At 43.9% G+C, this 122536-nt stretch overlaps 1 protein-coding gene, 2 long non-coding RNA genes and 1 other non-coding gene across 7 annotated transcripts; 3 read left to right on the forward strand and 1 right to left on the reverse strand.

The window, feature by feature from the left end:
* The first annotated feature begins 47004 nt into the window (after nt 1-47004).
* LOC147359090 (uncharacterized) lies at nt 47005-59182 on the forward strand. The gene is made up of 2 exons (XR_015140528.1): nt 47005-47478; nt 59076-59182. It is a non-coding gene; the product is annotated as an uncharacterized LOC147359090 (long non-coding RNA).
* LOC147359091 (uncharacterized) lies at nt 55789-59408 on the reverse strand. The gene is made up of 4 exons (XR_015140527.1): nt 59191-59408; nt 58463-58555; nt 57850-58060; nt 55789-56537 (listed from the first exon to the last, which is right to left on the reverse strand). It is a non-coding gene; the product is annotated as an uncharacterized LOC147359091 (long non-coding RNA).
* A 93-nt stretch (nt 59409-59501) lies between these two features.
* Nucleotides 59502-121691, forward strand: LAPTM4B (lysosomal protein transmembrane 4 beta). 4 transcript variants are annotated; one of them, XM_086336043.1, is made up of 7 exons: nt 59502-59795; nt 82801-82912; nt 92469-92542; nt 92876-92998; nt 96008-96106; nt 100755-100850; nt 121098-121691. In XM_086336043.1, the coding sequence occupies exons 1-7, from the start codon at nt 59697-59699 to the stop codon at nt 121173-121175; spliced, it is 681 nt and encodes a 226-aa protein (XP_086192169.1). In that variant the 5' UTR covers nt 59502-59696; the 3' UTR covers nt 121176-121691. The 4 variants fall into 4 exon arrangements, with proteins under 4 accessions (XP_086192169.1, XP_086192170.1, XP_086192172.1 ...); XM_086336044.1 differs by lacking the exon at nt 59502-59795 and adding an exon at nt 61592-62986; XM_086336046.1 differs by lacking the exon at nt 59502-59795 and adding an exon at nt 61592-62017.
* TRNAQ-CUG (transfer RNA glutamine (anticodon CUG)) lies at nt 63866-63938 on the forward strand. The gene has a single exon. It is a non-coding gene; the product is annotated as a tRNA-Gln (tRNA).
* Nucleotides 121692-122536: the final 845 nt, after the last annotated feature.

Raw genomic sequence — 122536 nt, forward strand, 5'->3', positions numbered from 1 at the left:
GTAGCTCACTCGGTAAAGAATCTGCCTGCAGTGCAGGAGACCTGGGTTCCATCCCTGGGTTGGGGAGATCCCCTGGAAGGCAATGGCAACCCACTCCAGTATCATTGCCTGAAAAATCTCATGGACCGAGGAGCCTGGTGAGCTGCAGTCCATGGGGTCGCAAAGAGTCAAGCACGACTGAGCAACTAACACTTAAGAATCTATAATGGAGAAGAATCTGAAAAAGAATATATACATTTATAACTGAATCACTTTGCAGTATGCCTGAAAGTAACACAACGTAAATGAGCTAGAATTTTTTTTTTTATTTTAATTTAAAAAATATTGTAGGATTTCCCTGGTGGCTTAGTGGTAAAGAGTCCACCCGCCAATGCAGGAGACATGGGTTTGATCCCTGGTCTGGGAAGATCCCACACGCCATGGAGCAGCTGAGCCTGTACACCACAATTGTTGAGTCTGTGCTCTAGAGCCTGGGAGCTGCAACTGCTGAGTCCACCTGCCGCAGCTACTGAAGCCTGAGAGCCTCAGAGCCCGGGCTCTGCAACAGGAGAAGCCCAAGCTCCACAGCTAGAGAAAAGCCTGCACAGCAACAGCAACGAAAACCCAGCACCGCCAAAATTAAGTAATCGAGTAATTAAAAAATCAGTTTAAAGGCCCAGAAGAACGGCAAATTCCTCCTAGAAGGATTTTTGTTCCTTTAAGGTCAGAGCTTTGCAAAGTTGTTTCATCAACCAGCCTTCCCTAATGAGACACTAAAACACCAGTTTTGAAATGTCAAAAAGAGCCCCATCGTGGCCATTTTTAGGGTACAATTTCCCTTGTTCCCTACTGTGTGTGTGATTATGTATGTGTAAAAGTCACCCAGTTGTGTCCAACTCTTTGTGACCCCATGGACTATACATACAGTCCATGGAATTCTCCAGGCCAGAATACTGGAGTGGGTAGCCTTTCCCTTCTCCAGGGGATCTTCCCAACCTAGGGATCGAACCCAGGTCTCCCGCATTGCAGGTGGATTCTTTACCAGCTGAGCCACAAGGGAAGTACCCTATTAAATATCTGCAAGTATAAATTATACACCTGGCTGTGGTATTAGTTGGAGGTTGGCTTTCTGATGCCCCTTGTTCAGGAAAGACGTTTGGCTGGCTTCCTACCTAATCACCCAGTCCAGACCCATCTGTCTTTCAGCTAAGCAAATCCCAATGTCTTTCCACTGGGGGCACTTTTCCCTGGTGTCCTTTAATACAGGTATCTCCAGTATCTTTCAACCAAATAAACCCTCCTCAGTGTATTTCAAGTGGGGAATCAGGTATTTTTTAATCCATCACTGAATAAAACTTGTCCGCTTGTAATTGGGAGAGCCAAGACCCAGAAACGACTCACCCAAATTTGTCTGGACCCAGCAAGGAGGTGGGAGGACATAAGTGACCCTTGCAGGTGTTGAGGCAGGAGATAAATGGGCTCCAGGCTAGACATTTATAGCCAGTCATTTATAGTTTACACATCCAGATAGAAATAACAACAGGAACAGGACAAATTGCTGGACTTTGCCTCTGGTGGAGACTTTAAGATAATAGTAATAGCAAGGGCAGAGAGGAGCTGAGCTCTGCCCAGATAAGAGATAAACAGACCACATATTAGTCACGCTTGAGGTCAAGAAGAACTTCCCAGCTACCCATGTGCAGAAAGGCTCCTCAGGGGTCAGAAAGGGAGGAGGCGCTACGCCATAATATGTGATGTCAACCTACCAACAGGCCTCTTCGCTGGAAATCGATCTTGGCTAAGAAGAGATGTGCACGCACACAGGGATATGTGCTCACACAGGGAAGGATCTGAGATAAACCAAACGCAGAATCAAAACCAGGCAGAGCAAGATGATTGGCCAAGAGGGAACCCAAAGCAATGCCCCATAAAACCAATTTAAACTACCACAAGGGTGTGACTCTGAGTCCACCTGTGTGTCTGTTCACACATACTCCTAATAAACATGTTACTTGTTTCACTCCTTCCTGACTCCCTGCTTTTTGTTTTGTGTATTTTATTTTATTTATTTTTTGGTTACACTGGGCCTTCGTTGCCGCAAGCAAGCTTTCTCTAGCTGCAGTGAGCAAGGGCTACTCTTCGTTGCAGTGCGTGGCCTTCTCACTGCGGAGGCTTCTCTGGTTGTGGAGCACAGGTCCGGGCACACAGGCACGGGTTGCAGCACGCAGGCTCAGTAACCGTGCACGCAGGCTCTGGTAGCTACGGCACAGTGGTTGTAGTTGCTCCCAGAGTGTGGAATCTTCCCAGACCAGGGATCAAACCTGTGTCCCCCACATTTGGCAGGTGGGTTCTTATCCACTGTGCCACCGGGGAAGTCTCTTTCCATCTCTTTGTGGAAAGTTATTTCTATAAAGCTGACCGGCCAGGACCTTGTCATTAACCACTGGCCATGTGGTCTAGGGTTAGGATTCAGCATTCTCACTGCTCCAGCCTGACTTCAGTCTCTGGCTGGGAACCGAAATCCTGCTTGAAGCTGCTGCAGGCCAAGGAGACCTGAAATCAGTACTAAGGCTCCAGATCCTCGTCGGGTTCAGGTAAAGGAGAGACGTCTACTCTGGGTTCCTTCATGATCGCCAAAACCTTTGACTGAGAGGAAATCCACGCGAGGTAAAGGTTGTGAGTTGTTTTATTCTAGGAACTTCCTGAGGACTATGGCCTAGAGGACAGCCACTCAGTTAGCTCTGAAGAACTGCTCCCAGGAAGTAAAGGAGAAGTTACAATATATAGGAACTTTGTTGCAAAAGCATGTAGTCAAAAATGTAAAGATGAAGTGCTGATTACAATGGACTTGGGTTTGGGTGGACTCCTGGAGTTAGTGATGCACAGGGAGGCATGGCGTGCTGCAGTCCATGGGGTCGCAAAGGGTCGGACACGACTGAGCGACTGAACCGACCTGAACTTATAGAAATGAACTTATAGAAATGGAATGGCATGAAACATCGCCCCTGCCCCCACTATCCAAATACTAAAGAGAATATGGATGAATTCCAATATAATGTGGACGAATAAAAAGGCTTGTTTGCCTCAAAAGTCGGGTATAATGAAAAACCATTGATAAAAACTCTATTATAAAAATAACAACACTCGTGGCAAATCAAGAGACTCAATAAGCAATGTAGAAGGGCAAATGACAAATTCAGTGCTGACCAATGATACGGAAAATGGAACAGGATCCTCTGGAGCAGGATCTTTCTGATATGATGCTAGCTGATTATCACTGTAATTAGAGTAACCAGCTTCCCCTGGAGTAGCTTAAACTAACACACATATTTATATCACACTGTCCATGCTCAGCATTTTAAATAAATTACAAATAGCATCACATGAGCAAATACAGAAACTCAAAACATTTATAAGTAAGATTTTTAAGATATGAAGTATAAAGAGTTGTTTTGAGAATTGCAGGAAGGGACCAAGACAAAGGCACTTAGCCTTGTCATAAAGGAGGCATGTTGTGTGTCCTTTCAGGCAGGACACAGAGAGAATGGCTAAAGATGCACCCTGACAGGGACTCAAAACTCAAAAACAGGGCAATCCTACTGCTTTGCAGGGCTTTAGTGCAAACTCAGAGCATCGGGAATTCTCTTTAAAACCCTAAGTGGCAGCGAGACATTACAGAGCAGCACTTGGAGAAGACAACAGTGCTGAGGAGATACTGAGGGCATCTCTGACCCCAGGCAAGTAACTTGGCTGCTGATCCACGACCAATCCCCTGCCCTCTTGGCCCCTGATGCTTACCATTGCCTCCCACGGGGCAGATTTAACATGTGAAGGAGGAATCTGAAACCATCACAGATGGCGATTATTACCAGAACACGGGGCCTTCTCAACCCCCACCCTATCCACTTGAAACCGTGCAACTCGGATGGGACGTGAACCCATAGGCCAGAACTTGAACCTGGCCAGAACCCGGAATGGGGCTCGAACCCACTTTTAACTGAGGTCAAACACCCGGTCTCAGGACTTAATGAAACTCATGTTCTTGATGTCTCATCACAGAAAGAATTCAGCAAGAGACAAACAGATAGATAAAAAGTAGATTCATTTAGAGAGAACTAGACCCCGCAGACAGGGTGGGCCATCTCAGAAGGTGAGAGGTTCCCAAAATACAGTGTGATTAGTTTATAGTTCGGTCTTGTCCAACTCTTTGTAACCCCATGGACTGCAGCACACCAGGCTTCCCTGTCCATCACCAACTCCCAGAGCTTGCTCAAACTCATGTCCATCAAGTCGGTGATGCCATTCAACCAACTTATCCTCTGTTGTCCCTTTCTCCTCCTGCCCTCAATCTTTCCCAGCATCAGGGTCTTTTCAAATAAATCAGTTCTTCGCATCAGGTAGCCAAAGGATTAGAGCTTCAGTTTCACCATCAGTCCTTCCAATGAATATTCAGGACTGATCTCCTTTAGGATGGACTGGTTGGATCTCCTTGCAGTCCAAGCGACTCTCAAGAGTCTTCTCCAACACCACAGTTCAGAAGCACCAATTTCTCGGTGCTCAGCATTTTTTATAGTCCAACATTCACATCCATACATGACTACTGGTAAAATGATAGCTTTGACTAGATAGACCTTTGTCGGCAAAGTAATGTCTCTGCTTTTTAATATGCTGTCTAGGTTGGTCATAGTTTTTCTCCCCAAGGAGTAAACATCTTTTCATTTCATTGCAGTCACCATCTGTAGTGATTTTGGACCCAGGAAAATAAAGTCTGTCACTGTTTCCATTGTTTTCCCATCTATTTGCCATGAAGACTGTATGCCATGATCTTAGTTTTTTGAATGTTGAGTTTTAAGCCAGCTTTTTCATGTTCCTCTTTCACTTTCATCAAGAGGCTCTTTAGTTCCTCTTTGCCTTCTTCCATAAGGATGGTGTCATCTGCATATCTGACATTATTGATACGTCTGTGGTTAATTTCAGATGTTCAAGCTGGATTTAGAAAAGGCAGAGGAACCAGAGATCAAATTGCCAACATCTGCTGGATCACTGAAAAAGCAAGAGAGTTCCAGAAAAACATCTATTTCTGCTTTATTGACTATGCCAAAGCCTTTGACTGTATGGATCACAACAAACTGTGGAAAATTCTGAAAGAGAGGGGAATACCAGACCACCTGACCTGCCTCCTGAGAAATCTATGCAGGTCAAGAAGCAGCAGTTAGAACTGGACATGGAACAACAGACTGGTTCCAAATCAGGAAAGAAGTACGTCAAGTCTGTATATTGTCACCCTGCTTATTTAACTTATATAAAGAGTACATCATGAGAAATGCTGGGCTGGATGAAGCACAAACTGGAATCAAGATTACCGGGAGAAATATCAATAACCTCAGTATGCAGATGACACCACCATTATGGCAGAAAGCTAAGAAGAACTAAACAGCCTCTTGATGAAAATGAAAGAGGAGAGTGAAGAAGTTGGCTTAAAACTCAACATTCAGAAAACTAAGATCATGGCATCTGGTACCATCACTTCATGGGAAATAGATGGGGAAACAGTGGAAACAGTGACAGACTATTTTCTGGGGCTCCAAAATCACTGCAGATAGTGACTGCAGCCATGAAATTAAAAGACGCTTCCTCCTTGGAAGAAAAGTTATGACCAACCTAGACAGCATATTAAAAAGCAGAGACATTGCTTTGCCAACAAAGATCCATCTAGTCAAAGCTATGGTTTTTCCAGTAGTCATGTGTGGAAGTGAGAATTGGACCATAAAGAAAGTTGAGCGCCAAAGAATTCATACTTTTAAACTTTGGTGTCGGAGAAGACTCTTGAGAGTCCCTTGGACTGCAAGGAGATCAAACCAGTCCATCCTAAAAGAAATCAGTCCTGAATGTTCATTGGAAGGACTGATGTTGAAGCTGACACTCCAATACTTTGGCCACCTGATGCGAAGAACTGATTTATTTGAAAAGACCCTGATGCTGGGAAAGATTGAGGGCAGGAGGAGAAGGGGATGACAGAGGATGAGATGGTTGGATGGCATCACCGACTCAATGGATATGAGTTTGAGTAAACTCCAGGAGCTGGTGATGGACAGAGAGGCCTGGCGTGCTGCATTCCATGGGGTCACAAAGAGTCAGACACGACTGAATGACAACTGACTGCGGTAAATTTATAGGGGCTGGAAAATTTCTTAGGTTAATGAGTGGGAGGGTTATGTCAACTATTTGGGGGAAGGCACAGGGATTTCCAGGAATTGAGCCACCTCAAAATTGAGAATTTTGACCGCTTATGGTCAGCCTCAGAACACATGCTACCCATGGATGTGCTGTTTAGCATATGCTAATACATTACAATGAACATATAATGAGGCTCAAGGTCCACTGGAAGTCAGATCTTCTGCCATCTTGAATCTAGTTAGTTCTAACTGGTTTTTGTCATGCCTATAGCTCTGCCATTCTTTTTAAGATTGTGTCCTATCCCTTTCTGCCCTGTTTCACCCTGACTGCCATTTTTCCAAGAAGAAAGAACTAGAAAAATGGTTCTAGGCTGGGCCCCCAGAAGCTACCAGTGGAGTGTCAAGAGGACATTGCCTATAATATAAAATGCCTTAGACATTAGGCACTGCTTTAACCTGGGAGACTGGGAACAGTCCAGATACCCATCAGGAGGTGTTGGTTGAATAACTTACATTACATGCAGAGATGGCATTCTAGCAAGGATGGCATTCTATGTGGCTGCAGAAAAGAATAAGGAAAATCTCTGTCTCCTAATGTCTCATGATCACTGGGTGATCAAAAACTGAAAGGTGCTGTTCTTCACACTCCTGAATTTTCCATTCCTTCAGACGCTCCACAAGTCTGATTCCAAGCTACCTTTTAACTTCACGCCCACTGCTTCCCTGCACATACCCCTTCCTGACTCTTCTTTACCTGCTCCACCTGGAATACCCTTCCCTTGGGACTTCCCTGGTGGCCCAGTGACTAAGATTTCACACTTTCAATGCAGGGGGCCCTGAGTTCGATCCCTGGTCAGGGAGCTAAATTCCACATGCAAGTAACGGTTCGCAGGCTGCAACTACAGACCCCACACGCCACACCCGATATCAAAGATCCCAGGCGCCACAACTAAGCACAGTCACATACGCGCATACATGCGTATATACATTTTAATAAATTTGTAAGTAAATAAAAAATAGAATATCCTTCCCCAGCTACCTATAGTTGAATTCCAACCAAGCACAGCCCTATAGAAACTTCTCAATGGAAGAAATGTCCTATATTCGTACTGCCAAATACGGAAGCCTATAGCCATATGGTTCATTGAAAGCCCTTAAAATATGGCAAGTGAAACTGACAGATGAAATTTATAATTCAATTTATTATATTGTATTTCCTTCTGAAGAGCCATATAGACAATCACTTCAAGATCAGTTTAAGTCTCTTGGAATCCTCTCCTGATCTCCTCAGTCCTTATTTATTCATAACTTTTACACACAAATACAGACACACACGCACACATACACACACACACACATATACACACACAGGTTGCCTCCTGTTTTCTGCATGGCCCTGGCCTGCATCTGTAGTTGGATCCATTACACTCCATGTCACTGTTGCCCTGTCTTCCTCTACAGGCTCCTACATTTTCTGAGACCTTTTCTGTCCATCACGTTTCTGGGCCCCTATGATGCCATGCATACAGTTAGGAACTGGAGAGCCATTTGCTAGACGATTTTGAAGTGTGACAAGAATCGTTAACCTCTCAACATAGAAATTGCTTATGTGCAAATCTGTAGTCTGGACCTGCAGCAGTATAGAGCCCAGTTCTGAGCTTAAGGAATATGAAAGGAGATTAAATGCTCATTTTTAGAATTTATTGAGAATTTACCTAGGTTACTTTCACTTTATGTGCTGCTCTTACCCTCGTGTTGACTTACAGAAGTTACTGACACCAAATTGCTTCCTCAGTAACACAAGTGATGTGTATCTTTCCTTACGCCTACAGTTCTATTTTGCAATGTACGCCATTCCTCAGTAGGAACTGATGCAAACGTTTTGTGCTATGTAGTAGTCTTTTGAATTGAAAGAATTGCTTGCTCTGCAATATTTTCAATTTCATAAGCAAAGCATTTAATTCAATTAAGCTTTTTTTTTTTTAAGATAATGGTAGATTCATGTGCAGCTGTAAGAAATAACATAAAAAAAAATTAAAAAAAGAAATAATATAGATTCCTTCACCAGTTTCCCTCAAAGGCATATCTTGCAAAACTCTAGTACAATGTGGCAAACAGGAAATTGACATTGGTATCCTCCACTACTTTATTCAGATTTCCTCAGTTTTAGGTGTCCTTCTGTGTGTGCATTTAACATTATGCAATTTAACCACTCAGAGATTCGTGTGAAAGTGAAAGTCACTTAGTCGTGTCCAACTGTTTGTGACCCCATAGACTGTGGCCTGCCAGGCTGCTCTGTCCATGGAATTCTCCAGGCCAGAATATTGGAGTGGGTAGACTTTACCTTCTACAGGGGATATTCCCAACCCAGGAATCGAACCCAGGTCTCCCACGTTGCAGGCGGATTCTTTACCAGCTGAGCCACTAGGGAGGTCCAAGAACACTGGAGCGGGTAGCCTATCCCTCTCCAGCAAATCTTCCCAACCCAGGGAACAGAACCGAGGTCCCCTGCATTGCAGGGGGATTCTTTACCAACTGAGCTATTAGGGAACCCCCAGAGATTCATGTAATCAGCACCAATTAAGCTACACAACAGCCCCATCTCACAAGTTTCCCCTTCTACCATCACACACACTTTGCCAAGCCCCACCCCTGTCCCTGACCCATGGCAACACATACTCTGATCCTTATCTCTATGATTTTGTCATCTCAAGAAAGTAATATAAATGGAATCATACTGCAAATACCTTTGGGATTGGCTTTTTCACTCAACATAATTCCCTTCTGATCCACCCAAACTATTGTATCAATAGTTTCCTTCTGTTGCTGTTGTATAGCATCACATGGCGTGTATGTACACAGTTTATTTAACCATCCATCTGCTGGATTTGGATTGTTTCTAGATTTGCACTATTATGAACAAAGCTGTGGTGAACATTAGCGTACATATTTTAGTGTGACACAAGTTTCTGTCCGTCTATGATAAATGCTCAGGAGTGAAATTATTGTTTTGTCTGATGATTGCTTGTTTAATTTTGTTAGAAACTGCTGAACTATTTTCCAGAGTGGCCATATAACATTCCCCCAAAACAAAGCTTTTAAAATAAGAGCCATTTTGAAAATAAATTCAAATCCTGTTAAACAGCAGGTACTTTAGTAGACCCAGGTAAATTCTGGTCTCCAAAATAGATCCTGCTGCTGCATAACAGACCAGAAAATGCACTTGGGGATGGTTGATTTGGTTTGTTATCAATCACCTAGAGCTTGATCATGTCTGAAATAACTGAACTGAATAGAAAGTTCTGAATAGTTATCTCCTCTGCACCTGAGCAGTGAAGAATTGATGCTTTTGAACTGTGGTGTTGGAGAAGACTCTTAAGAGTCCCTTGGACTGCAAGGAGATCCAACCAGTCCATCCTAAAGGAAATCAGTCCTGAATATTCATTGGAAGGACTGATTTTGAAGCTGAAACTCCAATACTTTGGCCCCCTGATGTGAAGAACTGATTCATTTGAAAAGACCCTGATGCTGGGAAAGATTGAAGGTGGGAGGAGAAGGGGACAACAGAGGAAAAGATGGTTGGGTAGCATCACCAACTGGATGAACATGAGTTTGAGCAAGCTCCGGGAGATGGTGATGAACCGAGAGACCTGGTGTGCTACAGTCCATGGGGTCGCAAAGAGTCGGACACAACTGAGTGACTGAACTGCCTGACTGAAGCACTCATTTTACAAAATATTTTCTGCTAGTCACAAGGATCTGACGTTATCATGAAGGGATTTAGTGCTTTCCTAGATATTCCCTTGTAGCTCACTCGGTAAAGAATCTGCCTGCAGTGCTGGAGACCTGGGTTTGATCCCTGGGTTGGGAAGATCCCCTGGAGAAGGGAATGGCAACCCACTCCAGTATCACTGCCTGGAAAATCTCATGGACAGAGGAGCCTGGTGAGTGCAGTCCATGGGGTTGCAAAGAATCGGGCACGACTGAGCGGCTAACACACTTATCACTAGATATGAAAAGATGCAAGGATTGGTCTTATGAAATCTGTTCCTGAAAGTGTCCTACTATCTAAAGACCTGTCCCACAGACTCCCTGGAGCACAGAGGGCCTCACTCCACCCTGAACTCCCTCAGGGTTCATTGAAGGCCCACAGCTGCCGCAGCACAGGCTTCGGTCTCCACAGAGGAGACGGCAAACGCCCTTGTTGTTCAGTCCCTGGCAATGCTCTTCAGAGTCACTAGTTGTGTCCGACTCTCTATGACCCCGTGGACTATACAGTCCATGGAATTCTCCAGGCCAGAATACTGAAGTGGGTAGCCTTTCCCTTCTCCAGGGGATCTTCCCAACCCAGGAATCGAACCCAGGTCTCCCACATTGCAGGCTGATTCTTTACCAGCTGAGCCACAAGGGAAGCCTGATTGGCAAGTGCCAATTTACAGCTGACAGGACAAAGGGCTGGAGAATATTACAAGTCAGATACCTTGCAGTCGTCAACAATATAAACAGTGACCAGTTCAGGGTAAAAGCCCTTCTTGGAAAGTGTATACATGCGCTGTATTTTATCATCATAAATTTAAATATTTTATTTGCCAGAAGCTTTCTCTCTGAGAGCTTGAACTCTAATGATTAAACATTATATAGCTTTTGACATTGATGCTGTGTAAGGCAGTATACATCTAGCCATAATGTAGATATGGAATCCAAAATGTTTCATTACTTAAATCACATTAAAAAAACCAAAATCATGGCATCTGGTCCGATCACTTTATGGCAAATAGATGGGGAAAAAATGGAAACCGTGGTAGATTTTATTTTCTTGGGTTCCAAAATCACTGTGGATGGTGACTGCACCATGAAATTAAAAGACACTTGCTCCTTGGAAGAAAAGCTAGCATATTAAAAAGCAGAAAAAAAAAAAAAAGCAGAGACATCACTTTGCTGACAAAGTCCATATAGTCAAAACTAGGGTTTTTCCAATAGTCATGTACAGATGTGAGATTTGGACCATAAAGAAGCTTGCTGCTGCTGCTGCTGCTGCTGCTAAGTCACTTCAGACATGTCTGACTCTGTGCGACCCCATAGACGGCAGCCCACCAGGCTCCCCCATCCCTGGGAGTGCATCCCAGGCTCCCCCATCCCCAACCCACTGGAGTGGGTTGCCATTTACTTCTCCAATAAAGAAGCCTGAGCACCAAAAAATTAATGCTTTTGAACTGTGGTGCTGAGTTTTGAGAGTCCCTCAGATAGCAAAGAGATCAAACCAGCCAATTCTAAAGGAGATCAAGCCTGAATATTCATTGGAATGACTGATGTTGAAGCTCAAGCTCTAATACTCTGATCACCTGATGCAAAGAACTGACTCATTTGAAAAGACCCTGATGCTGGGAAAGATTGAAGGCAGGAGGAGAAGGGGACGACAGGGGAGGAGGTGGTTGGATGGCATCACCGACTCGATGGACATGAGCTTGAACAAATTGTGGGAGATAGTGGAGGGCAGGGAAGCCTGGCATGCTGCATGGTCGCAAAGGGTTAGAGATAACAGTGACTGAACAACAAATCACATGAAATATAAAGTGTTTTTGTAAAATAATGAAAAATACTATTTTTTCAGCCAGTCTATACTGTCTCACAAGGCATCAAAAGAAAGATGAAGGAACTGTATCGTATGTGGGCAAACCTTGGTCTGCCTAGGTTTGGGATTAGCATCACTGGCGGTTCTTTTCCAGCCTTCCCCACAAGACGGAAACAACCCCCTTTCACTGTTTCCTCTCTCCATGTGAGAGAGGGGCTGGGCAGAGGATGGAAGCAATCTAACTAGATCTCAGTTCCTTTTATCTCAGGGTTTCTCAGGTCTGGGATTTCCCTGTTTGTTTGCTGTAGGAAATTGTGTTTACGCACTGCATGTTTGTAAAAGGAAATTGAATTTTCTACCCTTTAACCCACTCTGTGTGCCTTCACCAATCTCTTTAAAATTGACTTGACTGGTAGAAAAACTGTGCAGATCTTTTTGGAATTAGGAAATATGCACCAGATTTCCTCCACGTACCAATTTTGAAACATGGGAAAATTAAGAGTGATTTTAACAGAAAGGTTTGTGAAACACACAATTTAGAGTTTTAACTTAACAACACATCACGCATTTGAGTATTACCCCAACAAAGCACTATCAGTAAAATAAACTCGCTGATGGTGGGATGGATTATGAATTGATCCCATGTACATGAAATCTTGTGCCCAGTCATAGCTATCATATATGGGACATCTTCTCTGTCGCAGGTGCTTTATGTTTCTTATCTCATGAATGTGCGCTAAGTCACCTCAGTCTCGTCTGACTCTCTGTGACTCAATGGACTATAGCCCACCAGGATCCTCTGTTCGTGGGATTCTCCAGGCAAGAATCCTGGAGTGGGCTACAATGTCCTCCTCCAGGGGATCTTCCCAACCCAGGGATTGAACACGCGTCTCTTATGTCTCCTACATCTTTACCATTAGCGTCACACGGAAGCCCCATTTATTATCTCAGATGCTCACAAAAGCTAACTTCAGGAACTTAGAGTGTGTGCTCAGTCACTCAGTTGTGTCCAACTTTTTGAGACCCCCATGGACTGTAACCTGCCAGGCTCCTCTGTCCATGGAATTTTCTAAGCAAGAATACTAGAGTAGGTTGCCATTTCCTTCTCCAGGGGATCTTCACGACCCAGGAATCGGACCTGCAACTCCTGCATTGGTAGGCAGATTCTTTACCACTGTGCCACCCAGGAAGCCCAAAAGAAATTTAAAGGAACAGTCCCAAATTCCCGAGGCATTGTGCAGTTATGAAGGTTCAAGGAAGAGAACCAGCATCTCAGTCATCTTGCTAAATCGGTATCTCCCACGTCACTGATGTGTGAACACTGTCTGAGAGTTACTAGTTGAGATTCAAATTTTGTTTCAGAGTCAAAGTTGAGGAATTCCTGTATACTGTCTCCTCCCTTAGGAGTCTGTCTTTCATATCAGCATATTCAAGTTTCAGAAAAACCCTACGTTTAAACAAGACTCTGTTTGCAATACAGGGGGATCTGGGTTTGATCCCTGGTCAGGAAACTAGGTCCTACATGCCGCAACTAAGAGTTTGGAGGCTGCAACCCAGTGCAGTCAAACAAAAAAAATTTTTAAGTGTATAACTCTGTTTCACTGAGTAGCTCACAAATATGTTTTAACTTGAAATTCTTTTTTTTTTTAAGGAATGCCTGTCTCATCTTGGAAACTTACTGTGACTGATGTTGAGTTGACTTTTACTGAAGAAGTGACTACTAAACCCTACAGCTGAGGACCAAGGAGCATTAAGTACCATGTGTTCTAAAGAGAACTGCCATCACCATGGCACCATCCTGCTCTCCACCCTTTCATGATGTCAGTCCCCACCCCCACCCAAGAAGACTAGGGAGGGGAGTTAGGACGAGTCACAGGAGTAGAACGCTGTTGTTTCAGAGCGGGCTTGCCCTGCGGTCTCTGTGAGGTGGACGGAGCGGGTCCCTCACCACCACTCCGACCAAATGAAGAGGGGTTCCCAGAGAAATTCTTCTGAAGATTTGACTCCCTGTGCTGCACATTGGACGTCATTGGCACAGACAAGTCAGTGATGGCAGAGAAGACTGCTCATCAGAGCTCTCCAGAGAAACAGAACCAGCAAAGTGTGTGTGTGTGTGTGTGTGATAGTGAGGGTGGGCCATATCCAATCAGTTGACAGCCTTAAGGATCATCATACATGTATGTGAATATATATATATAATTTGTATAAAAAATTAAGACTATATTTTTTGAGATGGGTTTAGGTTTACAGCAAAATTGAACAGAAAATCCAGAGATTTCCCATACACTCCTGCCTCCCCACTCCATGGGCTTCCCTGATGGCTCAGCTGGTAAAGAATCTGCCTTTAATGCCGGAGACCTGTGTCTGATCCCTGGGTTGGGAAGATCCCTGGAGAAGGGAATGACTACATATTCCAGTATTCTGGCCTGAGGAATCCCATGAATGTTATAGTCCAAGGGGTTGCAAAGAGTCGGACACGACTGAGCAACTTTCACTTTCCCCGCTCCACATGCACATACAGACTCGTCCATTATCAACATCTTCCTCCAGAGTGACACATTTGCTGGGGGGAGGACAAGGGATGCCTCTTTATTACCCAAAGTCCATAGTTTCCCTTGGGGTTCACTCTGATATTGTACATTATATGGGTTTGGAGACATGGCAAACCCTTATGGAATCATACAGAGTATTCTCACTGCCTTAAAAATCCTCTGTGCTCTGCCTAGTCATCCCTCAGCTGCAAACTCTGGCAACTACTGATCTTTTTTTACTGTCCCTGTAGTTTTGCCTTTTCCAGACATCACAGAGTTAGAATCATACAGTAGGTAGCCTTTTCTGATTGTCTTCTTTCAATTAATAATAAACAGAAGTTCCTCCATATCTCTTCATGGCTCCACACCTCATTTCTGAGAAAGAGATTTATTTTAAAGAACTGGCTCATGCGATTGTGGAAAGTGGCAAGTCTGAAATTGGCAGGGCAGGCTGACAATCGTGCAGAAGTCAACGCTGCCGTCTGGACAGTCAAAGACAGTCTACAAGCAGAGTTCTTCTTGTGGAGACCTCAGTCTTAGCTCTTAGGACCTTCAAATGATTGCATGAAGCCCTTCCACATTATGGAAGGTAATTTGCTTTACTCATACTGGACTGATTTTGGAGGGGAGCTGAGCAGCGTATGGGACTTTAGTTCTCAGGGCTCAAACCTTAGCACCCTGTACTGGAAGCATGAAGTCTTAACCACTGGACCACCAGGGAAGCCCCGAAGTGCGGTGATTTCAATGTTAATCACATCTAAAAGTTGCCTTCACAGCAACATCTAGACTTGTGTTTGACCAAATAACTGGCATCGTGACCTAACCAAGGTGATGCTTAAAATGAACCATCACAACCCCTGGGAGAGGATTAAGCAATCAGAAAAAAAAAAAAAAACCTCAGAACCTGAGTTAGGGTACCATCTAGCTACCCTAACACATTGGAGAAACTGGAGTAGAGAAGAGGAGGGAATCCCCAAGATAGAGCACAAGCTCATTCCTCCACCGCAGTTGGGAAAGAAAAGACGAGACAGCACAGAGCAGTTCCATCTGCCTCCACATCCCTGAGCCATAGACCTGGTGAGTACTTGGAGGCAGGGAGAGGATGTGGGGGGAACAAAGGGTAAAGTCTAAAAGGAGCTATAAACAGGACTGGACTATTGTTACTAGAAGTGACTGGAAAGTGATGAAATCTTCTAGAAATGTTTCTACGGAACAGGAAAGAAAGATTCAACAGAAAATGCACGAAGGAAGGTGTGAATGGAACAAAAGAAATAATTTTGTGTTTAGACCCTACTGCTGTGACACTCGTTAATAGAAATGATGGTATCCGACTTCCCCGCTGGCCCAGTGGATAAGAATCTGTCTGCCAATGCAGGGGACATGGGTTTGATCCCTAGTCCAGGAAGATTCCATGTGCGGAGGAGCAGCTAAGCCCATGTGCCACAACTACTGAGCCCACACACTCTAGAGTGCACTCCACAGCCAGAGAAGCCACCACAGTGAGGAGCCCGCCCACTGCAGCTAGAGAAACCCCTGCACACTGCAACGAGAGAAAGCTCACATAGCAACAGAGAGCCAGCACAGCCAAAAGCAGATGAATAATATATATATTTTTAAATGGTGGTATCTTGTTTTAGAGACTCAGTTTCATGTTTATACCCCATTTACATTGACACCACTAGACTAGTAATACATTAACTAAGAGACTCCCAAGTTGGGACACATGCTTTAATTCACTTTTGTCACCATTACCATAAGAAAGGTAAGTGAGCAGAAAAAAAAACTTTTTTAATATATATATATGATTAAAAATTAAAAAATACATTCTTTTTATGGCTGAGTAATATTCCATTGTATATATGTACCACAACTTCTTTATCCATTCATCTAGGACATCTAGGTTGCTTTCGTGTCCTAGCTATTGTAAATAATGCTTCAGTGAACACTGGGATACGTGTGTCTTTTTCAATTATGGTTTTATCCAGGTATATGCCCAGTAGAGGGATCATTAGGTCATATGGAGGTTCAAGAGGGAGGGAACATATGTATATCTATGGCTGATTCATGTTGATATATGGCAGAAATCAACACAATACTGTAAAGCAATTATCCTCCAATTAAAAATAAATATTTTTCAAAATAGAAAAATGTTACTTTTATTTCAATAACTAGTGGGAGGTAAATTTGTTTTCTCAGACATCAGGCTTAGGAAAAATGTCTTTGAGGAATCTGTACAGAGACGTGATGGTGGCTGGGGGTTTCATGCACACGAGACCTTAGACTTGAGGCCATGGAACCAGGAGAGAAAATACTGTGGGATGTTGTGGGGCTCCACTCACTCTAAAATCCTATTCTGTATAAATTTCTACAATATCCAAAGTCCAAAGGAAAACAGTACAGGGTGTTACAAAGATACATTCCAAGAAAGAGAATTAGAATTTATAATCCAGCCCTTATTATCCATCAACTGCTCATTTCTTTAGGGCTATAAAACTTAAAAAGAAAGAATGACCGAGTAACATTTTAAAGAGGAAATTGGGATGATAATGAGGACATTTAAAATCGCCCACTTTGTCCTTCTTGTTTCAATCAGTGGCTCGATTGAGATTTATTGAATACTTACTGTAAAAAGCATAGAATTAAAGTCTGAAGGAAAGAGGAAGGTGAGCCCAGCAATGCTTAGATCTGCTGCCAGAAATTTATTCTAAACATAGTACTGAATAAACAGCCACGTCTGTTTAGCTCACTGCTGTATCTCTGGCATCTAGAACTAGTAATTAGCTTGATTTAGGTGCTCGAATTTTTTTTCAGTGACTAGATAAATAAAGGGATCCATGTCAAAAGTGTTGCCCACATTATACAGAAGGTGTGCCTAAGCTGATGATGCAGACAGGAGTCGCCTCTCTTTCTAACTCAACAGTCAACTGCCACACTTGCCTTTTGCGGTGCTAAGCACCTCAATGTTCTAGGCACCGTGTTAGGGGTGAGGATACCTCAGTCAACAAGGAACCCTCTCAAATCAATCCCTCACTTACAACTTGCCCTTAAAGAGACAGCACGCAAGTAAGCAGGTAACAGAGGGACAAGTGGATAACAGCCAGCAAAGGAGGACCGTACAGGGCCAGGAGAGCACACCTCACCGTGAGGGAACCCGGATTTACTGGGGAGAGTACTGCCCCTCCTCGCCTCCTCAGGAGACAGTTGTGGGGAGCAAACTACTTTGTGCCCTGCAGTGTTACGTAGGCCAAGGACGCCTGCTTGAAGGTATTTGACTTACTCTGTGATTTTGTTAGGAGAAACACTGACTGAATCTACCCGCCCTGGCCAGGCACCATAGTAACCATTTGCACCAATTACTTTAGGACAGGAGGTCCTGGAAAGGAACATGGAACTAACAAGCCACCACCAACTGGAAGAACTGGGGGAGGTTAAAAGGAGGTGCTGCTGGGGCCAGTGTGAGGAAAGCAGGAGAGACTCCATCTTGAAGCCTGTCATCCATCTTAAAGACAGGATGTGAACTGGGCCTGAACCCTGCCCAAGAGTGAGGAAACCGTTGCTAAGGAAAACCAGGTCTCCTGGAGACTTCCCTCCCTACAGATGACAAACGGAGATTGTAGCTGAAGTCAGGCTGCCCCTGTCAGATTAACCATGGAGACATACCCCCTTGATGTATAATCATTATTCCCCACCTTTTAACCTTAATTGTTTGTTCTCCTAGCAGAGGAGAGTGAAAAAGTTGGCTTAAAGCTCAACATTCAGGAAACAAAGATCATGGCATCTGGTCCCATCACTTCATGGGAAATAGATGGGGAAACAGTGGAAACAGTGTCAGACTTTAATTTTTTGGGTTCCAAAATCACTGCAGATGGTGACTGCAGCCATGAAATTAAAAAACGCTTACTCCTTGGAAGGAAAGTTAGGACCAACCTAGATAGCATATTCAAAAGCAGAGACATTACTTTGCCAACAAAGGTTCATCTAGTCAAGGCTATGGTTTTTCCTGTGGTCGTGTATGGATGTGAGAGTTGGACTGTGAAGAAAGCTGAGCACCGAAGAATTAATGCTTTTGAACTGTGGTGTTGGAGAAGACTCTTGAGAGTCCCTTGGACTGCAAGGAGATCCAACCAGTCCATTCTGAAGGAGATCAGCCCTGGGATTTCTTTGGAAGGAACTGATGCTAAAGCTGAAACTCCAGTACTTTGGCCACCTCATGCAAAGAGTTGACTCATTGGAAAAGACTCTGATGCTGGGAGGGATTGGGGGCAGGAGGAGAAGGGGACGACAGAGGATGAGATGGCTGGATGGCATCACCGACTTGGTGGATGTGAGTTTGAGTGAACTCCGGGAGTTGGTGATGGACAGGGAGGCCTGGCGTGCTGCAATTCATGGGGTCGCAAAGAGTCAGACATGACTGAGCGACTGAACTGAACTGAACTGAACACCTACTTGTAAAACTCAATCATATACAATAAAGAGGTTGCTAACATGTAACCGGTCATGTAGTGGGGGGTATAAAACTCAGCCTCTCAGAAACATCAGGGTCCTTGTTGGGAACTCCCCTTGGACCCGCTGGTATAATAAACTACACTCCACTGTCTTGAGTGTCCTCCCAGGTATGTTTTCTGACCCCGGATTCCACAACAATGCCAGTCCATATGTCCTACCAACCTCCCAGACTCCTCCTCACTGGCATCCATCTTGGCTGAGAGAAAAAAACTAAGATCATGGCATCTGGTCCCATCACTTTATTGCAAATAGATGGAGAAACAATGGAAACAGTGACTGACAGACTTTATTTTCTTGGGCTCCAAAATCACTGCAGATGGTGACTGCAGCCATGAAATTAAAAGACACTTGCTCCTTGGAACGAAAAGCTATGACAAACCTAGACAGTGTATTAAAAAGCAGAGACATTACTTTGCCAACAAACGTTCATCTAGTCAAAGTTATGTTTTTTTCAGTAGTCATGTATGGACGGGAAAGTTGGACCATAAAAAAAGCTGAGGGCAGAAGAATTGATGCTTTTGAACTGTGGTGTTGGAGAAGACTCTTGAGAGTCCCTTGGACTGCAAGGAGATCCAACCAGTCCATCCTAAAGGAAATCAGTCCTTAATATTCACTGGAAAGACAGATGCTGAAGCTGGAACTCCAATATTCTGGCCACCTGATGCAAAGAATTGGCTCATTGGAAAAGACTCTGATTCTGGGAAAGATTGAAGGCAGGAGGAGAAGGGGACGACTGAGAATGAGATGGTTGGATGGCATCACTGACTCAATGGCCATGAGTTTGAGTGAACTCCGGGAGTTGGTGATAGACCTGTTGTGCAGTCCATGGGGTCACAAAAGAGTCGGACAGGACTGAGTGACTGAACTGAACTGACCTGAAGTGACCTGGGGCTCAGTTGAAAGTTAGCCAGGTGGCTATGTTGTAGAAAGACATAAGGAACAGAGCTCATACTTGCAAGTACCTAACTAAAATAAATAAATAAAGAGAAAATAAATCTCAACCTAAATATTGAAGAGACTCTTTAATGGGTATGCAGTTAGAATTTGCATTGCAGGCAGATTCTTTACTGACTGAGCTATGAGGGAAGCCCACTTTAGGTAGTACAGTAATATCAAATCTTGTTTTAATCACATAAATGTCTATTTTACCTATTCCCTTCTAAATAACCATCCAAATAATTTTTTAAAATTCATTGTGGTAACTCTTTTTTTAAAAAGAAAAAAAATTTTTACCTCATTAAAATAATAGCTATGCATTATGAACAATTGCAAAGGAGAAGGAAATGGCAACCCACTCGTTTTCTTGCCTGAAGGATTCCATGGGACAGAGGAGTCTGGGGGGTCGTGGAGAGTCACACGGCTGAAGTGACTTAGCATACCATAAAGCAAAAGTCAAATAAACCTAAGAGCTTATTTGAATGGGAAAAACTGGTTTAGGAAGCTTCACTGAAGCCTTCTCAATGGGCCTTACAGATGCTAAAAAGAGCAATTAAGAATATCAACAAAAAAATTGGAAAAAAAGAAAAGAGGTTTAGCTATTATTTCCCACCAGATTCCCTGGAGCACAGAGTCCTTTCTCCAACCTGAACTCCCTCAGGGGTTGTTGAAGGTCAACAGCGCAGGGTTCTCCAGAGGTACAGGGCAGATGCCTTTGTAGCTGTCGCTGTCGATGCTCTTGGTGAGTGCCAATTTGTTGCTGACAAGTTATCTGGGGCCAGTCGGGCTAAGGGCCTGACTTCCTCGTCTCTACCCAACTCTGGGGATCCCAGAGCCTTTTATATAAAAGTAGGTAAAATAGGGAACAAAAAGCAAAGGCCTTCTAAACTCTCCCCTAAGACCAAAGCTTGTTGATTGGGTCCTTATGAAAGCTAAAGATACAAAATCTGTTGGAATCTAGATTAAGGTATATAAATTGGTATATTTAAATGGGCTTTATGTAAGGTCACGACCATTCTTTTTTACTTACATTTTGGGATAAACACCCCCTGGTGGCTTAGCTGGTAAAGAATCCGCCAGCAATGTGGGAGACCTGGGTTCGATCCCTGGTTTGGGAAGATCCCCTGGAGAAGGGAAAGGCTATCCATTCCAGTATTCTGGCCTGGGGAAACAAAGAGTCGGACACAACTGAGCGACTTTCACTTTCACTGGGATAAACAAGGCATACAGATTGCCACTAAGGAAATATTAACTAAACGTACCCAGGAAACCAACAGTCACCTGATTCATACAAAATAAGTAAAATGGAAACTTCACATGTAAGAGTTAATAAATACAAAAAATTATGATTTTTGCCTTGGTTTAATTTATAAACTCAGAAAATCTGTACGTGCTAAATGCCACATACAAACCTTTAAAGATGTGACAAATTAAAACTCTAAAGTTAGAAAACAGAACTTTGTAAATGCATTTCAGTTTGATAAAAATCTTGCCACTGGCTTTAGTTACTTTAGGTGATAAAACCATTCTTTGAAAAACTAAACAACTTCCTTTGTCTTGCAAATGTATAAATCAGAATGTGAATACAGACCACAAGGACCTAGCCTAAGCCCAGTTAAGAAGGCAAGACCTGAAAGCCCAAGAAAAAAGAAAGAGGCAGTTTTAAATCAACTGCTTAAAAGGTTCCCACAGCCAAACTTTATAGATGGTAAGCCTTAATCATCTGAGCAAGCAACTTTAAGGTATTCCAACGGTTTGTCAGCTAGTAAGTTTATATTAATATTGTAATACCTAGTTCATATCTAAGCTTTTAATAAAGACATGAGATCTCTAGCTTGTTTATGTCTGTGTACACATTATACATATGAGATATCTCTAATTCTAAAAGGTATTTTTAGAATTGGAGTTACAAAGAGCTCTATTTAATTTTAATAAAAAGTGATTACATTTAAAGAAAACTGGTCAAGATGACTTTCAGGTTCATGTGAACTGGGAAATATTCAATATTAAGTTGATCAGTTCAGTTCAGTTCAGTCGCTCAGTAGTGTCCAACTCTTTGTGACCCCATGGACTGCAGCACACCAGGCCTCCCTGTCCATCACCAACTCCTGGAGTTGACTCAAACTCATGTCCATTGAGTCCGTGATGCCATCAACCATCTCATCCACTATTGTCCCCTTCTCCTCCTGCCTTCAATCTTTCCCAGCATCAGGGTCTTTTCAAATGAGTCAGTTCTTCGCATCAGGTGGCCAAAGTACTGGAGTTTCAGCTTCAGCATCAGTCCTTCCAAAGAACATTCAGGACTGATTTCCTTTAATATGGACTGGTTGGATCTCTTTGCAGTCCAAGGGACTTTCAAGAGTCTTCTCCAACACCATTGATACCTGATATCAATGTTTAAGTTTGTTGATACAAATTAATACATATGTCATTAAGAGTCACAAAATTAAGTATAATACTTTATTGTACTTAGGTTTAATAAATAAGACCTTACTAATCTTTTGCAAAAGAATCTCTGGACATGAAAATTCAAGATAAATGTAAATTTGATAAAAACTTTGGGATAAAACTTTAATCATATTTTAGAAATGTCTAATTAATATGATTTTCCAGATGTTTGATAACTTAAAATTCTAAAGCTCTGCCAATTTAAGTTGTGATAGAAGTTTATTTATTTAAAAGATACTGATGTTGATTACTAAAAAAAAAAAATTAAAAGTATTTGAGAATATTATTGAAAATATTTGGTATCACCTGAGATGTTCTCTATAAGAAAGCAAATGTTTTTAGAAATTATCACTGGTATGTATTACACCGTTCTATTGAATGCTAATACAAAGGTCAGTTCTTAGTTGCTTAGGGAAAGTAAGATGTGTGTTTTCAGTAAAGAAGTTATGAGAAATGGAATTCCATTTTATGAAGGGAAAAGAAAGGAGCTCTGACTTACAGTGGCTGTCTCAAGATGGGAGAACAAAGTAATGGGTAGAGAAAGTGATAAGGTTTGTGGAAAGTGGACCCTGAAAAAAGAGTTTTGTGCATGGTTAGGACAGACTAAGTCTAAAGTAAATGTAATTAAGTTTACCTTTCAGTTCAGTTCAGTTCAGTCGCTCGGTCGTGTCCGACTCTTTGCAACCCAGTGAATCACAGGACGCCAGGCCTCCCTGTCCATCACCAACTCCCGGAGTTCACCCAGACTCACGTCCATCGAGTCAGTGATGCCATCCAGCCACCTCCTTCTCTGTCGTCCCCTTCTCCTCCTGCCTCCAATCCCTCCCAGCATCAGGGTCTTTTCCAATGAGTCAACTCTTCACATGAGGTGATGAATTTAAAAGTAAGCTGGTACAAAACTTGAATTTGGTTTTTCTCTCCGTTAAGAGGACACACTCTCTTCAGATGTTGAACTGCCTTTGTTAATAGATTTAAGTTTAAAGAAAATGTGAAGTCACTCAGTCGTGTCTGACTCTTTGAGACCCCATGGACTATAACCCACCAGGTTCCTCTGTCCATTGGATTCTCCAGGTAAGAAAACTGGAGTGGGTTGCCATTTCCTTCTCCAGGGGATCTTCTCGACCCGGGGATCGTACCAGAGTCTCCCGCATTGCAGGCAGAAGGGAAAGATTTAAGTTTACTTACCTCTTAAATGTACGCTGCATGTAAGTTATATGCAGAGTAGATGATGAGAAACGCTGGGCTGGATGAAGCACAAATGGGAATCAAGATTGCTGGGAGAAATATCAATAACCTTGAAGGAGGAAACAGAACAGGCTCCATCTTAAAAGCAGGACTCCATCTTGGGCCGGACTGTGGATTTTGAGCTATATGCCCAGTATCTATGGAAACGACATACCAACTGGAAAACCAGGCCCCCAGGATGGAAAAGCCCCAGTGCTCGTACTTAGGCGACTTCTCTGTCGCCTAAAAGAATGCCCTAATTATCTGTATAACCGAATAGAATAATAAATTCTATTACATTTATTGGGGTTGACCACAGGCTTATTGATAACTGTCCACTGTTAACTGCCTAGGCTTAAGGCATACGAATCACGGGTGAACTTTGTTTGTATCTTTCTTTTCCTTTGTTCAGACTAGTTTCAGAGAATTTGGGGAGGTGGGTTTGAACACGTACACTTAGAGTATATAAGGTTTTCACAAAAACTGGCCGGGGTCCTTGGCTAATAGGAGACTCTGCCTTGGGTCCGAGGGTGTAATAAACTGCACTCCACTATCTGCATCATCCTTCTGAGTGAGTTTGTTTCCTGGAACGCGTGGCTACAACACTATCAGTTCTGCCTGTTGGGAGGTGGTGTGAGGTGGCAGAGGTGAAGCTTCAATTGTCTGGGTCCTGTGATTGTGATGAAGGTCCCCCTGGATGATGGTATATCCTGCCGCAAAGGGTGGGGATTTTTGAGAGCCGCCATCAATGAACCCATATGTGGTGTCTGCGTCTAGGATGGGCTGATCTGTTAAATGTTGGAAGGGGTTTTGGGTAAGATCTACTGTTAGGCTGCAACTATGTAGGAGGGGGTCTATTGTAGAGGACATGGGTAATAAGCTGGCGGGGTTAAGGGGAGAGCAGGGAGAGAATGACAGTTGAGAGTCGAGGAGAAAGGCATGTAGGACCTGTACCCTGGGAGGGGGAAGGGAGAGGAAAGCCCGATGTGATAGTGAGTCTCGGGAGGTGCGTGGAGAGCAGACTGTTAAAGGGGCAGGCCCAGAGAGTTTATTTGTTTTAGGTTCAAGGGCTGCGATAGCAGCCATGGCCTGTACGCAGGGAGGCCACCCTGGTCACCATGTCAAGCTGTTTTGATAGATAGGCTATGGGAGCCCAGGTGTCTCCGGCCCGCTGGCATAGAAGTTCCAGGGCCTGTCCTTGGTTGGAGTGTGCAAAGAGAAAGAATGGTCTGGTGTGATCTGGCAGGTGGAAAGTTGGCAGTCGGAGGAGGCTCTGGGTGAGCTGGCGAAGAGGACTGGCCAGCGAGGGTTAGGGTTAGGGTCAGCGAGGAGGGGTTAAAGAGGGGCTCACCTAGACATCCTTTAGTTGCCTCATAGAGCGGCTTTACAAGGAGGGAGAATTTAGGGATCCAGATACAGAAAAAGTTGAGGAGGCGGAGGATACACAGGAGCTCCCTTTTCGTTTTTGGAAGTGGACAGTTAATCAAGGCCTGTATGCTATCTGGGGGAATAGTTCTTTGTTGGTGAGATATGGAGAGCCCCAGGTAGATGATGTTTGTACTACCTGGGCCGTGGATCAGGACACTCGATAACCCCAGGATCCCAGGGCCCCAAGGAGTTTGGCAGTATGTTGGAGGCAGAGTTTTCAGGTTGGGCTACAAAAGAGGAGGTCATCTACGTATTGGAGGAGATAACTTGGGGCTAGGCCGAGTGTCTGTAGGTCCTTTTGTGAAGCCTGTCCAAAAAAGTGGGGGCTGTCTCTGAACCCTTGGGGGAGAACTGTCCATGTTAGTTGTTGGGAAACATCAGTCTTGGGGTCTTGCCAGGTAAAGGTGAAAAGGGGTTGGGAGAGGGGGATGGAGGGAGATGGTGAAAAAGGCGTCTTTGAGATCTAATACCGTGAGGTGGGTTGCAGTCGGGGGTGTGGTGGACAGCAGAGTGTAAGGGTTAGGGACTACTGGGAATGTTGGTGTGACGGTCTCATTGATTTTTTGCAGATCCTGGACCAGGCTCCAAGAGTTTGGTCCCTTGCTTACTGCCAGAATAGGGGTGTCGTGTGGTGAATGCGTAGGAATTAAGATGGAGGCTTGAAGAAGACGGTCTCTGATAGGCTTAAGTCCCTTGTGGGCCTCCAGGGTGAGAGAGTACTGTTGCTGTGTGATTATAGTCCAGGGGTCTTTTAGGGTAATGTGGACAGGGGGATGATGCTTGGCTATGGATGAGTGATCAGTGTCCCAGAACTGGGGGACTAAGGTGGGTAGATCCAAGGGAAGGTCAGGGGTGAGGGATAGGGTGGTCCAGGTGCCATCTGCATGCAGAATATAGAGACTGTATCAAGGGGTGTTATGGTAATAAATACCCCCAATTTGGATAACAAATCTCTCCCTAGGAGTGCCTTTGGGCACTGAGGCATTATGAGAAATGAGTGTATGAGGGTCAATTTTCCAAACTGACAGAGTAACGGAGGGCTGACTTTTGGCCTTAAGGGAACTCCAGAGACCCCCTTGATTGTGAGTTCTGAGTCTTGAGTTGGGCCAGAGTAGGAAGTTAAGAGAGAGAAAGTGGCTCCAGTGTCTACTATCAGTTCAGTTCAGTCACTCAGTCGTGTCCGACTCTTTGCGACCCCATGAATCGCAGGACACCAGGCCTCCCTGTCCATCACCAACTCTTGGAGTCCACCCAAACCCATGTCCATTGTGTCGGTGATGCCATCCAACCGTCTCATCCTCTGTCATCCCCTTCTCCTCCTGCCCTCAATCTTTCCCAGCATCAGGGTCTTTTCAAATGAGTCAGCTCTCCACATCAGGTGGCCAAAGTACTGGAGCTTCAGCTTCAACATCACTCCCTCCAATGAATACCCAGGACTGATCTTTAGGATGGACTGGTTGGATCTCCTTGCAGTCCAAGAACTCTCAAGAGTCTTCTCCAACACCACAGTTCAAAAGCATCAATTCTTCAGCACTCAGCTTTCTTTATAGCCCAACTCTCTCACATCCATACATGTCTACTATAAAGGACATCTTTTCCCCGGCCACAACCCCGTCTACCCTAAGTTCTGAACTCATGTCTGGGACACGGGCCGGGGGCCTGGAACCCGGGCCGTGTCATTGGAACAACTCTCGTAGGATTGGGCTGGGGTTCTGGGGAGAAGTGAGGATCTCCCCAGGGCCACCAGGGCGTCCCTGTGGACATTCCACTCTCCAGGTCTGGGAGGCGGGGACCTCCCCGCAGGTGCCAGGGTGTCCCTGGGGACAGTCCATCTTCCAGTGTCCCCATTGACCGCAGGTTGGGCACGCTTTTGTGGGGGGCTGTGGGTTCAGGCATGCCTTTGCCCAGTGTCTGGCTGCATCGGAAGCAGGGTCTGGGGAGGGGGTGGGGGGGAGGGTCTTAAGGCCCAGTCTGGGATGACTTGGGCTGGGCTGATCTTGTCCCTTAATTGCTGCCACCAAAAAGGCATATTTAGCTTTTCTCTCACAGTCTTTTTCTCTCTTAGCCGCCTCCTCTCTATTATTGAACACCTTGAAGGCTACTTCTAGAAGGTCTCTTTGGGGGTGTCTCAGGGCCCTTCTCTAGTTGTCGAAGCTTGCGTCTGACGTCAGGGGTGGACTGGCTGATGAACTGAACACGAAGGTAGTAACCCAGCAGAGGTGGTGATATCTAGGCTGGTATATTTCTGGACTGCCTCTGTGAGACGTGCCAAGAATAAGGCTGGATTTTCGTCCGCCCCTTGGGTGATTTCCCTGACTTTATCATAACTGACATGGATATGAATATTTTTCTGCATTCCTTCTGCTGCTGCTGCTGCTGCTAAGTCGCTTCAGTCGTGTCCGACTCTGTGTGACCCCATAGATGGCAGCCCACCAGGCTCCCCCGTCCCTGGGATTCTCCAGGCAAGAACACTGGAATGGGTTGCCATTTCCTTCTCCAATGCATGAAAGTGAAAAGTGAAAGTGAAGTTGCTCAGTCGTGTCCGACTCCTAGTGACACCATGGACTGCAGCCCACCAGGCTCCTCAGTTCATGGGATTTTCCAGGCAAGAGTTCTGGAGTGGGGTGCCATTGCCTTCTCTGGCATTCCTTCTAGAAGGCAGGTAATCACATGATTGAGTCTCCTGATACCTGGGTCACTGGGCTGGGACGTTCAGTGGGGATCTAATTGAGGTACCGCCTCATCAGCAACTGGGCTATCCGGGTCTTGGTTATGTAAGGGATTGGCATGGGCCTTCGCTGCTTGCCAGATACAATCTTTTCCATCTGGGGTGAGAGTGGCATTTAGGATATAATATACGTCACTCCATGTGAGGTTACAGGCCTGGGAGAGTTTCAGGAATTCTTTTCTGTATCTGGTAGGATTTTCAGAAAGTGATCCTAACTTTTCTTCTATCTGGCTCATGCCTGACAATGAAAATGGCACGTGGACTCGGATGGGGCCCTCTGGTCCTACCACTTCTCTCAGAGGAAACCTGTGTTGGGGATGTGACCATGTGGCAGGGGGGAGGGAAGGGGGTGCGGGGAGCTGCCCGTGAGAACGGGGTCCTTCATCTAAAGGACACAGCCCTGGGAGCTGCCTCAGTCCTTGAGGGTTTGCTTGCAAACATAGCTCTCTGTCCCGCCACCCCAGAGATTAGGCGATTATTTACTGCAGACACCTGAAGTTCTGGACAAACTTCTCACGCACAAGGAAATGTTATCTGGTGTAAGAAATAATAACAGGGTGCCATTCCCATGCTCTCAAGATTTCTTGTGACTTTTTGTAAGATGTATAGGTCAACCAAGAAAAATGTTAACTGTCTTGTTTTTCTCTTGCTCTCCTGTATAAATATAAGATGCTGAATAAAGTCGTGGTCAGACCACTTCCCTTTGTGGAGACGTGTCTGATCCTCTCGACCCCATCTTTGCTGTAGTATTCTTTCTCAGCCGCGTCGTGCACATTCTCGGGACCTGATCGACTTTGCCGGCTGGCTCCGGCAAGGGGGGAGTTGGGGAGATGGGGTAGCGGGCTTGAGGGGGAGTCAGGAGAGGTTTTGGAGTAGGTGAGTTGGATGAGGGGAAAGGAGAGGGTTAGCAGTGTGGCTGGTAGGGAGGGGGCTCATCCACGGGGTCTAACTCCGGGGGTGCGGAAGGTCACCGTCGGTGGTTAGTTGAAGATAAAGAGCCCTTTTGCTTGGGAGGCAAGGTGCACAGAAGGACCTTGTGGGTGGAGCAGGCATTGCATAGGGAGGGCCTGCTCTGAAGGGCCCAAAAGGCTTGGGCATATGGGACCTCCGACCCCTTGCCATTCCGCTTAAGGAAGTCAGTGAGATTTTGAAGCATGGTAAAGAAAAAGTTGGCTTAAAGCTCAACATTCAGAAAACGAAGATCATCCGGTCCCATCACTTCATGGGAAATAGATGGGGAAACAGTGGAAACAGTGGCAGACTTTATTTTTCTGGGCTCCAAGATCACTGCAGATGGTGACTGCAGCCATGAAATTAAAAGACGCTTACTCCTTGGAAGGAAAGTTAGGACCAACCTAGATAGCATATTCAAAAGCAGAGACATTACTTTGCCAACAAAGGTTCGTCTAGTCAAGGCTATGGTTTTTCCTGTGGTCATGTATGGATGTGAGAGTTGGACTGTGAAGAAGGCTGAGCACTGAAGAATGGATGCTTTTGAACTGTGGTGTTGGAGAAGACTCTTGAGAGTCCCTTGGACTGCAAGGAGATCCAGCCAGTCCATTCTGAAGGAGATCAGCCCCGGGATTTCTTTGGAAGGAATGATGCTAAAGCTGAAACTCCAGTACTTGGAGAAGGCAATGGCACCCCACTCCACTATTCTTGCCTGGAAAATCCCAGGGACGGAGGAGCCTGGTGGGCTGCAGTCCATGGGGTCGCTGGGAGTCGGACATGACTGAGCGACTTCACTTTCACTTTTCACTTTCATGCACTGGAGAAGGAAATGGCAACCCACTCCAGTGTTCTTGCCTGGAGAATCCCAGGGATGGAGGAGCCTGGTGGGCTGCCGTCTATGGGGTTGCACAGAGTTGGACACAACTGAAGCGACTTAGCAGCAGCAGCCAGTACTTTGGCCACCTCATGTGAAGAGTTGACTCATTGGAAGATGCTGGGAGGGATTGGGGGCAGGAGGAGAAGGGGACGATAGAGGATGAGATGGCTGGATGGCATCACTGACTCGATGGACGTGAGTCTGGGTGAACTCCGGGAGTTGGTGATGGACAGGGAGGCCTGGAGTGCTTCGATTCATGGGGTTGCAAACAGTCGGACACGACTGAGCGACTGAACTGAACTGAACTGAAAGTCAGATGTGCCGAATTCAGGCCAGCGGTCTTGATTGTCCAATCGGTATTGAGGCCAGATCTGTATACAGAGTTGTTTTAAGCAGTTAGCTTTGAGTTCAGTGAGTAAGAGCAGTTAGAGATTTTTGAGAACACAGGACAGGGGGGAATCTTTTGGGACAGACTGGCCAGACCCCATAATTGAAAAGCAAGCAGAGGCTCCTATTGGGAGTTCGAGTCGTCACCTGTAGTCACAATAGGAGTTATGAGAAGAGAGCTCTGTGTCAAAGTGGAACGTCCCCCACCATCGCTTACAGAGTGGCCTTAGGCCGGGGTCCCCGGGACCCAGAGAGGACTGGGTTCTAGGGCGCCTCTAGAACACCGTCGGGATCTTACCTTAATCTAGGGGTCGGCCTGAGTGGAGTGTTGCATGTAGAGCGGTCGAATGGCAAGTTCCCTGTACCGGAGGTCCTCAGAGAGAGAGAGAGAAAGGGGGTAGAGCCGAGGCCTGGGGGTACGTAAAGCACCAATAAAAGCCTTAGGACAAGGCTTGCAACGCTCACCAAGGCACTGGGCGTCCCCAGGGGGAACTTAAGAGCCCTGGCAGAAAGGGAGCTCGGCGGGTGTTCAGGCTCCCAGATTCCAGGAAAAGGGAAAACAATGAAAGGGAGAGAGAGAGAGATGAGTGCTTCGCCCTCTCCCGGTTTCGGCACCAAGAATGTACGGTATAGTTCCGGCCGAGGCAGAAAAGAAGGAGAGAGGACCTCAACCGAGGCAGGTTACCTTTATTCAAGCAAGGAGCGGCGGCGGTCAGCCTAACGACCAGGCTGAGCGCCAGAGGGATCAAGGAGGCTTCATATTTAAAGGGAGGTTTGTGGAAGCGATAAGGGAAACGGTAGTCAGGTGGAACGTTTTAGGTAATCTTTAGTTGAGATGGCATTTGAACACGGGGTGGGAGGTTTTGGGCAGGGGGTGGTAAGTCCCCTGGGCAGGGGTGATAAGTCCTGGGCAGATGTAGAGGGTGGGAGGTTTCTGGGCAGGGGGTGATAAGTCCCAGGTAGATACAACCGGCCTGGAGCATTAGGGCGGGATTTAGAGTTCGGTTTTGTTTTCCCCAAATTTATATGATTCAGCAAAGGCCTTTGAGACTGTTGTTTTCTTTTCTAGGCCCAAGGACTCCATCAGCAACCAGGCTATTAGTCTACTAAATTCTGAGGTCTCGATGATGAGAAAAGCCATCTTACAATATTGTATGGCCCGTGATATTCTTAGAGCATCTCAAGGGGGTACCTGTACTATAATTCAATATTTTGAATATTGTGAATATTGTTATATACCAGATGAATCCTCTAATGGGTAATGTTTTAGGAACATGGTTTGGTTCTGAAAGCTCATGGCTTAAATCCCTATTTGTAACTTTAATCATGTTATTAGCTGTATTATTTACAATCTGTTTATTTTATAATAATGTTGTCTTTTGTATTACATAATATATAACCAGGCCTCCAACCAAATTAATGATAAGTAAACATCTTAAAGAAATAGATGACATTTATAATGTAGAATAATTGGTGTTTTTTTTTTTTATAATGTAGAATAATTGTAATAGTATGGTTCTAGGTATGGGAAGAGGCAACAAGGGAAATATCTCCTGGATCCTATTAGGTTAGAAGATAGAGGATTCAGATCATCTTTTATTATTTATCAATGGGCCTAATCCAGAAATTAAGACCTGGAGCAATTTATCAATAAAGGCCTTCACTTGATCTGGGATGAGTCTCAGGAGCCATGGGACCAAAAAAAGAAAAAAAGGTCATGAACTGTCTCCCAAATATGGTCAAATTTATTGCCATGGGGAGGTAATATTAATTAATTAATTAATTAATACCATGGGGAGAGAAAATATCTCCTGCCATGTTAATCAACACGAAATGTCACAGCCATCAGTGATTTCTGATGTGAATAGGAGTTCCCATCCAGTGGATGCTGCCACCCCCAACAGCGACCGCAGAGGAGCTGGAGGAATGCAAGAAGCAAGGCGAACAATGAAACAGGAATGGCCCCAGATAGCTGAGGTGCATATGAAAGGAATGAATTTAGTAAGCCCAGAGGCTTGCATCTTCCCATACCTAGAATGCTAAATTCATTAACTCCATACCTGATCTTTTCTGTTCAGACTGCCTGTTCCCTTTGTTGCAAACTTATACATAGCCTGAATCCAGCCTACCCACCCCACACCCCCACACCCCCGCCAGCCTCCTTGGAGCAGTTTCTTGGAGCTATTGAGAGCGGTCTCCCAGGCTCGAAGTCCTAAATATTCCCGCTAAATAAAATAACTCTCTACTTTCAGTTTAGATCAGTTCAGTCACTCAGTCATGTCCACCTCTTTGCAACCCCATGGACTGCAGCATGCCAGGCTTCCCTGTCCTTCACCAGCTCCCAGAGCTTACTCAAACTCCTGTCCATTGTCTTGGCGATGCCATCCAACCGTCTCATCCTCTGTTGTCCCCTTCTCCTCCTACCTTCAATCTTTCCCAGCATCAGGGTCTTTTCCAATAAGTCAGTTCTTCATGTCAGGTTGCCAAAGTATTGGAGTTTCAGCTTCTGCATTAGTCCTCCCAATGAATATTCAGGCCTGGTTTCCGTTTCAGATTGACTGGTTTGATCTCGCAGTCCAAGGGACACTCAAGAGTTTTCTCCAACACCAGAGTTCAAAAACTTCAATTTTTCAGCACTCAGCTTTTTTTATAGTCCAACTCTCCCATCCATGCATGACTACTGGAAAAACCATAGCTTTGACCAGACGGACCTTTGTCGGCAAAGTAATGTCTCTGCTTTTTTTTTTATTTCTCTGCTTTTTAATATGCTATCGCCAAGATTGGTCATAGCTTTTCTTCCAGGGAGCAAGCGTCTTTTAATTTCATGGTTACGGTCACTATCTGCAGTGATTTTGGAGCCCCCCAAAATAAAGTCTCTCACTGTTTCCATTGTTTCCCCATCTATTCACCATGAAGTGATGGGACCGGATGCCACGATCTTCATTTTTCTCAGGTTGTGACTATATTTTTTAGTTGACACCTGTTAAGCCACAGTAGACAGGCCTCTCCAATGAGTAGCCAAAAATCCTCCTAAGGATAAAGGCACTTAACTCACGTAGGGTAAATCAGAGAAGACTGGACTGAGGAGGTAACATCAAAAGCAAGACATTGGCAGACAAATCAAAGAGGTGGGGAAGAGGGTTCAGTTAGGGGTCCAGTGTGAGTGAAGCAGGCCTGGGGAGGAGAGGTGGGCCTCGTGCAGAGGCTACAGAAGCCAGTGTGTGGCTGAGCTCACAGTGCAGCTCACTGGAGCCAGGAGAGCGGGGTGGGGGTGAGGGTAGTGATGAGCGAGGAAGCCAGGGAGACAGCAGGGGCAGAACCATTAGGACCTCGGATGCCTGGTTAAGGGGCTTAGCTTTAATGCTTCTAGGAGGCCATCAAAGGTTTCCAGCATGGAAGTGACAGGGCCAGATTTGCTGATCTTTCTAGTTGTTGTGTGGAAAACAGGTCAAGGGGGAAACTAGCAGAATGCAAGGAAACCAGCTAGGAGGCTGCTCAGGGGAACCAAGTCATCCCTGTTTGCCCAGGACTTTCCCAATTTTATTTTTATTTTTTAATTATTTCATTTTTGGCTGCATCACATCATAGTTGTGGGCACGCAGACTCTTCACTGCAGCCTGGGGGGTTCTCTCTAGTTGTGGTGCTCAGTAGGTCCGTGGCATGTGGGATCTTAGTTGCCCCACCAGGGATCGAACCTGCGTCCTCTGCATTGGGAGGCGGATTCTTAACCCGTGGACCACTGGGGAAGTCCCATGAATTTTCCCAGTTTTAACCTTGGGAGTTTGGCATTCCAGGAAACTCCCTTTCCATCCCTACATGGGGTCAACAGGGACAGCTGGTCACCCCAAGGCTGCTGCATGACCCCAGGAGAGAACTATGAGGGGGAGGCTTCAGGTTACCGCAGAATGAGGCGAACACCACCTGTCTGCTCTTAGTCAGACAGAACTGCTGCACTCAGAAATCACACCGCACTCAGCCATCAAAAAGCACAAAATAATGCCATGTGCAGCAGCCTGGACGGATTTAGAGATTATCATACTAAGTGAAGTAAGTCAGAAAGACAAATACCATATGACATCATTTACATATGGAATCTAAAAAATGAAACAAATGAATTTGTTTACCAAACAGACTCATATAGAAACAAACTTACGGTTACTAAAGGGGAGGTGGGGAATAAATTAGCTTAGGAATAATAGATACACACTAGTATATATAAAATGGATAAAAAAAAGTCCTACTGTAAAACACAGGTGACCATATTCGATATCTTGCAATAACCTATAATGGAAAATAACTAAATCACTTTGTTGTACACCTGAAATTAATATAACATTGTATATCATCTATACTTCAATTAAAGAAACACACACACGCTAGAGAACCCTTTGTGAGCAGAAGACTGGGTATAGCTTCTACAAGGCCACCAAACTCCAAGAGGAACAAATCACAGCCGTCAAGGGGTAAAGCAATTCCTTTTCTCAAAGAATAACATTTTGCTCTAGACGCAAGCAATCTTATTCTGAGTCTCTTACTCTTGCCTTCTTGTTACAGTTATCCTCATTTGATGGTTCTTTGAACCATTTGAACAGGTCCTTCAACCTGTTCTTTGAACCATTTGAACAGGTCCTTCAACCTGTTCACAGCCAGGACACTGAGAGCTGAATGAAGCAGAGGAATTCTGACCTCCTGGTCTCACACCACAATAAGGGAACATCTTATAAATAAGATCAACGTGGATACCCAGGCTTCCAAACACTTAGGAATTCTGTATGACTTCAGCGGTTGTCTCTCCAGCTCTCATCTCATTTTGTAACCCTCCCCTTGACATGTCTGGACTTCTTGAGGAAAGTCATATCAAGATAACAGTGGTTAATTACTATTTGTATCACAAGCTTTATGCATTCCCTGAAATCCAAAAGAAAAGTAATTGCAATAATTGACCTGAGAATTATAGCATAAGGGAAAAATGGCATAAGGTCACAGAATCAAGAAGGTTTCGCTATGAGAGCAAAATGTTTTATAGGGAGAATAATGCAGTGCTGTCATGTAACCAAGTATATTACTCATAGTGCAGAAGAAATGTTTGAAATAAGATAGGATAAGACTTTAAGATAAACTATTTTGGAATTGTGTTTACAGAAATGGAATAAATAATGTTATTTATTTACTATTTAGGCTGTGCTGGGTTTATTCTATCATTGCTGTACAGGCTTTATTCTAGTTGCAGGGAGCAAGGGCCTCTCTCTAGTCGTGCCCAGGCTTCTCATTACAGTGATTTCTCTTGTTGTGGGGCACAGGCTCTAGGGCGTGCGGGCTTCAGTAGTTACGACCCGTGGGCTCAGTAGTTGCGGTTCCCAGGCTCTAGTTGCTCCTCTGCAAGGTGGGATCAAACCCATGTCTCCTTCATCGGCAGGTGAATTCTTAGCACTGAGCCACCAGGGGAAGCCCCTGATACTTCAGTGTTCATTGTCTCAGCAACACCTAACCAACAGAGCTCTTCCAAGTGTTAGCATTTGAAATCACAGAGTGAAATGCATGAACCACCAAATTATTCATCTAAAATCTACTCTGCTCCACTGGCAGACATTTCTAAAAAATTGTGGAGGAGAGGTGGTCAGAGAAGAAAGAAAGTGGAGGCTTCTATGGCGGGTGTTTAATGGGCAGGGCCTAGGAAAAACTATACATCACTTCCACCCACATTTCATGGCCCAAACTCAGGCATAAACCTCACTTAGCTATGATTTTACTATGAGGAAACCTGGATAATACGGTCTACACATCTGTGCAGAGGGAAAGGACTGGGTTTGGTGAATTCCTCTCCATCTCATCCAGTAGAACACATGCTACAAGCTCAGTAACTATTGAATGTTCAATGTCTGAAATTTCAGAACCAAGTGCTACAGCTGGAATTTCAGCTTCCTCCACTCTCCCACTCTCCCTCCTACATGCCCCACCCCACTTTGCTTCTCCATTTACCTGCCTGTAATGACTGAAGGCGGGAGGAAAAGGGGACAACAGAAGGTGAGATGGCTGGATGGCATCATCGACTCGATGGACATGAGTCTGAGTAGCCTCCAGGAGTTGGTGATGGACAGGGAGGCCTGGCGTGCTGTAGTCCATGGGGTCGCAAAGAGTCAGACACGACTGAATGACTGAACTGAACTGATACCACTCGTGTTTAAACAATTAGAGCAAAGAGCCCAATGACAAACTTCTCTTTTATTTTTAATTTACTTATTTTTGGCTGCTCTCCGTCTTTGTTGCTGCACTCAGGCTTTTTCTAGTTGCAGCTAGCGGAGGCTGCTGTCTCGTGTGGCGCACAGGCTTCTCATTGCAGTGGCTTCTTTTACTGTGGAGCACAGGCTTTAGAGGAAGGACTCAGGAGTTGTGGCGCACAGACTTAGTTGCCCTGGGACAACTAAGTGGAATCTTCTATATGGAAGATTCTAAGTGGAATCTTCTACATGGAAGATTCTAAGTGGAATCTTCCCAGACCAGGAATGAAACCTGTGTCCCCTGCACTGGCAGTCAGATTCTTAACCACTAGACCACCAAGGAAGTCCTCAATGACAAACTTCTACATCAGGAAAACCAATTAGACAAAACTACAGGCTCTGTGTGTGTGTGTGTGTGTGTGTGTGTGTTTCTGATTCTTTGCAACCCCATGGATAGTAGCCCGCCAAGCTCCTCCGTCCATGGAATTTTCCAGATAACAATACTGGCGTGGGCTGCCATTTCTCCCCTATCCAAAGATGGAACCTGCGCCTCTTGTGTTTCCCACATTGGCAGGAAGTTTCTTTAACACTGTGCCACCTGGGAAGGCCTGTAGAGTTGGGTGCTAATTCTGTAATGAAGGCGAGATACGGAAGGTAGAGTAGGCTGCAGTCTGAGCTCTGCAAAGGGCTTGTGTAAAGCGGCAGGGAGGAAGCAAAGGGCTGGGCGAGCAAAGCTGGAGGGTGAGAAAAACACATTCAACTGAGGTCTTCTCTGTCTCGAAAGAAGTAAAGTCTAGTTTGGGATTCCTATTTTCATCGTCAAACTAGAGTAGATTTAAACTAGGATGAACATTTGTCAATCTGGAGGATGTAAAACTAGCTTTGTGAGTGATTTTTGGAGGAAAGCAGTCCTTATGTGTTAGTTTCATGGGTAGGGGAGTGAACTCTGGGGTCAAGACAGTGGAGGCTGGACTCTCACCTCTGACATGGCCCACACTGTGTCTGTGGAGCGTGTCTCTCCCTTGGCCACTCGCACCATCTGACACTGCGTTCTGTCCATGAAATGTTTATTTTCTCTAAATAAATTGACTTCTTAAATTATCAGAAAAAAGACAGTTGGGGGTTAATTCCTGGGATTCCCTCCTGGCTCAGGGTAAAGAGTCTGCCAGAAATGTGGGAGACATGAGTTCGATCCCTGGGTTGGTAAGATCTCCTGGAGAAGAAAATGGCAACCCACTCCAGTATTCTTGCCTGGAAAATCCCATGGACAGAGGAGCCTGGCGGGCTACAGGGTTACAGTCCATAGGGTCAGAAGGAGTTGGACACGACTGACTGACTTCACTCTGATTTTCACTTTGAGCTGGAGCAAGTAACCCAGTCTTTGTGCCTTGGTTTCTTCAGTGAGAAATTGAGCCAATCACATCAGGTTGTTGTGAGGATTAACTGAGGTATATATACAGAAAGTAGCTAGCACTGTACCTGGAATACAGTAAGTTCTGGATGTACTGGCCATTATTATCATTATTACTACCCAGAAGAATCTCATGTCACAGGGCCAGAAAGCCGGTGGCCTCGTTCTCCTCCCTCCTTATGCCACTCCACACTATTTCCCCTCCTCCTTCTTGTAAAAAGCCCCCTATTCCTTGAGGTCCATGCCATCCACTAAGCCCTTGACCCGGCCTCACCACAGTCATGTCCCCAGGGCTGCGCTAGGGTGCCCTCCGTCAGGCTGAACACAGCCCCACGCCAGGGTGCCTGGCTCCAGGTGGGCAGAGCGCATCCACCCAGGTACAGGGCATCCTGCGTCTACCAAGCACCAGATCTCTCCCCACGCGGAACTGAAGGCTCCGGCCCCTGGCTCAGTGTCTCCCTCTAGCCCATTTGCCATCACAGTAGGTGAACTCCCAATCCTGGGGACCACTCGGCAAGTCCCTGTCTCTCAGTCCCTTGGCCCTCCTTGGGCCCTTCCGCCCCACACCTCTGTGACCGCCTTCAAAGCTGCTTCTACCTGAGCAATCTCTCACCCACGTCTCCCCACCCCCAGCTGCCCACAGACCCTCGGACCCTCCCCTTCCGCTCAGGCTCTCAGTCATCCTCCTGGACACTTGTTTCTCCTGGGTTGATGACCGAAGCGCTTCCCTGAGCCTCTATCTTTCCACAGCTCCCTCAGCCCACCCTCTAGGCATCACTTCCCTCCCCGTAGGCGTGGGCCACTGAGCAGACTGGCCACCCGCAGAGACCCGACCAGCCATCTTAGGGGCCGCCTCAGTCCCAGCTGAGAGAAGACACATCTACATACTGATGCTTTGCTTCTGGAGATCTCTGGGGTTTTAGTGGAATCTTAGTGGTTTTCTTCTAGAGGAAGAGGGAGCCATTCTTCTCAGATACCTGCGATCCTCCAGTCAAGGAAACTCTCCTGCTGGGGGCGAGGGCCACAGGGCAGCCCAGTTAGGAGGGAAGAGCCCCCCTGACTCCAGACAGAGTCCAGCCCTGCTCTGTTCCCTCTGGACAAATGGGGTTTAGAAGCGATGGCAGCCCCGCCGTGGGACCGCTGCAAGTGAGGCTCATCTGAGCCACTTGGTGACCTGTGGGCGTCACTGGAGCAATATGAGGTATGTGGGAACGGAGGGATGTGAGAAGCCTGAAGCGGACAGGCCAGCCGTCCACACTGAGAGGCTCCTCCTTCCTTCAGGTCAATGGGCGGGGACTTGAGTGAGGGGGGCGGTCCCAGCAGAAGCAAGGGCAGGAGCCTGGAGAGGGCTACGGATGTGAGTCAGTTCCTGGCGACTTTCACAGAGTTGGGTACAACTTGACCCGACGTCCCCTGACTGGTTTTCACACTCAAGGAAGGGGGAGCACCTGTGTCTTAATCCCCTTAGGTCCCAGGGATACGGTGCCGAGCGGTTGCTAATAAATGCTGTGGAAATGGACTGAAAGTCCTCCAAAGGGCTCCCACACCGTTCACATGAGGAGGAAGTCCTAGGGGTCCAATCTCAGCCCAACCTAAGAGCCATATTGAAATTTTCGATGCTAGAGTTGAGGGTTTCTCCCATGTTTCCTGAGTTCATCTCCTGATGTCTGTGCAGAACATTAGGGAGCTCTCCTCCTGTTCTTCTCACCACCGCCCCCAAACCTAAAAGAAACAGGAAATGTTCTCAGCTGCTCACCCAAATAACAACGTGGACTGCTACTAGGCATTTGAAAGTGGAGGTGTTTTTCTTCTCAAACACTGCAAAACAAATATTTGCTGAAATTCTCAGTTTCTGAAATATTTAAGGATAACCTTCAATCTTGTACATGAAGTATCAAGTCTTGAGCGATCACAAGGAAGAATGTATTGATGCTACATTTAAAAAAAAAATAGGGAAGTGGCAAGGAAAATGTTAACAAAAACAATTCCAAGAAAACTGTAAAGTTAACTGTAAAATAAAAATTGTCTCACAGTGAGCATTTTCATTAGGATAATAAAGACTTAATGAAAAGGCAGAAAAAAGCTGAGTTTAAGTGAGAAAGATATTTGAAGTCGAAAATGGTATATTTCTTTTCTTTAAATCCTTTGGTCAATTTTTTAAAAAGTATATAAATTTACCAGGGATTCAAAGGGGGCATTTGCAGCATGATAAACAAAAGACACTTTGAGGAGTACCATGGACTCATTTACTTCATTAAAATGTGTATTTATCATATTTTCGTTAACTCACAAAACATCCTTTTCTCTCTGTAAAGAGGATGATGTTAAACTAATTGGAATAGGTGACATCAAAGTAAGAGTCCTTCAAAAAGTTTTGTTTTAATGATTATCTAAGCAGTAACAAATCTAATATTGTTTTAAAATAATTTCCTCTCTCTTCATTACAGCACCATTCACTTTTTTTTTTTTTTTTTAATTTTTAGTCACATTTCGCAGGGTAAAGCATCTGCCTGCAATGCAGGAGATATGGGTTTGATCCCTGGGTCAGGAAGATCCCCTGGAGAAGGAAATGGCAACCCACTCTAGTACTCTTGCCTGGAAAATCCCATGGACAGAGAAGCCCGGTAGACTATAGTCCATGGGATTGCTAAGAGTCGGACACGACTGAGCGACTTCACTTTCACTTTCACAGCTTGTGGGATCTTAGTTCCCCAATCAAGGATCAAACCCATGCTCTTGTCTGTGAGAGTCCTAACCACTGGATTGCCAGAGAATTCCCTCTTTGGTTGCCTTTTTTTAAAAAATAAACTTTGCTTTTTAGAACAATTTAGATGTGCAGAAAAACTATGACTATAATACACAGGGTTTCTGGATACTCTGCAGTTTCCCCTGTTACTAACACCTTACATTAATCTGGTATATTTGTCACAAGTAATGAACCAACACTGGTACATTATCATTAGCAAAAGTACACATTTTATTCAGATGTTTCCTTAGTTTTCCTCTTCCAAGATCCCATCCAGGTCCTGCATTGTATTTCATGTAACCTCCTTAGGCTTCTCTTAGTTGTGACAGTTTCTCCTTTTCCTTGTTTTTGATGACCTTGACGGTTTTGAGGAGTACTGGTGACATTTTCCGTAGAAAGTCTCTCAATTGGGATTTGTTGATGATTTTCTCCTTATCAGACCAGGCTTATGGGTTAAGGGGATAAAGACCACAGAGGTAAAGTGTTCCTTCTCAAAATATCATAGCAAGGATGGGTACAGACCATCGACAAGACTTATCACTCCTGACCTTGACCTTGATCATCTGGCTGGGATCGTGTAGGTCAGGTTTCTCCAGGTCACTTTCTATACTGTGCTCTTTGGAAGGCAGTCACTTTGTGCAGCCCACACGTATGTTCCATCTCCTTGTGAGTGAAGCAGGCACATAAATTATTTGGAATTTTCTGTACCAGAGGACTTATCTCTTCTCCCTCATTTATTTACATCTCTCTGGACTCACGGATATTAATGCAGTTCATTTTTTAAGGTGTAAATTTTTTCCCCATGGGGAAAATAAGACAGGCTGCCAAACATTTCCATAAACAAAGTGCCCTCAGCCTTTTCTCAAGCACATCTCAAGAACGTGTTAAACCCTCTGCATAGCAAGGGACTTGGCATAGGTAAGGAAGAGTTGCTTGCTGTAATCTAAAACGGCTGACTCACTAAATGAAAATATCCTTGTGAAAATTTCCCTGGTATGTGCTTAATCTGAATCCCTCGTTTCGAGAAAATGAAATATAAATACATTCTTTGTTTCTAAGTATTATATAAATCACAGTAAAATAGAAACAAATCAATGTAAAAAAAATGAAGACCTGATTATCTTCCTCAGAGTATAAAAACAAAAATAAAACACATCCATAAAGGCAAAATGGAGTGTGATAAAATTCCTAGCAAGATAAATAGATGATAAGTAGAAAAAAAAAGAAACCCATATCACCACCGCCAATGCCCAGGAATGATTTGGTCAGAGAGACAGGGAGGAGAAGCAAAGCAAGGAGCTTCCTATCCCACAGCTTTCCTGGGCCCCCAGAATCCTGAGACCCTAGGAACTCATTTTCACTGGAAGTCTTTCCAAGTTCTAATGTTTCTGAAAGAGTGTATGTGTGTGTGTGTGTGTTGGTGGGTGGGGGGTGGGGGTGGGGGCAGGTAGGATGAGGAGGCCAGCTGCTCACCCCTCAGAAGCCAATACACAAGCCAGGTGGGTAGAAAGGAAATTTTGCTTTATTTCAGATGCTGGCAACTTGAGGGGTAGGGTGGCAGGTATCTATTCGAAGGCCAACTCCCCCCTGCCCCCTCCCCTGACAAGCAGAGGGCAATAGAATTGCAGGGAGAGGCTACATGCAGAAATAGGACAGTCATCTCTGATATCATCTTCAAATTTGCCATCAGTGGTCTGACCAGCGTCATCTTGGTTGTTTCAGGTACGGTTAATCTTCAGTTCCAGGGTCATTTGTTCTTATTTCTTTGAGGTCCGTTCTTGGAATTGTGGCAGCTCATATCTTGGGTACAGTCCGGTCATCATGTAGTTAATTTTTCCAACTGGTGTTTTAGTATCTATAACACAGCTCACAGGATATGGCTCAGAATATTATCTAGAGCCCTTGAGAAAGAACTAAAGGTCCTTGACTATGCTTAATGACTACATTATTATTATTTAGTCTCCTTTGACTGTTTTTCTTTGTTTCATCATTTCTCACTTCTCTGATTCAACTTATTCTTTGACTGAAGTTTTCCACAGGCAGAAGACATGGTCAGGGGATGGGGGCAAGGACCACACAGTCCTGCTCTGTTTCACTGAGACCACTCAGCCTTCCAGTGAAGCTCCTGGTTGTCAAGGTGACCCAGCAGGTAACACTGTCTTCGGACAATCACCACTGGCCATGGGCCTGGGCACAGTCATCGGGCCTCTCCTGACTTCCCACAATCTCCAGGCCCCTCGGGAAGACCAGTTTTTCTTCGTCTTTTACATATTTATTTGGCTGTGCTGGGTCTTAATTGCAGCACGTGAGACTTTTTTTGGTTGACACACGTGAACTCTTAGTTGTGGCATGTAGGATTTAGTTCCCTGACCAGGGATCGAACCTGGGCCCCCTGCACTGGGAATTTGGAGTCTTAGCCAATGGACCACCAGGGAAGCTCCCAAGACCAGCTCTTTCCACATGACTGCCCACTCCCTTTTTCACTCCACTGCCTCGGACACCTCAGGATTGCTCCTCAAAGTGTTAGTCTCTCAGTCGTGTCCAACTCCTTTGGTCCTAAGGACTGTAGCCCGCCAGGCTCCTCTGTTCATGAGGTTTCCTAGGCAAGAATACTGGAGTGGGTTGCCATTCCCTTCTCCAGGAGATCATCCCGACCCAGGGATCCAACCTGGGTCTCCCACATTGCAGGCAGATTCTTTACTGCCTGAACCACCAGGGCCCTCTAAAGCTGCTCTGTATACTCTGCACTGACAGCCAGCCCGCCCTCCCAGTCTCTCTTCCTTACTGTTCTTGGAAGGTGATGTTATGTGCAGACAAAATTCTGGCACCGACACGGATATCTGTGTGACTCTGGGCAAGTTGCTTCACCTCTCAGTTTCTCAAGCAAAACATGAAGACATTGGGCCAAGTCAGTCCCAAACTCTTTCACTCTGAAATGTCATGACCCTGTTAAATCCTTAAAAGACAGGATAACTGGATAAAACAGTGATATAGTCATGAAATATTATCTTATTTTTCCCTCAGTTCCCTCTCTGACAAGGGCATTTTTAATGATTATCTGATATTATCAGATATAATAATTTTTTTAAGTATGCTTCTCAATTTTGCCATCAAAAAATATATTTTTTTCAAAGTGGGATTTTCATTTTGATGGTCTCTAGCTTTTTAAAATAACTAACTTACTGAGTAGGAGGTTTTGTAAAGGAGGGAAATAGGATCAGGGAGGGAAGAGTATACAGGAAGCTTGAATCTGTATCCATAATATCATATTTCTTTAGGAAAAACAGGAGGCACAGACAGCAAAATCTTAGAATGTGATGAAGTCTGAGATACAAAAATTGTTCATTATATGATTGTGAATAGTTCTCACTTTCCTCTAATCATTTTCTTCTTAAGTATAAAAACTTAACTTCTCGTATCCTTTTTTTGTTGTTGGCCTTTCGATTACTGGTATTTGAAAATCGATGGCCAGTCAATTAAAATAGGAACAAGAAGAGGTCTGGGTTCTCCTTTTCCTTTGCAGCTCATATTAGGGCCCAAGTCCGCTAGGAAGCCTTTCAGTTTGCCTCAATCTCCTGTTAACTTTCAGCCAATTGCCTGGTGACTTTGCTGGAAGGTGCCACTTCTGGGCTCTTAATTCACTTGTGCAACACCCACATTTTCATCCGTGGCACACTGATAACCTGTATCATCACAGAGGGCGAGGTCACTGCGCTAACAAACAACCCCACAAATCATTTCTTGCCCACACTGCGTGTCTACGGTGGATTGGCTGTGGCTGTAATCCATGTCTCTTCACCCTGGGACTGCTGATGGAGCAGTCTTAACCTGTCACGTTGCCTGTTTCCTGGTTATTGTTTGGTTGCTCAGTTGTGTCCAACTCTTTTTACGACCCTGTGGACTGTAGCCCACCATTGTCCTCTGTCCGTGGGATTTCTTAGGCAAGAATACTGAAGTGGGTTGCCATTTCCTTTTCCAGGGGGATCTTCCCGACCCAGGGATCAAACCCGTGTCTCCTGACTTGGCAGGCGGATTCTCTACTACTGAGCCACCAGGGAAGCCCCTGTTTCCAGGTAAAGGAGGGATAACCTGGTATCCATCATCTGAGTCTGAAAACTCCCACCCACCTGACTTCTAACCATATTTTATTGGCCAAAGCAAGTCACATGGGGACTCCTGAGTTTAGAGGGCAGGGGTATCTAATTTTCCTGGTGGGAGGGGCACCATGGCAAGCGATCCAGACTGTTGGGTGTACAGGTCAGTAACAGAATCGACCATCCCTTAGCAAACATTTCTTCTAATGAATTTGAACTTTCATCTCTCAGTTGACAACCTTCCTGTGATCTCACCTGCTGATGCTGCCAATTTTAGCAGTGTTGCCCTCTTAAGGAACTCTTTGTACAAGCATTTAAATATTTTATTGCATTTTAGCCCTTATTAATTTATAACCATGGATGGAAAATGGAAAATTAAAGTGCTGATATGAGTCATAAGGAACACAGGTCTCATAACTTCAAACACTGGAGAGGAATCCTTGGGTATGCCAGAGCTGTGAATCTCTCAATCAGAGGGTCCCTGGTCAATGTGGGCTAGTTGGCTCTTCTCATTTGTGAAGGAAACTAATTAAGAAACTTGTAAAGAGCTGGCATAATATCATCAAAGCTCGTGTTGCAATTAGAAAGATTCTTAACTCTCCGGTAAGAGAAACGACTGCATCAGCTTTTGAGCATGCTAGTTTCCCATGTATATTTTCAGGAGCAATTGCCTGTGTTGGCTGGTGGTTTTATTTAGTCTTTACACATGTGCTCTGTTCCTCTGGTTGTGAATGCCTGAGGACAGGATCTAAGGGGCAGCATGAAGAGCTGAATGTACTCAAGTTCTGCAGTGAGGCCACCCTGGATCCAAATTCTGGCACTGACACCACTGGCAGCCAGACACAGGACACATGGCTTAAAGCTTTGGACCCTCAGTTTTCTCATCTGAAAAAACAGGGCTTTTAATACTTAACTCATAGTTTGTTGTGAACTTCCCTAATACATGTAAAACACTAGCAGCTGCTACATAATGTTAATTTTGTCTAAATCTACCATTTACTATGCTTACTGTGTGCCAGGCATGGAACATGCTTTATTCTGTAATAACCTCTCAACAACCGTAAAGGTAGGATTATCATTCACATTTTGTAAAAATCAGAAAGATTAAGTGATTCTTCCAAAGACACAATCATTGGCAAATTATGTCTTGAACGCATGCCCTTTTATTACAGAATTCTATAAACCGAATAAAGGGAGATTAACTGATCTCCCTACTTCAGGACCTAAGGCATTGCCAGATCCTGCTTGTGTAGATCTCGAACGAAGATAAATTACTTGATAACAATTCAGGATTAGAGGTCTCATTGCTCTCAGTTCATTCAGTTCCCCTCTGCTGCTCTTTTGTGTGTGTAGTAAAATATACATAACAAGATTTAGCCTTTTAACCCTTTTTTCTGGTACAATTCAATGGGATTAAATACATTCACAGTGTTGCGTAACTGTTATGACTGTTTGCAGAAATTTTTGTCATCCCCAAAAGACATTCTGTACCTGTGAAACACAAGCTCTCCACCTCCTTCTAACCTCTGGTAAGCTCTATTCTACTCTCCATCTCTAAGAATGTGCCTACTCTTGATACCTTATTGAAATGGAATCACACCATATTTGTCCTTTTAAGACTGGTTTATTTGACTTAGCCTAACATTTTTCCAGGTACGTCCTTGCTGTAGCAGGTATCAGAATATCATAAAAAAAAAATCTATTATGGGAAAAATCACATAACAAAATCTACTATCTTAACCTTTTTTTTTTTTAATTTCTATTTATTTATTTGGCTGCAACCGGTCTTAATTGCGACATGCAGACTCTGGGGCCAGTGAGCTTAGTTGCTCTGCCGCCTGTGGGCTCTTAGTTCCCCAACCAGGGATTGAACCCGTGTCCCCTGCATTGGAAGGCGGATTCTCAACCTCTGGACCACGGGGAAGTCCCTATCTTCACCATTTTCAAAAATTTTATTTATTTATTTATTTTTGCCTGCACTAGATCTTTGTTGATGCGGTGGGCTGACTCCATCTGTGACGAGCAGGGGCTACTCTTATCTGCGGTGCGTGGGCTCCTCCTGACAGTGGCTTCTCTCGTGGAGCTCAGGCCCTAGGGCTCGTGGGCTTCAGTAGTTGTGGTTCACAGGCTTAACTGCCCCACAGCATGTGGGATCGTCTCGGACCAGGGATCGAACCTGTGTCCCCCTCCTTGGCAGGTGGATTCTTAATCTCTGGACCACCAGGCAAGTCCTGTCTTAACCATTTTTAAATGTATAGTTTAGCAATGTTAAGTATAGTCACACTATTATGAAACAGAACTTTTTCATCTTGCAAACCATGAACTTGTACCCATGAAAAACATCCCCTGCTTATCCTCCTCCCCTCAACCACTGTTCTGTGTTCTGTTTCTATGAATTTGACAACGTTGGATTCCTCGAGTTGGTGGAAGCAGACAGAATTTGTCTTTTTGTGATTGGCCTGTTTTGCTCAGTGTAAGGTTTTCAAGGTCCGCCTGTACTGTAGCATGTGACACGATTTCCTGACTTTTTAAGGCTGAATAATATTCCATTATGTATCTGTATCTGTATGTATCTCACATTGTGTTTATCCATTCATCTGGACACTTGGGTTGTGTCCCCATTTTTTTGTGAATAATGCTGCTGTGAACACAGAGTACCACCTGCTGTCTTGGTAAGCAGGAAAGTCTGTCTCCCACACTCCTTGTCAGCTGGTTTCTGGGAGTTCAGCCAATGGAAAGCGCTGGCAGACGCCTGGAGGAGGGGAGGAGGGAGAAGCCAAGGCAGTCCTCCCCTCTCTCTGCTTCAGGAGGCGTTTGCACCAGCAGCAGCCTGTCTACAGAGATCTGCGCCCCCATGCAGCTCCACCCTTCCCATGGTCACCGCTCTAGCAGGGTGGAGATGGGAGTGCCCTTCCTATTTTTGCCAATATCTGGGTTGCCTCAGTGTCCACTGTCGGCCTTCTCATCCGGGTGCAACTGTGGTGTAAGATTTAAGTTGTCTTTCACTGGTGGGACATAACACAGTGACACTCAGAGAGCAGGAAGGCAGAACTCTGTGACTGAAGGCTCCACAGTAGAGAAGACATCCAGACTGGACCACCCGGGGACAGGGTAACAGCAGGTTGGACTGTAGCTTCTGTATGGCAAGCGGGGCGAGGTTCGCAAGGTTTTGAGGGCTTCCTGGGGACTGGGTATTTTGAATAACTGCCGACCCAAGGAAGAAAGCGCCACCCTGGGTGTTGGATATCTGGAGCCTCTGGCCTTGGGTAAGTGCATATTGTAACACAGGCATGTTAGAGCCTGATAAGGCAAGCAGTTTGGGGGGGGGTGCGTAACAAACTGCCTGCAAAGTTGAACTGAGCGTTTGCAGCCATGTCTTCTAAAGTGGGTCAAGATGGCACTGGTGAAGTATGTTATTATAGGAACCAATTTCCTGCAGTACATTCCCGTTGTGTAAAATGTCTAGATTGGCTTCTCTTTTCCTGACTGAACTCTGATGGGTACAGCTGCATTTGGTGGCATTCCAAATCTTTAAACGTTGATAAACTAAAGAGTATGCCATGCTAACATCACTATTCATCCGAATGTTGTTGTTGTATTGTTAGCCACAGTATCTACCACTGATGACTCCCTCTGCCCCTCTTGTCTCTTTCTGTACTCCATGAGGTTCTTGGAGGGAGAGGTTGGGTCTTAGGCTGTCTCTCTCACAAGCCCCAGTCCAGAACCAGAGCAAACTCCAAATGTGCACTTTAATAAATATATGATTCATTACATGGATCTCAGAGCATATCAATCGTGCTTTTTGACTTCCGCCTTGGCTGCAGTTCAGGGCTGGAGCCAGTTCCACGCTCTGACCTTCATAGTCCTGACCCCTGACTGGGACAAGATCCAGATTCTTTAATGAATCATCTGGCATCCGACTTATTTGCTTCCACATACTCCTATAAAATTGGCATTGATCACAGCCTCCATGAAGCTATTCTTTGTTATTTGACAGAACAAGAGACAGCTCTCACTTTTTTTTAAACTGTTGTTTAGTTTTGTTTTTAATTTCTGAGAGAAATATGGGACCTGTCCCTAGGGCCAGCTTCATGGGCCTGCGACCTGGGCAGTACTCAGGGTCCCCCCACTTCAAAGGGCTCATGCTTGGGTTAATGTTCCACTGTCATCATCTTCAAATTCCTAACAACCTTTAAACCAGAGACCTCGCAGTTTCAGTCTGCACCTGACCCACAAGTCAGGTAGTAGGCCCTGCTTATCTCATTTGTATGTCCCTTAGGCTCATGGCATCAATTTTTCAAGTCATGTGTGTTTAATATTTACAAAAACCTCAGTGGTTCAGAAGTTCCCTCAGGAAAAATAATCCGAGGGGCATGGCATGAAAAGCTTTTCCTCTTCTATTACATCCCCTAGCTACACTGACACCCACTGAACTTACTTCACCCCATCACTCTCTCATCTGCCCCTTTTCCTTCCAAATGTTAAGTCCCAGCTTTTGTACTACTTTCTGTTTCTAACCTTGGGGCTCACTAGCCCCTAGACCCTTGGGTATCCTGCTCCCATCCTGCCCAAGTTGTCCTCTGTCTCTCTCCTTGGCCAACCCCAACTTATCTTATGATTTGGAATTTAGCTGTCATCACCTCTGGGAAGTCCTCTGACCTTTCCAAAGCTGAGATCTGAGGTTCTCATAGCACCCTGTGTGCTAAAGATACCTAAGCACTTATCTTGCTATTATGTTTTCTGTGTATTACACTGTCTCCCTTATTAAATGATGAGCTCCTTATAGACATTCCACAGCGCCCTCTGGCATAGGCATGTGGCCCCCCTTTCCAACGCGTCTAGGGAAGGTGTTGAGCCCCGTTTTACATTTCCAGGAGTTAAGTAGTAGCTCTTGGAATTTCTCAGCTTTTTAATTTGTTTTGTCTCCACTGGGTCTTCATTGCTGTATGCGTTGCGGTGAGCAGTGGCTACTCTCCCGTTGCAGCGTGAGGGCTTCTCATGGCAGTGGCTTCTCGTGTTGCACAGCAAGGGCTCTAGGGCACTCAGGCTTCGGTAGTTGCGGCACATGGGCTCAATAGTTGTAACTCCCAGGCTCTAGACAGAGCACAGGCTCAGTAGTTGTGGTCCATGGGCTTAGTTGCTATAAGATGTGGTATCTTCCCACACCAGGGATCAGACCTGCGTCTCCTGTATTGGCAGGTGGATTCTTTACCACTGAGTCACCAGGGAAGCCCTGAATTTCTCAGCTTTGAGAGGGCTCCTGAGGTCGCTCCTGGGACAGCTGCTTGCTGAGGTCATGGAGGTAGTTCAAGTGAGACCTTCCCTCCCCCAGAGGACTGTCTGGCTCTATACAACTCCCAGATCAAGTGTCTCTTGCAAACTATTACAGAGAATGGATAAACAAGGTCCTAATGCATAGCACAGGGAATTATATTCAGTATCCTGTGATGAATCATAATAGAAAAGAATAAGAAAAAGAGAGAATCCCTGGAGATCCAAGGATTCAGACTCAGCGAGTCCATTGCCATGGGTCTGGGTTCAATCTCTGGTTGGAGAACTAAGATCCCACAAGCTACACAACACAGGCAAAATAGTAATAACAGTGTGAAAAATATATATATGTATGTATGTTAAACTGACACCCTTCGTTGTACAGCACAAATTAACGCAACGTTGTAAATCAACTAAACTTCAACAAAATTAATTTTTTTTAAAATGTCTCTTCCTTCACCTTTTCTGGTCTGTATTCTATTCACCCTTTACAAGGCCCAACTGAAATGCTAATTCCCCACAGTTTTAATGTAATTAATCCCTCTGCTTTCCTGATGCATTTTGTTTGTGGCTGTAAGGATGCTTGGCACACATTCTGAATAGCATCACAGGGACTTGTGCACCAGTCTACACAATAAACTCTGGGAGCAGGAGCAGAATGTTCTAACGCTTGTAACCTTTATGTCTTACACACAGTCACCACCCAGAGTAACACTGGGTAATTTGGATCTCAAACAGATAGATTGAAATGTAATGTGTTCTAGAAAGAAGAAATTTGACAAAAGAAAGAGAGTGGCATTATCTGACAGAAAGAAAAAATTCCCCCTACTCATTGGAAAATACCTGAACTTGGAAGAAGGGGGCAGGGGAGGATCTAGGGAGAGAAAAACTGGAGAAGACGATAAGGGAAAAGCCCTGTGATGAAGAGGCTGCAAGCTCTGATGTCCAAGAGGTAAGAAGGGCTTAAAATCTGGAAATGAAGGCAGGTGGCACAGTGGTAAGGAGTCTGCCTGCCAGTGCAGGAGACGCAGGAGACCGGGGTTCGATTCCTGGGTGGGGAAGATTCCCTGGAGGAAAGAAAGGCAACCCACTCCAGTATGCTGGCCTGGAGAATTCCATGGACAGAGGAGCCTGGCAGGCTACAGTCCTTGAGACCGCAGAGTTGGACAGGACTGAGCAAACACAGTGAAGGCACCACGGGGTCAGTGAAGGATGGAGAGGAGGGATGACACGTGAATTGCAGGGCAACCTGACCAAGGCCATGGAGGCTGTTGTCCTTCACCCTCGCAGAAAAGAAGCAAGCATGTCCCCAGAAGCTGAGGCTTCTGGTAAAACGGAGCAGGGTCCTGTGGCTCCCCAGCCCCCTCCCCCATGTTCTCAGACTGCCATTTGTCTGTGGGAAAACTTTAGTCAAAAAATAAGTTTAATCAGAGAAATGAGAAAATGCAGAAACCACGGAAAACAGTCAAACTAGACAAAACAATAATGGTTTAGTCGCTAAGCAAAGTCAAGGACCTTTTGGTTCCTCCTCAAGGGCTACAGATAATCTTCTGAGCCATATCCGGTGAGCTGTTTTATAGATACTGAAACCCCCACCAGGTGGATGAAGTTAACTACATGATGACCAGACTGCAGCCATGACATAAGCTGTCACAATTCCGAGAACTGGCCTCAAAGAAATGGGAACAAACTGACCCTGGAACGGAAGACTAACTGTACTTAAAACAACTAGATACGCTGATCAGCCCTCTGCATAACCAATCCCCCCTCACAGCCACCCTGCCACCCCACTGCCGGCATCCGAAATAAAGCAAACTTTCCTTTCCACTCACCTTGCCTCTTTATTGGCTTTTGAGCAGAGCACTTTTGGTTACACTAGGGATTGGCACCCCACTCCAGAGCTCTTCCCTGGAAAACCCATGGACGGAGGAGCCTGGTAGGCTGCAGTCCATGGGGTCACTGAGGGTCGGACACGACTGAGCAACTTCACTTTCACGCATTGGAGAAGGAAATGGCAACTCACTCCAGTGTTCTTGCCTGGAGAATCCCAGGGACAGGGGAGTCTGGTGGGCTGCCATCTATGGGGTCGGACACGACTGAAGTGACTTAGCAGCAGCAGCAGGGATGAAATCAAGGTGACTTGTCTAAACGGCACTGTATGACTGCAATCAGTGTTCCAGCTACATATGCTACTGTTTGAAAAACAAGTGATCAAGCTGTGACTAATTACCTGGGGAAACCACTGTTCCTCTTTTGTGGCCAATCCATATATTCTCTTGCATCCAAATAAATACAGTTCTAAAGTCACTGGCATAAAGTGTTTGTGTGTTTGTTTTAATTTTATTTGCATTTATTTTTTGCTGCATTCCATAAGCTTTTGATTCTTCGGTTTCTTCTGGGATACCTTTTTTCTTCTGTGCAGCCTCCTCTTTCTGGTTTAGGAACAATGTGATCTTTCTCAGTAAGGATCGCCTCAATGTCCAAGGAGAGCTCATGGATGGGTTGATCTGACCGGGAGCTCTGTAGGTCTTGTGCCACATCTTCGGGGCTTTGTTCACCTCGATGTGCTCAATGACCAGAGAATCTACATCTCATCCTGAAGCTCAACATTACCCTCTGCATTTTGGAGCAAGGGCACGAAAAACCTCAGCACTCTTTTTGGGTCACCAGCCTGTGTCCAGCACGACTCTTTGGCCCGTGCATGCCTCCCAGCTCCACCATAACAATGGAATGGACACACTGCTTCTTTAAAGTGACATCCTTCAGATTCTTGGTGGCTTTTCAGATATGCATACCCTTAATGGCCGGAGGGTTCACAAATGTTCTTAAAGTGAACGCGAAGATTTGCATGATTTTGTGGGGTTTCTGGATCGATTTTTAGAGGTCACTTCAGGCTGCTTACCGGAAAAGCTTAAGTGTTCTGCTGCTGCTGTTAATTTTTGATGCTGCAGCTCGGCTTGCAGGATTTTAGGCCCCCTATGAGAGATGGAAAATTTGAACTTGATGGTGAAAGTGCAGACTCCTAACCATGGGACCACCAAGGAATTCCTTGACATTAAATTTTACTTAATAAACTTCACTTGCAGGATGTATTGTTTCTCTCTTCCTGGCTCCTTTCTCCAGCTAAGAGTCCTCTACTCTGTCTCTCTTCTTATCAAAAGCAATTTGGCTAGGGTCTGTAAATTTCAAATATTTGAAGATTAAGCTCTCAGAAGTACAATTCCTTTGAATCAATGAGTCACTTGCTTAATGAATGTGAAATTCTGGTGGGGAGGGCAGAGCAGGAGATAACTATGGGAATGTGCTGGGAGTCTGAATTTGGAATGCAGCACTCCCCATTCTTATTCTTTATTTCCGTTTCTTCTTAAAGCACTAATGCTTGTCCTAGCGCTGGTTAAAAGTGGTTTTGAGCATCATTAAATATTAATGGAAGATTGCAGGGAGAAAATTATCTCTAATGTGAAAGAAAACTGGAATTTGAAGTGAAAAAGCACAAACTGAAATTTCTTATTTGCTGCCCCTGATTAACTCCCACAAGTACGTTCTTGTTGTTCAGTAGCTATGTCATGTCTGACTCTTGGTGACCCCATGGACACTTGCTCCCCTGACCTTCACATGCCAAGCTCCCCTGTCCTTCCAATCCCCCAGAGTTTGCTCAAACTCATGTCCGTGGAGTTGATGATGCCATCCAAACAACTCATCCTCTGTTGCCCCCTTCTCCTCTTGCCCTCAGTCTTTTCCAGCATCAGGGTCTTTTCCAGTGAGTCGGCTGCTCGCATCAGGTGGCCAAAGTATTGGAGCTTCAGCTTTAGCATCAGTCCTTCCAATGAATATTCAGGGTTGATTTCCTTTATGATTGACTGGTTTAATCTCCTTGCTGTCCAAGGGACTCCCAAGAGTCTTGTCCAGCACCACGATTTGAAAGCATTAATTACTGCCATATCAGTAAACAAGGATGTCACAATCATCAGCAATTGCAGCCCTCCAAAGTGAGCCAGTGAGCCCCGAGAGAACTCAGGACGAATACTTGCCATCTAGTAGCCATCAGACTGGAGAAGGCAACGGCACCCCACTCCAGTACTCTTGCCTGGAAAATCCCACGGATGGAGAAGCCTGGTGGGCTGCAGTCCATGGGGTCGCTAAGAGTCAGACACGACTGAAGTGACTTAGCAGCAGCAGCCATCAGACTACAGCTACTCCCTACAGTGAGCCCTGATGAACTCAGGATCTGAAAAAAATACAAGAAACTGGCCCCAGATAGCTGAGGTACATATCAAAAGAATAGTTTCAGTGAGCTCAGACTCTCCCATCTTCCCATACATACAGACATGTACCTTAACTTGGGATATCTAATTTTAATTTACAAAAAATTTTTGACGTTCAGACTATCTGCCCATTGTTGCAAAATTACTATGTAACCTCGCTCGTCCCCTTTGCCTCCTAGCAGCAAGTCGTTCAAGGTTATTTGAGATGGTGTTTCCCAGGCTTGAAGTCCTAAAAATTCCCATTGAGTGAAATATAACTCTCAACTTTTAGGCTGTATTTTTTAAGTCAACATAACTAAAAATAAATAAATAACCCTTCCCTGAAAGCCACAGGGGAGTTTAGGTCTTTTGAACATGAGCTGCCTACACTCTTTCCTTGCTGCCTGCAATAAATCCTGTTAAAGTACTCTCACCACAACCCACTATCAGTATATTGACTTTACTGTGCAGCAAGCGAGCTGACCCAAAATTCCGTCCAGTAACATAATTGCCAACATTCATTGGATCATCAAAAAAGCAGGAGAGGGATTTCCCTGGTGGTCCGGTGGCTAAGACTCTTTGCTCTCTATGCAGGGGGCCTGGGTTCGATCCCTGGTAAGGGAAGTAGATCCCGCATGACACAACTAAGATCCCACATGACACAACTAAGACCCAGCTCAGCCAAAAAAAAAAAAAAAGCTCTAAAAACAAAAGAAAAAGCAAGGGAATTCTCCAAAAACATCTACTTCTGTTTCACTGATTATGCTAAAGCCTTCGCGTGGGTCACAACAAACTGTGGAGAATTCTTAAAGAGATGGGAATACCAGACCACCTGACCTGCCTCCTGACAAACCTGTGTGCAGTCAGGAAGCAACAGTTAGAACTGGACATGGAACAACAGACTGGTTCCAGTTTGGGAAAGGAGTGCCTCAAGGCTGTATATTGTCATCCTGCTTATTTAACTTATATGCACAGTACATCATGTGAAATGCCTGGCTGGATGAAACACAAGCTAGAATCAAGATTGGACAATTACCAACAACCTCAGTTATACAGATGATACCACACTAATGGAAAGAAAGCAAAGAAGAACTAGAGAGCCTTTTAATGAAGGTGAAAGAGGAGAGTGAAAAAGTGAGCTTTAAACTCAGCATTCAAAAAATGAAGATCATGGCATCCGGTCCCATCATTTCATGGTAAATAGGGAAAAAGGTAGAAGCAGTGACAGACTTCATTTTCTTGGACTCCAACATCACTGCAGACAGTGACTGCAGCCATGAAACTAAAAGACATTTGCTCCTTGGAAGAAAAGCTATGACAAAGCTCAATAGCATATTAAAAAGCAGAGACATCACTTTGCTGACAAAGGTTCATATAGTGAAAACTATGGTTTTTCCAGTAGTCATGTATAGATACGAGAGTTGGACCATAAAGAAAACTGAGTGACAAAGAATTGATGCTCTTGCATTGTGGTGCTGGAGAAGCCTCTTGAGAGTCCCTTGGCCAGCAAGCAGATCAAACAAGTCAATCCTAAAGGAGATCAGTCCTGAATATTCATTGGAAGGACTGATGCTGAAGCTCCAATACTGTGTGCCTCCTGATGTGAAGAGCCGACTCATTGGAAAAGACCCTGATGCTGGGAAACATTAAGCGCAGGAGGAGAAGGGGACGACAGAGGACGAGATGGTTGGATGGCATCACTGACTCGATGGACATGAGTTTGAGCAAACTCTGGGAAATGGTGAAGGACAGGGAAGCCTGGTGTGCTGCAGTCCGTGGGGTTACAAGTTATCTGACACAACAGAGAGACTGAACAACAAACAACCTGCATTTACAGTTTTTGCCTCTGTGAGAAATTCAATTTTCACTTGGGGGCAAATGTCCAGGGAAAAATAGCTTCTAGCCTCTATCCCCGCTCCCCCGATCCCCCTGATCTGATGGCTAAGATTCCTGGTTTCCATTCAAGCTACCCAGGTTCAACTTCTTGTTAGCTGATTAAGATCTCACTTCATGTCACCACTCATTGCTGCCTTGCCAAGAATACTACTATAACCATGTATCTTTTATTTGTAACTTTTTATTTTTTATTGGAATATAGCCAATTAACAATGCTGTGATAGTTTCGGGTGCACATCAGGACTCAGCCATATATATATATATCCATTCTCCCCCAAACACCCCTCCCATTCAGTCTGCCCTATATCATTGAGCAGAGTTCTTGGTGTTATACGTAGGTCCTTGTTGGTTATCTATTTTATATACACCAGTGTGTACATGTTGGTCTCATGGAAGCATTTTTAAAGGTGACATTTGGGGTGAGAACCGCAGGGGGTATGACCTTCTTCTGATTGGTTGGTGGTGAGGTTAGAGGGTGATGTTTCAGGAATATTAATCATCTGGGGTCTACTTCATCATTATCCACCTGCGGTAGGGAGGTGTGTCTTCGTTTCTGCATAACGACTGAAAGGTATGTGTCAGATTGTTGTGCATATCCCTTGAGGAGCAGGTGGGATTCTGTATGAACACTGGACTGTTACGACTTTTCTTGCTGAGCTGCTTTTTCTTTGTTTCTGCATTCCCTCGCTTCTCTAGTCGGCAAGCACTCCTGCCTGCTCTTTGAAGCTCAGGGCAGGCTTAGGAGACTAAAACCTTTTTCTGCAAACAAGAAATGGGAGCAGTGGAGGGGTTTTTGTATCCAGAGGGCCTTGCAGAGTCCTCCTCGGCTTTGGTGTTCATTATTATTTCTTATTGGGGCTTGTGGTTGACATCTCTGGGGATGACTCTAGAGTTCCTTGAGATCCAGGTTTACGCTACACAATAAGAATGTGACAACTTTATAGCCTCGTAAAACTATTCTTGCACTTAAGCAGCCTTATCTCATATTCCTCTTCCTTTCTATATAATCTGTCTTCAAGAAATATAGATCCAACTAGTCTTTCTCTTTTTCCAAATCCAAAATGAAATGGCATCCTTTCTAAGGAGGAGGAGGAGGTTGACACATGCTGTGTAATAATCTTAACTCGTTTGAGATGCTTGGCTTACACAGTGATTAGCAGATAACATAGGACAAGGAAGGATTCTTCTGAGGTAAGAGATAGATGGGTTGGACACCTGGTGTTTGTCAAGTGGAGTAAAATTCAAGTTTTTTCTCACCCAGACACTCCACGAACAACTGTTAGTCACTCAGTCGAGTCCAACTCTTCGCAACTCCGTGGACCCCATTGCCTGCCAGGCTCTCCCATCCTTGTGATTTTCCAGATAAGAATACTGGAGTGGGTTGCCATTTCCTTCTCTTGAGAACAAAGCTAGAGGCAAAACCTGAGCTCTGCTAAAGTAAAGAGATAAGGTCCCAATCCTGAGGTCAAGGAAGACTTCCCTGTCTGTACAAGTGCAGGAAGTGTTCTTGAGGGTCAAAATTGGAGGGAGTAAGTGTGGACACGTGCCCACAGGCCTCTACGGTCGGATCCACCTTAGCAAAACGTGAATGCATCTTGGGGATGGTCCAAGGAACGGTCAGATGTGAAAAAAGAAACAAGATAATTGACCAAAGGTAAACAATGACCCCAGCTTCCCAGGTGGTTCAGTGGTAAAGAATCCACCTGCCAATGCAGGAAACAGAAGAGATGAAGGTTCGATCCATGGCTCGGAAAGATCCTCGGGAGAAGGAAACAGCAACCCACTCTACTATTCTTGCCTGGGCAATCCCATGGACAGAGGAGCCGGGCAGGGTACCGCCCCTGGGGTTACCAAAGGGTTGGACATGATTTAGTGACTAAACAGCAACAAAACAAAGACCCGGAAGGACTGTCCTATATAAGTGATTTAAATCACCTCTTTACTGGCCCCTCCTCACTCAGGATGCCTGCATTCCTCTCCAGGTGTGTGTCTCTGCCTAGTTTCTGATGTAGCGCAGTCCTCGTCATTCAGGATGGCCACACTCCTCTTTGAGTGTGTATTTCTCTCTGGCTTTGGACTTACTGTGTTCTTCCTCCTTAGAAAGGATGCCATACCCTTTCTCTCTGGTGTGTATCTCTGCTCCGCTTCTGACTTAATAAATAAACTGCTTCTCTACTATGTGTTCTCCCATACATTGTGCTGGGTCTGTAATAATAAACTTTGTACCTGTTTGTATAGTTTTTGCCTCCTTGAAACTTTCTTGCTTTCAAATGTGGGAAGGAGCTAGGGCCACTTTGCTTCTAGCCTCTAGCTGCCGGTGGTCTGGTGGCTAGGTTTCCTGGTTTTCATTCAGGCTTCCCAGATTCAGTTTCTGCAGAGGAAACTAAGATCTCTCTTCAGGATCACTCTCTCTCTGAGATCACTTCCCGACGAAACACTAGATGGGAGGAAATAACCGCAAACTGGAATCCTAGGAGTAACTCTCTGTGTTGGGTCTCGTAGGTGCTACCCAAAAAAACTGGGTTCACCTCTTGGTGGGTATGGAGCCAAAAGACAGAACCAAAACAAGGATTGTGAAAAGACAGGATCTATTACTTGCAGCAAGAAAGGAGAACACTGGGGTATCATCCCCAAAACAGTGTCTCTCTAAACAGCAAAAGGGGAGGAGCTTTAAGCTAAGGTTCCATGTGTATTCATGAAGGGGCATGGGGATCAGAGTCCAAACTTGAGTTGACTGAAGTCATGAGGGTCAGCAAACGTTGACAACATCATCCCTTAGAGCAGTGGTCCCCAACATTTTTGGCACCAAGGACCAGTTTCCTGGAAGACAACTGCTCACCTCCTGCTGTATGGTCCTGTTCCTAATGAGGGGTCGGGGGTGTTGGGGACTCCTGCCTTAGAGGATGATTGCACACTGGAAGGGGTTTAAATTCTGCAAAACAGTTCAAGAAAGTGCGAAAGGTTAATGGTTACCACTGAAACACTCCAGGGAGTCTTCACACCTGATTTGTTATCTTTGCTATTGTTCCTTCTCTTGCCCCTTAACAGTTTTTTCTTGTGTTCCCTTAAGATCTTTCGTGCTTGCTGAAGCCTGTTCAAGGACAAGCCCTGGGGTCAGTCTTAGATCACAAAATGGCTTAGGCCAAAGAAGGCTTCTCTTATGCCAAGAAAGCCATGCCTGTTTCTCTTTTTTCCCCAGGACTCCTTACCTTATCCTCTTACACAGAGACCTTGTGGCAGTACTTGGCTTAACGACTCTTTCTTTAGAGCTGCAGTCACGATTTAAAAACGCTACCTGAAGCGCAAGTGTAGTACACATTCTATTTTCTGGGAAAAGATTACTACCACAGTGAATGAGCTGGGAAGCAGAGACAGACTGCTCTGGGCGGCTTCACCAGAGGTTCAAAGGACTGCAGTTGGCCGGAATAACCCTTACCGTTTCCCTCCCCCAGCCAACCTGCAAGATAACAACGGGAATGGCACCGAACGTACAGAATATCTGCAAGATACAAGTGAAAGAAGAAAAAAAAACCCCAACACCAACTAGACTATAAAAGAATCTCGAACCGGTGGTGGAGTTACACGAATGACCAAACGGAAGACGGGAGGCCCAGAACTCCACCGGGGGCCTACTCAGGGACTGCCAGGGGTGAGGGTTCCACCGGGGTCCTACTCAGGGACTGGCAGGGGTGAGGGTTGATTGATTTCTGTCCCCCGGGGCGGGCGGCGCCGGCCGCCGGCTGCCGGATGGAGCCCGCGGTGACGTCACAGGGCCCGGGCGCCCGTCACGTGGTCCGCGGGAACCCCGCCCCGCCCCTCTCCCCGCCCTGGTCCCGCCCCCTTTCCCCGCAGCCCTCGGAGCTCTGGCTCCGGCCGAGGTTCCAGCTGCGAGCTCTTCGCGAGGAGAGGCGCGGGGCCCGGGGCCAGTGGTAGGCGGACGGGGGCCGGGAAGAGGGAGCGAGGGTAGCCGGGGAGAGAGGGGCCGGCGACAGCCGCGCGGCGCTCAGGACCGACGGCCAAAGCTCCTGCGAACTTGGGCGCAGAGTCGCGCCACTGCGCCCGCGGCCCGAGCGATGAAGATGGTGGCCCCCTGGACGCGGTTCTACTCCAACAGCTGCTGCCTCTGCTGCCATGTCCGCACTGGCACCATCCTGCTCGGCGTCTGGTACTTGGTGAGCGCGACCCGCCTGGACGAACCCCGCCCCCCCCCGCCCCCTGGGGTTGGGGTAGGGGGCGCGCACCTGCCTGGGAGGAGCGCGGACGCCCCGGGACCCCCCGGGAACCCGCTTCACTTTTCACACCCCCTCATGGGTACCGGCTGCGGCCCTCGGGGTTGGGCGAAGCCGGCGTTAATCCGCCTAAAGTTATATTATTAGAAACTTAATTCTCTGGGCGGGCGGCTCCACGATTCGTCCCCCCCCGCCCCCCCACCCCCCGGCTCAGCCAACCTGTGGCGGGGGCTGCGGTCAGGACCCAGTGTTCGGGGTGGGGATGGTTTCGGGGGGCGGTGCGCGTGGGCTGGGGTCGCGCTGAGCAAAGGGGGCGCCCCAAAGCCTTCCGCCGGGAGCCGGCTGGGCCTCCCGGAGCTGCGCGGTTTCTGGCGAAAGCGCGCTTTGATGGTCAGCGGAGCCCCGGCACCCCCATCCTTGCCTGCGGAGCACGTGCCCGCCTTTCCTTTATTCTCTGCGTCCGCTGGGCTTTGTGTTTTCGACGGGTCGGGAGAGCCGTCGAGGCAGTGAGCCGGCACCTCTTGCTGTCCGCCCCCACCCTCCCCCGCGCCTGCCAGCTCTCCCGGCCCGCAGGTGCCCGGGGTTTTGCTGGCTCGCCTCCTGCGCGCCTTCGCATCCGGAGTGGGAATGGCTGGGGGTGGGGGTGCCCTACCCACATGCTTGTTGTAAAGCCCTTATCCTAGGAGGGGCTTGCCTTGTGATTCACTGCGTTTCAGTCGGCCCTGGACAGCCATTTTACACCCACTTACCACCCCCCCCCCCAAACCCCCGATTTGCAGGTGATCCCCAGCTTCTTAGCCGACCCCGAAGGCCCATCTGGTCTGTTAGTTTGTTTCTAGATAGGAGCTTTTTACTTGTCTGGGGAGCAGTGATTATCAGGCGCTAGTGAGGCAACTTGGAGTCGTGCCCTGTACCAGCTCCAGGTTGATTGGTGCCCCACCCCGACCCAGACTGCACCAGCACCCGAGTCGGGTTCCGCTGCATCGTGGTTTCTGTTCCATCATGATGGAGAGTTAAGCCCGAGCCTCTGGGCGCTGAATGCCTCTGCACCAGGAAGAAACACCTTAGACGTGGTAGTAAGATGGCATATAGAACTTTTTAGTGGTGGTACATTCTGATCTTCTTAGTCATCAGAGTGTTTTGGTCTGTTGATAGTTCAGTGTTTTGATGTAACACGGACGTAAGTCGAATTGTGAACTCGTCTGTGGTGCCACTGTAAGCAAAACACCCCTCTCCCCCAATATGGTGTTCTCTGTGCTATTTATAGTTGCAAGTTTCCTTTATTCAGTGACTGTCACAGGCCACACAATAGAAGTATTTGGCCTTAAAAGCTTTCAGACAAATCTTTAATATATGTGGGTTCTTACTGTGCGGCTTGAATGCAGAGAGAACATCTGGGTATTGGCTCTACCCTGGTTTTACTGAAAGCAAAAAAAAAAAAAAAAACCCGGAAATTGAAAGTTACAGCGAAAGAATAGTGGGTGGTCTTGAAATAGTGCTTTTATTGATAATCAGGATAGACAATTTTATCCACATGTCTTGTGTCCTCCTTGAAGATGTTGAAATCTGCAGGGTGCAAGTACATCTATGAATGTAATTTGTAAAATCTAGGGCACTGCATTAGGCAAATGGACTACGTGATCTACAGGAAAGATAAATCTACTTGAGCCCTGTTGTTGGCGGTAATCCAGTAGGACACATTGGTGTGATAAAAGGAGAGGACTCTGCAGGCTTTGTCCACAGCTTGAGCGTGCTCTTTGGGGAAAGGAGTTATTGGGATGCAGGTTTTAGCATTTGGAACGATGGCTTTTTGAAAAATAATTAGAAAGCTTTTCAGCAGATGTGAATAAGCAAGCCATGTTGGGGCTTCCCAGGGGTGCTAGTGGTGAAGGACCCGCTTTCCGACGCAGGAGACAGGAGAAACAGGTTGGGTCCCTGATGGGAAAGATCCCCTGGCGGCAGAAAGGGCAAATCACTCCAGTAATTCTTGCCTGGGAAATGCCCTGGGCGGAGGAGCCTGTGGGCGACAGTCCACCAGGGTTGCCGATTGTTGGAAACGACTGGAACGACGTAGGGCACACAGTGTACACTGCTGCTGCTAAGTCGCTTCAGTCGTGTCCGACTCTGTGCGACCCCTCAGACGCTGTATGCTGCTGGTCATCTTTGTAAGTCTTTAGCTTTTCTCAAAACAATTTAAACTTTTTTTAAACTAGTGAGTTTCCCTCATCCTTTTACATATGTAATTTGGTTATCCAAAACTTTGATTTACGCGTACATTTTTAAGATGAAGGAGCTAAAGAACAAGGCATCTCTTTCTCTTTCCACCAGTCATCTGGATGGAATGAGGTCACTATCAAAAAAGTTTTCAGGAGAAAAAAGGGTAGGAATATAGATATTCAAAAAAGAGTCCATTGAAAGGAAAGGTAAAGTGAATCTTTTTTATGCATTTTCTAATTGTTTTCTACCATGACCATTTACTAAGCTCCTGTGTGCCAGGCGCTATTTGTGCTCAGTCGCTTCAGTTGTGCCCAACTCTTTGCGAACCCATGGACCATAGCCTACCAGGCCCCTCTGTCCATGGAATTCTCCAGGCAGGATTATTGGAGTGGGTTGCCATCTCCTTCTCCAGGGGATCTCTCCGACCCAGGCATGGAACCTGCGTCTCCTGCATTGCCAGCGGATTCTTTTACCACTGAGCCACTGCGGAAGCCCACTGTACTATTGATAGCACTACTTTTTTTGGCTACACCACGAGGCTTCCCTGAGAAGGGGTCAAACTCCGCTCTCCACAGTGAAATCGAGGAGTCCTCATCACTGGGTCTCCAGGGAATTCCCTGGCTTCCTTGATGAAAAAAACCGGAGTGAATTATGAGAAGGCTGTGAGTTGAGTTTATTCAGTGTCTTACTCTGTATAAAATAGCCCAGGGGAACAACCTCTCAGACAGCTCTGAGAAACTGTTGTGAAGATGTGAGGGAGGAGCCGGGATATAAGAATTTTTTGCTGTGAGAAAACCTGTAGTTGAAGTCCTGAGATGAGTGTTAATCACGGAACAGGCAAATCAGGTTAATGATTTTATGTATCATTTTCTAAGTACGGGAAGATGCAAGAATCTGTGAAAGCTGAAATTTCTCAGGTATGGACCTGCATTATCTTGGGGATCTGTCTGTCTCTAGCCTGAATTCCCCTCAGTCCCAGAGTCCTGGGTGACTGTGGTGGCTAACGGCTTGATCCTGGTAGAACTGGAATGGCAGGCAACATTTTTCTCTACAGTTCTTTGCATAAGCTTAGTTTTTACATATTCCTGGTAGATTTTTTTTAAATTCCCATTTTACAGAGGAAAAACCAAGGCGAAGAGGTTAAGTGATTGCAGCTTGTGGTCTGAGTGATGTTATTGGTCTGTGCTGTTTCCAGTTTTACCTTTTAAAAAGTTGTGTGTTTTGTTTTTGCCTTGAAATGATAAAGGTTTCCTTTAGTCCAGTTTTTTTTAAAAAAAAGCATATTGATTTCAGGTATCTGTATTAGCGATCACTTTTCATTTACTTTTTAAAAATTTTTTTCCCTTTAAAAATTGAGGCATACTTTACATATGGTGAAAATCACAGGTATTAAGTGTACAGTTCATTGACAAGACCAATGTTTGCACCTTTGTAACCCACACCCTTAGAGAACATTCCCAGAAAGTTCCCTCGTGCCTCTTCTCAGAATATCCCCTCCATAGACAGCCCACCCCATAGGTGTTTTGCCTATTCATATAAATGGAATTATACTGTAGGTGTTTTTTTTTTTGTATTGGGTTTCTTTAACTTAGCATAATGAATTTTACATTCATTCATGGTCTTGGAGTGTGTCAATATTTGTGCCTTATTATTGCTGAGTATTACTTTGTTATAAGAATAGACCACAATCTGTTTATCCATTTGCCAGATGATGGACATTTGGGTTTTTCCAGTTGGGGGCTATTATGGATAAATCTGCTCTGAACAGTCTTGGAAAAAAAGAGCTTGTGGGGACTTCCCTGGTGGTCCAGTGGTTAAGACTCTGAACTCTGAATTCATGGGACCCAGGTTCGTTCCCTGGTCAGGGAACTAGATCCCACATGCCAGAAGAAAGAGTTCACATGCCGAGACAAAGATTCCGCATGCTGCAACCAAGACCTAGCACAGGAAAAGAAATACATATTAAAAAAAAAAAGTTTGTGGACATCTGGTTTTATTTCTCTTGAAAAACACCTTGCACTGGGGTTCCTGGCCGTCATGTGTTTTAACTTGATAAGAAACTGCCAGGTATTTTCCAAATTGCCATTTTTCCACTCCAGTCCACAGGGTACGAAGCTCATTGGGTGTGGAGTGGAAGCTGTTGGTGACTTGGGTTTGAATTTTCCCCTATGTGGCTGATGACCTGAAACAGTTTATCTTTGCTTCTTGGCCAACTATATATCTTCCTTTGTGTTGACTGCACATTTTTAAAAAAACTGAGTTTTATCTTTTTGTTTTTTTTTTTAATCCTTCAGATTTGTGAGAACTCTATATTTTGGTTAATAATAATAGTATAGTCCTTTGTTAAATATATTGTTTGTGAATATTTTCTCTCAGTGTGGCTGCCCACTGATTTTCTTATTAGTCTATTTTGATGAACTGGAGTTTTTAATTTCAGTTAAGTTCAATTCACGTTTTTTCTTTTATGGTTAGTACTTTTGTGTTACTACTTTGTTTGCCTACCCTGAGATTGTAAAGATACTCAATTTTCTTCAGAAGCTTTATGGCTTTAGCTTTTATGTTTACATCTGGTTTAGTTCTAAGTTTTTTGTAGAGCTTTTGTGTTTTGTGTACTGCGATGTGAGGTGGAGGCTTGTGTTTATTTAGAAAGGCAGTTTAATCATTAAACCTAAGAAAAAAGTTGATTTCTCCCATAACCTTTAATAGCTACAAAGGTTTTTTTAGAAAAACAAGTAAGGTGCATATCCTCACCGAATGAGGATTGATTTGTCTCGGTTTCCAGAGGGATCACAATTTGAAAGGAATGCTTGACACAGAATGCTTGCCATGTGGGCTTCTAGGATTTCCTCTCTTCAACAAAACTTAATATTCTAAGCCTGAATCCGTTAACTTCCCCAAATTCACCCGTACTCAGATTTGCCCACACTAGTCTCCTTCGACCCCTGACTCAGATTCCTCGGATAGCTGCCTCTGTCCCCCTTGCCATCTGGATCTCTTCCTTTATTCCGTCTCCACGTTATATTGATTTTTTTTTTTTTCCAACCTCCTGAGTGCCTTATTCTGTCCTGTTCTTATTCTTGCTACCACTTCTCTCATTTAGGCTCTCATTAACTCTCACTTTATTATAATAGAATCATAACTGGTCTCTCTGCTTCTAGCCTTGCCATCAATAATCCTTTTTTTTTTTCGGTCTATTGCATATGCAATTTCCAGAGGTATTTTTCTCAAACACAAATATGAGCTTGTCATCCTACTCCTAAAAAACGTGGGCTCACTACCTCCGGGAGATGTGTGTTTCATGACCCTTGTGTTTCTCATCTGCTGAAGTCGGCTTACACAGTTAAGCAATGCGGTGGATTTCACTGCATCCCTTTCCCTCCTCTCTCCCAACCCCTCCCCTTTCAGGTTACCTTCTTTAGGATACAAACGGCTGCCGTATATGCCAGCCAGTACTTAAGCTGTGAGTCTTGAGATTTGTTCAGATTTGATAAATTTATCTGTACAATCCTGAACCAAACAGGCCATGGTTATGTGACTAGAATATACTGATAAATTTAGGTCTGGGATATGCTTCCCTTGAACTATTGGTTGGAGGGCTGTGAGTGGGGGAGGGGTGGAGTGGGATTAATTTAACATATCATTGTGAGAGCAGAGGGTTGAGACATCTGGAGGCTGTTCCTGGGAAGAGAAAGAATGTTTGGAGAACAATAATAAACAAAAAAAAAATCCCTGCTGTATTCCTTACGCTAAAGGCCACATTAAAAAAAAACACAACTTTGTTTTGTATCAGAGTATAGCTGATAAGCAAAAAATGTTGTGACAGTTCAGGTGGACAGCAAAGGGACTCAGCCATTCATATACATGTATCCATTCTCCCCCAGACTCCCTGCCATTCAAGCTGACACACAACATTGAGCAGAGTTCCCTGTGCTCTACAGTAAGTCCTTGTTGGTTATCCATTTTAAACACAGCAGTGTGTGCATGTCCCAAACTCCCTAACTGTTCCTTCCCCTGGTCCTTCCCCCCAGCAACCATAAGTTCTTCTCTAAGTCTGTGAGTTTCTTTACTTAGATTCCACATATAAGGGATGTCATATGATAGTTCTCCTTTTGTGTCTTGGCTTCACCCAGTGTGACAGTCTCTAGGGCCATCTATGTTGCTGCAAATGGCATTATTCTTTTTAACGTAAAGCCTGCATTTCTTATGGAATATATTTTGCCATCAGGACTTGCATTGCTCCTGACACCCTCAAGCATACTTTTTCCTTTGTAATTTCTTGCATTTTATCCGATGATTTTCTTAGTATGTTTTAAAAAGTGGTGCTGATAGTTGGAAGAATCTGTCATTGACACCCAGGATGGGTCCCCCCTTGTGCATAGCATCCTTTTTATCATTTTCTGAGTGTATTTTAGGTTAGTCTTCAACAAATACATACTGAATACCTCTTTGTGCCAGACACTATTCTTTGGGGAGTTGGCCATATATCAGATTATAAAGGATGAAAGGGCTCAGAGTAGCTGGTCTCCTTGGCTTTATGACCTGGCCTGTCAAATAAGCAACTAGTTCACTTTGAAAGTCACAGCTTGCTTGTGTACCCAGGCCTGGTGGGTTCTTTTTGTACCCTTAGAAGTCCTGGTGCAATAACTATTGATTTCTGTCTGGATGGTAATAACTGGACAGTAAAGCCGACATCTCGCATTTGTGGAGTGATTGATACGCGGTTTTCAGTGGACTTGCACGTTTGCTCCTGTTTAGACCTCAAAGCATCCCTGGGGTCAGGCTCGATAGGTGATGATATGCTCCTTTTAGATGAATAGTTTCTTTCCAGCTGTCAGCTTCTGTACCTTGGTCCATAAGTCCAGGGCAAAATAGGGACTAACTCGTAATACGTCGGTCAGTCTTATTACCTAGTGTTTTCCTGACTATATTAGATTGTAAAAGACTGAAATTCCAGAGTAAGGAGTATGGATTTTATTCTGTAGATAGTGAGAGGCACTGAAGAATTATTAACAGGGGTGAGAGGGTGAAAGCAGTTTTTAAGGACGATGGAACGGGCCAGCTGTTTTGGATGGCCCGGGTGACAGGCAGGGTGTGGACAGCCTTCCAGATGGGAGAGGCTGCTATGTCAGGTCTTCCCACCAGAAGTTTCTCATTGCTAATGATGCAAGTTATATGAATGGGAACTCTCACTGGTTAGTTAATGATACAAGTCTATCATGGCCACCCCGCTTCTCTCCATCATCTGAATTCAGGAATCGAACAGATTTGGGACAGAAATGGATACTGGGTTTTTGAGAGATGTCTAATGAGTCCCTTTAAAAAAAAAATACAGGCCTCCCCACCCACAAATAAAAAGGATCAAGGGAAGTTTTATGAAATATTGTCTGGTGAAGATTTCAGTGGTATTTACTGCCTTTTTTAAAAAGCTTCAAAAATTATTTTTGTTTATGATTTATGGCTGCACTGGGTCTTCACTGCTGCACGTGGGCTTTCTCTGGTTGTGGTCCGTGGGCTTCTCATTGCAGTGGCTTCTGTAGTTGCGGAGCCCAGGCTCTAGGGTGCGCTGGCTTCAGTAGCTGCAGCGCGTTGGCTCAGGGGCTGTGGCTCATAAGCTTAGTTGTCCCTCAGCCCGTGGGCTCTTCCCCGGACCAGAGATAGAACCTGTGTTCCATGATGGATGTTCATCCCGAACATTTTAAAGGCAAGCCGAACAAGAAATAAAGTGTTTGTTAATATCACTCTCTCTGGGTCCCACTATAGATACATTTTAACGTAATGTGAAAAGTCCTGAATATTTATTAGAATGACTGATGGTGAAGCTGAAACTCCAATACTTTGGCCACCTGATGCAAACAACTGACTCATTTGAAAAGACCCTGATGCTGGGAAAGATTGAAGGCAGGAGAAGGGGAGGACAGAGGATGAGATGGTTGGATGGCATCACCGACTCAATGGACATGAGTTTGAGTATACTCCGGGAGTTGGTGATGGACAGGGAAGCCTGGCGTGCATGGGGTTGCAAAGAGTCAGACATGACTGAGCAACTGAACTGAACTAACAAAGTGGTTAGCATGAGTTTTGCACCAATGAAAGGTTGTTGCTGAATGAAAAGACGCTGGGATTCTTGGCCTCCAGAGGAGAAGAATTCAATCTGGGGCCAGAGACGAGGCTTGATCGAGGCTTGATCGCTCAGAGCTTTTGTGTAATAAAGTTTTATTAAAGTATAAAGGAGATAGAGAAAGTTTCTGACATAGGCATCAGGAGGGGGCAGAAAGAGTAACCCCCTGCTAGTCTTCAGCTGGATGTTATATAGTCACTAGCAGTCTGTTAATGAAAGAAAGGAATGTCTTAAAACTCAGAATGGCACCAGGCCCCTCATCCGTAAGATGCATTTTGGGATAATCTTGGCACCCCGGGCCATGATTCATCCCGGGCCATAAAACGATTGACTTGATTCTTGAAGAAGGGCAGATTACCATACAAATAGTTTCGTTTACATAGATTAGGGGAACAGTATCTGAGTATAACACTCTGGTTTGTCAAGTAGGTTCTGAGCCATTAGGCTGAACTGACTTAAAGACAGAGTCTGGGTTGAATGCACAGTACATTAACATAGCTTAAGAAATATATTTCCATAAGAAAAATGCATTGGTTAACTCAAGGTTTGAGAATAGTTAACTTCAGGTGAAACCCGTGTCATTATGGCAACACTGTATTTTAAGAGAAACCTCCTTTTAAATTTGTATAGAGAAGGAAAAAAATACCTCTAGTTTGTTTTCTCCTGCCACTTAAGAGAGAGAAAAATGTCTGACACTTGCAGCCTATTTCTTCCATTTGGAGACCCCTGGCCTTCCTGCCTGTTACCCTCACCAAGATGTGGATTCTGTGAAACACTCATATCCCAGTAGCCCAAAACAAGATGAAGGACTTAGCGGCATGGTAGGCAGGGAGATGGTATCTTCAGCTGGGGATTTACGTATCCAGATACCCCTGTTACTGTGATGGAAGGGGAGAACAGATTCCAGGGCCATCTACTAATCTGACATGACACCTAACAATAGTCTTATTGCTGCGATCTTGTTGCCTGTTGGGCAACTGGTACTAATTATTGGAGGCATTAATTCCAGTATTACAAACCAGTACATAATGGGCTTTCCTGGTGGCTCAGATGGTCAAGAATCTGCCTGCAGTGTTGGAGACCTGGGTTCAATTAGTGGATCAGGAAGTTCCCCTGAAGATGGAAATGGCAATCTGCTCCAGTATTCTTGCCTGGAGAATTCCATGGACAGAGGAGTCTGGCGGGCTACAGTCCAGTTAATAATTCTAACAAATAATTGCAAATAATCGTTCAAAAGTATCACAAGACAATTTAAGCAAGTCATAAAATGGTTGCAACTACTGATAAAACCAAGTAGTATTCAAATGCAAATCATCAGTGGAGTTTTTAATTGCTTGTCAAAAATTTATTTAAAGATAAAATGAGGGCACATGATAGCATTTTCATATGAAAGCAGCTGGTGTCATCTGTGTAAGACATCAGATAAAGCTAGCTAGTGGATCAGGAAACCACAACTGCTTATGGATGAGGGCTTCCCATCTCAAAGAAAGTGAAAGTGAAGTCACTCAGTCGTGTCTGACTCTTTGTGACCCCTTGAACTGTAGCCTACCAGGCTCTTCTGTCCATCGAATTTTCCAGGCAAGAGAAAAACCCACTGGAGTGGGTTGCCGTTTCCTTCTTCCCATCTCAAAATAATTGTAGAAAATACAAGCCTAGAAGGAGTGTTGATGTGTATCTGGTTATTTTCTTCCCTTCATTTCATGTGTTAGGAACTGTGTGAGCTGCTGGCAATACAATATGATTCAAAATAGACCCCATCCTTGCCAACATGGCATCCAGGGTCTAGTAAGAGGAAATTGCCGGTAATGAATGTGTATTAATATTGGAACACATAATATTAATACATGTAATATGTGTATTAATATTGGGACATAATTGTGATAAGTAGTTTTGGCCTATCTGCTGTTTTTTTTTATTTCTATGGCAGTAGTGATTCATTCAAGAAATTTAATATATGTACTTAACAAAAGTCTAGACTTAGTAATGTCTTTGCCTTTCTTTTGAACAGTATATGTCCTTGAACTCATATTTCTTGTATTTTAGTGTCTTTTCTTTTTAAAGCTTCCCCAAGACACTGACCTATACAATCCGTGTTCGCTTAGAGTTGGTCACGTATTTACACCTGTCCATCATTTTCTCTTTTTGCAATTACTATAATTTTTATTCAAAAAATGGACATTCTACACTCCGCATGTGGAAAGTACATGACCCATCATTTTCTTGACCAGCTGTTCGGGATCACTGTCCTTCTGACTGATGTGCGTATTTAAACATCTCCTTTAGTGAGGGTCTGTTTTGTTTGTTTGTTTTGCTGTGCCAAGGCTTAGTTGTGGCTGTGAGTTCTTGGTTGAGGCATGTGGGACCTAGTTCCCTGACCAGGGATTGGACCCGAGCCCCCTGCATTGGGAGTACGGAGTCTTAGCCACTGGACTGCCAGGGAGGTCCCAGTGAGGATATGTTGATGGCAAACTGTTATTCTTTGAAACTGTCTGTATTTGGCTCAAGTTCTTGAAAGATATCTCAGTGCTTGTGTGTGTGCTTAGTCGTTCAGTTGTGTCCAGCTCTTTGTGACCCTTGGGACTGTGGCCCACCAGTCTCCTCTGTCCGTGGGATTTTTCAGGCAAGAATACTGGAGTGGGGTCGCCCTTGCCTCCTCCAGGGGAATCTTCTCTACCCAGGGATCAAACCCCAGTCTCCTAGGCTTCCTGCTTTGCAGACTTGACTCTTTACCCTCTGAGCCATCGGGGAAGCAGTCCTTGGTTGACAGTTGCTGACACGTTCAAGCTCTCCATCCACGTAGAGTTACGCTTTGCTGCTAAGAGGTCAGCTGCCAGTCTTGTTGGCATTTACTTTTTTTTTTTCTTTCTTTTTTTACAAAAATACTTGGTTTGCTAGGTAGGGTCTTAGCTGTGGCGTGTGGGATCTTCGTTGCTGCACGTAGGATCTTTTGTTGCAGAGTGAGGGCTTTTCTCTAGTTGCGGTGTGGGCTCTGTAGTTGCAGCACGCGTGGGCTCAGTGGTCCCACGGGACGTGGGGATCTTAGTTCCCTGACCAGGGGTCGAACCTGTGTCCCCTGCGCTGGTAGGCAGATTCTTAACCACTGGACCACCAGAGAAGTCCCTTGACCTTTACTTCTGATTCATTAGGTCTGAGGTTGGTCCTGTGGTTCTACATTAGTAACACATGTGGGATGATGCTGAAACTTCATTTTGCTGACAACACTTTTCCTTCTCCTTTTTTTTTTTTACTGAAGTATAGTTGGTTTACAGCGCTGTGTTCATTTCTGCTGTGCAGCAAAGTGACTCAGTGATACAGACCACACTTTTGATAGCAGTGGTTTGTGGACTCATACATTTCTGATGCTAATTTTCTTTTCTTGGAATCATGCGTGTGTAGTCAAAACTTGACTTTTTATTCCTTCAAACAGGTTTTAATGGCAGAAAGATCATAGCGCCTTTGTGAAAATGTTTAAAAGATTGGGGGTGGGCAGAGATAAATGGGAGATTGGGATTGACATATACACACTCCTATTTATAAAATAGATACTAGGGACCTACTGTATAGCACAGGGAACTCCACTCAGTAATCTGTAATGACCTATATGGAGAGTTTTTTTTAAAAGAGTGGAGATATATATATCACGGATTCACTTTGCTGTATAGCAGAAAGCAACATAACATTGTGAATCGGCTATACTCCAGTAAAAAATTTTTTAAAAGTTTAAGTTAGTAAAATTTCAGTAGGTGCTTTCTTTGATTCTTGTTATTTACCTGAGAATATTTCTTTGCCTTATTTTTTTTCTCCTTTACAGGTCTTTAGAAACTAAAAGGAAGTTTCTTAGATAATCTGTTTGTTCTAAAGGAAGTATGTAAACCGGAATAGAATCTTAAAAGATACTTATTTATATTAGTGACAGTTGTTAATTTACTGGATAATCTTTTCATTAGTTTACATTGAGAAATAGCTTAGAATGGTGATCTTCAGAAGCTGTTTACTTTTGAAGTAATCTAATGCTATTTTCTTTTAACTAAAAGTAACGATGTCAGATATTAATATCACCTTCAAGAATGTTTCATTACCTAGATTCATAGTAATGAATATTTATGGTATGCATTTTATGTATGGAAAGGAGAAAAGCATTATTTAACAATTCAGCATTATGATTGCAAAGCATTTCTTTGTCTATGAGTAGTTAGACTGTATCATTGGATTTTATTTTAATGTGACAATTAAAATTTTTTGAAAACTTAGCTATCAAGTTATACATTAGCAGCTTTTTATTCTAAATTTCAAAGTATGTGTACAAACTAGAAGTGCATTTTTTGATCTTTAGTTTCAAGTTTTGGATTTCTTTTTAGGTGATTTAAATGTATTGCTATTTTGTAAGAAAAAGTTTAACTCTAAAGTACAAATAACAACACTGTGCTTGAATGGGATGCAAAATTTGTATTTCAGTGGTTATCTGTTATTGCCTCTTCCCTTTCACTAGTAAAGACATTCTGTTTTATGAGTTTCAGTTTTGTCTTTGGTAAATAGCTGTGGGAATAAAGTATTATTTTATGTATTGAAGCTAAGCAGGGAGTAATAATCACTTTAGTTTTTCAAAGGATGTTTCTTTTTTTTTTTTTTCATTTTAATGATAATCCAAGTTGTTGGAATAGGATGGTTGCAAATACAGACTAACAGATCTAATATAGAGAGCATCTCAGAACACAAAGAGCACCAGGTTTGCTGCCCTAAAAAAATTAAATTAGCCATTTTTGCACTTCATATTTTCTCTTTTCCAGATGCTGGCCTTCTAAACCTTCTGGTGCTTGATACTTCTTTATGCACATTATAAACTAGGCTCTGGCTTGGCCTATCTCTTTATATTCAGAGATCCAGAAAGTTCTTTAGGTCACAAAGGGGGGGAACACAGTTCTTCCTGTCCACACCTGCCTCTCAGGTCTCCCGGTGGCTCTTTGGACAGCCTTCTTTCTGGCTCCTTCTGTCCACTGTCCAGACATCTTTCTTATCATTCCGAGAGAATATAGTGGTGACTCAGCCCGAGCATGAAGATCGGAACCAAACCAAGTCCATTCAGGGAAGTGGGAGTAGCAAGTCTGTCTCCCTCTGCTCCCTAGCCTCAGCTCACATGAGAGCGGCTGTCTGGAACACTCCCTTGAAAAGAATTCTGAGCCTGCTGCCAGCGGATTAGTTAACAGAGTCGCCAGGCCTTGTGAACCGGATGCGGTGGCTTCTTAGGTGGATCCTGGGTTACTGGAAAGAGCATGTATGGCAATTGCAATCAGGACCCATGACTGAGTCTCAGCTGGAAAGGTCACAACTCCCTGCAGGTTTCCTGTGAATCCTGGGAGTCCTCGTCTGTGGAGTGGTTGTAGCAATGATCACGCCACTTAGGGCATGCAGAACTGCTTCAGTAATAGGTAGGAGGTGTGGCGGTGGTTTCTTGATTTAAGCCATCACCCGTGCAGAAGGTATATGGAACTGGCGGCACTAGGCTGCAAAGTGAATCAGGAGGCCTGCGCTGAACTTGGGGGCTGGGGGAGGGAGAATCTGTTTAATGCACTTTTAAAATTTGCCTGCCGAAGTGGGGCCCTAAGGAAAGATTCAGTGTCAACTTGACTGCTTAAACTTTCTCCTGCGCGCACACTGTGTAAACCAGAGGATTTATAGCTTCCCTATTGAAAACACCGGCTTTACTTAAAATCCAACTCAAAGGACTGCCAAGGGCTGCTCATTTTTACCTTTCTCTTTCCTTGAACTTTCTCTTAACATTTAGTTCTCAGTCACTTAGCCTGATTCCCTAAAATTATTCATTTGTGCTGTAATCTTTGTCTCTCGAGATCTCCGAGTCTCTTACTTTCTGGTGTTTAGAAGGTCCTCTTCCTACAGAGGCTTTCCGTTGCCTCCCTCTTCTCCCCAGCCACAGTGTAGCAGAATTCATTTTTACTCTAAATGGAACAGCCAGTTTATTTGGCTGTCCTCCCCGCTAGACAGCAGACTAGCTTGAGCGGGGATTAATATGTATTGATGTTAGCCTAGTGCTTGGCATATATTTGTTGGCTAATAGCTAATTTTTGAACGATTCAGTGGATGAGTTAATGTTACAACATTTATTCTGCATTTTATTTGGTTGCTGATGTTTGTTTATCTCCTGCACTACTAGGATTTTATGGTGAATTAAATTTCCCCCAGCATGTATTTACCACAGTTGTTTGAGTTGAAATAGTTAAGTGTCAGAAATTTATTTCACTATCAGAACAGGACCCTGTAGACAGGGTCTTACGTGAATAAAAAGCACATTTGTGTCAGAATTCTAAAATAAGTACATTTCAAGTAAAAGGCCCAAACTTGGGACTTTCTGGTGGTCCAGTGGATAAGAATCCACCTGCCAATGCAGGGGACGTGGGTTCGATCCCTGGTCTGGGAGGATTCCACATGCCACAGAACAACTAAGCCCACGAGCCACAATTACTTTTTTTTAGTCAAACTTAATTTCAGTTTTCCTATCGAAATTGCACTCAAGTGGAAGGCGCATCTGCCATTGATAGTTTTTAGAAGATATTTCCAAATATTGCTGCAAAAAAATTAGGCAGCTGTCCAAAAACAGTATTATCAGATTATAATTTATAGTTTTAAAATTTTAGCCATTTTATTGTGAATATTGCACACATAGAAAAAGTGCACAGAATATAAACACCTTGGTTATCAACTGAGCAAACATTTGGTGTATCTACCACCTAATTGTGACTTCTTTAAAAGGTTACCCTAGAGGTGACAACATATGGCCTTGACTTTTAAAGATTCTCACATTAATTGGTACAGTTCTCTCCCTGGACAATGCAAGGACCTACCGTCAGTTCAGTTCCAGTTATTCCCTCTTGATCTATATGCTATTATTATGTATTGTTTATATTTTGTACTCATTAATCGTTATTGTTATTATTTGTTATCAGTATTCACAATTGCCAACATAAGGATCAGTTTTATTCTTAACTTTTTGGTCCGTCTTCAGCCTTCCATCTGGTGTCATTCTTTTCTTGTCCAAAGAATACCCTGTAACGCTTTCTTTACTGCTCAGCTGCTGATGACAGGTTCCTTTGGTTTTGTCTGAAGGTATCTTAGTTTTGTTTTCATCCTTTAAAGATTGTTGTTGTTTTTAAACTTGTAAGGTGGTCCTTTCCTCCCTAACATTTTAGAGATGTAACTCTATTGTCTTCTAGCTGCTTTTGTTTTTATTACAGCCAGCTGTCTGAATATGTTCTTCTGTTTTATCCAGCTTATTTCTTTTTTTTTTTGGTAACCCTCTTAATGGGTTAAACCCATCCCATCCACTGAGTTCTTTATTTGGCTACTGTATTTTTCATTCTAGAGTTTCTATTCTTTAAAAAGAATCTCTCATATCTCCCCGTTATTGTGATTCAAGTACCCTGAGAACATTCTCATTTTTTTTTATTTTTAATCTCTGAGTATTATAAGTGGAGACACTTTTTATGGGGAGCCCATTAACTTCAGTGTCAAGAGCCGCACCTGTGGTCTGTTGTCTGTTGTGTCTGCTGGTCCTTATTGTTAGCAATCCTGTCTTCTCCTGTTTCTTATATTTTGGATGTTGTATTTCAAAAACTGAAGAAGTTATTCGAAGTGTGGGATGCATTTTTCTCCACTAAGGGTTTTGATAGATTCTTAACAGGGGCTGGCAACTGGCGGTCCCCTCCATCCAGTCTCAGATGCCGATGAGGCAAAGCTGGGCGGTGTCCCTGCCCTGTCCCCATGGATGAAGTGCATCTTACTCCAGCCCCTTCCCGATCTGACAGTGAAGCCCTCCAGCCCCACCAGTATCCCTCTCCTCCAGGTCTTAACTCTCTGGCCCAGAGAGTTAAGAGGCTGTCAGGGTGCCCTCAGGGTCTTTGCTCTCCTCCCTCTTTTCTGGCCCATTAGTTCTCACTGCCTTGCTAGCTAATACCTTCTCACATGTTGTTTTTGTTCAAATTTTCTAGTTGTCCTCAGTGAGAAGATTGGTTTGTATAACGTAGCTCACCATTGCTTCCGTCATAGCTCAGTTTGTAAAGACTCTGCCTGCAATGCAGGAGATCTGGGTCGGGAAGATCCCCTGAAGAAGGAAATGGCAACCCGCTCCAGTACTCTTGCCTGGATGATGCCTTGACAGAGGAATCCTTGGGGTCACAAGAGTCAGACACCATTACTGAAAGTGGCGGATCTCTTAATCATTCTTTTCACTCTGACTCTTTTTTTCTGCTCTGACATACCTATTTCCAGGTGGGTTTTTTTTGGGGGGGGGGTTGTGCTGCATGACTTGTGGGATGTTAGTTCCCCCACCAACGATCCAACTTGGGCTCCCAGCAGTGAAAGCCCAGAATCCTAGCCACTGGACTGCCAGGGAGTTCCCTATTTCCCAGCCTGGCCAGATTTGCTTGTTATTGGCCATCTTCTTACTAGTAGTTGTTTCTTTTTAGAGAGTGAGGTGTAATACTAATATTTTAGAATATGTTTTATATTAAGAATATTTTTGAAGCTTGAAATTTTTTTTTTGAAGCTTGAAATATTTTTTCCTGATCATAAAAGCAACTATACTCTTGTTAGATACTCTGAAGAATACAAAAAAGGTACAGTGGTAATGAAAGGTAAAAGGCAGCAGCAGATCTACCACATGGTTTATAACATTGTATGTTTTAGTGTTTTTACTCTGATTTATGCCTGTGGACATAAATAATAAATTGGAATAAATTTCACTGTGGTTTTCAATTAACATAGTGTGAACATTTTCTTGTCATTAATATTTTTTAATATGACTTTTAATGCTTATGTAGCATTCTCTTATTTGGTTGTAATCTTATTTAGTTATTCTAATTCTGTTTAAAGTTTTCATTAGTATAAATAAGTCTGCAGTGATCATTTTTGGACGCAACTTTCTGTGCAGAGTTCTGATTGTTGTGTAATTATCATTCAGTGGGTTTGCGTGTTCTTAAGTTTCTTTTATTGAGTCTTTTAAAAAGTGATAATTGCATTTTACCTTTTCAGTTGTTTAGATTCAAGCTGTAAGTCTCACTGTTCATTTAGGGTCTGGTATGATTTAAGGGTGAAGAGCACTTTGGATCCTCAGAGAATATACAAGGGCCTGACACCACTTAAGTAATTGGACAGACGTTGAATTTATTTGCATGTGGAAGTAATCATTGTCAAGAACAAGGGAAAAAATATGTGACACCACAGGAACACTTGGTAAATAGAACAGGAACAGTTTGTACGTGACCTCCCAAAACAGACAAAGCAAGCTCAAAGGTTAGTGAACATTAACCGAACAGGAACATAAATATTCCCTCTCTTCCTTTTACATTTTGATTAGCTATGTCATTACATAATCTGCTCCTGGCAAGTCCTAACTGTCTTCTTGGTTCTCATTTGGTTGTGACATTTCAGAATGGTCAGAATGGATGACTGGGTGATTTCTGTGTTCTCTTTTTTGGGAAGTGCTTCTTTCCCAGTGCTCTTGGGGGCTTTGACTTGTATTTGACCTTTTCCATCCGACACGTTTAATATCTGCCACGGCTAGTTCTGTATACATACCCCCCCGTCTCCCCTTCACACAGACCTAGGTCCTCATGGGTCACCCTGTCAGCCTACTGCGTTCACATCCTGTGTGGTGTCTCAGATTCCCATCCAACATCTGAGGTTTCATATAATAACCCAGTAAATGTGTGGCAACACACAGACCTTCTGTTACGAAGGTTTCACCCTGGGATTAAAAGGGTGCAGTGGTGAGTCTTTGGTGATGTGTAATGACCTTGCCGTTACATCTTAGTATTATCTGTCTCCTTTCTCTGGATTTTGGAGGAACAAGGGCAGCTGGAAGGGAACCTTGGCCCCAGGAGTGTGTCCAAAAAGGGAGAAGGGCCAGAGGGGACAGGGCAAGAGGATGATGGTGACTGAAGCAGCCGGAGCACAGCCTGCATAGGACCTGGGACCCACTCGGGAGCAAGAACACACATAAGCAGGAGCCAGAACTAGGACATCGGGAAGGAGGTGACTTGTTCAGAGGCTGATCAGGAGAGAGGGCAACAGCACTCAGGACTACAAGTCAGGCTATCAAGAAGTGGGTCAGGCAGACACACCCAGAGGTCGGGCCTGAGGGCCAAAGACTGAATAAAAAAGCTTTGAGGCCACGTGGCCGAGCTAACACATGATAATCCGGATAGCCTACTAGTACTGTGGGCTCCCCAGGTGTGGCTCTGTGGTAAAGAATCCGCCTGCCAATGCAGGAGACTTGGGTTCAGTCCCAGGGTGGGGAAGATCCCCTGGAGGAGGAAATGGCAACCCACTCCAGTATTCTTGCCTGGAGAATCCGACAGACAGAGGAGCCTGGCGGGCTATCGTCCATGGGATCACGGGAGTTGGACACGACTGAGCCATGCCCATGTAGGCAAGTGGTTTTCCCACCTAACATCAATTTTGTCATAGTCCTTATTTCTGGTAATGACTAGATTTTGTCACCCAGGCTTGGAATTTCAGAGTCTGTTTTTTTGCTTCTTTTTTATTTTTGCAGCTCGTCAGTTCCTGTGTCTCTAGTACTTTCACCTCCACGTGGGAAGGCCTTGGCTCTTCCACACACAGGACCTAAGACAGAAGTCACTTAACCTCCCAAACGGACGCCTAAGATGACAAGTGTGACAGGGTTGTCATGAGAATGGGGGTGAAGTGGATCAGACCCTCACTACAGCTCAGCGAGACTGTGGAGGGCCTTCTGGGTTGCTTTCCGGCCACCAGTTTAGCCCCCCTAGCCACTCCCAGCTTGATCTTCCTCACAGCATCTCAGATCACATCATATCCTGCCTCAGAAACCTTTAAAGTTTCCTCATGAACTGTTTGGACACAGCCCCACATTCTTCGCTTGGGTTGAGGACCCGCCAGCCCCGCAGCCCGCCTTTCTGGTCTCAGCCCCTCGCACTTTCTTTTGTCTACTGTATTCTAACCAAATCCAGCTGCTTGCTAGTCTCAGCACCAGCCCCTGTTCCAGCGACCTCACTCACACTTTAAATTGTTCTCTCTCTCTCTCTTTTTTTTTCTGGCCTCACCATGTGGCTTGCAGGGTCTTAGTTCCCCAACCAGGGATTGAACCCCGGCCCTAGCAGTGAAAGCACCGAGTTCTAACCACTGGGACTGCCGGAGAATTTCCAAAATTGTTCTCTTGGGTTCCAGAACCTTCTCATTTTTCCACTCCCTATCCTTAATGCTCCTGTGTCCCCTGCACCTCCCCGTGACCCCGGTCTCAGCTGCAGGCTTCTGTAGTAACTTGCTCTGATTTTCCATTAGTCTTTATCTGAAGTCTTGTCGTGCTTCCTCTTTTTTGCTTTGTGTTATTTGGGTGCATGGTTTATTTACCCTCCTGAATCCTGGAAGGTTCTTCCTGAGCGCTTAGCAAAGCATCTGGTCAATTTTACTAATTGTTGGAGGCAATTAGTAAAAGGATTATGATAAGTAAACCAGGCAAGGGGATAATAACAAGCTGATCAAGAGTTGACAGGTCCGTTGGAACCAAAAGGACAGGAATGCAGCTGCATAGCCCTGTCTGGAAAATTGGAACCAGGTAATTTTCTGATGCCGGCCAAGAGCCTTTATGTGGTTCTTGTTGGGGTCTGCAGATGTGAGGCAACTCATTTTAAGTCACTGTTATATGCCAGCCACTCTTGTAGGCGTTTTACATAATGTACTCCTTTGAGCCTCAGAATATTCTCCATTGGCTTTTTTTCTTCCTGACTGCTCCTCAAGGCATGAGGCATGTGGGATCTGGGATCTTAGTTTACTGAACAGGGATCAAACCCAAGCCCCCTCCATTAGAAGTGTAGACTCTTAACCTCTGGATCACCAGGGAAGTCCCTCCACTGGCTTCTTGTTATACTTAGAATAAAACCCAGACTCCGAAACTAGACCCACATGATCCCTAAATCTGGCCTGTATTCTCTAACCAGACTCACTACACTGCCTCCTGACCTTTCCACTCCCCCCCTTTACCCTCCTTACTTCACTCCTTCCTACATTAAAGCTTCACCCATGAATCCCAGATTTATGTGTTTTTTTCAGACCCAATGTGATAACAGAAGTAAGTGCATTGCCTTTGATGTTTTACTTTTTGAAACACATTCTGATCTTATTTCAGTCCATAATCTTACCCAAAGATAATAATGTAGAGAGGATAAAATGCCAAGAAAACGTGATGATTTCGCAGAGATCTTTGCTAAATCATCTGCAAGTTGTGGGACTAAATCATACTTTCCTTTAAGCTTTAGATATGTTCTGAAAGGTTTTCTTCGACTAGAGTTTCGCTAATCATACTCTCTTTAAAATCTGCTGTGAAATTTCTTGGCTCTTTGGAGAGAAACAAGAAACTGGCAGTTCTAATAGCCACTGTGGGGAGGGTAACTGTAGGAATAGGAGAGAGACTTAATTTTCTCTGTATACCTTTTTTGTACATAAATTTTAACCACATGGCTTGTGGTATCTGTTTAAATGAGTAATACATATATGATCTGGAAAATTGCCACTCGTTATTATAACTCCTTGAAAAAGCAACCTGGCCACGTTAGACAGTTTGGAAAATAAAGGAAGAAAAAAGGTTATTCCAAATTCTACAATAATCCTAAAACAACCAGTTGGGTTTGCCATTTCAAATTGGATTCTAGAATGGGTATTTTGTAAAATGAATAACCTAACTCCACATTTGAACCTCTTCTGTACACTGGTATTTCCAAATATGATTTTTAATAGTGTATGTGTGTGTGCATGCTGAGTCGTGTCTGTCTCTTTGCGACCCCATGAACTGTAGCCTGCCAGGCTTCTCTGTCCATGAAATTTCTCCAGGCAAGAATACTGGAGTGGGTTGCCATTTCCTTCTCCAGGGGATCTTCTCAACCCAGGGATGGAACCCTCATCTCTTGCATCTTTTGCATCTCCTGCATTGGCGGGCAGATTCTTCGCCAACTTTTAGTGCTGCTTAGGAAACCCAATTTTTATAGGAGGAAATGCCTTTAGTTATTGTTGTTAGTAGAAGAATTTTCTTTACGCATGAAGGTTATTCATCTTTTTCTCTGTTTTGACCAGCGTGAAACACAGAGCTCTATCACAAGTTTCTCAACTTAGAAAAGAGGAGAAATGACCCAGTCTCAGCTGGAACCCCAGCTAAGCTATAAAAACCTGCCCCACCTCCACCCCCATCGGTGTTGGTCTCTGTGCGAGTGTGCAGCGGGGCAGTTGGGAAGGGAAGGCTAGAAATGCTGCGGTGAAATGGCAGAATCTCGCAGTTGGTGGGATGTAAGGAACGAGGATGGGAAGCCCAAAGATAATCAAGGTTTGAGTAAAAAGAAGAGAATTTAAGACGGTAGGTTTTCAAACTGAAATTCTTGGATCTCAATCCCAGTTTATTTGCCTGATCTTCGCCAGCGTTCTTAACCCCTAAGCGTCAGTTTTCTCATTTACCAAACAGAGATAATTTAGCACCTACTTCAGTTAGGATATTGGAGGACTAATGAGAGAAACTCCAGATAAAGCACCTGGCATAGTGCCTGAATGTTTTCCAGTTCTAATTACTAATGATAGTTCTGCATTTTAATATTTATTTATTTTTATTTTATTTCTGTCTGTTTTGGTTCTTCATTGCTGCATGCGGGCTCTCTCTAGTTGCGGTGAGCACTGGCTCCTGTCTATTTGTGAATCACAGGCTCTAGGGCACAGTCTTGGTTGCTCTGAAGCATATAAGATCTTCCCGGACTAGGGATCGAGCCCGTGTTTCCTGCGTTGGCAGAGTAAAAAGAAGAGAATTTAAGATGGTAGGTTTTCAAACTGAAATTCTTGGATCTCGATCCCAGCTTATTTGCCTGATCTTCAGCAGCGTTCTTAACCCCTAAGCGTCCGTCAGTTTTCTTATTTACCAGAGATAATTTAGCACCTACTTCCCTGGTGGCTCGGATGGTAAAGCATCTGTCTACAATGCAGGAGACCCGGGTTCGATCGCTGGGTCGGGAAGATCCTCTGGAGAAGGAAATGGCAGTTCATTCCAGTACTATTGCCTGGAAAATCCCATGGACAGAGGAGCCTGGTAGGCTACAGTCCATGGGATCGCAAAGAGTCAGATACAACTGAGCGACTTCAGTCTTCCACAAAATAGCTTTGCATTCATTCTCTGCCACCCTTCCCTGGATGGGCTCATAACTCTTGTTGTCTGAACCCGTGGACAGTGTTTGGTCACCTGAACAGACTTGAGGTTGCTTGGAAAAAGTATGCTTAGCTAGCTGGAGAGTTTTTTCCAGCCACTGGCCTCAGGGCTTTCTGGGTGTTTCTGCAGTGCTCCAGGGTGCCCAGCCAAGGGGATAGTGAGCTGAAACCAGCTGTCGCCTGCACACCAGGCCACGTGCCCTTGGCTGCATGAATGGACTGACCGTGTCTCTGCCTTGGGAATGTTTGTGTGCTCCCTCTGAGGGTGGGGCTTCATGTTGAAAGTCCAGCAGCTGTTGAAGTTAAACTCCACGTGGTCCCTCTAATTTTCTGTTGTAAGGGCCATATACTGGGGTTCGTTAAGTTTTTTTCCTTTTCTTCTTGCAGATCCTCAATGCCGTGGTACTGCTGATTCTGTTGAGTGCCCTGGCTGATCCAGATCATTACCACTTTTCAAGTTCTGAACTCGGGGGTGACTTTGAGTTCATGGATGATGCCAGTAAGTACATCAGACAATTGTAGATATTTTGGTATTTTCAAGGGTGGGGAATCCGGCTGCCAGTTCTTCCTGTTAAATTACAAATATTGATTCATGGGTCCATTTGAACTGATGCTTCAGTCTCTTCCCACTGTTACAAATCAGGATGAAATCAGGATGACAAATGTTTATGTGCTGCGTGTGTTCTGCCTGTAAGGGCAGGAGTTTCAATCAGATCTCGTCTTTTTTTTTTTTCCCCTTCCTATGTTAACTTTCCTGTTTTTTTAAATTTTGCTTTGTGTGACTCTTTGTACACCCTGGGCCTTCTGGCTCTTTGAGGGGGAGAGGGAGTCAGGAAGGAAGTTTCATATCTTACTGTGTCTTTATCTCTCAGTATTTACCTTTCCTTCAGAAAGTGATCTTTCTCCATTCTAGAAAGGCTTCTGATGGTTATTTTGTTGCTTTTTCCAGATAAATAGAAATGCACACAGGGATGCGGATGTGGGGTGTGCAGAAAGGAGGCTAGGCATCCCCCCTCACCCCAACACACACATCCTAAGACCAGGGAAACCTGAATGTTTTGTAACTATGGTCATGCTGTGTCCATGCTGACTGAGAGGAAGAGTGCTGTGCACAGTCCCGGACCAAAGGTCATGCGAATTTATTCTCACTGGCCTTGGAGAACTTTAAATGCATTTTAAAAATGTGTCTGGAACATAGTGAGTAAGGTGGAGAATGGCTGAAGGTGCCGTTAAGGGATGGACTAAGAGCCTTCAGCAGACATGGTGAGGCTTGCAAAATTTATTCTCAGAGTCAGAAAGTCTTTTTTCGTGTTTTGTGGTTATGAACTGATGTGTGTTTTCAGAAGATCCTTTTTGTTGCTGAGTAGAGGTGCATTAGTGGGCTGGGTGTGTGAGTACAGGGGCCCGGACACTGGTTTGGGGGGTGTTTCTCTGCAATCCAGGCTACACTGGGGATGGGGAAAGATCGGTTTGAAGATGGGATGGACAGAAGTTACTGCTGTGGGCAGTGAGAGAAAGGGATGAATCAAAAATGACTCCTGCTTTCCAACTTGAGTATATGACCTGCATCTTTTCAGGAGAGACAGAGTTTGGAGATGGGAACACACCTGGCAGGAAACTCGACTGACTTATTTATTTATTTTGACTTATTCAACACATCTGTTACAAGCATTCCAGAATGAAGAAGAGTTTGTCTGTCTCAGTCACTGGCCTACCTTCATTTCCTTCCTAGGTGACTTAGAAGCCTAGTAAACCAGTTCATTGCCTTGGATTAGACCTGCTGATTTCATGAAGGCGTTGGCCAGGAAAACTCAACGCATTTTATTGGCTTAGTGTAGTTGTTAGGAGTGTGGCTCTGAAGCCAGAGACCATGCTTTGAAACCTGACCCTGCGGTGTATGAAGTGGGCTAACATTGGGCTGGTTACTGATGTTTGCGTGACTTAGTTTCCCCCTCTGAATATAGGGATGATTGTAGTATCTACCTCCTCAGATTGTTCTGGTGGCTAAGTTAGTGCATGAAAAATGCTTCAAATGGGATCTGGGCCATAATAAGGGTTCAATATATTTCACTGGTTTATAGGCTGTTCTTAACTTAGATATAGTAAAGTGGAGAGATTAAAAGGGTAGTTGGGCATGTGAATCAATAACCCAGATGTCTGGGAAGGGGTAAATTTGAGGACGTAAGTTTCAAAAAGATATTTACATTAGGGAGATAATAAGAGAAAAGGGCAGGATAGGGTTGTGTAGGAGCGCTGACATTAGAAGTCAGGAGGAGCAGCCTGAGGAGAGCTGGAAGTGACGTAAAGGTGAAACCAGGAGATACTTTATAGCCATCCTCTCCCACCTCCGAGCTTCAGAGTAGAGACCAAGGAGTCAGCGGGTTATGTCATCCTGGGGGCGGAACCTGTCAGACAGACATGACTTCTGCTGTAGCATTGCTCATTCTCTCTGTTCTGGACAATCCTGTTACTCTGGTGAATTCCCCCAGAAAGGATAATGAGTTCCATTAATATTAATATCTCTCTGCCTTTCTTCCCTTGAGTTAAAAGACCATGCAAGCTATAAATGTAATATTTGATTGACATTTAGAAGTAATTTATCTTTTTCCAGTAGCAGGATTCCTTTTCTAAGTAATTGAGGTTAGAAGAAGAAACTTTAAATGATACAGCTACGGTTGTATCTGAATCAAGTAGTAACACTGCCTGCCTTGTTCTAATTGCCGGAGATTAAGCTGAGTAGTGACTGTCTAACAGTATTGGCTTAATTTAGCTGACTTCAAAGGCTTGCTGGTACTCAAAGCTTTATGACAGTAATTATTTTGTAATAACCTGGATACTAATTCCAGTGCATTTGCAGTTTCATATCTTTGAAACAAATGGTTTATAATTACTTTTAGGACAATCTACTGATGTTTTACATCACATGCTTGAAAAGATACAGAAGGATAAATGTTCGTTCACTTGAGTGAATCTTTTTCTTAACCGCTTTCCTCTTACATTTCCTTTTTCATATGTTTTGATCTCTGTTTAAAAAGAAGTTTGCAGGGACTTCCTGGTGGCTCAGTAATGAAGAATCCACCTGCCAATGCAGGAGACATGGGTTCGATCCCTGAACTGACAAGATCTCATATGCTGTGGATCCACCTAAGCCTGTGCACCAGAACTGCTGAGCCTTGCTCTGCAACAAGAGAGGCCATGTCAGTGAGAAGCACAGACACGGCAGCTGGAGAGTAGCCCCCGGCTCACCACAACTAGAGCAATGCCCGAGCAGCAGCAGAGACTCAGCACAGCCATAAATAAGTGAATAAGTACATTTATTTTTTAAAAATGTTTGTAGGTCAAAGGTCATCATGCTGACAACCTTTCTATATTTAACATACAGGAGTATAGAACTAAATAGTCTTTTAAATGGGTACAGTCAATTGCTTTGAATTGTGCTTGAAAATTTTGGTATACAGTAATAGCAATTTAACGTTGTTGCCTTTTGGAATGGCGGTAGCCATCTCAAGATTTTATCCAGGACAAAACAGGAGTGTATCTCACTTTTCCATGTGATCTTAAGATTTCTCCTTTTTAAAAAAAAGCTAGCTCTTGAACATTTGTATTTTTACATGATTTATATACAAAAACGTGTAATACATTTGTAACATAACCATATTTATATGGTTAAAAAGGAATACCCTAGGAAAGACTAGAAAACTGTCATAGATTGAAGGAAACAAAGGAGATCCAGCAACATGCAGTATGAGACCCTGGATTAGACCCTGGAACAGAAAAAGGACATTAGGGAGCAAACAAACAGGTAAAATTCAGATAAACAGATTTCACAGTTTTATTTGAAACTTTAATGGACTGGCAAGAAACTGTAACAGGAGCTTTCAGAGCCAAACATAATGCCAAATAGCAGATTATCCCAATTAATTTCTGATTCATTTTGCAGCAAAGTTATCTTTCAAGCCAAACTTAACTTTAGTGTGTGTTAGTAGTCACTCAGTTGTGTCTGACTCTGTGACCCCACAAACTGTAGCCTTCCAGGCTTCTCTGTCTATGGGAGTCTCCAAGCAAGAATATTGGAGTGGATGGCCATTCCCTTCTCCAGAGGATCTTCCTAACCCAGGGATCGAACCTGGGTCTCCTGCATTGCAGGCAGATTCTTTACCATTTGAGCTACAGGGAAGCCCAAAATTTAATGTTATTCATTGGGTAAATAATATATGACCAATAAAATAATAAGAAATTTGTTTCTGAGGAGGAAATAACCATTACAATAATAAAAATTTGTGTACCATATATAGACATTTCATTTAAGATAACATTTGTTGAAGAAAGGGTGGTCTTCAAATTGTTCTGTGTAAAATCAAGAAAGAGAAAAACAGATATTTCACAAAGGAAGGTATTCTTATGACTAAGAAACATGAAAATAGTCTTCACATTATTGGATATAAAAGAAGTTGAAATTACAAGCCCAGTAGTGAATCACTATGCCCCTTCAATTTTCCAGTATTCATGTATGGATGTGAGAGTTAGACTATAAAGAAAGCTGAGCACTGAAGAATTGATGCTTTTGAACTGTGGTGTTGGAGAAGACTCTTGAGAGTCCCTTGGACTGCAAGGAGATCCAACCAGTCCATCCTGGGGGAGATCAGTCCTGAATATTGGAAGGACTGATGTTGAAGCTGAAACTCCAATACTTTGGCCACCTGATGCGAAGAGCTGACTCATTGGAAAAGACCCTGATGCTGGCAAAGATTGAGGGCAGGAGGAGAAGGGGACGACAGAGGAAAAGATGGTTGCATGGCATCACCGACTCAATGGACATGGGTTTGGGTGGACTCCGTGAGTTGGTGATGGACAGGGAGGCCTTTCGTGCTGCGGTTCATGGGGTTGCAAAGAGTTGGACACGACTGAGCGACTGAACTGAACGAAAAACTGGAAGCAATCCACATTTTTCCCAGTGGCAGACTGGACAGAAGTGCAGTGTTGAGAGATGAGACAATCCAAACCAAACAGGTGCTGAGGGTTCTTTATACTGCTCTCTGTATACTTACATAGTAATGTGTATGTTTGAAAGTTTTGATAATAAAAACTAAGAAATAGAAAGAAAAACAGAATGATCGGCTGGGGCCTTCCCTGTGGCTCTTGGCACTACGTTGGAAAAGGCCAAGGCTGCCTTTCTGCTATTAACAAACCCCCAAACCAGCTGGGCAGTCAGTCCACTAGTGCGTGACATCCCAATGTTTTGAGGAAATAGACGTACAGATGCAACAGCAGAGGAATTGGAGCCATAGGAACGATTGTTGCCCTTTGTTTTCATTCATCTACCTTCCCACCCTTCCACCCTTTTCATCTTTCTAATCCTTTAAATCACATGGCTCAAAAGATTGTATATTCTACGTCTTGACAGCGGTCTTATTTTTTTAAAAAGGTAATTCAGTGAATATTTATTTTCAAGATCTTTTTACAGAGATATAGGTCTAAGAAGACCACTAGGGGTGGTGATGTCATTTGCTTGATCAAGGCCAGCTGTTAACTGTCCCTAGATATGAAGGAGCCTTGACCCCTTTCTAGGGAGCACAGAGCTATCTTTGGGTCAGAGCCAACCCGAGGCCGCCTCACAGCAAGGGGCAGCCTCTTATTCTCTCCAATCCCTTGTCCGGGTTCCTCAGCTGAACTCAACTGATGCCAAAGGGTAATGCAGGCCTGTTGATGATGGCCCATATGAGTCTGCCTGCTGGGGGCAGAGAACTGGATGAGGACTTTGTGTGTGTGTGTGTGTGTGTGTGTGTGTGTGAATGCATCTGAAAAGAATTCTCTTCTAGACTTAATTGTGAAAATATACCTCAAATATTGTTTTCAGAAGCCAGAAATGTGGCCAAAAATTAGAGAAAAGTGAGCCCTAAGACTGCAGGTAAGAATACAAGTGTAAATCAGGTAGTCATCTACTTAGCTACCAGTTTTATGGAAAGAAAACAAATCCAAGAAAGGCAAAGGGAGAAATCCAAAGGGAGAGTAGAATGAGAACTAGGTTAACTTTAACAAAGGCATTTCCGGAAACTCCTTTTCTGTTTGAGTGATTGGCTAAGTATCAGGAAATGTTTTCTAATTATGCCTTTTGTGGCCTGTGGTGTAGCTTTTCTTCTGAACCTTTTCAAACGAGCATGGCATCATTAAGCCAGGAATTTAATGTAGGAAGCAGCTGAGGGCAGTGTGATCTGCCCGGCGGGTGTGCTGTGCACAGAATGAGTAAAGGGCATTTCTGCCACTGACCAGTAGGTTACTGGTTGTAAAAATCCTTGTTATTAGAACCTGTTCCTCATTTTCCTGTCGACATATTTATGAATTTTAATTCTTCAGAGTAACTGGTGTTTGCCACGATATGCTACACCTTATTTCAGAGGCGTTGACTTCTCCTCTAGACTGCTAGGAGATATGAGATTTATTCGCCTGTTTTATCTTATCTGCTCTGCGTTTTTATTTGACTTACACTTTGATCCTACCTAAGCTGTGTCATATGCTTGGGATTTATTCATTCTGTTCAGTGTGGTTAGTATAGTTACTTTTATAGGAATAGAATTTTGAAAATTTCCTTACCTCAAATTAACATTTTTCTGTTTTCTCATTGTGAGTGGTGATAGGATACTGTATGACTTTAATTTTATTTATGCCGTTTAAATTTCTCCTGAGTTTTATATTTCTGAGAAGGATGGAAATTAAAAAAATTTTTAATGATTATGTGAGATTTAGTCCTGGAGTGGTTTTCTTTTTAGACAGAATAAGACAAAAATATTCAAGATTTTAATTTTTCTATATTAACATTGATATGTCTAATGTTAACATAGAGATAACTTATATAAATTGTATTATAACCTATTATAACCTTACATAAATTATGTTAATATAAAGGTCATTGATATTATTTTTTTAATAAAGCCTTGAGTTTAATTGTTTATCTCTGTTTTTTTTAAGATGCATGAGGGAGTCAAAGAGTATCCCACAATGGGTTGGCTTTTATAAAATTAATTTTTCTCATTATAGAAGATATTTGTACAGAATTTAAAAACTGTTAAAGTAAGGCAAACAAGAAAATAGTGAACTTCTGCCCGAGTTCAAGTTTCAGAGATTGCCACAGGTTCTAACACGCTCTGCATGTAATAAAGGATGTCCAGCTCCTCTTAGGGAGGCTCTGGATTCGCAGGCCTGACCTCCACCACTGCACTTGCTCTATCTCCTTCCCAGCTGGGTAGCACGAAGAGCGTTGCTTCTGGAGGTAGACTTTCTTGGCTAGAGTATCTCATCCACCACCTGGTAGCTGGGCAGTCTTGGCCAGGTTACTTGGCCTGGCGAGAAGACTAGGAGGCTTACATGAAATGCCCTGTTGGTACCTCTTGCCGCGTGACAGGGGAAGGTGATGTCATTTAGCATTAAAGTTATAAAGTAAATACGTGTATCCTAACAGAAATCATACTCTTTAGGTACTGACCAGTATTCATCATCTGTTTTTAAAACATTAATTAATGTATTTATTTGGCTGTGCTGGTCTTCGGGCTGCCTGCAGGCTTTTTCTCCTTGTGGAGTGCGAGGCCACGCTCTGGTTGTGGCGTGTGGGCTTCTCACTGTGGTGGCGTCCCTCGTTGCAGGACATGGGCTCTAGGGCACGTGGGCTCAGTGGTTGTGGTGCAGGGGCTTAGTTGCTCCATGGCATGTGGAATCTTCTGGGACTAGGGATTGAACCTGTGTCCTGCATTGGCAGGCGGATTCTTAACCACTGGACCTCAAGGGAAGTCCCATCATCTTTTGATTCTCTTACAAAGTTTTACTCCATGAATAAAATCATCAGCTTTATTATTAATTTATTGTATTATATCTATGTCTGTGTTAGTCACTCAGTCGTGTCTGACTCTTTGCGACCCCATGGACTGTAGCCCGCCAGGCTCCTCTGTCCATGGAATTCTCCAGGCAAGAATCCTGGTGTGGGTTGCGATTCTCTTCTCCAAGGGATCTTCCCGATCCAGGGATCGAACCCAGGTCTCCGCATTGTAGACAGATTCTTTACCATGTGAGCCACCAGGGAAACCCTATATATCTGCTTTTTTTGTTTTTACTTTTTTGGGCTGGGCCCTGGTGCATGTGGGATCTAGTGCCCTAATGAGGGAATGAACCTGCCCCTCGCTGCGTTGGAAGTGCAGAATCTTAACCACTGGACTGCCAGGGAAGTCCCGATTTATCTGTGTTCTCTCACAGAAAGTACTTTGACCTTGTACTTCTGTTTGTAAACCTCCTGCTTGAAATACCCTCTCATCGCTGAAGCTGAGGATAATAGAGCAGGTGGTTCTAAAACTGGAATGCTTTGCTTTGGAGAAATACCTGTAGGAAATGGCAGCCTAAATTGGTTCATTTGGTTAGTATTTAAAAGCTTAAGGAGAAACAGCATAGAATAGTAGAGTCAGAGATTTGAAATCATAAGAGCAGGATTAGTCATAGTTTTTAGCCTTTTGATGCAGATGCCATCTCAGCAAGTTACGTAACCTCTGAGCCCTGGTTTCATAATCTCTTCATTGGGCACAGTAACCTCTACCTTAGAGTTAGGAAGACTCAGTGAGATATCTGTGAAAATGCCTTGGAAACTGACAGCACTATGCAGATAACTTTACTGCGAGGGTTTTTTGTATTCTCTTAGCCTGATGATAACCCTACATGTTATCTTCAGAAACCCAGCCTTGTTGTGCTTCTTATCAGAATCTCTTAAAAATACGGTGACACGACCTCTTGAGTCAGTCTTCAGTTTGTGCCTACTGGGATATAGGCTTTACAGTTGCACTGTTCAGCAGAAATACAGTGCAAGTACATAAGTCATTTTAAATTTCTTAGTAGCCTCATTTAAAAAGGTAACTCAAATAGGTGATTGCCTTTAATAATATATTTAACTCAGTATATCCCTAATATTACTTCACCTTGTCATCAGGATAAAAATGATCAACGAGATAGTTTAATTTTTTGTATACTAAGGCCTTGAAATCTGGAGGACATGTCAGTCTTAGAACACATCTTATTTTAGATTGACTGCAGTTCAAGGGCTCAGTGCCCACGTGTGGCATGCCACCTTCTCCATGCAGTAGTGAACGAGACATAGAGACTCATTTTTGTCAGGAAGGTTCCTCTAGCAGAGGAAGAGAGACAGTCCATAAGCACCAAATATAAGTAAGACGGTAGTGATGTGTTCTGTCAAGAAAATACAGCAGTCGTGTGGGCATGACTGGGAGGCCACGTTAGCCAGGATGACCAGGGAAGATCTCCTGGAGGTGTTGCGCCAAGACCTGAGTGATTGTAAAGGCAAAAGCTGATCGTGTGAAAATACAACACATTACAGGGCCAGTGTGAGGCCCTGAAATGGGGTGATTCTGCTGTGTTCAGTGAACTCGGTGATACGGCTGGATTAGGGTAAGCAGAAGAAAACGTGGGAGGAGATGAGAGAGGCCGGCAGGTTCTAGACTGAACACAGACATACAGGCCTTGACAAGAAATTGAGGTTTTTGAGTGAGATAGGAAGCCTGTGCGAAGTTTTAATAGGGGTCCGAGACACATGAGATTGTAAAATACAAGTTAGATACCTATTTGTTAAAAGAATACCTCCGTTTTTAGGTATATAATTCAGTGGACCAGAAGACCAAACTATTTAATATATACAGATATGTTTATATATATATATTTAATACAGATGTAGATATATTTAATATCTGTTAAATATATATATATATAATATCTATTAAATATGTTAAATAGATTTAATATATCTATAAATAGAGTCAAACACCACTGAGCGACCGACACAGATATTTTATATAGACGTATAAACACGATTTAAGGAGGACATCTTTCAGGCACTTTGCTTCCGTTATCATCTTGTTAAATTCCAAAGGAACGCTGGTGATGTACTTAGTATAAAGTTCTTGTCTGTAATTGGTTTATAAACAAAATGCCTTTGAAGAATGACTAAAAAATGTTAAAACAGTGGAGCTACAACTGATTTTCTTTCTTTCTTAAAAAACTTTTGACAGACATGTGCATTGCCATCGCGATTTCTGTTCTCATGATCCTTATCTGTGCCATGGCTACGTACGGCGCATACAAGGTAAGCAGCTTGGAAACAAGGTCCTGGGCCTTTTCCTCCATCTCTTACACGTGTTATCTGTGCTGCCGTCTGTAAGAAGTAAGTTATGGTTGTTCCCAGTTGCCTGTAGGAATCTTTGGAAGTTTAAATCTCTTGTTAATGTTACATGGAAAACCAATGTTATAGTCTCAGAATCATTCACTGGAGGCTTTTGTGTGGTTTATCAAGTTGCCATCTTGACCTGCCTTAATGTATTTATACTTCTCCATTTCCCTTCATATTAAGATTTCTCTGAATTAAAATAATGTTTTGTAATACCAAGCATACTAACACACTCTTCTCTCTTCTGTTCAGCAACGCGCAGCCTGGATCATCCCATTCTTCTGCTACCAGATCTTTGATTTTGCCCTCAACACCTTGGTTGCGGTCACCGTACTTGTTTATCCAAACTCCATCCAGGAATACATACGACAGCTGGTATGTGACCTTCAAAATCGCAATGTCTCTTCGTGACATCCAAGAGACATCCCTATCTTTGGTCAGGATCGGGATAAAAAGGAAGTAAGAGATAAACATACACATAATAATTTGTGAATTTTTAACTTGGATCTGAGATTAGAGATTTTCGAATAAAGATTTTTAAATTTCTTAGAATGCTTTTCACCCACTCCAGTGTTCTTGCCTGGAGAATCCCAGGGATGGGGGAACCTGGTGGGCTGCCATCTGTGGGGTCGCACAGAGTTGGACACGACTGAAGCGACTTAGCAGCAGCAGAATGCTTTTTGAGAAAACTTAACCCCCTGAGGTAGATCAGTGGTGATGACCGTATTAGAGGTACCTACCTAATTTACAAGCTGCTTACTAATTGTCTAGTTTTGTAAAATGCAATTTGCTCAGTTATCAGCAGAGGGTAGCTTTTTGCCTCTGCTGTGTATGGAAAATACATGGGAAACTTGATATACACTGGTTCTCACACTTAATTTGACTGTAGAACCCCTTTCTTCCTCCAGCTTCTTTTTGAGGCTGGTTTTCTATTAAATGTCCTTTGTGACCTTATGAGTGAATATGGGTGGCTTGCTATTAAGAAGCTCATGGAGGGTGTGAGGTTAGAATACATCCATGCCTTCACGTTTTAAAATTGTTGTGTTTTAAATTAAAATGTATATGAAAATGTAATTTCTTCAAAATCAAAAATGTTTTAAATGGAGAGAATGTTCAGTCTTTAGAGGTTGTAATAGTAGTGTCTGAGCATGGGGGAAGAAGCAGGTTGTTTACTGGGATGAAGATACAAGACTAGGGGTTTGATGTGGTAACAGGTCAAGAAGGTCAGTGGGAAAGAGACATGGCGGGGAGGGAGGCAGGCCAGAAGTGTGGCAACAGGAGTTCCTGATCTTTCGGGGGCCTGCCTGGATCACGTGGCTAGTGCTCAGTGGACCACGTATGAAAAGCCTCTAGAGTATCAGGTGGTCATTGCTGTAGGAAATAGCTTCTTTCTGCTTCTTAGAAAACAGGTCTGTGTTTTCATAGAGTGTAGTGTCAAGGAAATTTTGGTGTTTTCCCATGAGCTAACTTAACATATTATTTCTTGTGATAACAGCCCAGTGTTTCTGCGTGAGGGGGTTTCCACGTGACCCGCAGGTTGTAGAACTACCACTCCCTGTAAGGACTTGGGCTTGACTCTGTAGTGATCGTCTGGCACTGAGCTCCTAGTGTCACCTGGGAATTGTGGAGGAAATAGGATTGCCGCGTAGCCCGCCACGTGAGGGGGTTGGGAAGGTGTGTCATGAGGTAGAGGACATTGAGGCAAGTCATGACTGTAGTTCTGACCTCTGTAAGGTTTATAAGGAGGAGAAAGGCAGGCATTTAGAGCACTCCTGATGCTCCCCAGGCTTCCTGTCACGCACGCACATCGTGCACTCTGTACTCACTTGTAAAAAACGTTAGCGACGCTGACGGTGATCCTAGTATCAGTTTAGAGAATCACTATCTACTTCTTATGTGTAAGTATAAACCAAATTATACAAGTAGGTATTTTCTGAACGTCCTTCTTGAAGATCCGTGTGGGCGGAACGAGCCAGGGCTCCGGGTTATCACAGTGCCTAAGCGGCAGTCAGCAGTGAAAGGGGGCGTCAGACTTGCCCCGATACTGCGGCTCTTGTTGACAAGTTGAGATACAGTGAGTCTGGGAGACTTGTCTGAGAAGGCTGATGGAGAGAAGTCCCAGTGCCTGCTCTTTTCATGTGGAGCCTTGTAAAACACAGATAAAGTAAGCTGTGCATGTGTTTTATAGGTCTTAACTGGATATAGAAACCACGTTCAGATTTGTGGGGTAAAGAGTGTAAAAGATATTTGTGGAAAAGGTCTCACCCACTTTAATCCCATTTCCCACACATACCGCCCCCGCCCCCCATGTTTCTGGAAACTAAGATTTCATGTTGGTCTTGTAAACAACATCCATTTATTTTCTTCTTAACCCTTTGAGATCAGTACTACAGACAGCCCTTTTAGGTTCCAAGGGGCAAGGGCCCTTTTGATGAGCTGATCACAAGGAATGACTTAGATTTTATTTCTTAGGTATTTTGCCAGAATGGAAGGGGACTTTGAAAACCGGTGGGTGAGGGTCCCCCTGGAGAGGGCCAGCCACATGAGTCACGAGTTTTCTCCTTTGTTGAGTCTCAGATTACTGCTGAAGTGGGATGCAAACACACAGTATTGGGTGACGGGGAGAGATGAAGGGTGACCACACACGGAGCTGCCTTCCACATACGCTGTCTAAGCCGATTACCATGAGAGCGTTGATCTGTGCTGAGCACATGGTTTATGGTGATGTCCTGTCATTCCCAGGAACTATATATAGTAGCAGATTTAAGTCCTCCTAAAAGGGTTTCCTTTGCCCTGATAGTGAATCAATTTGGTCAGATGGTAGGACTTTTTTTTTTAACGCAAGTATAGTTTATTTATAATGGTAATTTACAGTGTTAATTTCTGCTGTACAGTGAAGGAATTGTTATACATAGATATACATTCTTTTTACTAAAAAATTTTTTTATTGAAGTATACTTGATTTACAGTCTGCCCATCTGCTATTATTCAGCACAGTGACTCAGTTATGCACATACAGAATTCCTTTTTTAAATATTCTTTTCCATTATAGGAAAAGAATATTTTCCTGTATCCAATATCACAAAAGAATATTTTCCTATTTCTAATATCACAGGTTATTGAATATAGTCCCCTGTGCTATACAACAGGACCTTGTCTATCCATTCTGTATGTAATAGTTTTGATTCTTTTTAATGCTGTAAATACCTATTAATACAAGATTCTGCTCTTTGAGAAGTAGCATCAGCAAAAATGCTCTATAAAGAAGGCAGTATTTTATTTTAGTTTTTATTTTTAAAAGTTATTTATTTTCGATTGTGCTTCGTCTCATTGTTGTGCTTGATAATTAATGAGATTTGCCAATAAGACTCTTCTCTTTTGCAGCCTCCTGATTTTCCTTACAAAGATGATATCATGTCAGTGAATCCTACCTGTTTGGTCCTCATTATTCTTCTGTTCATCAGCATTATCTTGGCTTTTAAGGTAAGCATGAAGATTTTACTTATGTTCTAAATATTATTGAATGTATTCGTGAATGCCACAGAAGTAGGCAAATTTCTGTCTGTTTATTATCTTGCTTTAGATTTCTGAACTGCTTTTTGAATTCTTAACAGTTTTGTTCCTTCTCTTATCTGTATGACAGAAATAAACACTCACCAAACTTAACACAGGCCAACTCGAGGTTATTCTGAAATCTGTTTGGATGTGAATAAATGAATGTTGTGCATTTATGCTGTGTGTATTATGTACCATAGCATCCATTACTATGTCTCAGTATACATTCCTTTGTAATGTGATTTTTAAAAAATATTTTTTTCCACATTTAACTTTTCAAAATTTTTTTAGTTGAAGGGTAATTGCTTTACAGAATTTTGTGGGGTTTTTTTGTCATATGTATTTTAAAATGTAATAAACTTTGAACATTATATTCTGTAACAATGTATTAGATAAACTTAGCAGTTTTATATATTAGTTGTTTTTGGACATTGAGATAGTTTCTACTTTTTTACTTCTAAATAGTACTGCAATGAATATATTAAATTAAATGTATCTTTTGTATACTTACACATTTATTTCCTCAAGATGTATTTCTTGAAATTAGAAGGCTGTGCATAATTTGAAGGTTTTCTGTAGGTTATCAGATTGCCCTCCCCTAAAGTTGAATGACTCAACACTCCCTGCAGCCACATTTCCCTCACCTTCAGCAACTGAGTGGCCTCTAGCTTTTTTTGTCTTTGTAAATCTGGTAATAAAAACATCATAATTATTGGAACTTGAGTGCTACTAAGTAGAAAATTCCCAGGTTAGACTTTGACGTTTTAATTCTGAGTATCTTTCATTGTCTTTGATTAGGCGTAAAGTTACCCGGTTCTTTAAAAATCAGGCCTCAGTGAGCTTGAATAAGCTGCGTTTCAGGAGCAGAGTCATAGCAATTTGTTGAAGACAAGTAGAAAGAAAATGATTCATTGAAAGTCACTTAGGTCTGCATTTTCTGTCCATAGAGCACACTCTGCATTTTTTTGATATTGCACGTATGGTTTAGTGGTGAGGATTTGGGTGAATTTTATAGACGGATGTTGAGGCTTACCACCCCTGCAGCTCCTGCCCCCACACCCCAGATTGCTGACTGCTCAGTCAGCCCCAGACCACCCCTGGCATGAGGCTTCGGACTGTCAAATCCCACCCCTTGAGCTTTGTCACTGAAGGCTGGATTCCTCTTTAGCTTCTGCCCTATTGAAGCCCTTCAGCCATGCCTTCCTATATAATCTGTGTCTATTAATTCCAGATTTTCTCATTTTTACCTGCAAGAAGGTTAATCTGACCAAGCTACCCTGTGCCATTGCCCAAAAACTGCTCTTTAAAAATGCATTTTTATTGTGTAGCCATTGACATTTTTATTGGAAACGCTTACTTGAGATTTTGAGTCAGAGGACCTAGATTTAGCTTCAGTCACTGCTGTCTCCAGTTGTGTGACCAGAGCCTCGGTTTCTTCCTTTACTTAACAGCAGTGATAGCTACGGAAACATTCTGTAGGGGGACAGTGAGGTTAAATGAGCTGATGGGAAGGTGCATCATTCACACACTTATCCGGTAAAGCCCCTGTGTGCCAGGCCACATCTTAGGTGATGGTGTAGGTGTCGTGCTTTTATCAGTTGCAAATCATAGTGATCTAATAAAAGGCTTCATACAAATTGTCCACAGCACTGTCTCCAACCTGTGAGTGATGTGTTACACGTAATAATTATGATAATAACTGTGTTTATGTGTTCTCTACTAACCAGGTTGCATTTCCTTGAGAACACAGATCCTACCTTCATTTTCTTCTCCCTTGTGGAGACTCAGTAATTGTTAAAAAGAAAATGTGAATACATCTGTGTTTTGTGCTTTCACATATCCGTTTGCCTGATCAGTAGCTCTCACAACCTAAATTCACTGTTAGACTCTTCAGTAAGTTTTATTGCTAGTGGTCCCTGGGAGCCCAAGTAGGACTTGAGTCAGTTTCACTTTGTCCTTGGTTGGCAAGTAACAACGCTTACCACCTAGCTCTCCAAATAAACGACGGGTGTACTTAATCCTGTCAGTGCAAGTTCACTTCTTTTTTAACATTTTAATTTTTTAGTAAACTTTTGGCTGTGCCGGGTCTTACTGCTTTTCACGGGCTTTCTCTAGTTACGGTGAGCTGGGGCTACTCTTTGTTGCCATGCATGTTCTTATCATTGTGGTGGCTTCTCTGGTTGCGAAGCCCAAGTTCTAGGTGCACGGTCTTCAGTGGTTACAGCTGGCAGGCTCAGGAGTTGCAGCCTGTGGGCTCTAGGTCATGGGCTCAGTGCTTGTGGTGCATGGGCTTAGTTGCTCTGCGCCATGTGAAATCTTGCCGGACCAGGGATCAAACCTGTGTCCCCTGCATTGGCAGGCAGATTCGTATCCACTGCACTCCAAATATTTAATTCTTTAATCAAGATTACAGAAATGTCCAACGGAAGTAAGTTTACTGAAGTAAGTTATTGGGGTTTTAGAGACATCAGGCCAATTTTTCTCCTATGGGAGTGTTGAGTGAGTGTGTGTTCCAAGCGTTGCAAGGGGCCCCCAAGAGTGCAGAGGCCCCAGACACTAAGTACTTCCCCTCCAGGTTTAACCTTCAGTTGGAGATTCATCATTTTGGAGGCCTCATGTCAGAAAGAGTTCTTGCCTTAAAAAGAACCTTCTGTTCACTGCTAAAATAGCGGACAACTTCTTGCACAGGACACAACAGAAAATGTTTAAGCATTCCTTTTTTATTTATGTTAAAATTCTCAATGAGTCTAGGGTTTTTTGTTTGTTTTTGTTTTATGGAGAAGCAAGAACATTGTTGGGTTTACATGTAAATTGAATATACTGTGTGTACAATGTTCAAGAAAAATACCTTTTTGATTTGTGTTAAAATTCTCAATGAGTCTAGGGTTTTTTATTTGTTTTTGTTTTATGGAGAAGCAAGAACATTGTTGGGTTTACATGTAAATTGAACATACTGTGTGTACAACGTTCAAGAAAAATACCCTTTCCATCTCTTTCTCATTGTTCTCTGGTTTCACAGTATTGCCATTCAGAAAATATTTTACTAAAATAGCATTACACAATAAATAACATTTTCATCTTAACATTATCACAGAAAGTTTAACTGCTGGAAATAATAACCCCCAAGTACAAAATGCAGTTTCAGACAGCTTTCTGAGTACATAACAGAATGTTCACCTCACTCTGCTGAAAAGTGTTGACACGTACCCCATTTGTCTTTAAATGTCTTTTTTTGTAAAGCAACTTTGAGATATAATTCACATATCATGTTCTCATATATATATATTCTCATATATATATATACATGTCCTAAAGTTCTCCCATTTAAATGTACAATCCAGTGGTTTTCAATATATTCACAGAGTTGTATAAACACAGCTCAGTGGTTAAACAGTGTAATTTTGGAACATTTTTACCACTTGAGGATTTCCCTCACCCCCATCCCCTGCTCCTGGTAACCACGAATCTGCTTTGTGTCCCTGTGGATTTGCCTATTCTGGACTTTTCATGTAAATGGCATCGTACAATGCTTAGTCCTTTGTGACTGGCTGCTTTGACATTTCCAAGGTTCATCCATGCCGTAGCGTGTATCAGAAGTTTCTCTCTTGCTGAATAATATTCCATTGTTTAAACATCATACAATGGAATATTTTGTTTGTCCAGTCTTGACAGATACTTGGATTGTTTTACTCTTGATATTATGGATAACACAAGCTTTTGTGTGGACATAACGTCTTCATTTCTCTTGGGTATATACCTCAGAGTGAACTCTCCAGGTCATGTGGTAACTATTTAAACTTTAGATAAACTTGCAGACTGTTCTCCACATGGCACCATTTTACATTCTCAACAGCAATGTAGGAGGCTCCATTTTCTCCATATCTTTAAACGTCTTTTAATCAAAGAATTTCAAAGCTAGAAAGGGCCTTTAAAATCATTTCGTTTTAATCTAATTACCCATGATGGGAATGAAAGTGCAAAGAGTTCATATTTTAAACATTTCCCATGAGCTCATGCTTTATTTCTAGTATGTCTTTATTTTGAACCTGAATTTTAATGATCCTCTTTGGATAGTTCATTATGAAAATGGAAATGTTTTAGTGAATTTTATTGACCATGAAGCAGATTGACATGCTATGAACCTCTTTTTTTTTTTAAGTTGACTTGTATAATAAAATTATATATAATGATGCAGAGTAAAAATCCCAATGATGCAGAGTTAAAATGTGATGAGAACTGGCTAATGAAGTGGTTGTTCTATAACTCTGAGGGGCAATCAATATTTGTAGAGAATGCTCCTTTCACTCCCTTTTCTTGGAAATTTTCTCCTACTTCGGCCCAGTCCTCCCCACCACCTTCTGCATGGTGTGGTGGAATAAGGCTGTAGTGTCACCTTTGGCCAGAAAGTTACTGTACCCAAAATTTGTAATTTTAAAGGTGTTTGGGCTTAGTAGAGTTAATGTGTGTTTACAATATATGTAAATAAACGTTTTGCAATGTGACTTTATCCATGGTGATATTTTAAATTATCTGAAGTTTGAAAATTAAGGTCCTAATAATGACTGCTTATTTGCAGGGTTACTTGATTAGCTGTGTTTGGAACTGCTACCGATATATCAATGGCAGGAACTCCTCTGATGTCCTGGTTTATGTTACCAGCAACGACACTACGGTAGGTCTGATTTCGCTTCACAAGGAGATCGCCACATGCCCCCTATATGATGCCTTCTCCGCATTTCTAGTGTTTGCTGCTTTTTTCACTGTTGTTGAGACATATTCATGAGTTGCTTAGTCATCAGAGGATTCATAGTTGAATGGAATGTATTTTGTTTTCCTTATAGCATATGAAAATCTAGATGGCTGAACTTTTGATTCACTTAAAAAGTATTACAAATAGATAATATGTGCCTCTCCACATTTGTGTATCTTAAACTTGCATTATTAAACCATGGTAGATAACTCTAGTTATTGATTCTGTATGACTATATACCTTCTCCTTTGACATGTGAAATTAAACTTAAAAAATGTGATAGTATAGGTAGAACAAATAGCAGAGCTTATTGCATTTTAAAGTCTTAGGCTGTACCAACTGAGTTAGCCAGCTGATGGAGTTTACTGTGTTTTTAAAACTTGTCCTGTATATTTAAGCTTTAGTAAAAGAATTGAGATGATCTCTGTTATTCATACTTAAATTTTCCAAACCTGTTAAGTATGATTTTGGGCAACACGTCTTCACTGGAAGAGTCTTTAAAAAATCATTGGTCCTTTATGTAAATGAACACATCTTCACTGGAAGTGTCTTTAAAAAATCATTGGTCCTTTATGTAAATGATCTTGCCTGCCTCGTGGTAAAAGGACAAGCCCTCTAGGTACTACCCTTCTGTGTCTCCATCACTGTGCCTGATGCACTGCTCGATACAGGTATGGAATGCTGAATGGAAGGATGGTGATGGGTGACATGAACATGAGGGATGATGGATCCTGGGATGGGTCCAGGTGGATGGGATTGGAGTTGATGGAATGGGCAGATCAGATGAAAGGATAAATAGAGATGATGTGTCTGTTCTAAACTAGAATGGAGTTTTTTTTTTTTTTTGGTTTTGTTTTTTAAATTGTGGTCACCTGCTCATTCTGGCCTTACTGAAATAATTTAGCCTGTTCCTAACTTGATTTCCTCATGTATCAAATGGGGATAAAACCAGTTCAGTTCAGTCGCTCAGTCATGTCCGACTCTTTGCGACCCCATGAATTGCAGCACTCCAGGCCTCCCTGTCCATCACCAACTCCCGGAATTCACTCAGACTCACGTCCATCGAGTCGGTGATGCCATCCAGCCATCTCATCCTCTGTTGTCCCCTTCTCCTCTTGCCCCCAATCCCTCCCAGCATGAGTCTTTGCCAATGAGTCAGTTCTTCGCATGAGGTGGCCAAAGTACTGGAGTTTCAGCTTCAGCATCATTCCTTCCAAACAACTTCAGACCTTATAGTAAATACACAGGTGCTAGCTGGTATCACTGATAGGTATGTGGAATTTCTGCAAGAAAGAGTATTTTATGTGAAGAGTTTTCCTAAGTCCTCAGTTAGCAGGTGTCAACCTGAGTCAGAAATGCATGAGCAGCGGTTTAAGGAGAGGCTTCACTATGATCAGATGCGCTAACCCAGCGTGCCCTTTGGGACACCTGCAAAGTCGTGTGCACTCATCACAGGGAAACACGTTCTGCCTAGCAAACCTTTAACCTTCAGAGAATTCCTTTTGGGTCAGTACGTCTCTTTAAAAAAATAACTTCACAATTACTGTAACTTTTTTTTTTAACTTTTAATTTTATATTGGAGTGTAACTTGTGACAGTTTTAGGTGGATAGCAAAGAGATTCAGTGGTTCACTTACACACATCTATTCTTCCCCAAACGCCCCTCCCATCCAGTCTGCCACATAACACAGTTAAGAATGTTTTCCTTCTCTCTCAGTTTCTAGGGTATTAGTTACCTATCAATATCTTTCTATTTTCCCTTTAAAAACACATCTCAGAATACATTCATTGTCCCGCTGAACTAATAAAAAAGTTTGAGATTTGGGGATTTGAGAAACCAGTAAAGTTGCTAAATAAGCACGATATTATCAGAGCCTCATCCTAAATATTATGAATGTGTGGGACTTTTAATACCTCCGTTTTTGAAAAGTATTTCAGAGAAGATAATGCCCATATTGTATGTGTTTGTTTGGATGTACTTTTGGTGGTTTTTCATAGCTTTTTGAAGGGTTTTGTGTGTGAATAATATGTATATATATGTATGTATATATCATACATATATATATTACGTGTATATATATACACACACACACATACATATGTTTTGCGTATTTTTAGTAGAAGCAAAGCAGAAGGGCTTCATAGATAGATATACCTTAGATCAAGGGATATTCTTGTTTTGTCTAGATACACCTCAGATCAAAGGATATTCTTGAAATTTGTAAAAATTGTGGTGCCTAGAGAATTTAAGAATCATGAGGGAGTCCCTAAAATGCGTCCAACTAGCTTTTTAGAGGACGCTTTTATTTTCTGTTCTTTGAGATTCAGAATTAGGTAAGAATTAACAGGTACGTTTTATTTAGGGTTCAATGCACTCAGAAATGCAATGGCACCCCACTCCAGTACTCTTGCCTGGAAAATCCCGTGGACAGAGGAGCCTGGTGGGCTGCAGTTTATGGGGTCACTAGGAGTCAGACACGACTGAGCGACTTCCCTTTCACTTTTCACTTTCACACATTGGAGAAGGCAATGGCACCCCACTCCGGTACTCTTGCCTGGAGAATCCCAGGGACAGCGGAGCCTGGTGGGCTGCCATCTCTGGGGTCACACAGATTTGGACACGACTGAAGTGACTTAGCAGCAGCACTCAAAAATAGTTGTACTTAAAAAAAAAATTGTTGAGACATCCCAGCTCTTCTAATAATAGGCCTTTATTCAGAAAGATTTCCAACTTGGCAGTAGTTAATAGTAGCTAGGATTTGGGACCATGGACTGGTGCCAGCTGTGATTCTTCCTGGTGTGTTGACAGAACGTCCTGGGGGAATCGCTCCATGGTGGTTATTGGTCATTATCTTAGGCATTCTCTATCAACTTGCCATTTTTAAGATAAGGAAACTGATGATATGTTTTTACTTTTCTCAAAATTCCCAGTGACCCTTCCGCTCTCTCTTTTTTTCAATGAATGGTATTCCTGGGAAAGGGACATATATCATTTCTCATACCTTGCATAGATAACACAAGATAGGGATAGATCACCATCTAAAATCTCAGCTTAAAAAAAAAAAAAAATCTCAGCTTTCTGGCAGTGTTTTTAAAGTGTGTGTGTGTGTGTGTGTGTTTTTAAATAATGGTATTGTGAGTATTATTCTAAAGAGTCCTTATTATATCTAAAATAACATCCTTAACATCATAAAATATCCAGTATGTATTTAGATTTTCAGTTGCTTCATGTTAATTTTCCTGGCAGTTTATTTGCAACAGGATCTGTGGGTCAGTATATATTTTAAGACTTTATACTTTTTTTTTTTTAAAGAAATAACTTTGGGCCACAGACTAGATTTAACTTGATTGCATAGCTCTAATACAGTTCTCTGTATTTCCAATAAGTTAGTTGTTGGATCAAAGGACTTCTTATATTTATATTTCCATATTCCTTATTTGCAAGACTATAGTTGATGCATTTGTTCTTCCATCAGGAAGGAGATAACATCTGGTTGATTCTATCTGAGATATCAGCAGCTACTGATATCAATTCATTAGGAATTGAAATATGATGACATTCTATTAGTTTTCATTTATTAGCTGGAATATCCCTATGAAGAAAAACTTTCCCTCACTTTCTGTTTAATTACCCAGTGGTACATAGGCAATGATAAATACATATGATTTTGTTCTCTTTATCAGTTTTCAAACAAGTTGTTCCATAATTTTCTAGTGATGACCAGTGGGGCTTTTTTTTTTTTTTAAAGTAATAAATGAACTAATGAAAACAGGCCTATAATATTACAGCTGGGGATGTTCTGTTTAAAAAGGACAGCTATTTTGATTAATTTTATCAGTAAGCCTAAATAGTAAAATTTACCTACTGTTCCACATTTTAGACCTCAGTGGAAAAGCAAAATGGTTTTCTAAACAGCTAGTACATTACCTGCCCTCTATGGGGTCGCACAGAATCGGACACGACTGAAGTGACTTAGCAGTAGCAGTACATTACCATCCTTATTAATGCTCAAATTGTGCCATCTTTCCCAATTAGGGCCTCTTCAAGTTGGCATCTTTATATAACTGGTGGTTTGAGTGCTTCCTTGCTGTCTCGCTGACATTGACATTGTTCTAGGCTCACCTTGTTCATATCCTGTCCTAGACCTGGAATCAGCTATTTCTCTAAGGAACCCTGCTTCCTTTCAGTAAGGACCATAATCTGCATTTCTAGGGTTGGAGAATGGATTTTTAAAGAGGACTCTACATATTTAAAGATTGTTTTAACTAGTATTAAAGGATTTCTAGTTAGCTAACTTAAAAAAAAAAAAAAAAACGACAACAAATATACTGAAGCCTCCCTCTGTACCCTAAATAGGGGTTTGAATGATGTAGTTCTGTCATTTCCCCTGGTCTCCTAGCGTTATTAAGATATCCTCATAGTGTGTAATAACATATGTTTCCCCGTTGCCCATGTCTTTATTGGGAATCCACATGGACATAATAGCACGTCGTGTCTTTCATTTCCTATCAAGTGTTAAGCCAGATGGCTTTTCTCCCAGGCTGGAGAGTCTCAGGGTGACCTCTGTGGGAAGAGAACTGGGGCTGTGGTTGGTAGAAAATAAATGTGCTTCCGTTTTCTTCTCTAAAACAGCACACATATTATTCGGCAAATACCTACTTTTTCAGATACTACTCAGGGAGAATACAGTTCATTAGATATTGGAGGTTATTCTCTGGGTTAATCATTCTGGTTTCTTAACTAAACCAAAACAAAAATCTTTGAAAGAAACACTTGAAGATAGAGAGGTCACAAGCGCTATTAGTTATAATGTCTCTTGGGGTCTTGGGTTTTTTGTTCCCCCCTTGACGCTCTTCCAGCGTATTCGGACTTGGGCTTAGGTCATGTCTGACTCTTTGTGACCCTATGGCCTATATACCTCATCAGGCTTCTCTGTCCGTGGAATTTTCCAGCCAAGACTACTAGAGTGGGTTGCTGTTACCTCCTCCATGATGCTCTTAGGCCAGAAGAAATACCTCATTGTTGATTTCATTAAGTAGTCAGGTCCAGACTACTTATGAGTATTAGGGTAGTACCTAACAGGCTTTGTAGTATTTTACTTGAACATTTAAAATATCCCTTTGAGTCACTGCCATACAATATAGGGTTAGGCACCCTAAAGAGAAGCAGTCTTCTCTTTAGAATGTTGTAGAAATCATGTTCTGGATACATACTACATAATAACCACATTCACTCCCCTGCCTTCATCAAAATCAAGCCTTAAGAGGAAGAGCATATTAAAATACTAAACATGTGGATTATAGAAATAGATTTCTTTCACATTAAAGTTTATGCAAATTGAATTGTTAAAACCTCTTTAATCGGCTAACAGCAGCGAAAACTTGTCACTCTAGCATTCTTGCCTGGGAAAATCTCATGGACAGAGGAGCCTGGTGGGCTATAGTCCATGCGGTCCCAAAGAGTCAGACAGGACTGAGCACAGACACAGCCAGGCCAGCTCTGAAGATCTCTGCCAGTCCTGGGCACTTCAGATTCATGTCCATTGAACGTAACCTCACAAAACAGCCCCTTGACCACAGTAATCTGCCTGTATGAACCAGAGGGTCTAGGAGGCAGTGTGGAGGGAATGGGGGGAAGAAGGTTCTTTGATAACAGGATTTGAAACTTCAGCCTGTGAGTTACTGGCTCTGAAGCTTGTGACCTAGTGAGTACTAGAATATGAGTGAGACATCTTATTTGTAATATCTCCGTTTTAGGTATCTTCTTTTCCCTTGTAATTAAGTAGTTTGTGTGATCTAAGCTTTTTATTTTTAATTTTAAAATTGTGAGAGGTTGAGGTAGACTTGGCAGCGTCTCAGAGAAGCAGAGAGAACATTCAGGAGACCATTTCCATGGTCAGGATCAGGGCGATGGTGAAGATGAGGCAGTGGTGACGCAGGGAGGTAGCAAAGGGGGTGAAGAGAGGGGAGATTGGAGAGGGCTGTCGGAGGCCGCAGCGATCGCTGCTAACGAGGGAACGTGAAACAAGCGTGATTTCTCAGAACGCCGCTTGCTGTGACTGTAACTAGAAACGTCAGATCCCTCACCTGAAGGGTAGGAGCTGACTCGGACTGAGAGGTAACCGGCCAGCCCTCGTCTCCTCAGCTGTATTCCCGCAAGCATCATCCAGCCGAGCGCAGAGGAAGCCCAGTGAGGGCCCTCCCTTCTCTGCCTCTGCCTCCTGCTCAGTGGCTTTTGTACTGTGGGTTTCTCCCCAGACACTTAGGTCACAATGGCAGGCTCTGGACCAAGTGCTTTACGTATATGAACCAGGTTGCACAAGAGTCATTGAAGTTGACCCCCTGGGTAGCAAAGAGGAAACCGAGGCGCCAAGTAGGTAACTTCCCAAGAGGACACCATGGTGAGACCTGGGGCGCAGGGCCAGTGATCACCACCGCCTCAGCCCTGCTCCAGCCCTGTTCTTCGCCCCATGGTCCTCTGGGACCGTCACTGGGCCTGGCTGCAGCCACGGCCTGCGTTCCTCCCTAACGGGGTGCCAGGTGGGCTTGGACAAACAGGAGAGGAGCAGGAAAGCTATTTGTTTAAATGATTCCTCTCAAGGAAAAGTCACAAACTTTCAGAGCAGGGGGACTTTTTTTTTTTGCTTATTTTTGCTCTCTAGCCCAGGGGAAGGAATGGAAGGGTGGCTTAAAGAAAGAGGTGGAAGGAAAGTTAAAAATAAACTTGGTAACGCCCGAGGCAGCTGCCTTGTTTGTTTAGATACATGTATGTGTATGTATTTATACATATATTTTCTTATATGTATTCTTTTTCAAATTTTTTCCCCATGTAGGTTATTAGGTAATACTGAGCAGAGTTCCCTGTGCAAACAGTAGGTTCTTGTAGTTCCCTTGTGCTGAATAGCCCCGCCTTCTATAACTCAGCTTCATCTGTGCACGTGGCTTCAGATAGATTTCTCTGTTGGTTCTAATAGAAAAACATCATGGCCTGGATTCCCGCTCAGATTTTCCCTGGGAAGCATTTCCCCTGCTTTAATGTATTCCATGCTTCAATCGGACAGTGCGTGCCATTAACTCAGCTCATATTTCTTTCCTTCCTTCAGTAAAATATAGCATTTGAAAAAAAAATCCTAATCTGTTGAAAGTTATCTCTGACCCATATAACTTTACAGTTACTTCATCCAGAGAATATCTTCAGCAATCAAATCAACACATTGATGATATTTTGACACCTAAAGCTTCTGAAAGAAGAGTTCAAATAATTCAGTTACTTGTGAACCTAAATAAAGAATATTAATCAGTTGCTTAGTTGTAACCTGTTTATACTAGCAAGTGAAGAAAAGTATAAGAGTAGCTTTGCAGTGAACCAAGAATAAAATCACCCTCTACTTTCATTGTGTTTTACTTTAAAACACACTCAGAACTTGATTTCTTATTTTATCCCACATGTCCAAAATAGAGTTCATGTTGACTTTATTCTAGGGACAAAGACATTGAATTTTATCTTGTAAATCCTGAGAAATTTTCTGGGAATGTATATTAAGGAAGTCAAAGTTAAATATATATATATATGTTTAAGATGTCCTGTAGCATTGTTTTTGTAAATTATTTAATTTTGTTTTTGGCTGTGCGGGGTCGTCACTGGTGTGAGGACTTCTCTCCAGTTGTGCTAAGCTGGGGCTACTCTCTAGTTGCGGTGCGTGGGCTTCTCACTGTGGTGGCTTCTCGTTGTACAGCACAGGCTCTAGAGCTTCAGTGGTTGCAGCACATGGGCTCAGTAGTTGTGGCGTTTGCCTTGAGCCACGTGGGATCTTCCCAGATCAAGGATCGAACCCGCATCTCCTGCATTGGCAGGTGGATTCTTTACCACTGAGCCACCAGAACCCCTGGCATTGGTTTTTAATAGCAGAAGTATCTAATCTCATTGTCTAATAATTGGGAACTGGTTTGATTTAATAAAGGCATGTCCATTTGATAAGACGTCCTTATGGCCATAAAAATCATGAGCAGTGTAAACAGCAGAAGAAAGGCTTTTGATGTTTTTTAAAAGCAGAATATAGAAGTTTGTGCTCCAGCTAGGAAAAAGCAAAGCTTGTAGACAACAGATGAGATTCTAGTAGAAATTAAGCAGTTGATTTCTTGAGTAGTAGAAAGCAAAGTAGAAGACATTTTTCCCTTCCCATTGATTCCAGGGATGGATGGAAGAAGTGTGTGGTGAAGAAGACCAGGTAAAAGGGGGATCTGAAGTTTGAAGCAGTCCTTCCAGTCCAGAGGGCCCTGGCAGCTGCTGAGCAATGCAGCTGAGCCCAGCCAGGCAGGCAGCCCCTGGAAGACAGGGTCGAGTCCTGTCCTGCAGAGGTGGGCACAGGAGGTGGCATAGCACATTCAGGCCTGGGTGCCAGGAGCGGCTGGAACCTGTGGTCGGGTTTCTATGGTGACAGCTCCCAGAGCGTTCCCTCGCCCGCCTCAGCCGTCAGGTGTTTTCATTTTAGATAAAAAATGTAGTTCTTTAGATATTTATTTTGATCAAGGTAATGTATATATATTTAGATGTCAGTATCCGAGATACATTTATTTGCACCTGAGACCCTTAATTGCATTTTAACTTTCTCTTGGGGCTACTATATTGTTTTGGTGTTTTCCTGCCCAAATATCCCACCAGGGAGGATTTTTGACCCAATTCAAAAGATTTGAGGTATGAATTCTATATAAGTATAATATGAAAGACTTTGAGTAGCTTCTCTGCGGAGAATTAAGGGAAATCATGACTTCCTCCTGTAATATCAATTTATAGTGGTTTTTTGTGAATTGATAAAATCAGCGTGGCTTGTGGGATCTTAGTTCCCCAACCAGGGATTGAACCTAGGCCCACCAGGAAACTCCTGGTGTAGTCAGGATTTTCTCCTGTAGTCAGGGGTGGGGGCATGGGTGGTCCTCACTAGAGTCCTCCAAATTCATTTATGTTCTTCTTGACTCCTGATGAATTCATTGAGTACGAGATGCCATTGGCTATATATTGCACTATTATTTTGGGTGCTTCTTATTGTCAAGTGCTGTGGGTTACAAAGCACAGGCTAAATTCAGGTGCTAAAATGTATTGTGTACCTTAGAATTAAAAATACATGGTTATGTGTATGTGTGTCTTTAGTTAAACACGTGTGTGTCTCTGTGTGTGTGTGTGTGTTACAGGTGGGAGTGTTTAGAAAGTTTGGGAACAGTTATTTTAGATGGCTTCGATAAAGTCGGACTTTGTTTTGTGATGGTCCTGTCTGAAATGCCCAAATGGCAATTTTAGTTAATCATGGAGAGTCATGATTCAACTATCCCTCCTTTGCTTTTTGGCCTAAATTAAGGGGCAGATGTGATAATGTAAATGTTGCCTGTTTGTTTGTTTTAACTTTTTCTTTTGTATTGGGGCATAGCCAATTAACAACAATGTCATGGCCGTGTTACGTGAACAGTGAAGGGTCTCAGCCACACACAGACACGTGTCCATTCTCTCCTAAACTCCCCCCTCCAAGCTGCCACATAAATGGTTGCCTGTTTTAAACCAGGTGCATTGTAGACTCTTAGGGGTGTAATAAATGGTGAAGACATAAATATTTTGACTACTCGGGATTAATTTAAATGGACCTTTGTTAGATTCTAATGCCTGTAAATGATACAAGTGATTTCGGGCTGTGTACTTTCACATTATCACATCTTCTAAGGTCAGAATTTTTTTCTATAAAAATTTTTTTGTCTATAAAAAATAGACAACTGCATGCTCAGTTGTGTCCAACTCTGTGTGTGTGTGTGTGTGTCCGTGTGTCCTCCAGCTCTTTGCAGCCCCATGGACTGTAGCTTCCCAGGCTCCTCTGTCCATGGAATTCTTCCAGACAAGAGCACTGGAGTGGGTTCTCATTTCCCGGGCTTCCCAGGTGGTGCTATGGTAAAGAAGCTGCATGCCAACGCAGGAGACACAGGAGACGTAGATTCGGTTCCTGGGTCAGGAAGATCCCCTGGAGAAGGGAAATGGCAACACTCTCCAGTATTCTTACCTGGGAAAATCCCATGGGCAGAGGAGCCCAGTGGGCTGTTACAGCCCTTGGGGTTGCAAAGGGTCGGACATGACTTGAGCACACACACGCACCATTTGCTATTCCAGAGGATCTTCCCAACCCAGGGATCAAACCCATGTCTCCATTGGCAGGTGGATGCGTTACCACCTCGCTACCTGGGAACCCTCTGTAACGAAAGAGTCAGCTTTAAATTTGTTAGGGTTAGGGTTTTAACCTCTAGTCCTGAACTCTACTTTCTCTTCAGTTTTTTTTTTTTTTCCCCTCTTCTCTCTGTTGCTGTCAAATTGATCTGAAATGTAAATCTGGTTTTGTCATCCCCACATTTAAAAGTGTTCAGGATTTATGCTGTTTATTACTGTAGTGTTTCCCAACTGTGATGTCATTCCCCCTTTGCTATGTAACAGTCATTTGTAAATAGTGGGGTTATATTTTAAATCTGAGTTTGCCAATGGTTTGCCCTTTTTTTGGTCCTTTGAATAAATAAGAACAAATTTAGCATTTTCTCTCCAACAACATCAGTCTCTGCTCTACAGTCTTACATTGTAATATTTTCTTGAAGCCAGAGGAGGGAGTGGAGTGATAACTTCATCCTGCCGAGTTCATCTTATCTGTGAAGCGGCTACGAGGGACTGTTAACTGATGTGTTATCAATAGCTGTAGGTTTCATGAGCTGTGGTGCTGTCATGAACACCGTGCCCCTTGCCTCCTTCCCCTCAAAGGAGCCAAAAAAACAAAAGGATAAGGAAGTTTCCGTTTATAGTGGTGGTTTCTTTATTTGTCCACACTTCGATGAGAGCGAAGGGCAGTTGGTTTTGTGCAAGCTCGCCTGTGTATGCCCATGGGTGTCTCTCGCACGTGGCATCACCAAAGCCCCCATCCTCTGCTGGTGGGGAGGACTGTGAGTTTGTCAAGACAGTGGTTCCACTTCCCGGCCTTGCTGACAAGTCCGGCTGGGGTCTTGCCTGTTGTTCCAAGGCTCATCGCTTGTAATCTCAAGCACCCAGGTCTTCAGCTGAAGCACACCATCTACACCTTTGCCGGTGTTTCTCAGTTTTTCGGGGACAGTTCACATATGCTCTCCCTAGCTCTTCGGTGGGCATTCTCCAGCCTTCAGTCCTCATCTGCTTCCCCAGCACCAGGCACAGCAGCTGCCCTCTGGTGGCTGCTCGGGCGTCCTGGGCTGAGGAGTGAATGAATGGACGTGGTGTTCCAGCCGCAGGCACTTCTGACTTTAGAACCGTAACTAAATGAGAGGTGCCCACACCTCTGCAGACGTGGCAGCCTGCAGGGGAACGGTGCCCGTGTTGTCTTCTTTCTCTTGCTTCAGTTACCTTTGTGAAGTTTGGTAAAGGAGGGAAGAGGGGAAGGCTAGGGGCACTGGGCGGGAAGATCAGCTCTGGGGGAGGTGAATGCCACGTCCACTCCCAGCTTTTGAGGTCAAAGGAATCGTGACCTCAAAGGTCTTCTCCAGAAGAGTTACTCATGGTTCCTCCGCTGGGCCCTGGGACATATCCTTCATGGTCAAGAATGGAAACACCGTCAGGATTCCTGAGAGCGAGCGAGCGAGCGAGCGAGCCAGAGTTACGTCCAATCGGCTGTCAGTTCAGTGACCTTCCCCTGAGGCTTTTATCCAGCCGTCTGCTTGCTTCATCTTGTGGCTCAGAGCCCCTTACGTGTCACCCTGCCGCGCTTCCCGCAGCCACCAGAGCTGAGGCGGGGAGAGAAGCTCCTTTTGTGACCCACGTGAAGCCGCTTGTGAGGAGAATGTTCATTGGTGTCGCTTTCTTAAGGAAGGGGTGTAGTTGAACTAGTTAGGATAACACTGCATTGGCTGTCCTGCAGGTTTTGGAGCATTGCTTCCATTTACTGAGCGCCCAGGTGCTCAGCCTGTGCGCTGGGTGTGTTGCCTTCCTGACGCCCTTACCACCATCTTTTGACGAGTGTCAATTGTGGTTTCCATTTTATAAGGACGGAAGCTGAAGGTGTTAGTGCTTCATGCCACCACCACCGATTGCGTCTAGAATTTGACCACAGCCATATAGCTGAAATGCAATGAAAGAACTCCCATCTGGACACATCTCTGTTAAGACAGAGATGTGTCCAGATGGGAGTTCTCTGTGATGACAAAGGACATGGAAATGTAAGACTCTTCTCCTTTAGAAACTTTTTGGAGGGGAGAGTGGTAAACATACAAGACAGTTAATACCACAAGAGATGATACAATTTAATTGATAAGCTGCTTATGTAAGTGCTTCAGAAGAGTGCTGTACTATAGTTACTGCCATTTCTAGTGTTACTCTTATGACTTCATATTATCTATAAAGAATATGGAAATATCTAACTGATGTTTTTATTTTAAAAACTAATTCATTTGTCTGATCCCAGAGAGCAATAGTGGTAAAGAATCCTCCTGCCAGTGCAGGAGCTGTAAGATTCGAGGGTTTGATCTCTGGGTCAGGAAGATACCCTGGAGCAGGAGATGTCAACCCACTACAGTATTTTTGCCAGGAGAATCTCATGGACAAAGGAGCCTGGCGGGCTACAGTCCATGGAATCGCAAACAGTTAGACATGACTGAACGTCTGAGCACACACACAGTTGCATAGCATAATTCAGAGGAGAAGAATAATTGTGTCAGCTGCTGCTGCTGCTAAGTCGCTTCAGTCATGTCCGACTTTGTGCAACCCCATAGACAGCAGCCCACCAGGCTCCCCCGTCCCTGGGATTCTCCAGGCAAGAACACTGGAGTGGGTTGCCATTTCCTTCTCCAATGCGTGAAAGTGAAAAGTGAAAGTGAAGTCGCTCAGTTGTGTCCAACTCTTCACAACACCGTGGACTGCAGCCCACCAGGTTCCTCCATCCATGGGATTTTCCAGGCAAGAGTACTGGAGTGGGGTGTCATTGCCTTCTCCGGTAATTGTGGCTAGAATATTTCAGATCTCTGGAAGTGATTTGAACCTGAACCTGGGGTTATTTGGGCTTTCTGTTGAATGACAAGAAAACATTTGGGAGAGAGAAATCATGGGGAAAAGGAGTCCGATTGGTATTGAACTTGCCGTACTAGGGAGTCATAGAAATAAATCAGACAGGACAGAGCCAGACAGTGGGCTGCTAGTGGCCTGGGCCTGAGTGGCGTGAAGAGCATGTATTAAATGAGGAAGTCCTTTGTTTCCCAGGGCTCACATCTGTTTCCTGGGGGCCCCTCAAGGCATCCTGGTTCTCTAGTTTCCATTGGTGTTTGGGGCACCCTAGATGAGCTTGGGTCTCACAATACAGGAGGAGAATCTCACACAGGCCAGAGGCCCCCCTGACCAGCTGCTCTGTGAAAACACATTTCAACTCCTGGGCAGGGAACTCCCAACTGCACTGTGCTCCCTGGCTGCTCTGTTAGTGCCTGCTCTACACGTGTCCTGTGCCCACCACCCTTTTTGGCTTCGACGAATCATCTCCAGCAAGTTAGGATCCTTTTCCGGACCCCTGCAGAAGCTCAGAGCGAATGTGTAACTTACCCACTGGCCAGGAAGCAAGAGGGATGTGGTGGCCCTGAGCCTGCCCACTAGCCTCAGGTTTGCAAGTTGCCCTTTGATGATTGACTTCTTTTCTTCAAGACTGTTATGATTATTCTTTTATTTTAAAACTATTTTTAACACAGTATAACATGTGCGTAGCTAAAAGTCATGGTAGTGCAAAGTTTATTTCTCAATGGTCTGCTGCCATTTTCTTGCCCGTTCTCCACTTTCCAGTCCAGAAGTAAACATTGGCAACTCGTTTCTTCAGGTATTTACCTCCGTATTTCATCTACAGTACTAATTTTTTTAAAATCAGTTTGAGATCCCTTTTGACTTCTTGGATAGGATTTAAGTTTTATTCTCCCTATATTCTCCACTGCCTTCATCTGCCTAATACAGTCACATCAGATTTTTTTGTTACATCCCCAGTTAGTGTTTTCCTTGATTTTAAGAAAATATTGCTCAGTGCAGAGCTCTGTCATGTACATCCCTGTTCTTGTACAATTCTCCCCCCCACCCCCGCCCCCAAGCAAACATTGCTTTGTTTTTTCAGCTGCCGAGTTTTTAACCTTTTACCTTGCTGTGATCTATCAGATCTGTCCACTACATAGTAATATTTCCCAGATGTTTGACTCTCTGAGATAATCAATCAGTTCTTTTTTTATTTTAAACTAAGGTTTCTCCTGTTCCAGGGTGGATGAGGTGCCACAGGCCCTCATCCTGGGCCTTGATTTCTTCTTAACCTGTTTCATCCTTATTAGGATGTAGACCAGCAGACAGACTGCCGTTGCAGTTTGCCTTATGCCTTACACCCCCCTCCCCTACAGTCCAGGACCCCAGGATCTTGGATGGTTCTTTGAGAATCTGATGAGAGCTCTGAACACTCTGCCCAGGAAAATAAATGCACACATATAAAATTTGGCACATAATTTTGTGAATGTCGAAAGATAATTTATATAACATTACCTACACTGTAATCCTATCAACCATAGAGTTCTGAATAAGTCTTCAGAACCTTAACTCTGATACTACAGTGAAACTACATTTACTATTTTTCCTAATACATAATTCTTTACTCTTAAGCATTTTATCATTTCCTAGTGTTTGATGGAGTGAGTGAGTTTTCCAAATTTTAATGACTTGCAGAAGTGTGGCCAGTTGGAATCACTTCTATTCTAGGGTGTTCCATTTTGCAACCTTTGATGTTAATCTGTTTCTCCCTCCAACTGTTCTGTATGTTGATGTAGCTGAGGATGAAGATCCCCTTATAACACTCTCCATATTTGTTGAGTTGAATGGAAATGAATGATGAGCTACTTTCCTGGTAGTGCATGTCCCCTAGCATGACTGCTCCCAATGAAAAAAGATACTGTGTATATATAGATGCTAATCTTCCTAAGGAGCAGATGCCCTGCTGGGGTCATTGACAAGAGGGATTTTCCATCTGCATGAAAGGGAGTTCCACCATCAAACACTCAATCTGTAGTTGAGATCCTATTAAGACAAATTCCTGGGGTCTGTGCTTAGACTAGAGCTTGGTTGTATTGAATATTGCTTGAAGTGAAGCGGTGCATGGCTGCAATATATAATGCATTTGTCTTTATCCACTCATTGATTGTTGTTCAGTTGCTCAGTTGTGTCCAACTCTTTGCAACCTCATGGACTGCAGCACACCAGGCTTCCCTGTCCTTCCCTATTTCCCAGAGCTTGCTCAAATTCATGTCCCAGTTGAGTTGGTGATGCCATCCAACTGTCTCATCCTCTGTACATCCCCTTCTCCTCCTGCTCCTTCAGTCTTTCCCAGGATCAGGGTCTTTTCCAAATGTGTTGGCTGTTCACATCAGGTAGCCAAAGTATTGGAGCTTCAACTTCAGCACCAGTCCTTCCAGTGAATATTCAGGGTTGATTTCCTTTAGGATGGACTGGTTTGAGCTCCTTGCAGTCCAAGGGACTCTTGAGTCTTCTCCAGCACCACAGTTAGAAGGCATCAATTCTTTGGTGCTCAGCCTTCTTTATGGTTCAACTCTCACATCCATACATGACTATTGGAAAAACCAAAGCTCTGATTATACTGACCTTTGTCATCAAAGTGATGTCTCTGCTTTTTAATATGCTGTCTAGGTTTGTCATAGCTTTCCTTCCAAGAAGCAAGCATCTTTTAATTTCATGGCTGCAGTCACTTTCCACATTGATTTTGGAGCCCAAGAAAATAATGTCTGTCACTGTTTCCATTATTTCCCCATCTGTTAGCCATGAAGTGAATGGGACCAGATGCCATGATGTTAGCTTTTTGATTGTTGAGTTTTAAAACAGCTTTACACCTTCTTCAAAAGGCTGTTAGTTCCTCTTCACTTTCTGCCTTAAGGGTGGTTTCATCTGCATATCTGCGCTTATTGTTATTTCTCTTGGCAGTCTTGATTCCAGCTTGTGCTTCATCCCCCTGGGCATTTTACATGATGTACTCTGCATATAAGTTAAACAAGCAGGGTAACAGTACACAGCCTTGACATACACCTTTGCCAATTTTTGAACTCACTGAGTAACTGCTGTTTATTAGATAGCAAGGTAGGGCATGATGTACATTTTTAGTCTTCAGAGATTATTTTTTGGCCATTCAGTGTGAATGATCAAATTTCTTAAAAAAAAACAGGGCTTAACTAAATGCCAGCTTCTAATAATGTCAAAATAATGAGGTTTCCATTAAGTTTTGTGTTGTAGGGCATCTTAATTGGCATTTTCTATCTTAATTGATCCTACAGTTATTTTCTCAGATTCCCAAGTTGCTTCATTGATTTTACTTGAAAAGGACAATAGCCAGTGTTTGCAGTCAGTTTTAACACACTGTAAGAGAAGCAGTATGGCAATCCTCATTTCATCAACGCTTCCTTGAAATCATCATTAAAATTAACATCATGTAGCTTAAACAAAGATGACACTATCCCTTCAGAATTTAAAACCAACTCCATTTGGAGAAGTGTTCATTGAAAATAATTCAGGAGTATGAAGTGCTCTGTGAAGAGTATTTTCTGGTCTGCATTTAGTATGTGGTCACGGGGAGGTGAAGACAAGCGTGAGGGTGTCAGTATCTTCACCAGGTACCTTGACTTTGGATCTGGGGTCCAAGGCAACAGAATATTTGAGAGAGAAAGCCCATGAGGATGCTAATGATAATGAAACTTGAAAATGAGCTTGAAAGTAAATAGCAAGAAACAGTGACACATGGCCAAACCTAATGTGAAAATAAGTTTTTGGCAAGCAGAAGACAAATTTGCAGCACTTTCTCTTCTTCAAGACAGTTTTGTGTTTAATCATCTGTGAACATTTTGGAAACTTTGAGTGTTGCATTTGGCTCCTGGTGGGGAACAAAAATAAATTGGCTGTGATGGCTGATTTCACTTCTTTTTGAGTAGCCTCACTGTGTTTTATGGTAACTCCTCCAAGGAAAGTGACAGATCGGAAGCAGCTGATTGCTCAGTGAGGTGGTGCAGCATAAAGCCAATGCCGAGTCTTTGCAAAATCGAATATTTCTATTGCTGATCACAGCTGTTTCTGCTGGTTGTATCTTAACACATGTGTGACATGCTCACACACACGTGCTGGAGGCTGAGTCCTCAGGTCAGACGTGCAGTTGCAGAGAGCTTTAGAGAATATGCTCTGCTCCAGCTGAGACTGTCAGGCTTCCTAGTGGACATGCTGCTGCCAGAGACCCGAAATGCTCCTCGAGGGGGACAGGGGTCCCCTCTGTGCTCTGACCTTGGCCTGTCTCTCCCGCCCCTTCTGCACCACCCTTAGCATCCCATCACAGCCCCTGGGTTCCCAGGAAGCGCTCTGCTCCCATCCCCCTCCCCTCACCGGTGCCCCCGCCTCCCTACCTGCCTCCCTACCTGCCGGGTGGCCCTCTTCATTTGCTGCCTGGTCCTGCTCATCCTCCCGAGGAGCTTCCCTGCCCTCCAGCCCACCTCAGCTGTCCTGTTTGTTTTTGGACATCTTGTCCACACCCGCGCCTCAATCTCGGTTCATCAGCATGATGCACCCATCGCTGCCCTGCCCGGGCCGTGCATCGAAACACAAAACACAGATCTTAGTAAAGTTACAAAGTCACAGGCGTTTGGCTTCATAGTAATCTTAAGTGGGTCATACATGGCTACAAAGGAGAGGTATGAAATTTCCATTTTTCACCTAACATGGAAAAGGTGTAAATCCACTTCCATAAATTAAATAAGGTCCTCATTTTGCACCCTGTAAACCCTTTCATAATGCCGTTAAGGGCTAGCAGAGTCTCAGCACGGGCCACTTCAAAGAGCATTCTCTCGAGTTCTCTAGAACGAATGTTCCTCCACAGACAGCAAGGTGTGTTCACGTGCGAGAGGGGGGGTGGGCATGACCCAGCACCCTCTGTGTCGTCAGTCAGTGTTGGCTTGTTGGATGCAGGGCACACAGGGACGCTTCCTGGCCTCGGACAGGCGCCTGTACTGAGCGCGCCCTGGGTGCTCTTCCCTTCCATCGCCGCCAGCAGCAGCCGAGCCCTCGCCCTGAGTCTCCCTGGGCAATGCCCAGGGGGAAGGACTCACACAGGTGCGGCGTCGCCACCACTTCCGGGAACAGTTCTCAGACCCGTTTGACGTTCTTGTGGGTGCTGAGCCCAGTTACCTGCTTCCGGCTGGGTGACCCACTTCCCATGGGTGCAGCTCCCAAGTCCATCTCCTCCCCACCCCCGTTAGCCACGCGGAGCTGGCCTGGTCTCCTGGTGACGTCTCACCTTTGCCTGCCACCTTGCTCTCCAGCCTCCCGGGTAGAGGGCGCCAGAGGAGGAAGGCGTCTTCCCTCCCAGTTCGTGCGAGCCCCACAGCGTTCAGATCTTACGTCCGTGGCCCCCAGGGCAGCGGCACGGGCGGCCCGTCTCCCTGGCAGCGCTCCAGCACGCACCTCGTCTCAGGCAGTTTCCAGGGCCAGCGGCACCCCCCCTTCCCCGTGAACAGCGCCTCTGCGGCCGCCTCCCCACACCCGGTCAGGTGGTTTGCTCGCTTGGCCTGGTTCTATCCAGGAGGCTTCTCTACTCCAGTGAGTTCAGCCACACTGTCTCTGACAGTGATTCCCCGGCCTTTGTGGGAGACCCCTTTCCATGTTCCTCCCGTGAGTTCCCTCAGTCAGCACTCTTAGCTGTCAGTGTTCTCCTTTTTTGTTCCTCTGAGTTCTCTGCACCTCCGACCTCCTGTTCATACCGTAATTCTTTGTTAAACTTTTCTCTGTTCAAACCACGGGGTGGTTTCTGTCTCCTGAGGGGACCCTGACCATGCAGATGCCCGCTACCATTGTCCCAGCTCCATACCACCCCACCAACCATACGGAGTCTTCCAGGGCCGGCCTGCAGGACAGCGCACTCAGTTATTCCCCTGACACTGTGCCTACTGGCCAGCAGACCCTGGGTTAAGGAAGACAGGACTGCAGCCCGGCACTTGTTGAAACACTAGAAAAGGAGAAAACCAAATAGTGTAGTATATTGAGTTTGTGTGAGTGTGCGTGTATGTGTGGTGGGGGGTGGGAGTAATGTACACAAAACTTAAAGAGAAACTTGAGAATTTTAGTGTCCTCTAGGAGCCCAAGGGGATGGATAGATGGCATGGCAATTCATGGAATTGATAGATGTTTACCACTTTAAGTCATGTCCATAATAGAAAAAGTATTAATAACAAAATGTGGTTTTGTTGTGTTCTACTTTATTTGTGAATATTCTTTTTCTTTCCACAAAGACCTTGAGTTGGGTAGGGTGTCTCAACACACCTCATCTCTGAATTCCTAAGGGCAGGAACCGTCCTGTGGTAGGTGTACAGTAAATGTTAGTTGACTAGAGGCCAGTCACACGGAGTTGATGTTCTCTGTTTTGTAAATACTCTGCAAAGTCAAAGTCAGCCAGTGTCTTCTCATATTGATAGTTCATAAGCGATTACGTGCAGTTATTTTTGTCCTTGAAATGTAAACAGAAAGGTTGTTCATGAGCTTAGGATTTTTGTGCTTCCTTTCCCGCCATTTACAGATAACATCAGCCTCGTCAGATGTGTAGCACAGCATGTGAGTTGTCTTTTAGACCTCTAATTCTCAGGGATCCCTGTGGTGCAGACATAGAAACGGAGATTGGCTTGCTTAGCTGTGGCAATACTGATAGGATGTGGCTGAGTCCTGGCTTGGAGTCCAGGATGATACCAGAGCTCTTGTGTTTCCCACTTCACTGCCCAGGTCTCACCACACGTGGCCCTGTGGTGAGTCAGGCACCTGCCCTACTTCTGTGAACACACATACATGTCACCCCAGAGCTTTTGTTCCTCTTCAGAGCCACTCCTTGTCCTAGAAACACACCCCTCTGACCCCCCTCGGGCACTGTGACATCCAGGTACAAGTGGAAAAGGATTGGAAAACTCAAAAGAAGGCCAGAGGTGTCTTTCCTTCACTTGATGGATTCAAAAATCTCTCCTCCCCCCAAAATCTAGCCGCTTGCTGAACAATTGATACCTGTACACGTTATGGAGAAACTTGAGCTAAAGTGAAGCCCAGGGAGCAGGTGTGCACCTTTAACCTCTGACCCTTGTCTTCTCTTCCTCCCAGGTGCTGCTACCCCCGTACGATGATGCCACTGTGAACAGCGCCACCAAGGAGCCGCCGCCCCCGTACGTGTCTGCCTGAGCCTGGAAGTTGGGCGGCATGAGAGCAACAGCCAGACTTGTCATTCATAAGAGCAATAGTTCTTTAATTTTTCTTCTGAGATGAACTCTCTGAGCTTATTTGTCGCAGAAATGCTACAGTTTAAAATTTTAGATGTTAAGTTGAAACTCTGTAGTTTGAAACCTATGCTTTAGCTGGAGCACCTTGCTAGAGTAGCTGTAGAAATTCTCTCTGTGGGGTGGGGTGGGGTGGGCTCCCCTAGTTTTCCCTCTGCGTTGGAACTACCCGACAACCCGGATGAATCTCGAGTCCGAGACGTCTGTTGTACGTGCTGAGCCCCAGAGTCGAAGACTTTCCAACGCTTTTCTCTTCACTCCCTCTTTCTCTTTTTGAACGTGTATAATCAAGTCAAAATTAGACAGTGCTTTCCTTGGCCATTCCAATTTATAGAAGAAACCCTTAGGAGAATAGGAATGTTATTTGTGTAAGGAGTCCATATAAATACATAAATAAAACAAGAATTTCCTTAGACATTTACTTTATGATTTAAATTTGGTGATGGTTTTTGAGTTTGCTGGTCAAGGATTTTGACTGTGAGACCCTCTGATAATCCATGGCAAGGCAGACAGTCGGTGGCCGCCCTGCTGGCTGCTCTTGTCCGCGCGCGTCTGGGGTCACAGTGTGGCGTGTCGGGGGGACTGATGGATTTGGTCCTTTGTGCTGTCAAGTCTCTCTTTCCTCTCCTTTTCCTGTCCCTGCTCAGAAACCCCTCTAGCTCAGTGTTCTGCCCTCGCCTGACTCGGGGAGGACACCCACCACCAACCTTTGTCAGGTGCAATTACTGATATATATTTATCTACCAATATGAAAGAAGGTTTTCTTCTCTCCCTACAAGGTGCAACCTGCTACTGTGAACTTCTGAGTATGCCTTGTGGTCTTTTAAAAGTCTTCTGAAAAATGGGAGGTGGGGGCTGGAGGCGGGGTTGCTTTCCTTGTGAAATAGCCTTGTCTTGACTACCTGAATTTCCAGAGATTTTTGATATATTCACATGTTCAAAAGTCACAGCTCTTCATTTTGTTCACTATTGGATGTGCTTATAAATGAAGGTTTGCAATTAAAGTGAGATTTTTCCCACATTCAAGAAGACCACCTTTTGACTCTGGTGATTGTGCCTGGAAACACTTCTTGGCCACTTGGGACTGTGTTAGACACAGAATTTGGCCCGAGGAGGAGGCTCTATGGCTTGTCTCACACATAGGTGTTTTTTTAGTATCTTCATGCTGATAAAATCAGAGCATCTTGGGCCAAGAGAAAGGGAGAGGACAGACATGAACTTGCAGCATTCCTAACCCCGCCTCTGCCAACTCAGCTGCTTCGAATC

The sequence above is a fragment of the Bos grunniens genome, chromosome 14 (genome assembly GCF_055505025.1).
Source record: "Bos grunniens cultivar Pamir isolate PY7600 chromosome 14, Bosgru_T2T1.0, whole genome shotgun sequence".
Classification (NCBI taxonomy): Eukaryota; Metazoa; Chordata; class Mammalia; order Artiodactyla; family Bovidae; genus Bos; species Bos grunniens.

What these genes read in the sequence shown, in the direction of transcription:
- LAPTM4B (XM_086336043.1), top strand. Translation starts at nt 59,697, where the DNA reads ATGAAGATGGTGGCCCCCTGGACGCGGTTCTACTCCAACAGCTGCTGC. An exon ending in TGAGTTCATGGATGATGCCA is followed by an intron (nt 82,913 to 92,468) that starts GTAAGTACATCA and finishes AACTTTTGACAG; the next exon opens with ACATGTGCATTGCCATCGCG. An exon ending in AGGAATACATACGACAGCTG is followed by an intron (nt 92,999 to 96,007) that starts GTATGTGACCTT and finishes TCTCTTTTGCAG; the next exon opens with CCTCCTGATTTTCCTTACAA.